The following is a 116,595-nucleotide window of genomic DNA, read 5'->3' as shown; positions in this document are numbered from 1 at the left end:
TGTTCCTTCCCCCAAAATTTCACCCCCCCACCCAGCCACGCACCACCCACCCCCACTCCAGTATCTGTGTCGCTGCTTCTCTCTGCCATCCCCCTGCCCTGCTCAGCTCCCTCCTGAGGGGGAAGAAGTCTCCCACTTTGGTAGGCTCTGCCCTCCAGCTCCCTGTCCTTTTCCACTGCCTCTCTTCACGTGACTCGAGAACCTAGGGCTTCTCTCCACCCACTTATCTTCATGGGTCCCAAAAATTTCTCTGTGTATCCCATCCCTTCACCTCCATGGGGGCTATTTCTATTTCTAGGGGCTTCTCCCTGGTCTCCATGGGCTGGCCCCTCCTGCCTCAGTGGGCCTCTGTGAACACCTCCTTGTTTTTGTGGGCTCCCTGGTGTCTGTGGGTCTCCCTCCCCCCATTTCAGTGACCTTCTCCCACTCTCCTTGGTCCTCCCCCCATCTGTGTGATGTGCATCCCATTTTTGTGGACCTTTCCTGTCCATGGCCTTCTTCTGTCACCATGGACCACTCCCAGGCCAGAGGAGAAGGGCTTTCTGTTCCCATGGGTCTCTCTCCATCTTTGTGGGGGCTCTGGGTCCCCAGCTGCCCTGTCTCCAAGGTCCTTTGCTCCTCGCTGTGGTCTGCTCCTGTGTCTCCATGGGACTTTCTTTCTTTTCCCTGGGCTTTTCCCTGTCTTTGTCCTTGGGGGCTTTGTGGATCTTGGCCCACCCCTGTGGGTCTTGATGGCTGTCTTACTGTTCCTCTGCATATTTCTTCATCTCTGTAGCCCTCTCCCACCAGCAGCATGGCCTTCTCAGGTCTTCCTGCCTCTCATCTCCTCGGCTCCTGTGCCCAAGGGCTGCCTGGGCAGGGCGGTGGCATCGTGTGGTGGAGGGGGTGGCCCGGGGGTGGGCCCTCCATCCAATGCAGCGCCTTCCCCTCATCAGCATTCTTCTCGCGGGCCCCCAGCCCCGACCAATACAGGCTCCCCCTCCTCCGAATCCCCTCCCTCCTCTCTCTGCCTGCCTCCCTTCCTCTTGCCTGCCTTCCTCCCAGCCTCCCTCCCTCCCTCATCTCTTCCCCCCCCCCCCCCCCCCCCCCCCCCCCCCCGGCTCCCGGACCCAGCGCGGGCGGCGGGCAGGCAGGCAGGCGGCGGCCTCGGAGGGGAGAAGGAGAGGTGGTGGCAGCGGGCAGCGGTGGCAGCCGGCAGCAGAGAGGCAGGCCCAGCTGGGGACCAGGAGCCAGTGGCTGCTCCTCGCAGGGGACCAGGAGTCGGTGGCCAGGCCCTCCCACCAAGGCCCTACTCCGGGCACCCCCGGGACACCCCACCCTCCTCCGCCCTCCTCTTCCACCTGCTCCTTTCCATTCTCCTCTCCTTGGTCCTCTCCCACCTCCCCATCTCTCCACCTTGCCTGCCCCCTTCTCAGCTCTCCGGGTCTCCCAGCACCCCATCCTCCCCAGCCCCTCCACTCTTCGGCCTCTCCCTGCCCCCAGCATGTTTTTTCCACGGGGGCTGAGGGCTTGAGGACTCCAGGCCCTTGCCTCATCCAGGGCAGCGCCAAGGCTGGGGGGAGGGGGGAAGGGGTGGCCCCCTCCCCCCCATTAAACCCTCCCCTCCCCCACCTCTCCTGATGGCCAGCTTCCTCGTCTCCACCCAGTCCTCACCCCCCGTGGCCCCCCCAGGCCGGCCTGGCTAGGGGAGGGGGCAGGGGCCCTTTCCTGGGCCGGCTTCCCCCTCCCCCGGCTTTGCCTGTGCCCCCTCCCTCCCGTTTTCACCTTTCTCTCTTCCTTTCCTCCCTCCTTCCCCTCCATTTGCTCCTTCCCCCTCTCCTCTCTCCCCTTCTCTCCTCCATTTTCTCCTTTCCCCTTCTTCCCCTCCCCAGCCCGCCCTCTCCCCTTACACCTGTCCTTCCTCCCTGCTCCTGGGGAGCCCTTGTTTTGGATTAGTTGGGGGCCCCCCCGCCAGAGGTGGGGGAGGGGGCCCTGTGGACTGCCCTCTCCCCCCGCCCCAGCCACACCACCACCCAGCGCCAGAGCGTCTCCCTGCTGTCGCTCCGGGCCTCGAGGGAGCCCAGCCCTCCGTCCCACCAGGATCCGTGAGTGTCTGCAGGGCAGGGGTTGGGCTGGGGCTCGGCCTGGGTCCTGGAAGTCTGGGCTCACTGCCTCCTGGTGGGGCCACCACATTCCCCTGTTCCTTCCCCCAGCGGGGGCCTGCCCTGCGCCCTCCATCTCCCCAACCTCCACTCACCTCGTCCTCTTCTCACCCCTTCTTCTGGGTACACAGCTCACCCTCACCCCCCAGACCCCAGCTCCTGGGTCCTGAGGGGCTGACTGGCTCTTACTTGCGGTCTCACTCCTTCTCCGGACTCCAGGCACGTCTCCACCCCTGCTTTCTCCAGCCTGGGTCAACGGTGACCAGCTCTGCTTGCTCTCACTGTCTCTCTCTCCTTTCCTCTGAGCCTCATCCTTTCTGCCTGCCCCGGGCGCACCCCCATCCCATCCAGTCTCCAGCTCCGGGAACCGGCTTTCTGCTTTTGAATCTCCATTTCATGGGGCTCTTGGGCCTCTGGCTCTGAGTCTGTCCAACTTCTGTCTTCTCTGCCATTAGCCTAACCCTTTCTTGGTCTCTCTCCATCTCTCCCTCTCTCTATTCCCCTGTCTCTCCTCCCTCTCTCGGGGCTTCCCTGGCCAGGTCCAGCTCTCTCATCACTTCTCTCTGTCCACTCTGTGCTCTGCTCGCTTGGCCTTCTTCTCCTCCCTCTCTCACCCTGGGCTCGGAGGCCAGCTTCTTTCTCTTTTCTGCTTTCCTTCCCAGATTCACTTTGGGTCTGTCTCCATCCCCTCCATCCCTCACTCCTTAGCCGCTGCCCCACTCCATGGTCCACTTTGGCACTTTGTCTTCTCCTTGCTGGTCTCTCCAACTCCCCCCATCCTCTTCCCACTTCTGTCTCCCCTCTGCACCCACTGTGTAACTTGCCCCCCTCCTGTGGGCACTTGCCCTGTCCCTGCCTGTGCCCCTCCAGGTCACTCAGTCTTCCTCCCCGCCTCAGTTTCCCTCCATGACTCTCACTCCCCCTCTCTCCTAGTTTGTAAGTCTGTCTCTGTCTCTCTCAAGCTGTGTCTTGTCTTCCTGTTCACCCCTTTGTCTTCTATGGGTCTGCTGTGTGACTCTGACATACTTTTTCTGTCTCTCTCTTCCTGACTAGCCCTCATTCTTTTCAGTTTTGTAATTTTTCTCCTCCTCACACTTCTTATACCTGTTGTCATTTATTTTGCCCTCTCGCTCACTCTATTTGCCTTCTCTAACTTGATTTGCCTTCTTGCCTTTGCTACTGATGTCTCCCTTGCCCACTTGTCTGTCACCTCCCCTGGCAGGGCCCCTAACTCAGCCGCTTCGCTCAGTTGGCTGCTGTGTTTCACCCTGAGTCTCCAGGCCTGTGGGGCTCGCCTGCCTGATTCCCTCCCTTCCTCTCCCACACCCTCCCTCTTGTCTCTTCCCCTTTGGTGTCTTACTTCTAAGCGAAGTCTGTGTGTTTTTGTCTCTCATTTAGCCCCACTTACTTCCTTTTGGTCTGTTTTTCTTTCTGTCTGTGCCTTCCTGCTCTTCTGTATCCATCTGCTACCCCGATTCCTGGCTCGGCACTATGTATCTGTCTTTCTGCTCTCACCCATGTCGGCCACCTGTGGGTCCCTGCCCTTCTGGCTCCCGTCTCTTCCTTGGTCTTTCATCTTCTAGTCTCTGCTCCCTGATTTGCCCCCAGAAGCCCCTGGTGTCTCAGGGTGACTCCCTCACTACTGCCTCTACCCCAACCCCGCCCTCCACACCCCTCCCCTGTGAGTTCTCCTCTGCATCTCTCCTAGCTTCCCTTGCTCCTCCATCCTTGATAAGCCTTCACCTCAGATCCTAATTACAACCTTCAGTCCCCAGGCTCTCCAGCATGTCTTCTCACCCCCAAAAGCCCTGAGACAGTCAGACAGACAGACTGACGGACAGACTTGCTCAAGGTCATGTGGGAGTCTGGAGTAGAGCAGGGACTGAGGCCCAGGCCTAGGTTTTCCTGGTCACAAGGGACAGTCTGAAGTGTTGTATTTTGTCTCTGCCCTCCCCTAACAGGTTTCATTCTGCCATCTCACCAACTCAAACCCTCCTTCCAGGAGGATGGGGTGGGGTGCAGGGAGACCCCCAGGCTCACCTCCTAACACTCTGGGCCCCAGTGGCCCTTCCCTTGGAATACAGCCCTTGACCAGGAGGAGCCACACATCTGGCTGCCACAGGTGCCCAGTGGTCACCCTGTAAAAGAGGCACCTGCATGAATCTCTAACTCGCTGGAAGAAGGGAGCAATTGTGGGGAGCAAAGATGCATTGTCTCCCCCTAATCTTTAGTTCCCCAGAGCAGGGTGGGGACCGTGGTTTGGCACCTCCTTGGGCAGACAGTGCACTCCCTGCCTTACTTTTCCCTTCTGGCTCTCTGATGGCATATCGAGTGCATTTATATCTTCTCTCCATTATGTCTTCCTGTTCTATTCTGTGTCTCTCCTCTGTCTTGATATCCCTCTCTTCTGCCTGCCCTGCCCTATCTCTCTCCATCTCTGTGTTTCCCTACCTTCCTGTCTCTTCTTTCCTTCTCTCTCCTAATCCTCTCCTATCTCCCTGTAACTCTTCTTCTCTGTTTCTCTCCATTTCTAGCCCTATTTCTCTGTCTTCGTATCATCTTTCTGGTCCCTTATATTTCTGCCTGTTTTTCCCTTTCTCATTCCCCGAGTCTCTTTGTATTCCCCCACCTCAGCTTTTCTTTCTCTTTCCATCTCTCTCTTTCCCCCCTTTTCTTTCTTTACTCTTTTTCTTTTTACCTCCTCAGCTGCCTTGGATCCATCTGTCTCCACCTGTGTGTCTCCATGTGTGTCTCTGTCTCCAAGTTTCCTAACTCCCGGATACTCTACCCTACAGACCCCGGATGTCCAGGCCTCTTTCCCTGTGGGATTGTGGGAACCAGGGAAGTCAGAAAGGTGGCAAGTGAGGCCTGGGAGGGGTTGCCTAGCAACCACTGCATCCTCTCCAGCCTGCTTCTGTTGCCTAGTAACGGCTGCCTGCCCAGAGACAGGGGCGGACTGGGTGGGGGGGTGGCACTTCTTGGTTTCCTATTGGGGTAGGGATGGTCCCTGGAATTTGCTCTTACCTGAGAGCCATATCGTGCCTCCCTCCCATTTTTGGTAGCTGTGAATATTCTGTAGCAATGGCTCTCCCACTCAGTGCCTGAGTGCTGTGAGCTCCTCCCTGGTAGTGCTCCTGAGCCTAGCAATGCCCTCAGTACTGTCTTGCCAGCTTCTAACAAGGGCAGGGCCCTTTAGAGCTCCCCCACAATGTACCAGGGTCTGTGGTCCCCACCCCATCCAGCAGTCGTCCAGAGGAGCTCTGAGTCCCTCTCCCCCATCAGCAATCTTCCTATGGTCAATCCCTGCAGGTGGCAAGTGGGGGCCGCGGCAGCTGCGTCCCCATGTGGAGGGGAGGAAGATGCCGGCTGAGCTGCTGCTGCTGCTGATTGTTGCCTTCGCCAGCCCCAGCTGCCAGGTGCTCTCATCACTGCGCATGGGTGAGGCCCTGCAGCCCTGCCCCTGCCTCCTCCGAGACCCTCCCACTGGGCCCAGGGCTTCTCTTTGGGAACCCAGGCAAGCCAGTTCCTCGGCCAGGTATCTGGGTGTCAGGTCTCAGCTTTCCTCTGCAGCAAGGAGCAGCAGCCCATAGCTCCCTCTTCCCTGGACCCAGGAGTCCGGACCCTCAACTCCCTCCAGCCTCAGACCCAGGAGTTTAGACCCCAGTCCCCATCCCCACCCCCACCTCAGAGCCCAGGAGTCCAGGACCCCAATCCCTCCTCCCTCAGGACCCGAGAGTCTGGCCCCCAACCCCTGTGTCCCCTCAGCTGCAATCCTGGACGACCAGACAGTGTGTGGCCGTGGCGAGCGTCTGGCCCTGGCCTTGGCTCGGGAGCAGATCAACGGGATCATTGAGGTCCCAGCAAAGGCCCGAGTGGAAGTAGACATCTTTGAGCTGCAGCGGGACAGCCAGTACGAGACCACGGACACCAGTGAGCAGGGCCACAGGGGGCGTGGGCTTAGGCTGGGCAGGCTGGTAGCCCTCAGGGTGTCCCTCGGCCCCCCTCCTTAGCTCACCTCAGCTCCATTTGCCCCTTCCTTCATGTCTGTTCCCCTTCTTCCCAGAGATGGTGCTGCTGGGTGTGGGGAGGTAGGGAGACCATCAGGCTTAGTCCCGCCCGGAAGTAGCTGAGGGCCTTATTTGAAAGATAAACTTCATAGCTGGCCGGACACTTAGCCCCAGAACTGAGTAATGAGGGGCCCATGCAGTGAGGTGGGGGCTTCATGGGTAGGGTTAGAGAAAGCATTCTGGGGAGGGGTAAACTAAAGCTCAGCTCTCAAGGATAAGCAAGATACAGAAAGAGTGGTGTTGCTCAAAGTATGGCACATAGTAGGGCTACATAAGTATTTGTTGAATACTGATGGACTGAGCGAATGTTAATAGGTGTCCGTTGAACAGATGTGCTGGGGTTGTAGACTTTGGGAGATGCTGCCTTTAAATGTGTTCTCGATAGATTTCTTTCCGCAGGCCTTATCAGAGCCTTTAGTGTATTCATAACGTATGAAATCACTGAGAAGGAGAATGAGGTATAACGTTTTCTGGACTTTTTGACTGGTGCAGCACAGAATACAAATTGGGAGAAGCCGGGATGGAGGGTGAGGAGGCAGATGGTGTTCCAGGCACGTGCCTGGAGTCTAGAGTCGGGCGGAGAGGAGGGGGGCGTGTTCAGAGCCAAGCAACAGGGTGTGTGTGGGGTTGCACCCATCCTGACCACCTGGACTCAGGACATGTCTGGGGGGATCATGAGAGATGTCTGGGCTGGAGTGTGACTGCACAGTGGGGGTACGCTCCAGGAGGCCTGCAGCCGGGCTGAAAGACGCTGCCTTCACCTGTACGCAGTGAGGAGTTGTCAGTGGATTCAGACCAGGGAGCTGGTGAGAGTGAATCTGGAGGCTAGATTTGGTTGATCAGTGAGGAGGCTGGTCCACGCCTGAGTTAAGAGCCCTGAAGTAGAGTAGGAGAAGAGGGGTCGAAGAGAAGGGGACAGATGTGAGAAAATTTGGGGACAAAAAAGAGACAGGATGTGGTGACTAGTTGGCTATTAGGAGAAAAACTGAAGGCAAGGACCATTTCCAGATATTTGGTCTGTGCAAATGGTGGGGCCGTCACTGATGTGGAAGGCACAGAGGAACAAGTTTGGAGAAAGAGGAGGCATTTATTAGGTTGCGGTTTAAAAGGTTAAAAAGAATTGCAAAAACCGCATTTATTTCTGCACCATCCTACTAGTTATGACTCTTTTAGCTGATGCGGCAGAAACCCAACTTAGGCCGCCTTAAGGAAGAAAGAACTTACTAGCTCATGTCACTTACTCAAAGGCCTAGGGATGAATTTCAGGCCTGGTTGGATCCAGGTACTCAAATGATGTTCCAGGAGTCTCTTTGTCTTCATCTCTGGGTTCTTCTTTCCTCTTAGTTGGCTTCATTTTCAGGAATGCCCTCCCCAGCTGGTGACAACATGGCCTCAACAACTCAGAACTTACATGTCACCAGTTTCACAAACCCAGTAATAACTGTAGCAGAAGCCCTGGAGAAGGCTCTCCATGGCCTGGTTTGAGCCTGTCCTGTCTCTGAACCAATCACTAGGGCCAGGATGATGTGGTCATGTGATCCTGGGTCAAGTGACAGTCAATCCTGGGAGCATGTGGTTCCCTGAGGAGAAGTGAAGGTTCTGTCAGGAGAATGGGCACTGGGCAGGCAAAGCAACAGCTGCCACCTGCCAGTCTTGAGACGTACCCGTTTAAGGGGAAAGAAAGTGGAAGAGAGAAGAGCAATCACTACAGAAGAATGGTGTTTGGGTGTAGAATGTGGAGGGGACCTTGGCCACAGGTTCAGGGTGGAGAGGGTATGACAGTGTGGTTAGAAAGGCTGAGGAACTGGACCCCAGATTTGCAGCGAGAAGGAGGCCCCTGGTGTCTCTTCGTTGTCTCTTCCTTTGTTTCTCTCTTGGTCTGACCCATCCCTCTGTTGCCATTTCTCCCTGTCTCTCTCTGTATTGTGCCCCCTCCTTTTGTCCATCGGGTGGGCAGGGTCGGGCCTGGGCTTCTGAGTCTTGGTGGTGGAGGAGTCTCAGATCCACTCCTGGGCTAGGGTGGTTCCCTGGGGGGTGGGGACGGAGAGGACGGGAGGGTCCCAGACTCTGCGGTCTCTTCCCACCCCTCGCAGTGTGTCAGATCCTGCCCAAGGGGGTCGTGTCTGTCCTGGGGCCCTCCTCCAGCCCTGCATCTGCTTCCACCGTGAGCCATATCTGTGGGGAGAAGGAGGTGAGGCGGGAGTGTGGGGCGGGGAGGGGCGGGGGCGTCACTGGGAGGCGATGGTGGGGAGAAGGGGACAGGATAGAAGCAAAGGCTCCTTCTCTGTCCAGATCCCCCACGTCAAGGTGGGTCCCGAGGAGACGCCCCGTCTTCAATACCTTCGATTCGCGTCTGTCAGCCTGTATCCCAGTAACGAGGACGTCAGCCTGGCGGTCTCCCGAATCCTCAAGTCCTTCAACTACCCCTCAGCCAGCCTCATCTGCGCCAAGGCCGAGTGTGAGGGAGGAGAACTGGATGTTTCAGTCTCCCACATAGCCATCAGCGCCCCCCAGCTGGAGTGCCTGGGGGACCCAGGCACAGCTCTCCTAGTCCCCACCATTCTTTCCCTTTCAGGAACCCAGAGCTCTGGTTCCACAGACCCCCTCCCCCCACTTCCCAAAGCCATCATTTAGTCCAGGATAGTGGGAAGCCCCTGGCAGGTGCAAGGGCCCTGCTGGGCCTCGGCATGTCCCTCACTTCTGGAGCTCCAGGGCCAGCGGAGGACACAGTAGTGTCCATGCAGAATGACACGTGCTCTGCCAAGAGCTGGGCGGAGGCTGTGGCAGCACACAGGTCTGGGAGGTCCAGAGTCTGTGTCCCTGAGAAAGGGGACCGTCTCATCTCCGCTGGACTGGAAGGGTGGGGAGGAGGGTGGGAGCATGTTCTGAGTAGAAAAGGCAGGGCAGAGGCAGTGGCCGAGGGAGTGTGGCCCCTTTGAGTGGCTCACAGATGGTCCTGGCAGCAGGAGTGAGTGTGAAGCAGGACATGCGTGGGCCATGATCACACAGGGCCCTGTGTTTTATCCCAAGGACAGGGAAGTTCCCACATGGGTGGGGCAAGAGGACATGGCCCAATGTGTAGGACAGGAAGCACTCTGGCTGCAGTGGGTGAGCGGACCAGAGAGTGGCACGAGGTGTGGCAGGGAGAGATGTTGCTGGTTAGGGCTTAGGTGGTAGCAGTGGGATGGATTTGAAGAGAGTCCTGAGGGAAGACAGAGGGCAGGCTCATGAATGCTAACCAGGTTCTTCCCGAGGAGAGGGAACAGTCAGTTTAGGGGCACAATTGGGTTGGAGATGTCTGAGACATTCAGGTGGCGCTGTTTGAGAAGCGGGTGGGTCTGTGGGTGTGCAACTGGAGAGAGGGAGGATAACCTCCAGGAGGAATTCTCTTTCAAAAAGTATTCACTGAACACCTACTATGTGCCAGACGTTCTTGGTGTTAGGGATACAGCAACGTAGGAGCCAGGCCGGATTCCCTGCCCTTGTCAAACGTACATTCTAATGGGTGGAGCTAGGCAATGACATAAATAAGGACATTGTTTAGTTAAAAGGAATAAGTCCTATAGACAAATAGATGAGGATAGCGGATTGAGAGTGCTAGAATTGGGGGGGGGGGGCAATTGGAAATGAAATGGTGGGTATGGGTGTCATTGTGGGGGTGATATTTGAGATCTGAAAGTGGTGAGGGAGGAAGCTGTGTGGGGATCTAGGAGAAGCGCATTCCAGGGAAGGAACAGCCAGCACAAAATCCATGACTGTGTGAGACAGCAAGGCCTGTGTGGCTGGAAAAGTGACAGGAGACGAGGTCAAGCGATAATGAGGGCGTGGGCTTATGGAATGGGGCCTTGAAGCCCTTGGCCTTCACTCTTGAGAGAATGAGAAACTGGGAGAGGGTTTGGAGCAGAGAAGGGACACATCTGCTTTATGGTTCTGGCTGCTGTGCAAGGAACGGACTCTGGGGACAAGTGTGGCTGTTGTAACAGGTGAGGGATAGCAGTGACGGGTCAGGGCAGCAATGGCGGCATGGTATGATTTGATGGGGTGTGATGTGTTTTGAAGGTAGAGCCTATGTGCTTTGGGCATGGGAGTGAGAAGAGGCCAGGCTGCTGTCCAGGGCTTTGGCCTGAGCAGCTGGCAGACTGGACGTAGTTCATGGGCTTGGGAGATGAGGTGCTTTGGGAGAGAAGAGTGGAGTGTGGCTTTGCACCTGTGAAGTGGGGGATGCCTGTCATACATCCCAGTGGGGGCAGGAAAGTGTAGGAGCCAGGCATCTGGAGCTCGGGGGGTCTAGCTTGGGATTTTAATTTGGGAGGATGTGGGCATTGGGTCCCGAGCCTGGTATCCCAAAAGAGCCAGCTGCACTCAGGACAGCTGCCCCCGCCCTGGTCCTGTCCCCAGTTACCCCATGGTGGGAGCGGGAGGGAGTGTCTGCCCCATGTCCGGCACTGGGGTCTCTAACTTGAGGCTGACCCTTCCCCCAGGCCTGCTGCGATTGGAAGAGCTGGTGCGAGGCTTCCTTATCTCTAAGGAGACATTGTCGGTGAGGATGCTGGACGACAGCCAGGACCCCACGCCGCTGCTCAAGGAGATCCGAGATGACAAGGTGTCCACCATCATCATCGACGCCAATGCCTCCATCTCCCACCTCATCCTCCGTAAGGTGGGTCCCCCATCTCTGATTTCCTGCAGGGTCAGGGCCAGAAACGTGGGAGGCACAGAACGTCACCCAATGCCCACGGGCCTCAGTGGTCGCAGGGGGCTATGGAAACCTGCTTCCTACATGCAGATGATAATCGTGAAGTTTGTCTCTTGGCTCAGCTGCTCCCTGGTTGCGGCCCTGGTTGGACCCTGCACAGTCACCTCCCCTCTCTGTGAATAGTTGCTGTCTCAGTGGGTTGCTGTAGGGTTACTGAGTGGATGGTGGGGAAAGTGTGTGGGACTTTGCCTGGCCCACACCATTCTCTGGTATCTTTATTGAGTGTATTTTTTCGTTTGGCTCATCCTGTGGGCAGGTAGAATCATGAAGAAGCTGGGGCTCAAGGGGAATGGACTGGCTCAAGATTACCCAGGAGGGGCCAGTGCTAGGTCCTTCCACCATGGGCCCACCACATGCTGTCCATCAGGGACCCACTGAATAATTCATTCATTACTCATTGTTTCTTTGCTCTTAATGTTTCCTCATAATTTAATCTGTAGTATTTATTTATTTTTCAGTCTTGTTAAAAATTAAAACCGTATGTCACTGCTGATCGTAGCTTATAGGAAGAAGTGTGGACAGAATCTATAGGGCTCTGGAGGCAAGATGGCTTGGAGAAAAGATTTCAGGCTCAGGAGGTGGGCAGGCCTGGCTGGGGTCCTGGTCCTCCCAAGTGAGCCAAGGGACCAGTCAGTGGTCACTTTCCTTTTGAGCCTGTCCATCCCTGTCGTGGAATGGGCTGTAACCCACGTGATGACAGCTCCTGCCACTCAGGCAATGCAAGCTGGTACCGTTTAATGTTCTAATGACCATCGCGGGACGGGGTTGGGCACTCCTGACCTGGAGAGGTCTAGCTGTGTTCTCCCTGGGAACTGTGCAAAAGGGGGCTCAAAACATGAATCTTGAGAGTCAAATTGGCTGCCTTTTGCTGCCATGTGCTTTTAAAAATGGCGGGGGTAGTTTATCTGACCTGTGACCAGGCTGAGCCCCACACATTAGCAGCCCAAACCGGGCTTTGGGGTAGCATGGGGTGAAGGCTAAGATTAAGGTTACCCTCCCCGCCTGCCCTGTTTCTGAGGTGTCCCTTTGCCTAACTGTCTCCAGAAGGCAGTCTTCTAAGTGACCTAGAGAGAGATGCAGGCATTCAAGGGCGCCATTCTCTCTTCCAACAAAACCTTCATTCTACCTGGAGCACCAGTCAGCGTGATGGGACATGCGCAGTGGGACACGAGGGATCAAGGTCTCCCCCTGCCTGCACGCGGCGTCTTCTCCCTGTCTCTCTGTATCTGGGTGTCTCTAACCGTATTTCCCATGGGGTGTCTTTACACTGGCCTGTCTCTAAATCTCTCTTCCTCTCTTGGCTTCTCCCCGTTTCTGCCTGTGGGTCTCTGCCTCTCCGGCCATCTCTTTACCTGCCTGTGTTCTCCAGGCCTCGGAGCTGGGAATGACCTCAGCGTTTTACAAGTACATCCTCACCACCATGGTGCGTACCCCCAGCTGCCCCACTGGCCCCATCCCCTCCCGTGGCGTCTGCCCCAGTGAGGCCTGGCCCCAGGCTTCACCCCCCTCTTCTCATTCCCAGGACTTCCCCATCCTGCACCTGGACGGGATCGTGGAGGACTCCTCCAACATCCTGGGCTTCTCCATGTTCAACACCTCACATCCCTTCTACCCTGAGTTTGTGCGAAGCCTCAACATGTCCTGGAGGGAGAACTGCGAAGCCAGCACCTACCCGGGCCCTGCGGTGAGCACACGCCCTCACCCCTGTATGCAGACACTTCCGGGGCCTTTTTAATCTTGGCCAGGTTGTGTTCAGAAACTCCAGTACTCCCACTCGTTTCTGAGGAGGCCACGCAGCCTCACCCTAAGATAAGTCCTCTTCTCCAGCTCGCACACCGCGCCAGCCACACGGGCCTGCAGGAGCCTCTGCTGCCTCAGAGCCTTTGCACTTGCTCTCCCTGCTGCTTCCTGGGTACTTTCCCAGAGAACGGGAGAGCCGCTCCCTCATCACCACGCCATTGCTTAAATATCCCCTCAGGTGTAAGACCTTCCTTGGCCCCCCTTTTTGAAAAACGGGAAACTACCCGTTATTTAGCCCCCTTCCTTGCTGTATTTTCCTCGATAGTACCTGTCTTTAATCACCGTTCAATATAGATACAGATATATAGATTGTAAATTCCCCAAGGGCAGTGGTTTCTGTCTGTGTGTTCACGTTGTATCCCCAGCACCTAAAACAGCCTGGCTCAGAGTAGGCGTCTGATAATGTATGTTAAATAAATGCAAACATCCAAAAGGTGCATATTTATGTGTGTTTGTTCGCAGACATCTAGTCATATACCAAAATCCCAAGACACTCCTATGTGCACAGACTCCACGCCATGCGCACGCAGGGACATCACACCTGTACAGGGACAGGCACGTTCACACCACCCCTGTGCCTACCGCCCTGGTGCAGATTCGGACCTGCACACTGACCAGCTGGAAAGCACTCTCACAGACACACGTGCACACAGGCCGCGCTGTACACAGCTCGGTGGCTGGCGTGGATCGAGCCCTCACTGTGTGCCAGGCTGATTTGGTGTCTTTACGTGCCTTATCTCGCTTGATCCCCACACTAGTGCTCAGAGGCGTAGATGGTGATTATCCCTACTTTACAGGGGAGGAAACTGAGTTTCAGAGAGAGGTGGGGTCTTGGCCCTCTCTAGGAAGTAGCAGAACTAGGCCTCCAGCTCAGAGCCACCTGCCTCCGAGGCCTGGGCTCACAACCATTGTGCTCTCCTGCCTTGTAGACACCATGCCCACCCTGTGTATAGATAAACAGGCACATAAACGTGTGCTCGGACAGGCCTGTGGCCATCTTTCCCCGCCTGCGTTAGCCACGTGGACACACAGATTCCCACACGTGCCGTCAGGCCCACGAATATGCCTTCATGCGTGTGATAGAGCAGGCCGTCCAGGCACGCTCTCTCAGAAGTGCCTTCCCCAATCAGACACACATAACCACCTGCATTCAGGAAGAGCTGCTCCCACAAGGGCCTGGACAGCATGCACACCTTTTCCTGTCACACACATTTCCACTGTCCCACACATTCCTCAAGAAAGACACCCAGAGACAGATCCTTTCTCCAGACGTGCATGGTTTTACATTCCTGGAGAGAGAGGAGTGGTCTGAGGGTTGTGGGTAGCACCGCAGGCTGTGGGGCTCCCCTGGCTAAGCTGCCTCTTCCCCATCCCACCCCACCTCTGCCCCCCACCCAGCTGTCGGCTGCCCTGATGTTCGATGCTGTCCACGTGGTGGTGAGTGCCGTGCGGGAGCTGAACCGCAGCCAGGAGATTGGCGTGAAGCCGCTGGCCTGTACATCGGCCAACATTTGGCCCCATGGGACCAGCCTCATGAACTACCTGCGCATGGTGAGCAGGGGGTGGGATGTGGAGGGGGCAGGGTAGTGTGGCTCAGGTGGGGCACTCACTGTGTCCCCCTGCGGCCCCTCTGCCCTCTCCGCCCACCTCCAACCCCACCTACCGTCTCTTGTTTTCTCTGGGCCTCTTTCTCCATCTTTCATCTGTCCCTCCTCTCCTGGCTTTCTTCTGCCCACCTGCATGGCTGTTTCCGTCTGTTTGTTCCATCACCTCACGTTTGCTGTGTGTCGTCTGGTTCATTTAACTGTGGTCTTTCCTGGTCCCTCTCCCTCTTTCTTGTCCCCTCCACCTCTGTCTCTTCCCCTCTGAGCCTCTCCCACCATTCTCTCTGGGCCCCTGCCGTCCTTCCTCTGGCTGCCTCCCGCCCTGCTAGGTAGAGTATGATGGGCTGACCGGGAGGGTCGAGTTCAACAGCAAAGGGCAGAGGACCAACTACACCCTGCGCATCCTAGAGAAGTCCCGGCAGGGCCACCGTGAGGTGAGCAGGCCCATGGCCCTGCCCAGGTTGGGGGGGGCTGGAGGTGGGAGCAGGGGTGAGGGCGGGGCAGGGCCCGGGGGGCTGAGGTCCTCAGCGGGATCTGGTAGAGTACCACTTCCCTCTCCTCCCCAGATCGGGGTGTGGTACTCTAACCGGACCCTGGCCATGAACGCCACCACCCTGGACATCAACCTGTCGCAGACACTGGCGAACAAGACTCTGGTGGTCACCACCATCCTGGTGAGTGGCCCTTGTGGGGAGGCGGTGGATGAAGTGAGGAGGAGGGATTCGTCTGCTGGCACAGCACACAGATGGGTGGGGATATGACTCATGCCCCCCCAAAGCCCGACTGGGACCACGGCCGCACCAGCCTAACGCTGGCAGAGCAGGGGAGGACACAGACCTGCCGTCAGAGCTGGTCCAGTCCAGGGCTCTGCCAGCCTGCCGTCGCGTGGCGGAGATGGGGCCGCCGGGCTCAGGAGCCAGCGCACCGTGCGCTCCACGGGGCCACACAGGCAGGGCGCCCTGCTCGTGTCGGGCCCAGGGAATGCCCCTGTAAGTCACGGTCACTGGCGTTTTGTCACACTTGCCAATCAAGTGTGTTGACACATGCCAACTTATTTAATATCTCTCTTGACGATGTGGAAACCGAGGCTCAGAGAGGTGAAGCGCCTTGCCCAGGGTCACAGGGCAAACACATGACGTAGCCAGGATGGAAGCCGCATCTCTGAGGCCCAGAGCCTGCGTCTTAGCCACCGTGCTCTGTACCTCCAGTCCTCTCTTCTTCTCATTGTCCTGCAGCTCTGGGGTGCTGCTCCTGCATTTCACCAGACCCGAGTCGGGGTCTCTGCGTTAGTGACTACTTGTGGAGCACCGTTCTGCACAGACACTGTGCTAGGCCCTTTGCAGGCGTCACTCTGAACCCTCAGCTACTCTGTGAGGTTCGTCTTGTTTTCCTCCTTCTGAAGGTGTGGAAACATCACACAGCGAGTCCTTGCTGGAGCTAAGTGTTAGGCTCAGAGGCCGTGCTCTCTGCCCTGCGCTCTGCTGCCGCCTGCCAGGCACAGTGGCTGCCAGGGGGTCAAGGAGGGGTGACGCACAGGACCTGGTGAGCAGGAGGCTGTCTGGAGCAGCTGGGCCTGGAGGCTGAGCGTGCCAGGCAGCCACGCTCCTTGTAGCAATCAAGTCCCTGGCCTGCTGGCATCTGTTATCTATGGGGGCCCCTCGGTACCTCCCGAGCGGGGCCCGCTAAGTTTTGAGAGGACTGCCACAGCTCCCACAAGATGTTAGAGGCCCCCTAAAGCAGCTCATCACAGAGCCATTCCCACAGTCCCTAGGGAACTCCTGATCTAAAAGTGGGCCTCGAGTCCCTCTGGAGAAATGCCAGTGAGCCTGCTGGGGAGGGCCAGATGGCCCGCAGGCGGGAAACCAGACACTTTGTAACAGCCTCACTGAGAGGCCCCGGGGCCAGGCCCGGCTGGCCGGGGAAGTGCATCTCTGTGCGTGTGGGAGTACGGTCAGTCCCAGGGGCTTCCTGAGCCCGGAAGAGATGGGGGTCCTTGGTGGGGAGCAGGGGCAGAGGTCAGAGAGGGGATGTCAGGAGAGCAGATCCATGTCCTGGTGACTTTGAGTGTCTTCTCACACCTGTCTCTCCTTCTCCCTGAGGCCCACAAGCCAGTGTTGTTCTCTTCCTGATGTTCCTTCTTCTCTTGATGGATTCATTCATTCATTCATCCCACAAATACCTCCTGAAACTGCTGTGTTCCAGGCCTGTCAAGTTCTGAAGGCACAGGAATGAGTCACGGGTGGTCTCATGGTTTCCTGCCTGTTGAGGAGAAGGGATCCCAGTCTGACAGCAGAGATAGGCCTGGACACAGTTCCCACACAGGTCTAGAAGGGGCCCCCACAGAAAGGAGGGACTGATTCTGCTTTGGGAGGCCTGAGGGAGGCTTCCCAGAGGTGCCATTAGACTGGGCTTTAGAAGCTGTGTCGGAGTTGGTGCCTACAGAAGGCGGGGCCGGGCATCCTAGGCAGCAGGGCCATAGGAGCAAGGGCTTCGGGAAGTGTTTGTCCGATTGGACGTGGAGGCAGTGGGCTCAGTGTGCACAGCCAGATGTGCCCATTGAGTCACCAACATGTTCTGACTTGTGTTTTTGGGCAGGGCCTGTGTCAGGCACGTGGGGATTCAGACCTGAGTCAACCTGGGTGCCTGGGGCAAGAGGCAGTCAGGACTCGTCTTATTCCTTGCCCTGTTCCCAGGGCCTAGAAGGTGCCTGACACCTAGCAAGCACGGAGGGGTGGTGAGTGGTGTGGCAGAGGTGGGGGAGGGTCTCTGAGGGACTCAGTTATGCTTACGTTGTACCTTGGTGGTGTTGAGAGGGAAGGGGCAGGGCCCGATGAGGATGTGAACAAAGCTGCTGAGCCTCGGAGGGAGGCTGCAGAAGGGAGGTGCTTCAGGCAGAGAAGGACAAGGCCTGGGCTGGGCCGCGGACAGGGCGGGGGACCTGATGTGGAGGGCAGTGCAGACAGGGCATGGTGGGCTAAGGGCTGGGCCAAGTGAGGGTACGGGAGGGGGTCCTCCATGCGGTGTCCCTGAGGTGGGGCTCACAGGTCTGGAGCAGAGGGGGCGCAAGCTAGTGCTAAGATTGAGAGACGCCCCCCAGGGAAGGTGGGGGTGTAAGAGAAGGCCCAAGGAGATGAGGCTGTGTGGGGCCTTCCCTCAACCCCATGCCCTGCCCCTCCTGGGGAGTTCTCAGGGCACTCCTTCGTCAAGCCATGACATCTCATCCTGCTCTTTGGTGACCCTGGGGTCAGACAGACCTCACTCCTGTTCCCGCTCCCTACACTTCAGGTCATTCAACTCTCTGGTTTCCGTACCTTCATCTGTAAAACGTGTGTATTAATTCCACCTTGAAGGGCTGTGGGAGGATTACATGAGGTCAGAAAGCTCCCACTGGCGGTGTCCAGTAGGGAAAGTGCGCTGAGCAAGAGTCCCTTCCCCTTCTCTCTCCTTATCTGGCATCCTTGATAAAAATGGAAATCATCATGGCCAATAACTTTGAGCACCGTGCCAAGCACCTTTGCTTGTGTTACTCACTTAATCTGCACTGCAGCCCTGAGGTGGGTAGCCCTGATTTTCAGATGAGGTTAAGTGACGTGCCCAAGTCATCCAGCTACAAGGTGGCAGAGTTGAGTTGATTTGGCACAGCCCATGTGCCTATCTTTTGTACCACTCTGTTTTGGTTTGCCTTGATTTCTGCTTCTTTACAAGACCTCAGGGCTGCACTCTAGGCCTGGCTTTGCTAACCACATGCTAGGTGATCTGGGTGGATCTCTTCTCTCTGTCCTCAGTTCCCTCCTTTAAAGTGGGGGAATTAAAATATTAATAATAGAATGAAGGGGTTGGACTAGATCAGGGTCCTTTAAATCCTAGATATGGATTTGGGTCCCCGGGTTCATGAAAGTATCCAGGCAAGCAGCTTGTGAGGAATGTTCTAGAACCCACCCTACTTTAATTTTTTTTTTGTTTTTAGTTTTAAGAGATTTTCATGAAAGTGTAACATGCATACAGAAACTTGCACAAATCCTAAGTGTATTGCTCATTGAATTTCCAAAAACTAAACATACCAGCCCTCCCACCCAAGTCCCTTCCGCTTTCTAATCCCCGAAGTAACCACCATCTCAACTTCTGTCACCACAGATTAGCTTTATCCACCTTTGAACTTCATGGAAATGGCATCGTATTCCTTGTGTTTTCTCTTTTGTCTGAATGCTTCTGCTCACGTGTTTGTGAGATTCATCCTGTGGTTGTGAGTGGTTTAGTCGCATTGTGGTATGTTTTGTTATGTGCATGTACCACAGTTTACTCATCCACCAAATGCAGGTGCACACCGAAGTTGTTTTCAGTGTTTTGCTATTATGAAGAGTCCTGTGAACATCCTACTACATGCCTCTGTTGAACACGTACAGCATTTCTGTCGAGTGGATACCCAGGGGTGGAATTGCTGCATCTTTTCAGCTTTAGTACATACTACCAAAGTGTTGACCAAAGTGGCAATATCACTTTTCACTCCCACCAGTAGTGTAGGGATGAGAATTGCAGTTGCTCCTCATTTTTCCCAGTGGTGAGTGAGTATATAAAGGAACCAATTATACTGTGGTTTTCATCTACATTTCCCTAATGATCAGGGAAGTTCACTACCTTTTTGTATTTATTGGCTGTTTGGAAATCTTCTGGGAAATTTCTGCTCAAGTCTTTTTCTATTTTTAAAAAAATGGGATATGTGACCTTTTTATTGATTTGAGAGTTATTTATATTCTGGATACAAATCCTTTGCCGGAATATGTATTGCAGATGTCTCTTCTCATTTTGTGGCTTGCCTTTTTACTCGCACTTGTATTTTTTGCCCAATGGTATCTTTTAATGAAAAGGTTGTTAATTTTACTAAAGTCTACTTTATCTGTTGTTGTTGTTTTTGTGGTTAATTCTTTCAGAATTTAATCATTCTTGGCTTACCCCCAAAGTCACAAAGATAGTCTCCTGTTTATTTTCTAAAAACTTAATAGTTTTGCCTTTTATGTTTAGATCTACAATCCACTTGACATTGATTTTTATGTATTATGTGAGGTAGGGGGTCAGAATACAATTTTTCCATATGGATGCGTAGTTGAACAGCGCCATTTATTAAAACAGTCATTCTTTCCCCCTTCACCACAGTCTTACCTTTGTCATAAATGAAGTCTACTTATATGTGTGTTTCCAACCCTCTGTTCTCTTGTCAGTTTATCCATCTTTGTTCACATACCACATTGTTGTACATACCATAGCTTTAAATTAATTGTTAAAGTCTGGTAGGTAAATTCTCCAGTTTTCATGTTCTTCTTTAGGATTGCTTTGGTTCTTCTTGACACTTTGCATTTCTATATATTTAAATATCGTACTTCGGATTTTAAAAATATTTTAGTATTAAAATTTTTTAACTGGGGGAGGGACAGAAGCAAATACAAACCTATATTAAATAGAATTCAAAGAGGGGGTAAAGAGAGAAAAATCAGATTCCTTCTCTGTCAAGTTCCTCATTTCTTTGCCCAGAGGCCATATCCTGCCAGAAGTGTCTGTGCGTATATAAGCCCGTCCCCACTCTTTCCTTCACAAAGAATGGCATATTGTACTCATTGTTCTGTAGCTTGTTTTTTTCCCTCTTAATAGAGCTAAGAGAACTTGTTATTTTAGTAGTTGCCTGGGATGTTTTGATGACATCAATAATCTTTTTAATCTGTCCTGAAATAAGTTGTTTCAGTCTTTGTTCCTCCTATAAGCAATGCTGCCATGACTCTCTGGGTCTTACATTTTGTGTACAGGTGTGCAGCCATTTGTAGGATGATCTGAGAATCTGACTTACCAGTAGTCTACTGTCTGTCTGCAGTGCTTTTGCAGAAGATTCTTTTTGAAGCCTGAAAACCTTGGATTAGAGGCTCCTTAGGAGCCTCAGTTCTGATGGTCTAGGGCTCTAGGTTGAGTCCTAGATCATTGTTTTTTCTGTATCTTGAGTTCTGTTTGCAGGCCCCAGTCCCTGTTTCAGGCTCTATAAGCTCAGACCCTGGTCGTGACCTTGACCCCAAATCCACAACCCAGGTGCCTCAATCCTGAATGTGGAGATCAGCTTGGCCTGGTGGAAGGAATGGGGCTTTGGAGAGTGTAACAGCTCTTCCCTGTCTCCCCTTCCCACTGTTCTGCTTCAGCTCTGGGGCCTTGGGCAAAACACTTGATCTCCCTGAGCTCCAGTTTCCTTCTCTGTATGTCAGGAGCGCTGTAGGACAGCCTTCCAGCTCTTAACACTGGGTACTTGTCTAGAGAATTCTTGATTTATGATTCTCCAGCTTTGCTATCTGACCTGGGTCCCTGTCTCTGTCTGGCGACTCCTATGTCACTCTTGGATTCTGTCCACTTGAGTTCAGTCTAGCACAGGTCTGAAGAGCAGAGCTGTGGAGTCAGTTTGACTTGTCAGTCTCAGCCACTTACTACTTCGCTTCTCAGGACCTCAGTGTCCTCATCGCTAAAGCAGAGGTAATAATACCGACCTCCCACGCTGACAGAATCGCTGGCACACAGCGAGCCCACAAAAATGCTAGCTGCTGCTGCTATTATTAGTAGTATCTCTCATTCCTTCCCCCAGTTCCACAGTTTTGGATTTGGAAAGGCAGCTTGGTCGGGAGAAAAACACTGACTTCTCTCTATCCCATTACCCCTCAGCTGAGGGGCTTTGTGGGGTCCTGGAACCCAGTAATAGGACCTGACCTCACAATACCTATCGCTGTGTAATAAACCACCTCAAAATCTGGAGGCTTAAAACAATAATGGTTATTATCTCTCATGATTCTGTGGATCAACTGAACAGTTCTGCTGGTGTTGCCTGAGCTTACTGTGGTTAACGTGTTCAGCTGGTGGCTAGGCTGGGCTGGAAGGTCTGCAGTGGCTGTGGGTGCTGCCTGTTGGCTGGCTTACCTCGCTTCACTCATCCTTCAGCAGGCTGGCCCAGGCTTCCTTACACTGTGGCCCCAAGACGCTGTTCCGAAAGCCCAGGTTCTGGAATTCACACAGCATCATTTCCACCATGTTCTGTTGACCAAAACATCTCAAGGCCAGCTCAGACTCAAGAGGTGGGGAAATTGGCTCTACCTCTTGATAGGAGGAGCTGCAAAATATTGCGGCCATGTCTACGTCAGAGCTCAGTAATGGTGTGTTGCATGACTGAGAGGTGACAGGTCACTTGACTTCTGCAAGCCTCAGGTTCCACATGTGTCAAATGAGTGTAATAACATCTTCCGTGTAAGATCACCATAAGGAATTAAAGTAATAGAATCCAGAGGACACGTGCCCACGTGGTAGTACTCAGCAGGCCTTCACTACATGCTCACTGTCGTGGCTGTTATTGCCACATCTCTCCTGGCTATTTCCTAAGTCTTAAAATCCTTTTGGTCTGGGCCAGGCTGGTGGCTCAGGCGGTTAGAGCTCTGTGCTCCTAACTCCGAAGGCTGCCGGTTCGATTCCCACATGGTCCAGTGGGCTCTCAACCACAAGGCTGCCAGCTCGATTCCTCAAGTCCCACAAGGGATGGTGGGCTGCACCGTCTGCAACTAAGATTGAACACGGCACCTTGCGCTGAACACGGCATCTGAGCTCCCGGATGGCTCAGTTGGTTGGAGCGTGTCCTCTCAACCACAAGGTTGCCGGTTCGACTCCCACAAGGGATGGTGGGCTGTGCCCCCTGCAACTAGCAATGGCAACTGGACCTGGAGCTGAGCTGTGCCCTCCACAGCTAAGACTGAAAGGACAACAACTGGAAGCTGAACGGCACCCTCCACAACTGAGATTGAAAAGACAACAACTTGAGTTGGAAAAAAATAATCCTGGAAGTACACACTGTTCCCCAATAAAGTCTGTTCCCCTTCCCCAATTAAAAAAAAAATCCTTTTGGTCCTAAGTCCAAAGTGACACTGCACAAAAAGCCATTTAGACAATAACTGTGTCAAGATAAGTTTCCCTGTTGTTACCGGCGTCTTCGTGTGCCTCATCTTATCAGCACCTGGAATGTTCTCTCTTGCTTTTGCATGTATTTGGCCCGATCGGGGTCCGTAAAGTTTGCTCCAACCCCTCAGAAATAAGCATCCTCGAAGCAAACCAGTTATAGACCAGAGATTGCAAACTGTCAGGTGTTTCATCTGCACAGCATTGAAAAAGAATTGGTATTAGAATTTGAATTGTTGCTAAGCTTTACAATCAGGGTTTTTATAAAACCATCTGGGTTTCCAAATTCTCTCACCATTGGGCCATCCGGCATCTCAAGTCCACTTCCCTCGTGGCAGCATTGGGCGAGAGCTGGGTCCTGGTGGGGGAGAGCCTTCTTGGTCCCTTGCTGGCTCATGATGTCAGTTCAGTGGGTCGTTACTACTTGTGTAAAAAACCGTAGAGCGGGAGTGACAGCGACACAAGATGGCAGCCACCACGGGCCCAGGAGTAAAAGTCTCACAATTTCCAACTGTTGGAAGAAGTCGAAGAAGGTCACAAAGGAGTAGGAGATGGCGTGGTGAGCTGGGGTCTAGAGGACAATGACGATCTGACACAAGATACACAGGGATGATAATTGGGCCTCCAGGAGCAGTTTATGAAAACCGAGTATACAGCCTTAAAATAGCATATGGGCCTAAATACCCAGAAGGACCCCCGTGTAAAATTTGTAACAAAAATTAATATGAATGGAGTTAATAGTTCTAATGGAGTGGTGGACCCAAGAGCCATATCAGTGCTAATAGCAAAATGGCAGAATTCATGTAGCATCAGAGCTGTCCTGTAAGAGGTTTAGCCCCTAATGATGTCTAAGGAAAATAAGAAACTCCCTCAGCCACCTGCAGGACCGACTTACAGCAATTAATCAAAAAGAAAACCCACAGCCCCCCCGTTCAATTTAAGCAATGTTCGTTTTCCACAGTAGTAAATTTCCTAGATACATCTTGTAGACCTCAAAGTAATGGAAAGGAAGCTCCTATTCAAAGGCAGTTTATCTTAAGCACTGTAAATGATACTAATGTTTTGTTTGTTTGAAATATATAAGTTCTGTAACAAAAAAATGTAGAGCAGAACAAAATATCAGTTCTATAGGCGTAAGGGTTTTGTGGAACTAAGTCTAGTTATGGTGTGTGAGTACACGCACATACACGACTTGGGTTGCAAAGCAAAATGAATGTCTTACTGGGGGTTGTAGTCAAAAATTTGGAAGCCCCTGTTCCCATTTGGCACGACTTCCACCCAGTCCGATTCACTCTTAGGTTACCATCCACTCTTGTAGGCATTTAAGGTTGAAACACATGAACGCCAGGTTGGCCGGTGGAGATTAAAATAGTTCCCTGCGATCTTCTAGGGCAGGGGTGTCCAAACTTTTTTCAACAGTTTTCACCAAGGGCCATATGTGGTAAAATACACAAACAGCCGGGCCACTCACTCGCGGTGAAGTACATATTGCCTCACCTGGTTTATTTAAGTGACCTAAACATATTTTTGGAATTTGCTCTGGGCCAATTAAAAATGGATTGCGGGCCGCAGTTGGCCTGTGGGCCGCAGTTTAGACACCCTATTCTAGGGGCTGGTAGGGCCCATGTGCCCTGGCTTTTAGGCCTGTGCCTCACTCTGAGCGGATCCCTGGTCTAACTGCCCGCCCTGGGCTCTGGGATCCTGACCCAGCCTCAGATGCCCTGTCTCTGACTCCTCTTCTCCCCTGCCTCTCCAGGAGAACCCGTATGTCATGCGCCGGCCCAACTTCCAGGCTCTGTCAGGGAATGAGCGCTTTGAGGGCTTCTGCGTGGACATGCTGCGGGAGCTGGCCCAGCTGCTGCGCTTCCGCTACCGCCTGCGACTGGTGGAGGACGGGCTATACGGGGCGCCCGAGCCCAACGGCTCCTGGACAGGCATGGTCGGCGAGCTCATCAACCGGGTACGGCCAGGCTGAGCCAGGGCTGGGGAAGGTGTCACGGCCTGTGCGGGTGAGGGAAGGTGGGGACAGCCAGGGGAGTCCCAGAACCAGCCTGGTATTTACAGAAGAGGAATGAGTCACTGGGGGCTCCTCCCCTCCCGCCAACTACGCCAATGGTGTACTGTGTACCTGTGCCAGCTGAGCACCGTGGGGCAGACACTGGGGAAAGAGGGGCAGGCACTGTGTTACCTCCTGTGCCTCAAATGTTGGCCAAATGCTTCCCCTCGTGCCACCATGGCTTAGTAGGTGCTTCAAGATTTGTTGAATGAATGAAAGAGACGTGGGGTGGGGAGCAGGCAGAGGCTGGTAGAGACTTCCTGCGGGAGGCAGGGCTTGGGCCGGGAGGGCAGGGGCAGTGTCTCATTTGTACACCATGCCCAGCCTGTGCCACGATGGCCTGGCACATGGCAGATACCGAGGCCAGCTGCTGAACTCACAGATGTGCTCGTTCAGTGGGCGTTCGTTCAGCATCTACCATGTGCTTTGCAGCTGCTGGCAGCTCAGGACATAGTGGTGAGCACAGTGGACCTGGACCCTGCTCCCACGAGCTTAGGGTCTCCTTAGGACACAGAAAAGCAAATGACCACAAGACAGAGCCATGAGGGCTGTGACTGGGAATTCAGTCCTAGAGGAGGCTTCTTACCAAGCCAGGCATCCAGGGAGGGCTTCCCAGAAGCGGTGACACCCAAGCAGGTACTCAAAGGATGTGGAGTCAGAAAGGTGAAGGGGGTGTGGGAGGAGGGCAGTGTGTTCAGAGATGAGGAAGCGACATTTATAAAGGTGGGGATAAAAGAGAGTGGGGTGCGCTGGAGGCGCCACGGACCGTGAGTTTGGGTGGGATTTGGATGAAGGTGAGGCGGGAAAGAGGCGGGGCCGAGGGAGGTTATAAGTGAGCTTGATTGAGAGAAAGACAGCTTGGTGCATTGGAAAGAATATTTTGAAGTCAGACCAACCTGGGTTTAGTGCTCAGTTGAGGCATTTCTCTTCTCTGAACTCAGTTTCCCCATCCTGGGATGAGGGTAATGATACCTGGCAGGTACTGAGGGTTACAGAAAATGGACAGCACCACACACGTTGCTTGTCAGAGAGGGGGGCCCATATGCAGTTCCCCTTTTTTATTCCCAGCATGAGAAGCTGTGTGGGCAAATGGCCAGAGGAGAACTGTGAGGGGAGACAAATGGGCCCCCGACCTAGGGCACACCAGGCAGGTGTGACGAGCACGGGCCTGTGGCCATTAATGCTTAGGGCAGCCTTGACATTGGACTTGGCGGAGCGCATCGCATATTCTAACCCTCTTGCCTCTTGCATCCCAGAATTCACTGCATCCAAGCCCTTGAATGTCACCAGGGTATACTTGAGAGGGCCATGTTGCTTGACAAGGACATTTATCCCTTAGGGCACTGATTTTCAAAAGTTGTTTTGCCTGCAGAGTCTTTTTTCCAATTGAAAGCACCCTCAGAACCCTGGGCAGAGCAGAGCTGCTCTGGTGGAGGCGGAGGTGGGGGTGTCTCCGGGGTCCTGGTTGTGGCTCTCCCGTACCCCATCGCACAGGCAGGCCCGAGGCACTGCCCCACAGGCCAGCTGGTTGAAAGCTTCTGCCCCAGGTGGGTTTAAGGGGCCTGAAGCTGGAACCTGAGGAGACAGGAGGCAAGGAGTGTGAGTGCCGGTGACGAACCCACCCGCCTGCCCGGTTTCCCTGTGATCTTCATTTCCACAGCCCGCTCCTCAGCCACGTACGCTTAGAACTCTTTGTTTATCAGGGCTCCCTGATAAGCAGCCTCCAGGGGAGTAGACTCCCCAAAAGAAGTCACTAAACTAGATAGACTCCAGTTCATCAGCAAAGAAGTAATGGAATAGTCGGATTTATGGCTGTGTCACCTCAGGCAAGAGTCTTGACCCTCTGTGCCTCCGTCCTGCCCCATAGAATGGGCGGGAGATTTGGTGCAATGGTACCTGGGTGAGCATAGTGGCCTGGAGCTTTTCTGATCAGTGATGCAATTGTCCTGAGTCCTGTTTGAGACTTACCTATGCTGCGCTCTAGCTGTGTGACCTTGGGCAAGTTACTTAACCTCTCTGTACTGTCATTTCTTCAACTGCAAATTGGGGAAACGACAGGCGCTAGCATGCATGCTAATGTGATTTCCATTGGCACAGCCAGCACATACATGCATTCATGTGTCCCTCTGCTCTCCAGCGAGCGTTTATTGAGTATCTACTGTTTACCAGGTCCTGTGCTACACCATGGACATACAGCGGCCAGGCCTGGCTTTGTTTACTGAGTGGGTAAAGTTTGGCTGTCAGCAGGAGGTCCATGGGAGGGGGAGCCCAAGGGATTGGAAGTGGCTCAAGTGAGGAAAGAGAATCAGCCGGGTGGGAGTGCAGCAGGGGCTGCGGGTGGGGGGGGGGGGGTGAGGGCATGGCAGATACCAGATACGGAGATGCCGGAGAGTCTGGAGACCACCAGGGCGGGGGACTCAGGAGAGGATGCAGGCGTTCCTCCCATTTGTTTCTGGCTCCGGCAGCTGGGCGAAGGCGATGACATTTAGGGAGAGAACACTGGAGGAGGCGCAGGCTGGGAGGCGCAGGCTGGGCGGGGTTTGGCCTTGCCTCGCTAGCAAGGCTCGGCGGCCTGCCGTGGGGTGGCTGAGTGCTGAGCTTTGCACAAATACTCTCCACCAGCCTTACGGTAGCAGCAGCTGTATTTGTTGACCTCATGCCACGTGCCAGGAACTTTTCAAGTGTTACTTTCTTCTGCTAATAGTTCCTCATGGCCCAGAGGATCACTGCCCTCCTACAAATGAGAGATCTGGGGCCCAGCAGTGAAGGGACTTGCACCCCGCCCCCCCCCCACACCATCACCACAGGGCTGCAGCCGGGTGTGTCTGGCCCAAGGCCTGTGCCCTTTCCAGACACCCAGCAGGTACTTGGAGAGCCTGCAGTGAGCAGGGTAACGCTCACTCACTCCATGCCAGCCCTTGTCCAAGCTTTCTGAACTTACGTTAACTCCTTGACTCCTCGACCACCGCAAGAGGATGGACTCCTACTATTCCAGTGTTCTCTAATGGACAGAGTGAGGTACAAAGGTACTATGTCCAGGCCACACAGCTAGTGACAGGAAGAGCCAGGGCTGGCACCCCAACTGGCTGGCCCAGAGCTGATGAGTAACTTCCAGATGGAAAACAGCCCAGGGCACCAGCATCCTCTGAGCTTCCGTCCGCCCCTCCACCCCCACCCCACAGGGCTCTCTGGCCAGTCTAGAATTATGACCCATTTATTCCACCCAGTGGCCACTGCTGGAATTGGCCTCCCTGCCATCAGTACCTGGTGTGAATTAAGGTCCCTGACCCTCTCCCAGCCTCCTCACTAGCCTCTGGCTTCCCGTCTCTCTCCATTTCAGTTTGTTCTCCAGTAGAATCTTTCTACAATTCAAATCTGACCTGTCACTCACATGCTTTAGCTGTAGCGCCCCAACCCCCTTAGGATAAAGTCTGCACCCTCCAGACTGGCTCTCACGGGCAGAACAGATGTCTTAGGCTGGGGTCCCAGGAAGCAGACTCTGAGATGGAGATTAGCAGGCAAGAGGTATATTGGGGTACCCTTGGAAACCAGCCTTGTGAGGGAGTGAAGGGGCAGGCTTGGGCCGAGGGGGGAGTTGAGCTGCCATGCAGTCATAGGGCCTCAGCAGCCCCACAGGCAGCTCTGGAGCTGGGATGGCCATAAAAGCATCTCCCCCTCCAGGTAAAGAGGCAGGCCTTTATACCCCCCACCTATGTGTCATTGCGGGGCTGTGCCTTAGGGAGGGCCAGGAACTTGGCAGAGGGGACTCTGCAGAGTGCTCAGCCACCAGCACTCTGCAGCTGGGGCAATGAGTGCCCAATCCCAAAGAAGGGTCTGGGCGGCCACCATGGCAGCCACTAGGGCTGTGAGCTGGTTAGGAGCCAGGCAGAGCCAGCTTCAGGTTGCCCACATGATCCCTTGCAAGTCACTTCAGCTCTCTGAATTCAATTTCCCCTCTAAAAAGGGGGTGATGTTACCTCCCTCACAGTTTTGTGGGGAGTAAGAAGGGGGCAGTGCCAGATCACGGAGCAGAACCCCAATAACAGGAGCTGGGCAGAACCCCAATAACAGGAGCTGGGCGGGTAAGGAGTTTGGATGTTATTTGTGTTGTGTTGGGAAGCCACTGGAAGGTTTTAAGCAGGGAATGTGCCTTGATTTAATTTCTTTTTATTGTGGTGGAATTCATATAACATAAAATTAACCATTTTAAAGTGTACAACTTAGTAGCATTTAGTATGTTCACAATGTTGTACAACTACCATCTCTATGTAGTTCCAAAACATTTTCATGACCTGCAAAAGAAAATGCCATACCCCCTACCCATTAAACAGTTCCCATATCCCCTTTCCAGAGCCTCTGGTGACCCCTAGTCTGCTCTCTGTCTCCATGGAGTTACCAGTTCTAGACATTTCATATAAATGGGATCATCCAGGTTGTGGCCTTTTGTGTGTGGCTTCTTTTCACTCAGCGTAATGTGTTTGAGGTTCATCCATATTGTAGTGTGGATTGGTATTGCGTTCCTTTATAGGGCTACGTCCATTGCATGAATGTGTGACCTTGATTTAATTTTTAAATCATTTAAAAATGATTACTCTGGCTACTCTCTTGAGAAATAACTGTAGTGGGGCAAGAGTAGAAACAGGACAATCCATTTGGAAGGCCATTGGGTTTGGAAGATGCTAGTTTGCGCTTCAGTGGTAGCTGTGTCAGGAGTGCCACCAATGGGATGTGTGCAAGAGGGAGAGAGGAGTCCAGGGTGTGTGCAGGGTTTGGCCTAAGCAACTGGGGGGTGCTGAGGTGGGTTCCCACCATGGGGAGGATGTGGGAGGAGCAGTTTGGTGAGGTCCAGGAAATAAGTTCTCTCTGGGCATGCAGAGTTTAAGATGCCTGTTTGAAATTCAAGTGGAGCAACACGGATTTCATTGTGCGGCTGAGTGTGAATTATTTAATTCGTCCCCTATTGATAGATATTTGGGTGGTTTCCAGTTTTTGCTGGTATAGACAATGCCACCATCAGCTGGGCCCGTGGATTTGTGGGCGTGCTCCCGAGGGATGAATTCCAAACAGTGGAAGTGCTGGGTCAAAGGATATGAATGTTTTTTAAGTTTATGCTGCCAAATGGCCATTCCAAAAGGTTCCACCAATTTATATTCCCACCAGAAGTGCACGAGAATGTCAAATTTTCCACACTCTTGCCAACAATGGATATTATCAATCTTTTAAAAAAAGTCTTTGCCAATCTGAAAGGCTAAAAATAATATCTTATTGTTTTCACCTAAACAGAATGTTACATGGCTGCATATTAATCCCCACGTGGATGTACTTAGTTTTTTATATTTAGTTATTTCCAGTTTGTTTGTATGTGCTGTTATAAACAACCATAAGTAAACATCTTTATGCACAAAAGCTTTGCCTGCATTGCAGCTGAGTGACTGATTCTCTGAATAGAATGACTGCTTGAAAGAGGAAGACCCTTTGTATGGTTATATATTGTTGAACTGCTTTCTAGAAAGACCACACCAGTATCTAGACAGGCTCCTTCTCAGCACTGAGGATTTTGATTGACTTTTAGATATTTAGACAACCTTCTATCATTTTTACAGATGGCAAATCATTCTCCTTTTTCCTGCTTTGACTGGTGGACCACAGTGGGGCTTACGCAGTCAGGTGATAGATGGGATCTGAGCCAAAGTTCGGCTCAGAATGGGCCTGCTAGGTCTGTGGACCCACCCTGTGTTTTCTCAAATCCTGGTTGTGTAATTGGACTAGTGGCAGCCAGCAGAGCTGACCCGTAGAGTCAGGGCCATTATGGTAGCAAGAGCCAAGTGGAAGCCCCTAGAACTCCCTCATCTTGCCCAGGATAGTAATCCAAAAGCAATCCTACATCCTTTGGGGGAATTGCAGAGATTAGTGCCGCCATTAGTGGCTTGAAAGAAGCAGGGGTAGTCATCTCATCCCCGTTCGCCTGGTCTGTTTGGTCTGTGCGGAAGGCAGCTGGGTCTTGGAGAATGACTGTGGATTGTTGTAAATGTAATCAGGTGATGACTCCAATTGCAGTTGCTGGCCCAAATGAAGTATCTCTACTGGAGCAGGTCAGCACAGCCCTTGGCAGCTGGTGCAAGCTACTGACCTGGCAGATGATTTTTCTGCACGCTGCTTTCCGAGGACCATGGAAGCCAGGAGCACACGCCTTCAGGCTTGCCTCAGGGCAACATCAACTCTCCCGCTTCCTGCCGTCACATAGGCCACGGAGAACTTAATCTCCACAGTCTACACAGCAAGCCGCTGGCCCACTACAGTGAGCAGGAAGTAGCTTTTAGGAAGGGGGGGGGTCGCAATAAGTCCACTGCTGACCTCCATCCGTCAGGCTCTAATGTGGAGACAAACGGCATCAGCTACTCGAACAGAGAATTTGATTTAAGAATTGTTAACTAGATGGAAAGTTGTTAACCAGCTGACTGAAAGAGTTAGAAGAAAACCAAGGGCTCATGGAGGTAGCAACTGCAAGCAGCTACCACCCCAAGGGCTGAGAGGACAAAGGAAGATGTTGGAAAGATTAAAACTTAGGAAGTCACATGAGGGGCCCCATGGAGCTGCACTGCAGACTCGGGGGTGGGAGGTGGGGGGTGCTGTTTGGCTGGTACTGGTGACGGTTGGTGGGTTTGGGGAATTGGGCAGCCACTTCTACCTTGGTCTAAGTTGAGTGCTATGTCAACCCATTTACCAAACAACCCATCTGGCTTTTGATCCTGAGGAAGGCCCCGAGCTCACGCAGGCTCTGTAGCGGCCCCGGCTGTGGGCATGCTCTCCTGCCACCTGGGCTGCTGACCCAGCAGATCCAGGGTTGTGCAGAGAACTGGTGGCAAGCAGGGATGCAGCCGCTAAGTGACTCACAGTGCAACCCTCTAGCGTTGGGAGCAAATCACACTCTCTCTGCAGATAACTATTCTCCTTTTGAGAAACCACTCGTGACCGGGCCCTCCTAGAGACCGAAAAGCTGCCCATGGGTGGTGAGTGACCATGTGGCCTGAGTGCTCATGCGACCTGGGTGTTGTCATTTCTGCATCAGTCAGGGTCCTGCCAGGAGAAAAGCCATGCTGGATATTTGAATGAAGAGAATGATTTACTAGAAATAAAGTCGTTCACTAGGTAACTGGGAGGGTGACAATTGAAATCTGAAGCAGGGGTCAGCAGACGTTTCCTGTAAAGACAGTAAATATTTTTGGCTTTCACGCCAGACAGTAAATATTTTTGGCTTTCACGCCATATTGTCACAACTACTCAATTTTTCCGTTGTAGGGAAAACAGTCATAGACAATATGTAAACAAATGGGTATGGCTGTGTTCCTATAAAACTTTATTGGCCTGAGGGCATAGGAAAGAAACTACTGGGAACAGAGGGAGGCGCTTACTGATTTGCACTGGTGTGCCCGAGCTTGGTGAGGCTGGTTCTGCAAGCTGCAAACTGGATTCCTCTGCTGCGCCAGGGAAGAGCCATAGCTGTGGGTGCAGCAGGGCGGCTGGGGACCTGGGAGCTCCTCCCTCCTCCAGCCTTGCAGCTTCCGCTAGTGCCCCCTCGTGGCAGAGGCTGACACGGAGCTGATGGCAAAGCAGAAGCGCCATTTACACAGCGCTGGTGGAGAGGGCTGGTTTGGGCTGGGAGACAATCACGAGTGCTTTGGTTGGCTTTTAGGCTCGTTTAGACAGCTGGCTGGCTCATCATTTGAATTCTTCCTGATTTCATTCAAAGGATTAAACAACTGTCGGGTCCGCTTGGGGACGGAAGTCTCTAAGAAACGCTGGGAAATGAAGGGGCAGGACGAGGAGGTGGGAATGGGATTCCCAAGGTGAGAGGAGTCTAGAAGGAACTGGAAGCATTTAAGGCTCTGTGTGTCCCCGCTTCCGAATGAAACCCACATCTGACCCTGTCAGTCGGCCCCCACTTAGCCCACCCCCAGCCTCTCCATGGATGTCTTCATTCACTGCCTCTCCTTCCGCTCTTGCCCCTGTGGTCTAGTCTCACAGCAGTCAGGTCACATCACCCCTTGCTCACTCCCTCTGACGTGATGTCCTGTTGCCCTTGGAGTAGACTCCAAAGCCCTTACTGTGGCCTGCAAGGCCCTGCCTAGCTTTGGTCCCTATTCCGCTGCATTCCCCATACCTCCCGTGCTGCCCCAAGCACCCTGGACACTGCCAGTCGCTTCCCACCTCAGGGACTGTACCCGCTGGCCCTCAGCCTGGAACTTTCTCCCAGGTCTTCGCAGGCCTGGCTCCTGCACTTCCTTCACGTTTGTACTCAAGACCTGGTAGTAGGGGTGGGTGGCAGGCTGGATCATGCTGCCCGGCGTTATTTTTCTTCACGGTGCTTGTCACTACCTGACATTATATATTTATATTCACTGCTGTTTTCCCAAAGCTAGAACTGTGCGTGGCCAGTGGTAGGTGTCCCGCAAATATCTGTCAAGCAGGGAAATGAATGAACAGACAAAAAGGATAGCGTGGCTGCATTGTAGGGGTGTGGAGCAAGATGGCGGGTGTCCCAGTCTGTTTGTGCTGCTGTAACAAAATACCATAGACTGGGTACTTTATAAACAACAGAAATTTATTTCTCACAGTTCTGGAGACTGGAAGTCTAAGATGAAGGTGCTGGCTGATTGGGTGTCTGGTGAGGCCGTCTTCCTGGTTCATAGACAGCCATCTTTTTGCCGTGTCCTCACATGTGGAAGGGGCGAGGAAGCTCTCTGGTGCCTCTTTTGTAAAGACACTAATCACACTCATGAGGATTCTACCCTCATGACCTGATCGCCTCCCAAAGGCCCCACCTCCTAGTGTCATCACTAGGAGGGATTAAGATTTCAACATATGAATTTTGGGGGGATACAACTATTTAGTCTACAGCAGTGGGGGATGAGGCTGGTGAGGTAGGGCTGGAGGACGCAAGACCTCAGTTTTGCTGAGAGTGAGAATGAGAGTTATTGCCGGGTACAAGCAGGGTTGTAGCTTCTGGGGTCCCTCAGACTGCTCGGTGGGTGGCCGGGGAAGCAGGGACAAGCTTTCCAGTGCTGAGAGATGCGATGTGGATAGGGGTGATCTGGGACGGGCAGTGAAGGCGGAGGAGAGCGACTTTATTCCAGAGGTGTTTGGGGGGTGGAATCAAGAGGGCTTGAGGATAGATGCAGTGAGGGGTGAGGGGATGTCAGGACGCCCCCGGGCTTCTGCCTGGGATGTCCTTGAGGACAGGGCGGAGGCTCAGTTTATTGTGTATTCACGGGAAGTTCAAGGACTCACCATTCTCTGGTCACTCAGCTCTCATTTCCTGGGCTCCCTGGGAGCAGGGAGGAGTTGCACACCTGGACCCACACCTCAGGTGCCCCAGCATGGGAGCGAAGCGGGGCAGCAGACAGGTGATTCCGGGGAGTGGTTCCGAATCCTGGGGTCAGCTAGAGCAAGGTCCTTACCTTCACTGTGCCTCGGTTTCTTCATGCGTAAAATGGGTCAATGCTGGTGCGTCCCCATAGAATTGCTGGGGACTAAACTACTATGGGCAGGGAAAGTCCCGGAACTCTGGCCACAGGGTAGGTACCGTGTAAGTGCGAGCATCTGGACCTGCGTGAGGTTCCCTAAGGCCTGGGAAGGGGAGGTTTCTCTGTCTGGGAGGCCCTGGCGTTGGGACAACATTCCTGGGCCTTCAACAGAGGAGACACAGGGCGCATCCAGCTGGCCCTGCCTTTGAAGGTTCGTTTAGTAGCCAAGGCAGAGAGGTGAATAGATGTTTTCCAAAGTGAGCTAAGTGCTGAGATCAAGGGGTGTCACCATGGGGGGAGCATGGAAGGCATTGCAGAGGAAGAAAGTCTCAAGGGGGCCCTAGTGGGATGGGTGGGCTCCAGTTCTGCCAGACAGAGTGGGGTGCCTAAGGCAAAGGTACAGAGGCCAGAAAGCAGCTGGCACAAGAGGGACAGTGACAGGCCCCAGCGTGCGGTGGGGAGCCGGAGTAGCCTTGGGTGCTGTTTGAGAGGCTGGGCTTGGTCAAAACCAAGCAGTACTCTGGGCAGGTATTCCGTGTAGGCTCTGGGGTGCACCTCTAACCAGGTAGGCAAGGAGCTTGTAATTCAGTAGGGAAGACAGTCCAGTAATAAGCAAACAGACAGGGTCATCTCCAGTAGTGCTAAGTATATAAAACTGGGTAATGGGTAATGAGAGAGAGGACCCTGGGTGGAGGTCAAAGGTGAGAGCTAAGCCTTGAATGGTGAGGAAGAGCTGGGGGAAGAGCGCGTGCAAAGGCCCTGAGGTGGGAAATGAGCCTGCTGTGTTAAAGAGTAAAAAACAACCATTGTGGCTGGAGCCAAGTGGTTGATGGGAAAGGCCATGAGGTGAGGTCCACAGGCAGCTGTGTCTCAGATCACATAGAGCCTCTTGGCCATGAAATAGTTTGGTTTTCGTTGCAGTGGGAAGCCACCAGTGGGAAGCCACCAGAAGTCAGGGACTCTGACTTTGGATTGGGGGTTATGAGTGGCGCTCGGGAGGCTCAAACTGTTGTCAGGAGAGAGATCCCAGTGGTCTGAAGCTGAGGGCGGAGGTGGAGAGAAGTAGACGGATGGGAAGCAGAGCTGCTGCCCTTGCCACTGGAGGAGAGGTGGAGGATGCAGCAAAGACAAGCAGCAGGCCGGGCCGGTGTTTGGCCTGAGGCCCGGTCTCAGGAGTGGGTGAGGAGGCTAGTGAGCCAGCCAGAGATGGAACAGAAGGGAGCGGGAGCCCTGCAGGCCTTAGGGAGGAAGTGGGCTCCTGAGCACCTCGCCTGGGGACCACCAGAGCCCTCCCAGCCCCATCGCCAAGAGGCCACTGCCTCCTGATTTCTAAAATGGGGACTCGGACCCCATGGAGGGCCTTGTCGGGACACACCTGTGGATGCATAAAAATCATTGGATTCCTGTATTAGCTCTGATTGTTTCTGACAATTTACATAAAAGTGACAATGCACATGAAAGGGGGAAAAAGCTCCTTGCTCTCAACACCCAGGCATTCCCAAGGGTATTGTCTGAATCCGGCCGTGTTCTAGGCCCCTGCCACACCTCACCGCCTCTGGATTTGGCTTTGGGATTGTGCCTTCTCTCTCTGCTCCCAAGTCATACTGGGGCCAGTGCCATCTTTCCGCTGCCCTGTGTTCTAGGCCCCTGCCACACCTCACCGCCTCTGGATTTGGCTTTGGGATTGTGCCTTCTCTCTCTGCTCCCAAGTCATACTGGGGCCAGTGCCATCTTTCCGCTGCCCTGTGTTAGTTGTTTGACTTGTGCCACCTCTCTCTCCTCTTCATTCATCTTTTGCGTCTGTCCTCTCTTCCTGACGTGGAATTGTCTTTGAGACCTGTCTCCTCTCCCTGACCCTGGATTTCATTTTGGGCCCACGTACTCACTTTTTGACCTTGGTTTTGTTTTCAACCTGTGTCACCTCTCTGCCTTGTGGTTATCTTTTGGGCATGTGCCCTCTTTCCCCGCCTGGGCCTATGTTACTTCGTGTGCTTTCAGTCTCAGCCCCTTCAAGGAGAGTGTGTGTCTCCTCCTGGGCCAGTGATCCAGGACCTTGACTCTTATTTCAGCCCCAGAGGAGGTTTCTTGAATTTGGAGTCCCTGTTGAGGCCTGAGGGATGGAATCATTATGTCTGGAAAGCACATCCTGGGAGGCAGGTTCCCAACACCCACCCCCATTTTACAGGTGAACAAACTGAGGCCTGGAGATGCAGAAGCCCATCCCTGAGGGCACCCAGCAAGCACAGGGCAGAGCTGGGGCTCCCTACTCCCTCCCCACGTCCCTCCTCACATCCTGCCCTGTCATGTATGTACACATGTGCGGGCTACCTGTATGAGTGTGTGCACTGTACCTCCAGGGAATGCCTGCTCCGGCGTGTGTCTCTGCTGCTTCCTGAGCTCGTGGACAGGGCACACATCTGTCTGCCTGCATCTGTGTGGCTGGTGTGTACTGGTCAGCCTGTGTCGGGGCCCACATGTGGGCATGGGCTGGTGTGCACATGGTCGAGTGATCACAGGTGTAGTGTGAGCACATGTGTATGTTGGTAGAGTTGAGGGGAGGGCAGGAGAAGGGCCAGGTCTTTCCTAGCCTGTGTCCTGCCCACAGCCAAAGGCCAGCTGATGTCCACTTGGGCCAGAGAGAGATGGCCCTTTTGGATCAGGGATTTGGGGTGTGCCAGCCAGACCCCCACCTAAACCCCTCTCTCTCTCTCACCCTACCTACTCCCAGCCTTTGCCGCTTCAGACCTGGACTCCACTTGAGACCACATGCAGCTTCCCCCGAGGTCATGATCTCAGTTGAGCTGGGCACTGGGCCTGTGTCAAGGGGGTGCCTTCATGCACATATCTGAGTCACTGGTGCCTGCCAGGGGCAGGAGAATGGTGGTCACAGTTCCTGCCTTTACTTTTAGTGCCTTTGCTTCTCTGAGATACAATTTCCCCATCCATAAAATGGGGCTAGTAGTGGTCCTCAGGGAGCTGTTGGGAAGAGTATACAAAGTAATCTCTATGAAGTGCTATCTGGCATGAAGCCTGGCAGAGAATAAGCATGTGAAAAATTTTGTTAACTAAGAAGAAACAGGCACCAAGAGGGTCTGAGTGGGTTGGCGTGCAGGCATCGCAACTCCAATCCCAGGCTCTCTCCAGGACCCAGGGGTGGTGGTGGGCGGTGAGGGTCCGTGGTGGGTTTTATACAGCACCTTAATGATGAACTTGACGGGGCAGGAGGGATTGGATGGGGCGGGGCAGCAGGCAGGAAAGAGGCCCCAGAGCCTCTTACAGCAAACATGAGATGACGAGGGTCCAATTTGGGGCACTCCTGGAAACAGTCCAGGATTCTGGCCCCTCCTGTCCTCTCTTTGCATCGCTCTCGGCTTCTGATGTTCTCTCTCAGTCACTCTCTGGGTGCATTTCTCCCTAACTGCCCGTCTGTCTCCCTGGCCGCCCCACTGCCCCTGCCCTGCTTCCCCTCCAGCAGAAGGCAGACCTGGCTGTGGCCGCGTTCACCATTACAGCCGAGCGGGAGAAGGTCATCGACTTCTCCAAACCCTTCATGACCCTGGGGATCAGCATTCTCTACCGAGTGCACATGGTAAGGTTCCCCTGAAGATGTGGTAGCTGGACGCAGGGGCTAGCGGTGGGACCAGACACCTGCATTCCCAAGGGAAGCCGAGGTTGTGGGCTGGACCTGGGAAGGGCCATTTGGGCTTCTGGGGGTCAGGGGGGAGTGTCTGGGGATGTGGCTCAGGTCAGGATGGCTCCAGGTCTTACTCCTTCTCCCCTCAGGGCCGCAAACCTGGCTACTTCTCCTTCCTGGACCCCTTCTCCCCTGCTGTATGGCTCTTCATGCTTCTCGCCTACCTGGCTGTCAGCTGCGTCCTGTTCCTGGCCGCCAGGTGAGTCCCCTGCCTGCTGCCGGGGAAGAGGGGGCAGGGAGGAGGCCTGAGCTGGGAGCTCATGACTGACTACACATTGTCATCTGTCTTGACCACCCTGGGCCTTCACTTGGGGCCTTGGGTTCTCTGGACCCTCCCTCCCATCCTGGCCCTGTCTCTACATTTCACCCTGTGGCTCTGACTTGCTCTGTGGTTTTCTCTGGGCCTCTCCCCTTCCCATTCTATCTTTCTCTATGTCTCTATGTCTCTCTCTGTCTCTTTCTGCCTCTTCTCTGTGTCTCTACATCTCTGTGGGTGTCTCTCCGCCTCTCTCTCTCCATGTCTTTCTCTTTTTTCCTCGTGTGTGTGTATGTTTGTGTGTGTGTGTCTTTCTGTACATCTGTCTCTTTCCCCTCTGTTTCCTGTCTCTCTCCTGTCTCTCTTGATCATGGTGGCTCTGTCTCTTTCCTGTTTCTCTCCTTTTTCTCCCCCTCGACCCCACCCACCCACCCCACCCCTTGTCTCTCCGCAGGCTGAGCCCCTACGAGTGGTATAACCCACACCCATGCCTGCGGGCACGCCCCCACATCCTGGAGAACCAGTACACGCTGGGCAACAGCCTCTGGTTCCCCGTCGGGGGCTTCATGCAGCAGGGCTCGGAGATCATGCCCCGGGCGCTGTCCACACGCTGCGTCAGCGGAGTCTGGTGAGAGGCTTTCTGTCTGTCCTCCCAGGGCTGGGCGGGTCCCCTGTCCCCACCAGCTGTGTGATAGGGAATGGGTGGGGTAGGGAGAGCAGAGCCCCAGCCCTGCCACTTACTAGCTGTGTGACCTTGGGTAAGCCAGAGCCCCTCTGCGTGCCTCAATCTCCTCATCTGAAAAATGGGGATAAAAATGCCCATGACTCAGGTTGCAAGGATTCAGTGAGGCTCTTATGGAAAAGTGCTTCTGCTGACATGAGGGTCATAATCAGAACAGCAATGGTACTGTCGCTCTTGGACATTGCCTAGCAGCCACACAGGCTTAGAGTCCTTGAGCACAGACAGCCTTCACTGTCCTGAGGCCGAGGCCCAGACCGGGACACCTGCTCCCTCAAAGTTCCATGGGGACCCAGTAGCTTGGACAGAAATTATTTTGCCCCTGTGACAAGCTCCAAGAAGCTACATGTCAGAAAGCAGGCACCAACAATGTGTGGTGTCTGGCCCACAATGTAAAATTTTGTAAAATTAGTTGGCAACATTTAAACATTGGGCAAATTCACTCACAAACCCAGGTTTCTCTTCTAGACAATTTGGGAGATCTGGTGGCGCCCAGCTGGCATTCCCACTTGGCGTCGGTGTCTGTTCCATCGGCCTCAGTCGCTGCTGCCCGTCAGTCACTTTCTGGCCTGGCCTCCATAAGCACTCACATTTGCTCTCCCTGCCTTTCAGGGAGCAGCTGGGCTTGGCTGCTGTTCATGTAACTCTTCTCACCCCCTTTCCCTTATTAGAACCACAGAAGACTGAGAACACTTAGGACAGGGGAGATTCTTCCGGTTTTGTGGATTGGAACACTGACACCCAGGGAGAGGGAGCGATTTACTTTATAAAGCGCATGCGTTCAGCTAGAGGCAGCGCCAGGCTGAGCCGAGCTCCCACCCCAGTGCCCCTCACCTGAGCAGGCCCTCGGGGCCGCCGGAGCCCAGCCCTGCTCCCAGGCCCTTGGTGACCTCTCCAGGGCAATCCCAGGCATCAGGCCTTCTCAAGGAGCACTTCTTCCTTACCTGCTTCTGTCAGACAAAATTCCTCCTTCAACAGTCATTCAATAGGTGCTGTACGGGCCTCTCCATGTGCCAGGCACAGGTGAAGAATCAGCCGTCAGGAGGCAGAAGAGCCGAGAATAAATAAGTAAACAGATACAGAAACTCAGGGACGTCCTATTTTATGCCGAGAATGTTTCCCAAAGATATTGTCTAATTCAAAACTTGTTCAAGACCAACCGAAATGGTGGCAGGTTTTTCTCTCTCCCAGCTAAGCAGGACTAATCACCATATGGCGTCATTTGCGATTTGCTTGGTCCACTGGCTTCCAAACATTTGAGTCTTGATGATTTTGTTTTTTCCTTTTAGCCTTTGGGGATTTGCATCATTTCAAGTGTTATACCCGATATTCGTTTCCTATTGCTGCTGCCACAAATGACACAAACTCAGTGGTGTAAAACAACCTAAGTTTGTTATCTTACAGTTCAGAGGTCAGCAGTCCAAAAGAAATCTCACTGGGCCAACGGCAAGGTGTTGGCAGGGCTGATTCTTCTGGAGGCTCCCCGGGAGAACCCATTTCCTTGCCTTTTCTAGCTTTTGAAAGCTGGCCGCATCCCTTGGTCCATAGCCCCTTCGTTCATCTTCAAAGCCAGCAGCACATCTTCAACTCTCTGACTGACCTTCTACTTCTAAAGACCCTTGTGATTTTACAGGGCCTGCCTAGCTAATCCAGGATAATCTCCCATCTCAAATTCCTTAATCACATCTGCAAAGACCCTTTTACCCTGTGGGGAAACAAAAAATCTCCGGGGATTCAGATGTTGACATCTGGTGGGGGCAGGGCTCCCTTCTGCCCACCCACAGCCCAAGTGGAGTTATTCACATTTTTAGCGTAATGATGTCTCAGATGCACATACACGGTGGTGCTTAGGATCCAAACAGTGCAATGAAAGAGAACAGTAGAGAATGGGGTGCTCAGGGAAGGCCCCGCTGAGGAGGTGACATTAGGCTGAGTCTGTGCCAAGGGGGAGGAGGAATATTCCAGACAGGCCAGAGAGGGCAAGTGTGTGAGGAGGCGGCTACAAGGGCATGAGGAGGCCTGCCATGACAAAGCTGAACGAGGCCCCAGGTTAGGTGGGAGACCAGTGACCTCTCTGCAGACCATCCCTTCCTTCTGCTCCTCAGTCAGGGAGGTCTTTTCCAGCTGGGTATTCTCTGTCCCTTCCCATCTCTGTCACCAGGAAGCCTCCAGTCACTCCCCCTCCCTCACTGGAGACTTTGACCTGGGCTCACTCTTGTTTCTACCCCGATCCTTCTCACACATTCCTTCTCACACATTCGCTCATTCAACAGCTATTTCAATGGGTTTTCATGTATCTCCAAAATTGCCCCTGGCCCAGTGATTCGGCAGGCCAGGGCCAGGGGTGGGGTGGTGGGTGTGGGTTCCATTACCCTACCACACTTGGTTGCCACCTAAACTGCAGCAACCAGGCCAGGACCCACCTCCTGGGCCCCAGTGTCCAGTCGAGCCACAGTCCCTGCAGCCACACCCAAGGGCTGGTCATTGTCCAGGACAGCTCTGCCTTAGAAATCAGTGCCTCTAAGTTCATGCTCTGACAGCAGCCCTGTCACTCCCAGGCTCTCCCTGGGTCACTCCCATGACATGAGTCCTTGCACCTTCCTCTTTCTTATCTGAGCCCCACCTGCTTTCATGTCCACCTAGGTAGGCTCCTGGGCCATGTCTTCAGCTACTCCTTTGTCATTGTCCTCAACTCCTCAGATCCCATTGTCCTTCACTCATGCCATCCTAGCAAGAAAGCCCCGATTAATCAGCAGCTCGGCTTCCCTTTTCCCCGGCTCCATACGGGACCCCTTTGTTCACACATCCAATGCTCCATTAGCCACCTTCCTTCTAGAAATCCCTCCTCCTAGAAACTGCTGGCTGTCCTTTGGGTTTCTGCCTGCCTGTTTCATTTTGCCATGGTTCCTTTTGCCCTTGCCATCTCTCTTGGAGCTCCCCCCTCCACACCAGTGACATTTCAGAGTTTGCAGACCCAAAGCCCTCTTTTTACAACAAATGTTTTGTAACCTCCTTTTCCACCCTGATGAAATTCAAGGGCAATATATCTACCTACACATGTGATTTAAAACATCGATAAAACCCCCTAACCGCAATGCAAAGGAGAAAAAGGGAAGTGATTTATGAAAAAATAGTAGGACAGTGATACATAAATGCTCGGGCAGGACTGTGCTAGAAGACAGACTGCAGTAGTCAGGTGTCTGCGCCTACTTAAAATGGATACGTTTGGAATTACAAGAAGTAAGACCACTTAATAGAATTATGTCAACACCTGAGACTTGACAATTTGAAATAGTTGGCAAATGAGTACGTTCATACAAATAACAAATCTGTGAATGTGACAATTTACTAATGTGGCTGGTCCAAGCATTTTTACTTGATGACTCAAATACCATGAATAGGGTTGTGCTGTCAGAGACATGAGTTCCCAAAATAGTGAACAGTTCTTGGCAAAGTTTCAAACAAAACAGTATCCAGTTCTTCTAGCTAAATAATAGAAATCATCCAGTTCTTCCTTCTAAATATTATTGAGAAATGATCTAAATCATAGGTGCATTTCTAGAAATTTCAGTTTCTATTATAACCGTGCAAAAAATACTTTGGTTTTTATGTACCAAGTTGTTAAGCTCAAATAATCCTGGACCAGATGTTGCCTGTTTAAACTGGGCTGCATTGTCGACACCTGCTCCCACCCACTAACAGCCTGGCCCCCCACCCCCGCTCAATCAGTCTGGCCTCCAGAGTGCCCCACACCTTAGCAAGCACCGTCCTTAAATGCCTGCCGGGGGCTCTCCCCACTTGGGGACCAGAACTCTCTATACTGGGGCCATCATCCACCCCTAGCTTCTCTTGCTATTTATAACACACTTCCTAGACCTTCTCATCTTCAGACCTCTCCATGGATGCCTGATGGCGTCCCTAAAACTCAGCTTGTCCAAAATGGAGCTCACATACTTACTCCCGAATTGTATTCCCCATCTGTCATCCCCTGCTCTGCCTCGGTGAGTGGCCCCTTCTCACCCACCCCATACCCCCCACCAGTCAGCCACACTACATTTTTGGGGGTCTAGGTGGTACCTGGTGTCTACCAGCCACTGAATAATTTTGTCTTGAGTGGGTGACAACACTGACCCACAGGGTGGGTTTGCAGACTTGGTTTCCCGAGAGGAGGTGTCAGATGGGGTCTTTGTGTGTCAGGTTTTGGTTTTCTTTTGCAGAAGACTGTATTATCTCATCCTCCACGCCACCCCTACCCCAGTGCCTAGCACGGAGTTGTGCATGAGTGCCCAGCAAAGGACAGCTGCTGTTTTCATTGTCTGCTGTAGGAGGGGGTGCTCTGGGAGGCCCTCAGCATCTCCCGTCTTCAGGCCTGGCCACTGTCACCTGACAGGTGGGAGGACAGAGGGCCAGCATAAGACAGCGGCTGCCCTTGGGTCCCAAAGCCAGGTCAGTGGGTGCCTCTTCTCCCTAGTCTGTCCTGAGTCACCAGGATGAGAGGACACACTTGCACAGTGTAACTCACTCTGACTGCAGCCCAGTGAGGAGGGGCCTATGATTGTATTTTCCTCACAGGTGAGTCCAAGGTCACACAGCTAGGCAGTGATGGAGCCAGGATTTGGGGGTTTTCCAGAGATCTTTCTATTATTGATTTCCAGTTTAGTTCCATAGGATTTTAATCCTTGAATTTTACTGAGACTTGTGGCTCAGCGTGTGGTCTCTCCTGGCAAACGTGCCGTGTGCACTTGCCTAGAATCTGCTGTGGATGGGTGCAGTGCTCTGTAAATGGCAATTAGGGCCCGTACGTTGATAGTGTTATTTACATCTTCTATATCCTTACTGATTTTCTGTCTTATTTGTTCTATCAATTATTCAGGAAGGAGTGTTGAAATCCCCACCTGTAATTGTGGAGAAATTGTATCTATTTTTCTTTTCAGTTCTATCAGTTTTTGCTTCATGAATTTTGAAGCTCTGCAATTAAGTGCGTAAATGTTTGGGATTGTTTTGTCCTCTTGACAAATTGATCCCTTTGTCGTACCATCATGTCCGTCTTTGTTCCTGGTAACAGTCCTTGTTCTGAAGTCATCTTTATTTGATATTAACATAGCCACACTTTTTTATGCTTAGTGCATAGTATGTCTTTTCCTCATCCTTTCACTTTCAATCTATGTCATATTTAAAGTGAGTTTCTTGTAGGCAGCTTGTGCTTAGGCCTTAGAGCAGGGGTTGGCCAACTTTTTTTGTATTGGGCCAGATAGTAAATATTTCAGGCTTTGCTGGCCATGCAGTCTCTGTCGAAACTACTCAACTCTGATTGTAGTGAAAGCAGCCGTAGACAATACACAAATGAGAAAGTGTGGCTGTGTTCCAATAAATCTTTATTTCTGAACACTGACACTGTAATTTGAATTTTGTATGTCATATGTCATGAAATATTGCTCTTCTTTTGATCTCCTTTTAATCATTTAAAAATGTGAAAACTATTCTTAGTTTCTGGGCTGTACCAAAACAGATGGCAAACCAGATTTGGCCTGTGGGCAATAGCTTGCCAATCCCTGATTGAGACCTTTAATGTAATTATTGGTATGGTTAGATTTAAGTCTGCCAACTTGCTGTTTGTCTTCTATTTGTTCCATCTGTTCTTTGTTTCCCTTTCCCTCTTTTCCTCCCTTTGGATTTATTGAGAGTTTTTTTATTCTGTTTTATTCCCACTCTTGACTTATTGATTATACTTCTTTTATTTTTCTTAGTTGTTTCTCCAGATTTACAATATGCATCTTTAATTGTTATGAAATACTTTCGAGTAGCAAGCCACTTCACATAAGATGTGAGACCCTTACAACAGTATACTTCCATCTCTCCTTCTCATCTTTTGAGCTACTGTTGTCATATATATTACTTCTACTTATCTTATGAACCCCACAATACATTGTGTGTATGTTTACTTTAATGATAAATATCTTTTAAAGAAATATTTAAAATGGAGAATATGTCTTTTATATTTACTTACATGTCTACCATTTCTGATGTTCTTCATTCCTTCATGTACATCCAAATTTCCATCTAGTGTTTTCCTTTTACCTGAAGAACTTCTAACATTTCTTAAAGTGCTGGCCTGCTGGCAATTAGTTCTCCCAGATTTGTTTGTATGAAAAATTTGTTAATGTGTTTTCTTCTTTCAAGGATCTTTGTTGCTGGATACAGAATTCTAGGTTGACAGTTTTTTTCTTTTAGCACGTTGTCACATTGTCTTCTGGCTTGCATACTTCCTGACAAAAAGTCTACTGTCATTCATTGATTCTCAGTGTGTAACATGTTTCCCCCTTTCTGGATGCTTTTAAGATTTTTCTCTTTATCACTGGCTTGCAGCAATTGATTATAATGTGCCTTGAAGTGTTTTGTGTGTATGTGTGTTCATCTTACTTGGCTTTATTGAGCTTCTTGGATCTGCAAGTTTATATTAATAGTTTTCATCAAATTTGGGGGAAAAATTTTTGGCCATTACTTTTTCAAACATATTTTTTCTTTCCTCTCTTTCCTCTCTTTCTGGGGCCCCAGTCACATATGTAAGACCACCTGACAGTATTCGTCAGGCCACTCAGGCTCTGTGCTCATTGTCAGTCATTTTTTTATCTCTCTGTGTTGTATTTTGGATAGACTCTTTGCTTTCTTCCCATTCCCTGTGCTGTTCTGCTATAGCATCTAATAATCCCTCCGGTAAAATTTTCTTCTCAGGTATTGTATATTTCATCTCTAGAAGTTCTGTTCTGTTTATATCTTCCATTTATCTCTGCATTGTGTTCATGTTTTTCTTTATATCTTTGTGCATTCTGAAGATATTTATAGTAGCCGTTTAATGTCCTTGTCTGCTAATTCTGTCATCTCTGTCAATTCTGGGTCTGTTCCAATTGAGCGATTTTATTCTTGATTATGGGCCACAGTTACCTGTGCTTTTGTATCTGGTAACTTTTTATTGTATCTGGTAAGTTTTTATTGGATGACAGACTGTGAATTTTATATTGTTTATATTGTTGAATGCATCACTTCAAAGAGCCTTGGACTTTTCCTTGCAGGCAGTTAAGTTACTTTTAGTTTATTTCCATCCTTACAGGCCTGTTTTTAAGTTCATTTAGGGCAGGTCTAGTGTAGCCTTTATTCTAGGTCTAACCTAAGTCTATTTCTAATGTGTTGTCCTTTTGAGTCTTTACTGAATGTCTCATGTATCCAGTGAGATCTCTCCACTCTGGCAGGAGGGTGCTCAAAAGATTTCCAGCCCTGGGGAGTGTTCTGTCTTTGAAAGCTGTTCTTCTCTGGTGCTAGAGTTTCACCCTGTGCGTACACAGATTGATACTCTGCCAAAGACTCAAGGGGACCCTATGCAGATATCTGGAACTCTCTCTGTGCAGCTCTCTTCTTTGGGTCTTCTGTCCCAAATTCCAGCCATCTTGGTCTTCCTCGTCTCTGATCTCCATCCAGTCAGTGAGATTACCTGACTGGGGTTTCCTTCCTTCCTGGCAATGCAGTCTGTAAATTAAATCAGGCTGGCAGCCTGGGTAATAACAACGCTCACTTCGTTTGTTTTTTTCTCAGGGATTGCAGTCCTGAGATGCCTGTTGTTCTATGTATTTAAATAGTTTCCTATATTTTGTCCAGTTTTCTAGTTTTTCTCAATGGGCGGGTATTTCCAGCCCATCTTACTCTCCTGTGTCTGGAAGTAGAAGTCTCTGGAAGCAATATTTAAATACAGCAAATCTGGCTCCAGAATGCATGCCCTTAGCCTCTCTGAGCCAGGTCACTCGGGGGCACCATCAATGGGGTGCATGGCCAAAGGGACAGGGTGGCAGGATGGCTCCAGCCTGCAGCTCACCCCTCCCACCCCTCAGGTGGGCCTTCACCTTGATCATCATCTCCTCCTACACGGCCAACCTGGCTGCCTTCCTCACCGTGCAGCGCATGGAGGTGCCTGTGGAGTCGGCTGATGACCTGGCAGACCAGACCAACATTGAGTACGGCACCATCCACGCCGGCTCCACCATGACCTTCTTCCAGGTGGGGCCCTGGAGCTTCCCAGGCTTGGTGTCAGATCCCAGCTCAGGGTGGGGCTGGGCAGGGCTGCCTGGCTCCTGATTGTCATGACACTCAGGGAGGCTGAGGAACAGAAGACACACTCACACTCTCGTGAGCCATGCTACTGTCTAGCTGGGGAAGGAAACTGGACTTTCGCCCAGGGAATGGGGGAAAAGAGGCAGGTATGGGATCTAATGTTAAATCAATGCTGGACAGGCCAAATGGCATCCAGGAGGCTGCTAGAGGGTCAGTTCTGGCAAAATGGACCAGCAGAGAGGAGGGGAAGACCCTTCAAGGTGAAGGGAGCTTGTCCCTATGTATTTTGGGGTACTGGGGAGGAATAGAAAGGAAGACGAGCCAGGTGAGGAGGTTTGGGTGAGAAACTGCAGAGACCTTGAATGTCAGGCTAGGGCTGCGACTGGATCCTGTTAGGGGTGATGGGAACAGTTGAGGGGTGACCCATTTAGAGATGGAAATTTCTTCTGGGGCAGTTGGGGGTAGACAAGTGGTCTGGAGAAAGCTGCAGCTGGGCAAGGGCCACTGGCTGAAGAGGTAAGTGGAAGCGTGAACTCCCAGGTTACCCGGGTCGGTGGCAGGACCGTTTAACAGGTAGGAGAGCAGAGGAATAGCGTTGGGAGGTTGCTAAGCCACTGGGTGGGGCCTATGGGGCACGTAGGAAGAGCAGAGTTTGGACCTCAGATCACAGGAGAGGCCCGTGAGGGGAGAGCAGGTCTCAGATGGTAGGGGCAAGGGTTCTCATTTCCAGAAAGTTCCCACAGGTCCTGTAGGAAGTATGCTGTCCTATTTGGCATAGATGGAGGGGTCTCTGAATCAGGCTGGGCCATGGATAGATTTTGGGGTTGAGCATATGCTCCCAGGTTCTAAGAGTAAGGCCTGAGAGCACTGGGAAGACAGGGCTGGTGTCAGGTAGAGCCAGGCCCAGGGATGGTAGAGAGAAGAGGGTTGAAAAATAAACCATAGTCCCTTCTTTCCAAGCCTTCGGTCCTTGGGGTCCTGGCTGAGCTGGGGGGCGGGGGCGGTGGGACTTCTTGGACCTGGTCTTGAGCAGTCTATCCATTTTGTCTCTCTGTCCGTGGCTCTTAATGTCTTCTGCTGGTCTCCTTGCTCCCTCAGGTTGAGGGAGACTTCCTGAAGGGCAGGGAACAGGGCTCAGGGGAAGGCAGGGGCTGGAAAGCCCCTCATCTCTTTCCCTTGTGCCCACTATGCTCAGAATTCACGGTACCAGACGTACCAGCGGATGTGGAACTACATGCAGTCGAAGCAGCCTAGCGTGTTCGTCAAGAGTACAGAGGAAGGCATTGCCCGAGTCCTCAACTCCCGCTATGCCTTCCTGCTCGAGTCCACCATGAATGAGTACCACCGGCGCCTGAACTGCAACCTCACCCAGATCGGGGGCCTCCTGGACACCAAGGGCTATGGCATCGGCATGCCATTGGGTATGATGGCAGCGGGGCCCTGGCACAGGAGGCCAAGCTATGTGAGCAGGTTGGGGACAGGCTGGGTGTGTTGTGGGTGGCCTCCTGGCTGTGTGGCCTTGGGCGGGTGACGTCATCTTCCTGAGCCTCTGCACCCTCAACCTGCAAAAGCAGGCTTAGGAGCAATCAGTTCCAGACCCACAGGGCTGTTGGGAGAGCCCAGTGGGCCCTGAGGCTTGCCACCTTCCCGCATTGGCCCCAGGGCCCCTTCAAAAGTGAGAACCTTGTTTTACTTACTTCATATTCTCTGCACCAACCCTATAGCCTGGTTCAGAGCAGGCACTCAGGAAATGGATGATGGATGTTTTTGGATGGATGAAAGGGAGGGAGGGAGGAGGGATGGATATGCCAGGGAGACTTGGACATGCCTTTCCAGGGCTCAGTGCTAGAAACTCACCATCAATGTTGTTGCCAGGTTTTGGCAGTTTTAAAGCCATCCATGTGCTGATGAATGCTGCCATGGTTACCTATTACTGCTTAACAAATCACCCCAAATCTTAGTAGCTCTGTGGCAGAGTCAGTGCTGTGCCAGGGTGTTCAGGTGCCCGCTCCCTCCCTGACTCTGGCCGCAGGCAAGAGTGTCACCTCCCTCATCCAGAAAATGGCAGTGGTAATACCTGCCTCACAGGGTCACTGTGAGACTGGAATTGATTTCCGTAAACCAAGGGTCTGGCACATAGTAGGTGTCAAACACGCATCACCCCACTCACCCATATCCCGAGTCCCTAGATCCTGGTAAATACTCAAGAAGTATAGTGAATGAAGAAATAAGTACAGGAGAGGATAAGTGTGGGGCGTTGGGGGCCCAAGGACAGTTTAAGGGGAGGAGCGGTGTGGCTGGGGAATCACTCACTGGCAGGGCTGATGCCCTGCGTCATGCGCCCCTGCTGGTACCACAGCAGGGAGCTGCCGTGCCCCACCCTCCTGCCTTCCACTAGGGCCGCAGACAGCAAGCAGACAATGAACACAGCTTTATAATGTGATGTCAGGTGGTGACTACTGCTCTGAAGTAAATTAAGGGGAAGAAACTGACAGGGAGTAGAGCGCTTGGTGTCATTTTAAATAAAGTCAGTCAGAGACCTGCTGAGGAGGCACCATGTGAGCAGAGCCCTGAGTGAAGGGAGGAAAGGAACATTCCAGGCCGAGGCAGAGGTCCTCGGTGGAATTGAGACTGGAGGATTCCAACAGCCAGGAAGCCTGTGGCTGGAGCTGAGCCCTGCAGGAGGGCCCCCCAGGCGGGGAGGGGGGGGTGGAGGGGGGCGGGGGGCGGGAGTCCCAGGTGGCCAGGCCAATGGCTGCAGGCCCTGGTAGGCCAGGAAAGGACCTTGTCCCGTAGCATCCGGAAGCCATTGGAGAGTTTTAAGTACGAGAGAGGTGTGATCTGACTCTGTTTCTGAAATTGTCCCTCTGGCTGCTGTGGGGAAGAACCTGGGGGGGAGGTGAGGGGAGGCCACAGGGAGGGGACCATGACAAATGTGACATGAGGTATAGTGCAGCTTGGCCCAGCGTGGTTGCAAGGAGGGTGGCGATCAGCAATCCTTCTCGAAGGTAAAGAAGGCAGACCGTGGGGACGCAGCGGGGACGGGAGGAGGGGCTGGGGTGAGGAAGCAGCTGGGATTGGGCGGGCAGGGCTCTGGGGCCTTGATGGCCAGGCCACCCTCGTGTGCCCGGTGCAGGCTCCCCATTCCGGGATGAGATCACACTGGCCATCCTGCAGCTTCAGGAGAACAACCGACTGGAGATCCTGAAGCGCAAGTGGTGGGAGGGGGGCCGGTGCCCCAAGGAGGAGGACCACCGAGCTAAAGGTCAGCCGCCCGCGCTCGGTGCCCCCCCCCCGACACCCCATGGAGCCCCACGGCCACGCAGCCCAACCCCTGGCTCTCCTCCAACCCCCAGGGCTGGGCATGGAGAACATTGGCGGCATCTTTGTCGTGCTTATCTGTGGCCTCATCATTGCTGTCTTCGTGGCCGTCATGGAGTTCATATGGTCCACGCGGAGGTCGGCAGAGTCCGAAGAGGTGAGGGCGTCGGCGCAGGGTGTTGAGGGAGCAGTGGGACCCCAGTGGCGGAGCTGCGTGAAAACTGTAGCACTGGGAAGCTTGCGAAAGGAAAGCAGGTAGCAAGGAGGGTCCAGGGAGTCATGGATGTGACAGGGGACCTGAGAGAGTCCAGAGGTAGATGAGGTTGGGAAGGGGTGAGAGCAGACCAGCTAGATAGAGAATCCACGGGCATGAGGAGGACAGAGGGGGAAGAGGGCACGGCTAGAGGGGAGGATGCAGGGGAAAGGAGTGAGAAGGCGCACAGCGAGAAAGATGTGGGGAGAGGCCGGGTGGGAAAGCAAGAAATAGGAGGATAGACAGAGGCGGTAAGAATGCAACTGAATGAAGCCCAAAGCAACACACTTGCTGACTGCTCTCACACGAGGATCGAAGCCTCCAGCGCTGCCCAGAAATACTCCTCCATTGCCAGACCTATTAGTGTCCCTGCACTCCTAGACGGTTCTGACCTGGCCCTCTTTCCGCCAGCCCCCAGCCCCTTCTCCCCCTTGCTTCTACTCCCCCGAGAAAAGCAGAAGAGTCAGGAGAGCCTGCAGAGCCCCACCTCATCCACACGCCTAGCTAAGGCACCTTCACCTGTCCTGACCTCCCCTTCGCCTTCCCAGGGACGTCCCTCAGCAGTTCTCTCCTTCCCTCCCACGTCATCAATTTCCCCTCTTTACTGGATCAAGGCTGGCAGCATACAAATGTGCTGTTATTTCTCCCCTCTTCAAAAAACCCTCTCTCTGCCCTGCTTCCCCACCTAGCCATCACCCCCTCCCTCCCCTTCTCTTACAACTGTTTCCAGTCCTCTTCTCCCATTCACTCTTGGACATACTCCAATCCAGCTGCTGTCCCCACCTCTCCACTGAAGCCACTCTTGTCACCAGTGCCCTCCAGGTCGTAAATCCCATGTCCGAGTCTCAGACCTCACTGTGCTTTGGCACAACTTTAACCTCTCCTCAAAGCCCGTTCTTCCCTGCGTGCTTCATTCCCCCTCCCTCCATGGCCACTGCTTTATGGGGACTTGTGCTCGGTCCTGAGCTGCTTCTCTTCTTTGTCCACTGCCTTGGTGACCCTATCCAGCTGCATGGTTTGTAAGACTGTCTGTATGCTGAGGATTCCTGTATTACCTATTGCCACGTGACAAATTATCCCAAAATTTGCAGCTTAAAACATCCAACTTACATCAGTTCACAGTTTCTGTGGGTCAGGAATCTGGGAACAGCTGAGCTACGGTAGGTGGTTCTGGACGCCCAGAACCACGAACCACCTGGTGAGGTCATGGTCACAGTGGCGGCTGAAGGTTCGGCTAGGGCTGCAAGGGTCTACTTCCAGGGTGGCTCACTGGATCAAAATGTACCCGTGGGGTTTTAATTTATGGAGGTGACTGATCACATAGAGAGGCCAATGCCATTGAAAGAAGAATTTATCACCGTATTTTGCCATGTGTAATGCGCACCCACGTTTTTGGCCCAAACTTTCAGGGAAAACATCTTTCATTTTAATCTTTTAATTCAAATTTTTATTCGTTTACATTTAAGTACTTTGTTTTTTGCATTATAAAGGAATTTTAGCATTTATTTTTTAACATGTTATAGTGTAAGAAATTTTATGTAACAAGTAATTACAAAACACAAAAACAGATACAAGGTACAAGAAATTTTATGTACTGGAAACAAATTTATGATATTTACGCATCATAAAAGGCCAAGAACTCTTTGTCATTGCAAGCTCATCATAAGTTCAACAAAACCAATTATCATATTCCAGGGTATTATTTTGCATACGGATATCATTATTGATTTCTAGAGTTACACTTTTAACTCATAAGCATAAATAAAAGCGTTAAAAACATTTTTAACAGAATGAGTACTACCCATGTATAATGGGCATCCTTATTTTTCCCTCACAAATTTGGGCAAAAAAGTGCGCATATACACAGCAAAATATGGTGCTTAACTCCCCCCCCACAACGCAACATTCCACGCAGGGATACATGGGGAAGCACCAGATTTGGGTAGGAGCAAGAGGAATGAGGGGAGAAACCTAGGCCAGAGCCTTTACTGGTGTGTCTGCAGGAAAGGAAAGGCAGGGCAAGGAAACAGCTTAGGACTAGCTGTTTGGATAATGTTCGTGGGTTCTGGGCTAGAGGGGTGGCCTCTAGATTTCTGGTACTTGGTTCCTGATGATTTAGGGCAGCTTGGTGTGTGAGAGGTAGATGAAGAGAGTAGATGGGGTTATAGACTCAGGATTGGTTGGTTTGCATTTGAAAGGCGGGCCTTCACCCCTTGGTTGTCTCTATGAATTGGCTCCCTTTGGGAGAGGCAATCTCTCCCTGGCCAGCAAGATTTTTAAGATGTCAAAACATCCTCAGATACAGAAAATAAAGACCATGATTAATATACTTATTCACATGGGAGCTGGCAGGAGGCCTCAGTTCTTCCAACAGAGACTTCTCCACAAGGCTGCTTGAGCTGTGGCAGCTGACTTCCTCAAGTGAGTGATCCAAGAGAGAGCCAGGCAGAAGCCAGTGTGTCAGCTGAGCTGGTGTGTTCTGTTGGTCACATAGCAACCTTGATACAAAGACAGAGGGGCTTATGCAAGGGTGGGAACCCCAGGGGCTGAGATGTTGGGGGCTTCCTATCGTGGCCACCAAATGTGTATCACAGGGACCTCTCCCTGCACTCAGGGTTTGTAAATGCAGCCCCACCCTCCACATCTCCACACATGTCTAACAGGGAGTCACGTAATGCACACGCCTAACACGGAGCTCCTACCCACCCACCAGGCTACACCGTCATTCAGGCTGCTCAGGCCAAAATACGTGTAGTTACCCTTCAACTCTCCTTCTTTCACACCCTCTACCTGATCTCTTAGCAAATCCTGTTAGCTCTACCTTCAGAATACTATACCCAAAATGCAACCCCTTCTCTCCTGCTTGGTCACCACCACTCTGGCCCAGCCCCTGCCTTCTCCTGTCAGGTTACAGTAGCAGCTTTCCCAGTGCCTCCGTGCTCTTGACCTTGGCCTCCTTGCAGTCTATTCTCAACACAGCAGTCCCTACTTCACACTCTCCAGTGGCTCCCATCTGACTCAGAATAAAAGTCCAGTCCTTCCAGTGGACTATGGCCTCACACGAGCTGCCCCCAATTGCTCCTTTGACCTCATCGACTCCTTCTCTTCCCCGGGGCACCCATTCGATCCACCCTGACCTGTTCGAGGTTCCTTCAACAGGCCACACCACTCCCACGTCAGCACTTTCTTCCTGCCAGTCTCCATGCTGCTCACCCAGCACCTCCTTTCAGTTTCACTTGAAGGTCCCCTTCTTAGTGAGTCTTCCCTAACTGTCCCACGTGGAAATTCAGCATCACTCCCCTCCCACACACCCCACCTCTCTTCTGAATTTTATTTTTCTCCAAAGTATTCATCATCAGCATACATACTATCTACATTTTGCCCGTGTGTTATTTTTCGCCTCTGCACACTGGAATAGAACCGCCACTAGGGTAGGGACTGCTGTCTGTTTCGTTCTCTGCTGTATCCTCAGGGCCCAAAAACGGCGCCTGGCACACAGTAGGCGCTCAACAAATATGGCTAGCAGTGACTGCATGAACCAGAGGCAGGAAATGGAAAACAAGTAAGAGGGGAAGGACTAGAGGCAGAACATTTAGACTGAAAAGACGAGGCGAGAGAGAAGGTAAAGGGTAGATTCAGGAAGAAACACAAATAAGAATGGACACAGGAGAGAGGAGTTGGGAGGTGGAGAGACGAGACTGGAAGAGCACAGGGAGGTAAAGGAACCGGGAGGGCAGTGGGTGGGAAGTGAGGGGAGAGGAAAAGAGGAGGAGAAAGGCGAAAGGGCGTTCCGGGAAAGAGAAAGAAGTGGGGTGGGGAGAGCAGGAGAGTTTGGAGGGGCAGGAAGAGCGGAGGAGGGGAGTAGAGGAGGAGAGGGAGTGTGGAGAGGAGCTGAGGGAGGTGGCGGCGGCGGGGAGAGCGCGGGCCGGTGATCCTGCGCGCCGCCCGCAGGTGTCCGTGTGCCAGGAGATGCTGCAGGAGCTGCGACACGCGGTGTCCTGCCGCAAGACGTCGCGTTCCCGCCGGCGCCGGCGCCCGGGCGGCCCGAGCCGGGCCCTGCTGTCGCTGCGCGCGGTCCGCGAGATGCGACTCAGCAACGGCAAACTCTACTCGGCCGGCGCGGGTGGGGACGCGGGCGGCGCGCACGGGGGCCCCCAGCGCCTCCTGGACGACCCGGGCCCGCCCGGCGGAGCCCGGCCCCTCGCCCCCACCCCCTGCACCCACGTGCGTGTCTGCCAGGAGTGCCGGCGCATCCAGGCGCTGCGGGCCTCGGGGGCCGGCGCGCCCCCGCGTGGCCTGGGAGCCCCCGCCGATACCACCAGCCCGCCCCGGCCACGACCCGGCCCCGCCGGCCCGCGAGAGCTGGCCGAGCACGAGTGACCACGTGCGGGGCTGGGCGGGCGCCCGGACTGACCGCAGGGACGGGGCCCGCCCAGGCCCGGTCGCCCCCGCGTCCCCAGCGGGCGAGGGACGAGACTTGTGCCGCGGCGGGCCAGACGCCGGGATTTTGCCTTGGGTTCCCGGTGAAATCCGAGGCCCGGCTTCGGAGCCTGCCTGCGCCCCCTAGTGGACTCGTCAGAGAATGCCGCAGGCCCCTCACTCCGCCCCCCACTGCGGACCGGAGGAGCGCAGGAATCGAGGACTCCCAGAGCCAGGGACTACGGGGGTCCAGTCCCGGAAGCGGAAAGCAGTTCGCTGGGAAAACCCGGTCCTGAGACTGCTCAGGCCTTCCAAGACTTGACGTAGCCCCACCCTCCCTTCTGGAGGAGGGGAGGGCCTTTCGGCAGATGGGTGTCCCCTGGCGCCTCTTGCCTCTTTCTCTCTTTTTTTTGGGGAGAAAACTCAGAATTTCTATGAGACCCCCCCGGGAGGGGGTCAGTTGGGCCCCCTTCCCTCCACCTGCCACACCCGAGTCCCTGTTGGAATAAAAAAAGAAAAAAGAACAAACCCCCAAACTTGGGATACCCCAGTCTCATTTCCTGGGGAGGGGGGGAGGGCATTAAAGACTTGGTCCCCTCAGGGAGTCTGCTGAGAACCACAGACTGGATGGTCACTTCTGCGCTCTCCATTTTTGGCCCTGCCCACAACAGCAGGTCAGCCCGGGTCCCAGCAGCTGGCCCCTCTCCACTGACCTTCTCTCAGGACAGAAGGAGGCTGCAACAGAGACCCTGAGACAGATGGAGAGAGATGCGGGGATCTGGAGAGGGAAACACCAGGAAACACAGACACAGAATGACAGAAACCAGATGGGGCTGGGGGAGGGGAGTGCAGAGAACCTTTCAGTGTGGCAGGCCTGGGCGCCCCCCTCCCCCCCGCCCCACCCCGATGGCCCGTGTGTGCCTGGGCTGGGGTGATTTGATGACTTTGTAATTGTGTGCGTATTTGTGTGTGTCCATCCATGGGGCTATCTTTATATGTCTGGGTCTGTGACCCTGTGTCTCTGCTGAAAATGTACCTCCCCAGCTCCCAAGAGAGGAAGTGAGAAACCCCCTTAAAGAGGGATAAGAGTGGGCCTACTTTCTGTCCTCCGCCCTGCAGGAGGTTTCTGTGGAAACTGCAGCTGAGAAAGGACGAGTGAAGGTCACACAGTGAGAGCCAAAACGAGGCCTAGTAGAGGGGAAAAGATGGAGAGGTGGGGAGAGAGGACGGGAAGAGAGAGAGATGGGGGAGAAGGGGAGAGAGAATTGAGGCAATGAGGGGCAGAGGAGGATGGGGCAAGAGGGGGAGAGACAGGGAGACATACTGTGATAGATGAGAAGATAAGATAGAATGGAGAAGGTCAGGAGGGGGGTGGGCAGCGGGGACAGATAAGCAGAGAGTTACCCAGGGAGTTGGGGCTGAGAGAAGAAGCAGGGAATGAGGTGGAACTGAAACAGGTGAGAGATAAGAAGCCATGGAAAACTAGATGGAGGCGGGAGGGGGCGTGAGCAGTGAGAAAAGCCAGACTGAAGGACACAAGGGGGAGAAGCTGGGCGGACCCCGGCGCCTGCGGCCCAGTGCGAGGAGCTGTCCATTCAGCACCAGCCTGGCTGGTCTCCCCCGCAGAGCCTGCCTGCCCTCGCAGTCCTTGGGCGGCCCACAGCCCAGGAGACCGCCTGGCTCACAGTGCCCCCAGTCTCCACCTGGCCCCTTCTGTGTGTCGGACACTTGCTGTGTGTGTGTCCCCTCAGGGACAGGTGTGGGGGTGAGCTAGTATCTCAGCGTCCCTGTTGTCTACGTCTCTTACGGACTAATCAATGTCTGCCCTTGGGCTGTGCTCTCAGTCTATGGAGGTGACTAGAATATAATTGCACACTCTGGTCTCTCCCCCTCTCAGCCCTAATACCACACCACTGATCTTCTCGGGTCTCTCCCCATTTCTGAGTCTCCCTCCCCCGCATTTTGTAATTTCTGAGTCTCCCCAGTCTTTATCTCTGAGTCCCTCCAGTTTGCCAAACGTGGCTCTGCCTGGCTGTATCCCTGTGTCTCTGTCACCTTCATTGAGTACTTCTGTTGCTCTGTCTCCCTTCATCTGTTTTCTCATCTCTGTTTTTGCTGGTCTCTATCTTCGTCCGTCCATATCTGCCTCTCTCTGGTTCTGAACTGTGTGTCTCTTTCTCTTATGTCTCTGTCTTCCGTGCCGAGCTCTTCTGTCCCCGTCCATCCCTGTGACCTTCCTAAGTCTTCTCCCCCCCCCCCAACTTCCGCAGAACCTCGCGCTGGGAGCACAATGCACAGTCATCAGTCTCACCAGCCTTGTGTCTGAGGAGGGAGTGCATGAGGGGGGACAGGAGCCTGCGTCTGGGGTGGAGTGTGGGGGACTGAGTTCTCCCTGAGCGCAGCTAGAGCACAGGAGGAGAGAGCGTAGAATCTCCTGGGATCCAGGCACTTCTAGGCTTCTCTGTCCCCCCAACACCCTTCCCCATGGTCCAGGCCCATCTCTGCAGGCCAAGGGTCAGAAGAGGGAAGGGATGATATGTTGACAGGCCCTCCCTCCTCCCTGGGAAGGGGGCAAGGTTGGGGGGGCAGTCTGGGGGCCAACTACCTAGGTTAGCAGATGTGGCTCCCCCTTTCCCCAGTCTCCATGGAGACAGGCCAGGTCTGCAGGCCCAGCCTCCTTTGCTGCATATTCAGCCTTCCTGTTACCGTGGCAACAAGGAACAGCAGGGAGGGATGGGGATGGGTCAGAGTACAGGATTGGGCCCAGTCTCTGGGAAGCCAAGACGCTGACTCTCTGTCTCCTACTCTTTCTCCCTGTCCATGCCCATCTCTGTGGCTCTGAATCTCTGTCTCTGTTTCTATGTCTCTCACTCTGGCCTTCAGCCTTTCACATGTTTCCCTGACCTTAATCTTCCCCACCCGCCACCCATGCACCAAGCTCACTCTGTGCCTTTTGCCTATGCCCTCCACTCCCATAAGTGGGGAGGACAACCACATTCTGAGAAAGCTATAAGGACAGGCTCTCTTTTGCTCTCTTGCTCTATGAGGGGGTGTTCCCCATAGAGCAAGGGTGTGGGAGTGAGAGGCCATGACTCCTTGGGTTTCAGTGGGTGGCTGGTAGGGTGCTGTGTGTATGTGGCAGGCCCAGGGTGGGGGTGCTGGCTGTGTGTGTTTGTGTGCACACACATACCAAGGTGAGATGTGTGTGGTATATGGGTGAGGGCATTGGGATGTGTTGGAAATGCAGCAAAGGTGTATGTGATAACACCGCAATCTGTGACGTGTGCAGCCTGGGAGATGTGTGGGATGGTGTCGTGTGATGTTTCCGTGACTTGTGCCATGTGTGAGTTTGTGTGCACCATTTTGTCTGTCATTAATAATTAGCAACCACAAATTGCCAATTTGCACTGTGGGCCTTTGCTCATGTCCAGATATACTGGTGAAGAGCATGTGTGATGGCGTCTGCATGTTGTGTGAGCGTGCAACAGCATCCACAAAGCTCCTGTAGTGTCTAGAGGCAGTGTGAGGCCTGTGGTGTGCAATAGTGCTGGGTGTGGATGTGTGTTGTTTCTTGGGTCCATGGGTTGCATGGCTGGGGGTCTCTCTGTGAGATGGAATAAGGCCAGGTATGGTGGAGTGTGTGATGTGTACGTCTTTGGTGGTGTGTTCTCAGGGTGTGTTAATCTACGTGGCACTTTATGATTGCGATTGTGATTCTGTTAGGGTGTGATGGGGTGTGTGCTATGTGCATTTCATTTGTATGTGTTCCTGAGTCTCGGGTTGCGTAATGGGGTCATGTAGTGTGTGTGTAAGGGTACAAGCTGGTGTGACGGACTGTGCTTGTGAAACTGGTGAGGTGTGATGGAGTGGTGTGTGTGTGTCCTAAGCACCTGGGCTCTCTGGGTAAGTGTGTGATGCTCGGGGGAGTCCTCTGGCTTCCACGTGTCTGCTGTGGTCTGTGCGGTGTGTCTTATTGACCCTCTCTGCCATAGCGCTGGGTGGGCAGTACACAAATAGTGAGGGAGGAGGCCTCAGGGCTTCTCTTCCCTCTGCAGCACCCTTCCTTATTGTGGGGGCTTCCTTGCCTCTTGTGCCCTCGCCAGCACCCCCCCTGAGCATCACCCCATGCAGTCTCCAGGGCCCCCCTGCCTCACTGCGGATGGAGGTGCTCTGGGCCCCCTGCCTCATTGCGATGGCTTACAGGGCTTCCCCCACCCTGTGTCCACCTCCCAGCGCACCCCTCTCCCTTGTGGCACATCACCACAATGAGGGGAATTCCGGGGCCCTCACTTCCTCAGTGCCCCCTCCTCGGAGACTCCCTCCCCCATTGCGGGGGTGGGGGTGGGGGTGGGGGAGGGGTCTCCAGGTTCCTCATGACGGGGATCTCCGGGATCCCCCCTCCTGCAGCGCTCTCCCTTGGAGGAGGCTGGGGGCAGGGAGGACAGCTGCAGTACCGGGGGCGGGGCCGCCGTCCGTCCGTCAGGGCGCCGGCGCCCTTGATAGGCCGACGCCGGCCCCCCCGCGAGCGCGGGCATATGAGGCGGTGGAGGCGGCGGCAGCCGCAGACCCTGTGCGGTAGGGCTGACCGCCGGACAGACGTGCGGACCGAGGCGCGGGCACTGCAGAGGCCCCCAGCCCGAGCCCGCGCCTGAGCCCGCCCCGAGGCCCCGACCCCGGCCCCCGCCCCGCTCGCCCACCCCTGTTCCCTGGAGCCGCCAACATGGGGGTAGGTGCTCGGGCCGGCCGGGCGGTGCGTGTGTGCGACATTATGTGTCCAGTGACATTGAGTGTCTGCGGGCCGGGACCCTTGAGCTCTGGGGCCAGGTCTGCGGGACCCCGTGAGCCGACTGACCCAGCCTGCGCGTGTGGTTGTGTCGCTGGTCGAGTGTGCACGCGGGCCGCCTGGGTCGCGGGGCTCGGTGGCGCATGTTGGCGGGTCTTTGTGTGCCGGGTCCGCCCGGCGCGGACCCGCCCGCCGCATCTCTGCCTGACCTGATGCGGTGGCATGCTCGATCGTGTGTGTGCGTGTGCATGTGCGCGCGTGTGAGCTCCTGGCTCTGTTGGGCCCTGCCAGCACCATCTGCCTGCGATTGTGTGGCTCCGGTTGTGTCTGATGATCTGCAACCTGTCTGGGTGTGTCTGTGAGCTGGTGTTTGTGTCTCGGGGTGTTGAAGCCCCTCTACTTCCCTGGCCGAGAGGGGACAGCTCCAGGCTATGGGACCAGATGACCTCTCTTTCTCCTTCCAGGCCTAGGTGTGGGGGGGCTCCGCAGTGCAGTGTGGCCTGGGGCTGCGGTGTGTGTCCAGCCCCTAATCTGGGGGAGCAGACGTGGGGGTCTGGCTCAGACGTGGGGGTCTGGGAGGAGCGAGGAAACTGAGTGCCTGACCGAGGGGGATGCGTGCAAATGCATGTGGGGGGCCAGGGTATCGTGCATGCCTGGGTATGCCCTTCCTCCCATGTCCGTGTGTCCTTGTCTGTCTATGAGTCTCTCCAGCAGATGCCGCCTCCTTTCCTGGCTGACCACCTGACCCCGTTGCAACCCTGGATTCCTCCCTGCGTGTCTGGGGCAGGGCAATGGGAGGAGGAGTGGGTGAAGGAGGCGGGTGGGCTGGGCTGGGTAGGATGAAGAGAGGGTCAAGATAGGAGAGGCTAATGGCAAAGGAATGTGAAGCATGGGGAGAAAGATGGCGGATGAAGGCTGATGGGTCCAGGGATGGAGGTGGGGGATGGGGCTGCAGATCTGTAGATTGGGGTGGGTGAGGGTGGATGGGGAGAGGAATTGGATGGGGAGCCACTGGGAGAGAACAGGGAGGAGGGGGGAGGCAGTGTTGACTCCAGGTAAGTGGGATGGAGGGAGGAAAAGCTGTGCACTGATGGAGGAGAGGACTGAGGCTAAAGGCCTTAGAGAAGGAAGGGGAGGGGTCTTGGGGAAAGAAGTGGGGACAGAGGGAGAAGTGAGGCAGAGAGACAGACATGGAAAGATGGAGAGAAATGCAGAGACAGAGAGGTGCTCAAAAAGAGATAGGGAGAAAGCGACAGTTATACAGACAAAGAAAGAGACAGACACGGGCAGAGACGTGGGCAAGACATAGACATAGAGAGACAGAGACAAAGAGAGAAACTGAGGCTGAGATGAGCAGACCCAAGGACAGACATTTCCTATCCAGTCAGCCTGAATGGTGGGAAGAGGAGGCAGAGGGTAATAGGGGAGGTTGAGGGAGAGATGCTCAGAAATGATGCCCCGGACACCCTGAGAGGGGAGGGATAGGCTGGCCAAGGTGCAGAGGCTGCGTGAGCTGAGAGCGTCCGGGGAAGGCAGACAGCGTGGAAAATGGCAAGGAGCCACAGAAGCTGGCTGCAGCGAGGCAGGCATATTCTCCACCTCAGAGGTGCCCCCACCCCACAGTGCACCCATATGGGCCTCCTGCCTTGACTGGGAAAACCTTGGCTCCCCCTCCACCCTCCAAGGGAGTCTGGTCATGGCAAGGGCAAGCAAGAGCCAAGGCTAATCTGCCAGGAACTAGGGTATCCCAGCCCATTTTCTCTCAGACCAGGAATCCAGGTCCCCAGCCCCTCCTCCCTCAGACCCAGGAGTCCAGACCCCCAGCCCCTCCTCCCTCAGACCCTGGGGTCCAGGGCCTCACAGGGACCCAAGCATCAGCTCCCCGGCCTTCCCTAAGGCTTCAGAGGTGGACAGCTGGTTTTTTCCCTCCACTCTTGCCAGGCCTCTCTACTCTCCTGCGTGCCCCTTCATATCTCTACCTTAAACCCATCACATTATGTCTTCACATCTCCCCATCCATGGGTCTAGTCGACCTCTCTGAAGAGGCTGAGACCCCTCCTGGGGCAGGGGATGGAGGAGGCCCTCACTGTCCCCCAAGTCTGTGCTGCCATGTCAGACGCAGTGCTGCTGCAGGCCTGGCCCAGGGCCAAGCCTCCCTCCCACCCCTCGCAACTCTCTAAGAGGCTCCAGGCCTCCAGGCTTCGGCCCTTCCCTGTAGCCCCCCATCTCAGCCTCCGGGTCTGGGGGCAGACAGCAGGCAGCTCAGCCCTCTACAAGGTCACGAGGAGATTATCTCTGATCCATGCAGAACCTGGGATCCCGGCTTGGCTGTGGGCCCACAGGCTCTGTCAGCGGCCCTCCACTAGGACTCGGTCTCACCCCACCCCTCCTGTCAGTGCCCCAGGACACTCCCTGACCCATCTGCCCAGGCCTGTAGACTGGAACTGCAGGCACTCCCCCTCACACCACATCTAGTTCAAGCCAGGCCCAGAGCTTCTGCCTCTCACTCTTCTGCACCCCAAATCCCAGCTTTCTTTCACTCTATCCTCAAGCCACTCTATCCTGACTGTGCCCACTCCTGTTCAAACCTGTCCTTGGCTCCCACCAGACCTCAGGAGAGAGGCCAGGGCCCACAGCTTGTCAGTCAAAGCCTGCAGGGCTGGCTGCATGTCCAGCCAGGCCACCATCCCTGTGCAGAGCAGGCTGCCTCCTGGACCTTCGTCCCAGCTGTGACTAACACCTGGAGTGCCCTTTCCTCTCCATTTCTGCCAGGCTTGTGGGGTCTCCCAAAATTAGTTGGGTCCTCTGAGACAGAGAAGGAGACATCCATGGGGCTGGGGAGAGAGGCCCAGGAAAAGAGCCAGGTGGAGAAGACAGGGAGAGTGACACATGGGAGACCTAGAGCTGGAAAGACAGAGATGCCCAGAGATGGACCCAGAGAGAGACAGACACGGGATAGAGAGGAAGATCTCAGAGCGAGACAGTAAGAGATAGAAAAGATGGTTGAAACAGAAGAAACAGATAGGGATAGGCACACTGAGCACTGGAGAAGGAGGCAGCTTAAGAGATGAAGAAAGAGACACAAGACAGAGAGAGGCAGAGATGAGGATGAACAGGGACATGGAGACAGAAAATACTAACACTTGGGGACAGTCTGAGATCCTAACACAGTGACATGGGCAGAGATAGGAACCCAGAGCAACAGACTCAGCTGGACTCAGGAGAGAGAGCTCAGGAGATGGAGACAGACATTGTATGAGAGACAGAGAGACATAAAGAGCCAAAGAGCGGAGGGAGACAAAATCATAGAAAGACACATGCAGAGAGACTCAGAGACAGAGACAGAGAAAGACCAACAACATAAGTGATAGGAGATCAGAGAGAAATAGCCACAGAGATACAGAGATGGAGAGACAAAAGGATAGAAAGAGCCAAAAAGAGACAAAACGGCATGAGACAAAGAGGCATGAACAGAGACCTGGAGAGACAGATCAAGAAAGAGAGACAGACAGACTAAAAAAGATACATATAGAGAAGGACAGACAGACAGACATAGCAAAAGATAGACACTCAGAAGGTTGGACAGGCCCCAGGGAGAGGGAGAAAGAGACAGAAGGAGACACACAGAGATAAAAAGACACATAGAGATGGAAGGGGAGAGACCCACAGATATGGCCACAGAAACAGAGAAACACAGAATGAGTCAGATGGAGACCCTCAGGGGCAGAGACCCAGAGATACACGGAGCCAGAGACAGTGAAGCCAGTTGGCAGAGATGAGACTCAAGATTTATACACCTAGAGCCACAGGGAAACCCTTCCAGAGACACAGGGCAGTCACAGACTGAGATTCCTGAACCAGCCCTCTGTCCAGAGACACAGGCCAGGGTGAGAGTGGGCTCGGAGGGCCGGTGTCCCCCTGTAACCCCTTCTCGCCCGCAGTCTGGTGGCTCTGACAGCTATCGTATCGCCACCTCGCAGGACAAAAAAGATGACAAGAGCTCGCCCAAGAAGAGCAAAGGCGCCAAGGAGCGCCGGGACCTGGATGACCTCAAGAAGGAGGTGGCTATGGTAAGCCCCGCCCTCTGTACAGCACACCCTCCCAGAACAGGCCCCGCCCACTCCTGAGGGTTTCAACACTCACCGTCTCCCCCAAACTTCTGTTCCTCAGACAGAGCACAAGATGTCAGTGGAAGAGGTCTGCCGGAAATATAACACGGACTGTGTGCAGGTGTGGCAGGCCTGGGGGAGGAGGGACTGGGATTGGGCCCCTGGGTCCTGGGGTGCTCATGAAGTGTCGGGGTACCAGGGTTGCTCAGGGAGGGTTCTATGTGAGTCCTGTGTCTCCTAGGGTCTGACCCACAGCAAAGCCCAGGAGATTCTGGCCCGGGACGGGCCTAACGCACTCACACCGCCGCCTACCACCCCGGAGTGGGTCAAGTTCTGCCGCCAGCTCTTTGGGGGCTTCTCCATCTTGCTGTGGATTGGGGCCATCCTCTGCTTCCTGGCCTATGGCATCCAGGCGGGCACTGAGGACGATCCCTCTGGGGACAACGTGAGTGCTCTCCACCGTGCTCTGCACAAGAGTACTTCTCCTCGTCCCTGTAGAGTTTTCAAAGCCTACTGTCCTCCTTTTTCTCATCTGACTTTCACAATCATCCCGTGAAAGAACCCAGAGATGACAAGGAACACTGAGGCTCAGACAGGCCGAGTAACTTATCCAAGATCCCAGAGCAGGATATATGAGCTAGGCTCCACCCCAAGGCTGTGCGACCTCAGTGGCCGTGGGGACAGACACCACCAGGTGGTCAGGGCCTGAAAGATACCCAAAGAGAGCGTGTGCTCATGTAGAGACCCAGGCACAACCACCTGCTGATCTGTCAGAACCCATCCACCCAACACAGGGGACACACTCTGAAACACAGTCTCAACAAAGGCCATGCCCATAAACACAGGCCCACACACTGACTGCATATAGATTCTTACATCACACACATACACGCAGACGCGCATGCGCACACACGTGTGCACGCACATATACCCACCTGTGGAGAGGCGACATGCCTGGACAGTCACAGGGCCACCTAGTTCAGATACACCGGCACAAACAGACATAGACTGATGGAAAGACAGACACAAGAACTGAAACACAGAGTTGCAAGCATTGCCTGGTGACAGACGGACATAAGCATAAAGCATAGACAGACAATAGTCTCAGAAATTAAAAACTAATCAAGAAGACTCAAACACAGACAGGTGGACAGACCCACAGACGAGAGAGACTCAGACACACAGACCTTCAAATGGACACAACCCTGGGGTCAGCTGCACAAATATAGGCCCCCATTGATGCCAAGCTCCCTTCTAAGATTCCACAGAACGCGGGGTGGGGCTGGTGGGGCTGGTGGGGCTGGTGGCCATGACCGTGTGTCTCCCCACAGCTGTACTTAGGCATCGTGCTGGCGGCCGTGGTCATCATCACTGGCTGCTTCTCCTACTACCAGGAGGCCAAGAGCTCCAAGATCATGGAGTCCTTCAAGAACATGGTTCCCCAGGTGAGGAGTGCCCAGGAAGGGGCCAGATGGGTGGGGGCCATGTCAACTGACAGAGAGTCCAGGCAGAGAGGGTGCAGGAGGTGACCCTTCTTTATTCTGCCCCCAGCAAGCCCTGGTGATCAGGGAAGGTGAGAAGATGCAGGTGAACGCTGAAGAGGTGGTGGTCGGGGACCTGGTGGAGATCAAGGGTGGAGACCGAGTCCCGGCTGACCTACGTATCATCTCAGCCCACGGCTGCAAGGTGGGCCTGGGTCCTGGGGCCCAGCTCTGCCCTTCCTGGCGTGGTCCAGGAGTCCAGCTGCCAGCCCCTCCTCCCCCAGACCCAGGAGTCCAGGCTCTTGGTCTCTACCCCTCAGACCCAGAGGTACCTTAGACCTTGACAGGAAGCCCTGTAGCCTCCGCACCTACAGGAGCCCAACCTCTGGCCTCCATTCATCCACCCAGGCACCCAGGCTTCTAGCTGTGACCTCAAGGAACACACAGGCTTCAGCCCCAGTCTTCCCTGGAAAAATACCCCCTGACCCCAGGCCCAGGGCTAAGCCTACTCTCCTGTGCACCCACCTCCAGGTAGACAACTCCTCCCTGACTGGTGAATCAGAACCCCAGACCCGCTCTCCCGACTGCACACATGACAACCCCTTGGAGACTCGGAATATCACCTTCTTTTCCACCAACTGCGTGGAAGGTGAGGTGGGGCACAGAGGGAGCACCAGGTCAGGGCAGGGCTGGTCCAGACAGAGGGATGTGCATCAGGAGCTTGGGGTCCCTCTGAACCTCACTGAGCCCCCACCCCCACCTCAGTCTAATCCCCTCTGGCTCCACAGGCACGGCTCGGGGTGTGGTGGTGGCCACAGGGGACCGCACCGTCATGGGCCGAATTGCCACCCTGGCTTCAGGGCTGGAGGTGGGCAAGACGCCCATCGCCATCGAAATCGAGCACTTTATCCAGCTCATCACTGGCGTGGCCGTCTTCCTGGGTGTCTCCTTCTTCGTCCTCTCCCTCATTCTCGGGTACAGCTGGCTGGAGGCTGTCATCTTCCTGATTGGCATCATCGTGGCCAATGTCCCAGAGGGTCTGCTGGCCACTGTTACTGTAAGGCCCGGACCCCTGTGTCTGAGGGAGGAGGGGCTGGGTACTGGACTCCTGGGTCTGAGGGAGGAGGGGCTGGGGGCCTGGGCTCCTGGGTCTGAGGGAGGTGGGGCTGGGGGCCTGGATCCTGGGTCTGAGGGAGGAGGGGCCGGGGGCCTGGGCTCCTGGGTCTGAGGGAGGAGGGGCCGGGGGCCTGGGCTCCTGGGTCTGAGGGAGGAGGGGGCTGGGGGCTTGGACTCCTGGGTCTGAGGGAGGAGGGGCTGGGGGCCTGGACTCCTGGGTCTGAGGGAGGAGGGGCTGGGTACTGGACTCCTGGGTCTGAGGGAGGAGGGGGCTGAGGGCTTGGACTCCTGGGTCTGAGGGAGGAGGGGCTGGGGACCTGGGCTCCTGGGTCTGAGGGAGGAGGGGGCTGGGGGCTTGGACTCCTGGGTCTGAGGGAGGAGGGGCTGGGTACTGGACCCCTGTGTCTGAGGGAGGAGGGGCTGGGTACTGGACTCCTGGGTCTGAGGGAGGAGGGGGCTGAGGGCTTGGACTCCTGGGTCTGAGGGAGGAGGGGCTGGGGACCTGGGCTCCTGGGTCTGAGGGAGGAGGGGCCGGGGGCCTGGGCTCCTGGGTCTGAGGGAGGAGGGGCCGGGGGCCTGGACTCCTGGGTCCGAGGGAGGAGGGGCCGGGGGCTGGACTCCTGGGTCTGAGGGAGGAGGGGCTGGGTACTGGACTCCTGGGTCTGAGGGAGGAGGGGCTGGGTACTGGACCCCTGTGTCTGAGGGAGGAGGGGCTGGGTACTGGACTCCTGGGTCTGAGGGAGGAGGGGGCTGAGGGCTTGGACTCCTGGGTCTGAGGGAGGAGGGGCTGGGGACCTGGGCTCCTGGGTCTGAGGGAGGAGGGGCCGGGGGCCTGGGCTCCTGGGTCTGAGGGAGGAGGGCTGGGGGCCTGGATTGCAATATTCTTGATATGGGCAAGTTGAGCGTTGAGGGCTGAGCATCCTAGATCTTCAATAAGGAGGGTCCTGGGACACAGTCTCATTAACAAAACAAACAAATGAAAACCTTGAGAAACACTGCAGGGCATAGAGGACTAATAATCCTATCACTTTTTTAAAGTTAGCTTGCAAAATTAAGAAGTACACCCTCGTGGTAAAAAGTCTAAAGAATACATTAAAATTGTTAAAAATAAAATAATGGTCCCCGTCCCAGTGCCCAGCCGTCAGCCCCAGTGCACAAGCATGCTCTCTGCAACCCTCCCGGGCAGGTGTGTAGTAAGCCTTTCAGGTACATAGAAGCGACCGTCATAGGAATACTAGTCTGATCCTTGATTCTGCTGTATCATGCAAAATTTTCCCTTTTAGCACATTCAAAACTGTTCTAGGTCAAAGGCTTTGTATGGACATTTAATACACACACAAAGCGTTGTACACGTGAATGTACAGCCTGAGAGTCTGGGAAAACTGAACACATCCATGTCAGCTGTACCCAGCTTGAGTTCCCTAGGAGCCCCCTCAAGACCTCATCCAGCCCCCAACCCCAGGAGAACCCCTTCTTGACTTCTAAGAGCATAGTTTCCCTGCTTTGTATCAATTGAAATAATTCAATATGAACTCTTGTTTCTGCTCTTTTTTACTGAACATTATGTTTTTGAACTTCATCCATGCAGTTGCCTGCGGCTTGTTCTTTTTCCTTGATGTATAGTATTCCATCTTTATTCCATAATCGATTTATCCCTTTTGCTGTTAGTGTATCTGGGTTTTCAGTTTGTGACTATTATAAACGAACATTCCAGTACATGTCTTTTGAGGTGCATTTTTCTGTTGGTCTGTACGTTGGGATAGAATTGCTGAGTGACATTATCCTCTCTCGCAGGCCACCCAGGATTCTCCCTGGGCTGGGCAGTTGAGTTGTTGGCCCTCATATTGCCGGCCCAACTCTGCCGCCAGGCTCTACCTGTAACTTGCCTGCCCTTGGGCGCCCTGCAGGTGTGTCTGACACTGACCGCCAAGCGCATGGCCCGGAAGAACTGCCTTGTGAAAAACCTAGAGGCTGTAGAGACCCTGGGCTCCACATCCACTATCTGCTCGGACAAGACAGGGACCCTCACCCAGAACCGCATGACGGTCGCGCACATGTGGTTCGATAACCAGATCCACGAGGCCGACACCACTGAGGATCAGTCAGGTGAGGGGGTGTGCCCAGGCGGGACTGACGGGGTTTGGTCCCAAGGCGCCCCCCAGCCATGACACCTGCCTCCTTCAGGGACCTCGTTCGACAAGAGCTCTCACACCTGGGTGGCCCTGTCTCACATCGCCGGACTCTGCAATCGGGCCGTCTTCAAGGGCGGTCAGGACAACATCCCTGTGCTAAAGGTGGGTCCGCTGCCCGCTGGGCTTTGGCCCTGCCCATGCCCAACCCCCACTGCTCTGCCCTGACAGCCCTCTCTCCCCAGAGGGATGTTGCTGGTGATGCCTCCGAGTCAGCCCTGCTGAAGTGCATCGAATTATCCTCTGGCTCTGTGAAGCTGATGCGGGAACGCAACAAGAAGGTGGCCGAGATCCCCTTCAACTCCACCAACAAATACCAGGTACTTGGGACTCTCCACGAGAGCTGGCCTGGACCTCACTTTCTCTACAATGTCCGTAGCGGTCAGGTCGGCCCCACTGCCTTCCTGCTTTGGGCAGGTTACTAATATTCCCAGAGCCTCAGTTTCACCATCTGTAAAATGGGACTGAGGGTACCCACCTGGCGGGGAGAAGAATAGACCTGGGCGAGAGCAATGTCTCACTGGAGTGCGGGGCAGAGGAGTAAAAATATTTCTTCAGCAGAGACTGGAAACCAGCCAGAGATCTTTCATTCTTTTAACAAATATTTTTTTGAGCAGCTACCACATGTTAGGCCCGTGCTTTAGTCACTGGGGGTACATAGAAGTGAGTGAAAGAGTGAAGTCTCTCCTCTCATGGAATGTGTACTCTAGTGCTAAGACAGACAGTGACACAGGCATGAGGAAATACAGAATATGTCTGCTGGTAACCACGCTGAGGGAGAGAGAGCCCTGCAGGTGTGTGTGTGGGAAGAGTGTTCCAGGCACAGCATGTGCAAAGGCCTTGAGACAGAAGTATGCTGACATGTTTGAACAAGAGCCAGGCAGCCAGTGTGGCAAGCAGTGAGCCAGGGAGTGTGGTGGGAGGTGAGGACAGTGGGTACCAGGCCAGGCCAGACTTGGGTGTGAAGGGAGACATGAGCCACCAGAGGGCTCTGAGCAGAGGAGATATGGGACCTGACTCACAGTTTTGTTTTGTTTTATTGGGGAATATTGGGGAACAGTGTGTTTCTCCAGGGCTCATCAGCTCCAAGTATTTGTCCTTCAATCTAGTTGTGGAGGGCGCAGCTCAGCTCCAAGTCCAGTCGCCATTTTCAACCTTAGTTGCAAGGGGCACAGCCCACCATCCCATGTGGGAATTGAACCGGCAACCTTGTTAAGAGCCCGCGCTCTAGCCAATAGAGCCATCAGACTGCCCCTCGGCTCAGCAGCAGCTCGTTGTCTTCAATCTAGTTGTAGAAGGTGCAACTCACTGGCCCATGTGGGAATCGAACCAGCAATTCTGTTGTTCAGAGCTCACGCTCTAACCCACTGCGCCATCTAGCCTCCCCCTGACTCACACTTTTAAACAGCTATATTGAGATATAATTTACATACCATATACTAAAACTACTGAATTGTATGTTTTAAATGGGTGGTTTAAATTGTGTAACTCAGTAGTTTTAGTATATTCACAGATATGTGCAGTCATCTACACAATTTTAAAACATTTTAGTTACCTCAAAAAGAAACCCCACACTCCTTAGGTATTGCCCCCACCTCCCCCATTCTCCCCTCGCCCTAAGCAACCATTAATCTACTTTCTGTCTCTGTGGATTTGTCTATTCTGGACATTTCATATACATGGAATCAATATAATACGTGACCTTGTGTGTCTGGCTTCTTTCACTCAGCATAATGTTTTCCAGGTTCATCCACGACGTAGCGTGTGTCAGTGCTTCGTTCCTTTTTATGGACAAATAATATTCCGTTATATGGATAGACCACATTTTGTTTGTACCTATTGGCTGCCATGCATAAGGCTGCTGGGAACATTCCCGTACAAGTTGTGTGGACATAATTTGCATGTCTCTTGGGTGTATACCTGGGAATTGTCGGGTCATATGCTAACTCTACAATTAATCTTTTGGAGAACTGCTGGTCTGTTTTCCAAAGTGGCTGCACCACTTCCCACTGACTCACGTTTTTGTTTATTTATTTATGTATTTATTTATTTGTTTGTTTATTTATTTTTTTGGTTGAGAGCCCACTGGCCCATGTGGGAATCGAACCGGCAGCCTTCGGAGTCAGGAGCATGGAGCTCCAACCGCCTGCGCCACCCGGCCGGCCCAGACTCACGTTTTTGAAAGGGTCCTCTTGGCTGCTATGGGGAGGAAATGCCATGGTGTGGGAGGGCCGAAATCGGGACATAGTGTGAGGTGGTGATGGCCAGAAGGAAGCTTGCAGGCAGGGAGTGAGAAGAGGTCAGAATCTGAGTGTGTTTCAGAGGTGAACCGACCAGATGTGTTCATGGGTCAAACGTGGGATAAGGAGTCAGCTGAGGCAGAGGGCAGGGAGAGAGGTACATGTCCTAAGGTCGGCGAGAGTTCTGTGAGACAGAAGAAAAGGCAGAACTATCTGTGAGACAGAAAGCCTGAAACAGGTAGGGGTGAGCACAGACCTCTGCGAGAGACTCTGAGAAACAGATGTTCTCTTACGTAGAGAGATTCGGGCAACACCCTCTAGGGGAGCTGTCTGTCCTGGCACCCACGGCTCTGGGCAGAGCAGGGGTCCTCTGTCTCCCTGGCCCTCTGTGGGCAGCCTCCAGGCCCCTGCGAGGCTCAGGCACGCCTGTCCTCCGCTCTGTCCACAGCTCTCCATCCATGAGACTGAGGACCCCAATGACAACCGGTACCTGCTGGTGATGAAGGGCGCTCCCGAGCGCATCCTGGACCGCTGTGCCACCATCCTGCTGCAGGGCAAGGAGCAGCCGCTGGACGAGGAGATGAAGGAGGCCTTCCAGAATGCCTACCTTGAGCTCGGTGGCCTGGGCGAGCGTGTGCTGGGTGCGTGTCACAGGAGGGACTGAGTTGGGGCCAAGTTGGGGCAGGGGCTGGGCCAGCTCTGGGGGCCCCTTTGGGATAAAGGGTGTGATGCCGCTCAGAGCCTGCTCAGAATAGGGCCTCCCAGAATGCACTATGAATGAATAAATGAATGAATGAATGAATGAATGAATGAATGAATGAATGAATATGGCATCTTTAGGAAATGAATGTCGCTGACTGTCCGGTTGACTGGGAGCTGACTGCCAGAACCAGATGGCCAGGAGCTGTGGGGCCAGAGGCACAGAGGCTGGGGGCTGGAGCCCTCATGTCCTGCCCTATCCCTGCCACCAGGTTTCTGCCATTACTACCTGCCCGAGGAGCAGTTCCCCAAGGGCTTTGCCTTTGACTGTGACGACGTGAACTTCACAACGGACAACCTCTGCTTCGTGGGCCTCATGTCCATGATCGACCCGCCCCGGGCAGCCGTCCCCGATGCAGTGGGCAAGTGTCGCAGTGCAGGCATCAAGGTGTGGCCTGGGGCAGCTGGGGGAGGCAGGGCCAGCGCTCCAGGGGCCAGCAGGGAGACTGGACCACCCCAAACAATGCCCGCAGGTCATCATGGTCACAGGTGATCACCCCATCACCGCAAAGGCCATTGCTAAGGGTGTAGGCATCATCTCCGAGGGCAACGAGACCGTGGAGGACATCGCTGCCCGGCTCAACATTCCTGTCAGCCAGGTCAACCCCCGGTGAGCGCCACCTGCTGGCTCAACACTCTGTCCCTGAGGATGGCGGGTTCCCCTCCCTTGTGGGCCTCTTGTTGACTCGGCGCCTGGGTCCTGCTTCGCCTCCTCGTGTGAGGACGGGCAGCCTGGTGTCCCAGCTTTGCCATTCACAGGCTGTGTGACTGAGCAAGTCATTCAGCCTCCCCAAGCCTTAGCTTCAGAGCCTGGTCCTCTGTCTCTCCCGTCCGTGGAGCTGGCCTGCCTGGCTCTCTGTCCCTGTGCCACTCCCCACACATCCTGACCACTCTCTGCTCGTCCCAGGGACGCCAAGGCCTGTGTGATCCATGGCACTGACCTCAAAGACTTCACCTCTGAGCAAATCGACGAGATCCTGCAGAACCACACAGAGATTGTCTTTGCTCGCACGTCTCCCCAGCAGAAGCTCATTATTGTAGAGGGCTGTCAGAGACAGGTGGGCTGGGGCTGGGGTCCCTGGGAGGAGGGGGCTGGGCAGGCCTCTGGGCATTCTTCTCACCCCCTCTCCTTGCAGGGTGCAATCGTGGCTGTGACTGGGGATGGTGTGAACGACTCCCCTGCTCTGAAGAAGGCTGACATTGGGGTGGCCATGGGCATCGCCGGCTCTGACGTCTCCAAGCAGGCAGCAGACATGATTCTGCTGGACGACAACTTTGCCTCCATTGTCACGGGTGTGGAGGAGGGTGAGTGGCCAGGTGACCCTGGGGACTGAGGTCTCTGCACAAGGTCAGAGAAGGGCAAGGGGTGCACGCCAGGCTGCAGCTGGATGCACAGCGGGGAGACCCCAGAATCCCACTGGGCCCGCAACGGGGACTTCCAGGGGCAGGACTGAGCTGATGCATTTCTGGGTCTCAGCGTTGCCTAGCGCAGGGTCAGTCTGGTGGATGAGGCAGACTCAGAAAGCATTTTAAAAATACTTGTAAGTGCAACCACGGGAATGGAGGGTCCCCCAAGAGCTCTCACCCAGCCTGGGGTCGAGGGCAAGGAAGCATCTGAGAACGGACAGGGCTCGCTGCAGAGTCCCAAAGGCCATATTGGCATTTTCACATAGGTGGTGTCAGGGAGAGGAGATTCAGGTGGAGGAAGCAGAGCGTGCAAAGGCCACCAGGGTGGGTGAAGGGGTCGCCCGGAGCCCAGGCCACACAGCCCAGGCACCGCTTCCTTCCAGGCTTTGATGCGGCCACAGATGGGGTTTGTTCACACTTAATTTTATTCTGATCCTCAAAGTAATTCATGCTAAGTGTAGAAAATGTAGAAAAACATGAAGAAGAAAACTGGAATTACACATGGCCTCACAGTCCAGAAATCCTCACTACTGAGGCTGCAGTGCATTTTCTTCCACTTTCTCTCCCCTTTGAAATGTCCCTGGTGTAAAAACTAATGCCTGATAAAAGAATTCAAGCGGAGCCTAAAGTGACAAATTAAATGTGGTTATCCCTTGTCTCCTATCTCCCAGAGGAAACCAGGTTTAACCCTTTCTTACCTCCCAGACATCTCTGCATATGCAAAGCTCATACTCACGGACACGCGTGTTCTCGCCTTCCAGACATTTATTAGGCTCCTACCTTGTGCTCAGCTGTGAGCAGAGCAGACATGGTCTCTGCCTTCCAGATGCTGGAAAAGACAGCCTTAAGTTCACAAACAAATAAATGCATAATTACAAACTGTGTCAAGTGCTAAGAAGAAAGCAAGCGGGGTGCTATCACAGATAATAATGGGGATCCTACCTAGATAGGGTGGACAAAGAAGGCTTCTCTGGAGTGACAAAAACAAAGTTTAACTTCCAGGAGGGGAAATTGCAGGTATACCCCACAGCGGAGAGAATGGCATGGTTCGCTCCCCGCTGTTATCATCACCCAGCTTGGACAATTACCAGTGCATGCTGGTCTTGTTTCAATGCCCCAACCCCCACTACACACACTTGGATCACGTTTGAGCACATTTAAGGCATTGTTTCATCCACAACTGTTTTAGGATGAGACACCACTCGTTTGTGGAGAGCAGTGCATGCATTAGAGGGAAAGTGAATAAATAGCAGGTGTGAACACCTAAACATCTTATTTTCAAAGGTGATCAAACCATCCATACCTGCGTGCAGCCCTTCTTTCTGCTCCTTCTTAATGACATATCTTGCTGCTCATGTCTATCAGCACATGGGGGGAGGGATGGCTGCATTCATCTTTAGTTTCTTTTGACTTTATGCACACTTTACTGATTGAATTTTTATTGGGCTATGACATACATACGTTAAGTTGGGCACCTCCAGGACTTCTTACACACGTACACATCCATGCAACCACCGGACCCTGCTCAAGAGAGGGAACACTGGCAAACCCCCATCAGGGTCTTATCAGGTCCCCTCCAGTCTATATCCACCCTCCCAGAAATAGCCACTGTCCTGACCTTTGGCACCATAGATTAGTTTCAAATTTCATCTAAATGGAATCATGTGATATGAATGTTTTTGTAGATGGCTTTTTTCACTCGACATAACCTCTGAGCTGCAGCCACAGAATTGGGTGTGACATAGTTCATTCCTTTTCCTTGCTCAGTGGTATTCCATATGGAGGGACCATGGCTTACTTCTACACTCCCCTGTTGGTGGACATTGGGGTCAGTTTTGTGTCTTGCTATTGTGACTATCACTGTGGTGAATATTCATGCACTTGATTCTCGGTGGACGTAAGCACTGGTTTCTCTTGGGTATAAACCTAGGAGCAGGGTTACTGGGTCAGTAGGGAAGGGGATGTCTAACCTTAATAGAGACCGCCAAATGGGCTTCCAAAGTGGTTGTATTTCAAGAGTGGATGAATGGGGCGACGTGGTTGGACATTCACGTGGGAAGGCGGGAGGGTGAGGGGATGGGTTGGAAAGGATACGTACACTGGGCGGGGAAGGGGCCGAGGCAGCAGGGAGCCCTGAGCCTGCCTGTGCCGCAGGCCGCCTGATCTTCGACAACCTGAAGAAGTCCATTGCCTACACGCTGACCAGCAACATCCCGGAGATCACACCCTTCCTACTGTTCATCATGGCCAACATCCCCCTGCCTCTGGGCACCATCACCATCCTCTGCATTGACCTGGGCACCGACATGGTGAGCCCCCGCCACCCCAGGCCCCGGGAGGGCAGGGGCCCCCTATCCCCAGCTCACCTGACCTCTCCTGCCCAGGTCCCTGCCATCTCATTGGCATATGAGGCTGCCGAGAGTGACATCATGAAGAGACAGCCCAGGAATCCACGCACTGACAAGCTGGTCAACGAGAGGCTCATCAGCATGGCCTATGGGCAGATTGGTGAGGACCTGGGGACCCTGTCGCCATTATGGCTGGATGCCCAGGGTCTAGAGCAGTGCCTGGCCCACTGCAGGCACTCAGAAACCTTGTGCTGAGTGAGTGGAGTAGAACTTGGTGCTGGAGCTTTAGAAGGAATGACTTGCAGGTGGGCGGTGGTCACCACGGTGGAGGACAGGCCTGGAGGGGGGTGCACCCAGGAAGCACATGGGACACAGGTCACGCTTGGCTCAGGCTGGCCACTGTAGAGCCCACTGCTTCCCCCACATCGACGATCCAGGACGAGACCAGCCTGAGAGCTCTCTGAGGGCAGCAGTGAGCCCACCCTCTCTGCCTCCTCCACCTGCTGCTAGAGTTGAAGTATTCAGAGCATTAGAGGGACTGAGCTCCCGTCACTGGGAGTGTCCCAGCAAACAGAAGCTTCATGGCGGTGTTCACAGGCCGTGGAGGTCATTCCTGCATAAGGTGCCTGTCAGATTAAAGCCTGAGGGTCCTCAGGGATTTCTTGATGTTCAGGATGGCCTGGGTCAGGTGGGAGGAAGCCACAGGTTATCCATCTGGGGAGAGCCCTCTCCGCGAGGCTCCTGTCCCAGAGACCCATCTCAGGTGCTTGCGACCAGGTAACACCCTCAAATTGCCTTCTGGGAGCCCAGCCCTGGGTGATGGTCAGACAAGAGGACTCCTTGTGGAGATCTCAAGGGACCCCAGATGTGCCCTACGCTGGCTGCCGGCCCCCACCCAAGCCTCTCCCTCATCTCCCTTCTCTCCTCTTCCCAGGAATGATCCAGGCTCTAGGTGGCTTCTTCTCCTACTTTGTGATCCTGGCCGAAAACGGTTTCTTGCCCGGCAACCTGGTGGGTATCCGGCTGAACTGGGACGACCGCACCGTCAATGACCTTGAGGACAGTTATGGGCAGCAGTGGGTGAGTGGGGCTGGCCCACCGCATGGCGGGGCTCCCAGTCTGCAGCCCTGTCCCCAGTAGGAGTCCCAGGCAAGCTATCCTGCTTCCTATGCTGGCCCCTCCGCCCCGCAACCACGTCAGTATCCTCGCTGGGCACACAGGGCGTCTTGGAGCTCTTGGCCCAGCGTGTTGTGGGCCTGGGGTCCACTGGCCATGTTCTCTGCCCCAACAGGTGAGATGCCTTCCCTGCCTTCTTCCCCGTGTCTGTCTGTCCCTTCCAAGTTCTCTGGTGTGTGTCCCCCTTGGGAGGCCCACAGGGTCCTCGACCTCCTTCCACTCCCCTCCACCCCAGGGATGGTCCCCGGTTCTCGGTTGACAACTGGGGTTATCATTAACCTCTCTCCTTCCTTGGACATCTCCGAACTTTTCCCTGTGGGGCCATAAGCCTAAGAAGGGAGACATTTCTGAGGCCCTGGAGGACTCCATCGGGAAGAGTCCCTGTGTTCCTTGGGGTGCAGACAAGGAGCCTGGGGGCCGGGCTGGGGGCCGGGCTGAGGCCACGCTGACTACTGTCCTGCATGCTGGTCACGGCTCTCGCAGACGTACGAGCAGAGGAAAGTGGTGGAGTTCACGTGTCACACGGCCTTCTTCGTGAGCATTGTTGTTGTCCAGTGGGCCGACCTCATCATCTGCAAGACACGCAGAAACTCGGTCTTCCAGCAGGGCATGAAGTGAGGGCCCCATCTGCCCCCCTCCGTGTCCATGTGTCAGTTTTTGTCTCTGAGTTGGCTTTTCTCTCAAGTGCTCACGGCTGTGTTAGAGTCTCTGTCTCTCCCCCGCCCCCCGTGTACGTGTGTGGTGTCACTCACTGGGTCCCTCTCCAGACCTGCGTTACCTGTCTATGTCCCCGCCTGCCTGTGTGTCTGTCGCTTCTCCGTCTTTCTGTCTGTATCTTTCTGCGTAACGGATCTTGCTGGATCCGTTTTGGCCTCTCCGTCTCGTTGTGTCTCCATGTCTGTCCGTTGGCTGTCTCTCCGTCTCCCTTCGGGTGTGCTTCTGTCTCTGTGGGTGGGGGTGCCGGTCAGGTTCCCTGGCTCCAGCCCTGTCTGCCTCCAGGAACAAGATCCTGATCTTTGGGTTGTTTGAGGAGACAGCCCTCGCTGCCTTCCTGTCCTACTGCCCTGGAATGGACGTGGCCCTTCGCATGTACCCTCTCAAGTGAGTGTCCCTCGCCACCTCCAGGACCCCCACCACCGCTCCAGGAGCCTCCCAGGAGCCTTCCCTGTGGGACATCTTCACAGGCCCCACCTCTCCTGGTGTCTCGGGATCCTGCCTCTGTGTCCCCCACTGCAGTCCCTGTTCTGATGCCACCAAGCCTCCACCACCGTGGGACATCCACAGTGGGCACTCTGCAGACCCCAGCCCACAGCCACGGCCAGGGCACCCCTTGCCTGTGGGCAGAAGGGATCCAGGAACCCGCCCCCTCTCTGCCTCCACCCCTGCCCTGGAGCCTCTCCTGTCCTCTGGGACTGCCTCTTGTCCCCTTCGTGGCCCCACACTGACGCCCTCTTTCTGTCCCATCTCTGCAGGCCCAGCTGGTGGTTCTGTGCCTTCCCCTACAGCTTCCTCATCTTTGTCTATGATGAAATCCGCAAACTCATCCTGCGCAGGAACCCTGGGGGTGAGAGGGCTACCGGGGCAGAGGGCAGGCTAGGGAGACAGGCTGGGGCAGCTGGGGGGCAGGGAAGCACTGTGGTGACTTGCCTGACGCTAACTTCTCTCTGTCTCGCCATCTCCCTTTTGTGTTATTTCTCCCTTCCCTTTCCAACTCTTCTCTCTTCCTGTCTCTCTGGGCCTCCTCTTGTCTTTCCACCTGTCTGTGCTTTGTGGTTTCTTCCTGTGTCGTTCTCTCTCTCTAATTCTCTTTCTCTCTGTCCTTGTGCTTCTCTCCACTGATTCTTTCTTCCTTTGTCTCTCCAGGTTGGGTGGAGAAGGAAACCTATTACTGACCTCAACCCCACCGCCTCGCCCGTCTCTTCCCTCGCCCCTGAAGCCCAGGACAGCCCCCTTCAGGACCCTCATTTTGTATTCTGGGGGAGGGGCCCTCTCTCCCCAGGGCCCCCACCTTGGCCCTACCCCCTCAAAATATCTCCTGTCCCCTCCCTGTCTCTTCCCCTGGCTAGCTTCTCTCCCCGCCCCCTGCCTCCGCCTTTCTCCTCTCTTTTCTGTGACTCTGTTCCTCTCCCTCTCCTCACCCCTACCTCCGAGTCCCCTCCCTGGGCTCTTTTTTACTCCCCGTCGACCTCCCCCGACCCCGGCTGATGCCATCTCTGGTTCTGGACAATTATCAAATATATCAGTGGGGAGAGAGAAGCGGTGTGTGTGTTGTGCTTGCTTTCTGGACCGGAGGTGTGGGTGGGATGGTCTCCCTGTGCTGGTACATGGAGCTGGGGGATTTGCCCAACCAGGAATTTCGCCAGCACCGGCCTGGAAGTCTCGGGGTCATGAAATCATGGAGTTTTAGACCAAACCAAAGTTAGTTAAGAGTGAGAACAACTAGAATGCACCAGGCGATAGGATGATGGGATCAGAAGAGAGGCGAGGAAGGGACTCAGACTCGTGATGCTCTCATATTGGAGGAGGACCGTGGGGAGGCGATGATCTGACGGCCGTGGTGATGACGATGGTGGCGACTGAACCGTCCGTTCTGCGCCCTGCCCTCTTCTAAGCGCTCTGTGGTATCAGCTCATGTAATCCTCACGGCTGTGATGCACAGAGAGGGAAAGTGACTTGCTCAAATTCACACAGCTGAGAGGCGACAAATCTGGGATTTGTACCTAGGCTGTCCAAGTTCTAAGGCACTGTGCTATTTTCTCTTCTTATTGAGATAAAATTTCATACCAGGAAGTGCACAAATCTCAAAGGCATACCAGTATAACCGCCACCCAGATCAATATAGAACGTTTCCATCCACCCAGAAAGTTCCCTTATGCTTCTTTCTAGTCAGCGCCCCTCCGCCCCAGAAGCCACGGCTGATCTGATGTGTGTCACCATCCTTTAGCTGTGCCTTTTCTTGGACTTTGTTTAAATGAAAACTTACAGCATGTTGTCTCATGTGTCTGACTTCTCGTTCTCAACGTCGTGTGTGTGACAGACACCCATGCTGTCACATGTATGTAGCCCACTCATTTTCATTGCTGTGTAGTATTCCACTGTGTGGCTATACCATAATTTCTTCATCCATCTTCCCGTTGATAGACATTTCACTTGTTTGCACTTTGGGGGCTATTACAATTGGTGCTGCTAGGAATAGGAACATTCTAGTAATGACAAATGTATGCATCTCTGTTGGGTATATGCTTAGGAGTGGGGTTGCTGGTTTGGGGATAGACTATGTTTAACAGAAACAGCCAGACTCTTTCCAAAGATACTGTGTCATTCTGCATTCCCACACTGCATGAAAGAAAGTTCCAGTTGCTCCATTTCCTTGTCAACACTCCATATTGTCAGTCTTTTGAATTTTTGCCATTCTGATTGGGTAGCTACACCACTTCCCTTGAGGCAGCCTTGTTAATACAGCCCAGAGAGTCAGGAGGGGCTGCGGCTGGCATGCCGAGAGCTCACAGTGTGAATGAGTGTCTGCACATGTCCACTGCACAAGACAATGGCTGGAGGAGGAGTGCCTGAACCTGAGGGGGCAGTTAGTCAAAGGGCAGGGACATGTGTACCAGGCACTACTCATGATGCCCAGGACACAGCCTGCCTGGTCCGGGTGGGGGTTACGTGAGCCTGGACCTCTTCTAGGGAGGCCTCAGAAACTATTCATAGGGTACAGGGTAAGAAATGCTCCCATAGACAAGTGGGCAATCAGTGGCCCAGAGAGGGCAGGGACTTCCTTGAGGTCACACAGCAAGGATATAACCCAGGTTTCTGGTTGTCTATGCTAGGGTCTTCTTACCCTCCCAGCTCTTCTTCTTCTGGGGATCCAAGAGGCAGGAAGGAGGCCTCAGGCTGGAGGGACTACAGGGCCGGGGCCCATCTCTCATAGTCTTCTCCGGTACCCCCTTACCTCCCATCATCCCCCTGGTTCAGGCCCACCTGCCACAGGTCCCCTCTCTCACGGACCCCATCTCCTACCACCCTCTTGTCTGAGGGATCCTCCCATCTCTCACAATATCTCTACCTTAGGGCTCCCTCTTCCACAATCCCTGTTTTAAGGACTTCTCTCCCACATTGTCTGTGGGACAAGGCCCCAACTCTCCAAATCCCCTGATTCAAAGTTCCCACCATACTCCACTCAGGGGGCCCCTCCCACAATGTCCTTGCCTCTGGACCCCACCATCCATGGCCCATGCTGTTCGACACCTCCAGACCTTTGCCCGTTATGTCCTCTGCTCAGAACAAGTACTGGTGGGGTATGGAGTAAAATCATTTCCACTGCGTTCCTATAAGGAAATCCAATAGCTCTCATAACAAAAGTCAAACCCAAATTTCCCAAGGTTGGCCATGGGAGGAGGCAGCTGGACCTGTGCTTTCAACTCTCTGCTCCTCAAGATTCATCTTCTTGGGGGCTCTTTCACAGGTGACCTCTGAACTCAGGTGCTGCTCCCCATTAATGTTCTGAGCTAAGTGTGCACTCGCCATCCGCCATTTATTTCCTAAAGCCAAGCTGGACCCAAGTGGGAAACCTGAACAAGACTCTATTAAAAGTCTGGGGCTGACAAAGTGGAAATAAACAGTAATGAGACAACTGATTTTCAAAGTGTGGTTCATTCAGCTTCAGCTTGGCCCTTCCCAAGGGGCCTCCCTGCTTATTGCTCCACCAGCCCTTTTGGCAGGGGCCATCTACCCCACCTCCTGGGAATGTCCCAGGCCTCAAAGCCCAAATCTAAAAGGGATGTGAACCTTGGAAGACAAAAATTGGGGTTATGGGTTGCCTGGATATCCCATGTGGGACTTCTTCTTCAGCCCCATCCAGCCTTGGAAAATTAGGCCCTCGGTTCATGAAAGCGAGCAGAGGCTTCCCAACACTTCCACACACATTCTTGAGGCTTTTCTGTGCACCCCTTTAGAATGCCAGTCATTTTCCTACAACTCGGTGGCAAGGGCAGGGGCAAAGACAGAAAACCTAGTGCTGTGGGAACTAGGGAAAAGAAAGGCCCCAGCCTGAGACGCCAGCCACTCTGGGGCATTCCCTAATACAGGCCAGCAGCCCCTAATACATTACTGTTAAACTCAAAAAGGCTGAACTCTAGAAATAGTCGTAACATTCATGATAATATAGAAGCAATAACACCCACTCCCACTTATCGAGCAGTTGCAAAGTATCACGACTCTTTCAAGCACTTTACTGGGACCATGTAACTGAATCGTCGTAACACCTTGAGTGTGGTACCATCAGGATCCTCACTGTCCAGATGAAGACACTGAGGTTCAGGGAGGTGACAAGGTCAACACAGCCTGGATTTTCATTAAAAAATTCTCTTTTAAATGTTCTCAACCCTTTTCCTTTCCCAACTTCCCTTCTTCCCATCCAAATGGGGAGGGGTGTCTCTAGGTTCCTAGTCCTAAACCATTTATCCCTGAGAGCCCAAGGATTGAGCAGGGAGTTTTGCAGCAACCATGGCCCTCTCACTAGCCTGTCTCTTGAGGAAGGAATAGATTCCCACGAATTCTCTAGAGTCTCACTATTCAAAATATGGTCCATACACCAGCAGCAGCAGCAGCAGCTAGGTACTTATTTAAAATGCCTATCTAGAGGCTGGCCCGGGGGCTCAGGCGGTTGGAGCTCCGTGCTTTGTAAAGTTGAAGGCTGCTGGTTTGATTCCCACATGGGACAGTGGGCTCTCAACCACAAGGTTGTCAGTTCAATTCCTCATCCCACAAGGGATGGTGGGCTGCGCCCCCTGCAACTGGCAACTGGACCTGGAGCTGAGCTGCACCCATCACATCTACTACTGAAAGGACAACAACTTGACTTGGATAAAGTCCTGGAAGTACACACTGTTCCCCAATAAAGTCCTGTTCCCCTTCCCCAATTTAAAAAAAAAAAAAAAGCCTATCTATGAATGGGCCCCACCCCAATCTGCTAAATCAGAATTTTTATCTAGTGTTTTATCAAGCTCTCCAGGTGTTTCTTATGCCCTCTAGAGCCAGAACGACAGCTCTACACGGTCCCCATTGTGCACTGCACGAGAGAGAATACCTAACACTTGCTTTCGCCTTTAGAGCTCCTGTAAAGCCCATTCGTGACAACCCACTTTCCGCGACGCCACACGCCCGGTTTCTGAAACTACAATTCCCACAATGCCTAGAGGCTCTCATTGTCGCTTTATGTGACTACATTTCCCGAATGTGCTTTGCTAGCCAGACCACCATCATGGCGCCCACCCTTCCCGACAGCATCAGGACTACAACTCCCACAGTGCTCAGCGACAGAACTCCCGCCCGCCACGGTTTCCGAAAGGCGCCACGTCCGCTCAGCTGGTTGCGGCCCAGCTCTTGCCGGTCCCGAGGGGTCTGCGGGGCTCAGGGCTTGTTACAGCTGTTCTACCCCTCACGACGCAGACATGGCGGCGGAGAAGGACCAACAAAAGGATGCCGAGGCGGAAGGGCTAAGCGCCACGTAAGCAAGCCTACTCTAGCTCCCAGGACTGAGACCCGGCAGTTCTGGTCCTCTGCCCCCTTCTCCCTCGGGTCCCAGGAATCTGGATCCCCAGAGACTAGAGTCTAGGCCCCTGGTTTTCTCTTCGAGGACTCTGGAGCCTGGGCCCTCGGCCCCCTCTTCCCCTGGGATCCAGGAGCCTCAGACCCTTACCCCTCCCTCCCCCGCCCCCTCCGCACACCCGCAGAACCCCGGGGTTTGGGTTGCTGCATCCCCGCTCTTGCTGGAGGTCCCGCCTGGGTCTTGGTCTACCGCTGACCTGGCCCCGCCCGCCAGGACCCTGCTGCCGAAACTGATCCCGTCCGGCGCGGGCCGTGAGTGGCTGGAGCGGCACCGCGCGACCATCCGGCCCTGGGGCACCTTCGTGGACCAGCGGCGCTTCTCGAGGCCCCGCAACCTGGGCGAGCTGTGTCAGCGCCTTGTACGCAACGTGGAGTACTACCAGAGCAACTATGTGTTCGTGTTCCTGGGCCTCATCCTGTACTGCGTGTGAGTGCCTCTCCGCCCGCCCCCGCCCCCACCAAGTTGCACTGGTCGGCCCCGCCCTCAGCGGCCAGCCCCTCCTCTCCCTGGCCAGGCATGGTCCCCATGGGGTAGCTCTGCCAGACTCACCGAAGGGCCAGGTCTCCCCCATCAGCTTGACCAGGACGCAGTGTGACCAAATGTCAGCTGAACTTGCCTGGTCTCAAGGACATACATAGCCTGCCACCCGCCGGTGTAGAAGTTCAGGGTCCGTCCCCCTGGCAGTGCCAGCCGCAGCTGCCTGACGAATGCTTCCCTGCCCTCTTCCAGGATGACGTCCCCCATGCTGCTGGTGGCTCTGGCCGTCTTCTTTGGTGCCTGTTACATCCTCTACCTGCGCACGCTGCAGTCGAAGTTTGTGCTCTTTGGTGAGAAATCCCCTGCCCAGATGCAGCTGTGATCCTTCAAATTCTGGTCTCTTGGAACAAAAGCCTTACATCCCAAACCTAAGTCTTCCTAAACCTACATCTACACTAGATCCCCCAAACTTGGTCCCTTAAAATCTCAGACGCACTAGATGCTCCCACCAGCCTCAGCCACCCAAATTGCTATTCCCCAAACCTAGAATGAGATACCCTAGAGCTCACTCTCCGCCTAGATGCTGTCCCTTAAATCTACTCCTCCCCTCTCTCCTCCCTGACTTGTACCGAAAACACCAGCTGCAGGTATCCATAGTAGACAGCAGGTGGCGATCTTACACTGGCCTAGATCTGTCCCCGTCCTCTGTCCTGCTTCTTGGGTGGGACCAGAAAGATCTTGGGACTTCTCAGAGAGGGAAGCTGAGGCCTGTGGCCCATATGGTCCCAGACTGGCACCAAATATTCCCCACCTAGGGCACGCTCAAGGTTTGGAGTGAGCATAGGGAGGAATTGGGATCTGATAAGCAGGTAGTCCTGAGACAGTCCTTCAAGGGTCTGCAAGTTATGGACATGACAAAAGTAGGCTGGTGGAGAGGCATGGTGGGCAAGCACAGGGCATGGAGGGAGCTCCTCAAGCAGTCACTACCTGGCTTCAGCTGCTGCAGCCCCCTCCGGCCTGCAGACCCAATTTTACTCTGCCACAAGAAACCGGAAATCTATTGTTAGGTGAAATCATTCAGTTTCTCTGTTAGCCACTAATCAAATTCTTGGGGAATATTGTACAGACTTAAAAAAAAACTTCCATAGGTCAGACTTGGCCTTGGGCTACCAGTCTGAGACTCCTGGCAGACAGTGGGGCATTGGAGAAATGGGTGGGGCCAGGACTTGGAGAGCCTTGGCATGAGTTTGGATGATCCTAAGGCTCCCAAGAGCTTGTGACATCAGACTGTTGGGGGGCATCCGGGATTACTCTGGGAGAGGGCACACGTGTCTGAACAACTGCCCCAATGCTGTCTGCCCCCAGGCCGAGAGGTGAGCCCTGCCCATCAGTATGCTCTTGCTGGGTCCGTCTCCTTTCCCTTCTTCTGGCTGGCTGGTGCAGGTTCTGCTGTCTTCTGGGTCCTGGGTGAGTACAGGGTCTGGGTAGCGGGGGTGGGTAGTGGGGGCCAGGTGAGGGAGCAAGGCCCTGAACTGTCCATTTTCTTGCAGGAGCCACCCTCGTGGTCATTGGCTCCCATGCTGCCTTCCACCAGATCGAGGCCGTGGACGGGGAAGAGCTGCAGATGGAGCCGGTGTGAGGTGTCCAGCCTCCCGAGCCAGCTGCCCCATCCCTGTTCACCCCTGTCCCGCACGGCTCTGCTGCTCCAGCCAACGGCCCCCTTCCCGTCACAAGTCCAGGGAGGGAACCAGCTTTGGAAATAAAGCTGTTGTAATTGTCATTCAGCACATAAGCTCCCAGGAACTGTGGGTCTGTGTGGGGTAATGCTGGGGTGCTGGGACAGAGGGGGACACACGGTGAGGGGAAGACAATAAATAACTAAAACAGGATGGCAATGGTGGTAAGTGCCAAGGCGGAGAAAAGAGTTGGGGAAGAAAACTGTGCCAAGGGTCCCCCGGGCCAGCCCCCTGTTTGATTTGCTAGGAGGACTCAGTTGGACTCACAGCTGTGTTTTATTATGAAAGGATACAAAGCAGAATCGGCAAGGGAAAAAGGCACATGGGACGAAATCAAGAGGAAATCGGGCATAAGCATTCCAGAGTCCTCTCCCAGCAGTCACATAGGACGTGCTTACATCCTCCAGCAGTGAGTCGTGACGTGTGAAATGTCTGCCAGGGAAGCTCATTAGAGACTCAGTGCCCAGGCTTTTTATTGGGGGTTAGCCACAAAAGTACCCTCCATCTAGCATGGACCAAAACTCCAGATTCCCAGGAGGAAAGCAGGTATTCCTGTGAAAACAGTATCCTTTGCACAGTTTAGACAACGCCAGCCACCCCAGATGCCAGCCAAGGGCCAGCTGTGCAAGCAGGCCTCTCTAAGGACAGGGGTCTCAGGTCTACTATGTATCTAGAGAAAGTTCTCGATTGAGCCAGGGAGCAGCTGCAGGTCCTTGGGAGGGAGAATGTCCTGGGTAGAGGAAGCAGTGAGTGGGTGCAAGGCCCAGAGATGAGTGTGCCTGGAGGTCTGAGAGGTTAGGATCCAGGGTGGCCAGAGCAGATAAGCTGGAGGAGAGTGGGAGACCTGCAGGCTTCGGTGGGACTTTGGTTTTTACTCAGTGAGGTGAAAGGGACACAATTTGCATTTCATTGTAATGTGAGGATTGCCATGTGAAAATGCTGACAAAAGAGAAATACACCTGGTAGGGAAAGCCCTAGGCAGATACAACAACAAAGTAAGGTGACAAAGAGGGCCTGAAAAACTACTTCATGTGGGGCTGATCGGGAGGGTTCTCTGAGGAGGCCTGAGGGACACAGGCCAGCCATGGGAAGAGCTACAGCTGGTGTCCCAAGCAGAGGCATGGCCTCCCCAACCTCATGTCATCAAAACTCACCGTTTCATATCGTTCATTCGGCAAGGGTTACCGAGTGAGTACCCACTGACCACCCGGTGTTCTGGAATCCTTCTGTCACATATGGTGACCACTTGAACATGGCTGGTCCAAATTGAGACATACTGTGAGGGAAAATACACACCACATTTCGAAGACTTAGTAGTGTAAGAACATAAAATGTCTCAATCAATTTTTATATTCATTGTGTGTTAAAAGGATAATAGATATACAGGTTTAAATCATTTTCTTTAAAAAATGTAATTAAGTAGAAAACGTAAAGTTATATCTGTGGCTTGTTTTCCGTTTCTACTGGACACGCTAGCTTAGATGCTGGGGAAATGTCAGGGCTGCAAACAGACCAGGCCCTTTCAGAGCTCCCATTCAAGGTGAGAGGTGCGATACACCAATCAAACCAACACCAGGTAACTCAGACAGTGAAAAGCACTCTGAAGCCAATAAAACGGGATTGGGTTAGGCTAGAGAGTAATTGAGAAGGGCAGGAGCTCACTTAGATCAGGGAGGTGGGGCCTTGCTGGGCAATAAGGAGATTGTCCCTTGGAGGGATGGGGGAAGAGGATTCCAGGTTCTCAGGACCAGCAAGTGCAAAGGCCCTGAGGTCGGACCTGCTCAGTGACAAGGCGTCCTTTGGAGTGAGGGGACAGCCTCAGGAGACGCTGGTGGGGAGAAGGTCAGGGGCCAGATCAGGTAGGACCTGCAAACCATGGTGAGGTCTTTGAATTTTAGCTTAAGGTCATGTGGAACTAGGAAGGGTTTTGAGCAGGGGAGGGAACAGAATCGATGTGAACGTGAGAAGTATCCCTTTGGGGGCGTGTGGGGATGGGCTGGAGACAGTGAGACCAGAGAGACTAAGCCAAGCTGGAGGAGATGAAGCAGGGACATGGAATGGAGAGGAGGGGCACGGAAGGCCCGCTGCTGGGCCGGGAGTGCATACACTCAGGTGCCTTCTTGGAAGTGACTGTGGCCAGGGACCCAGGGACCTGGGATTGAGATCACTGCGTCAAGAGGTAAGAGGTATTTGGGGTGATAGGGAAGACAGGAGGAGGGTCGGGGCTTGGTGACTGACCTGCATGGGAGCTGAGTGGGAGGGAGCAGGCAAGGATGACCAGGCTTCTGGAAGACCAGGAGGCCGGCGTGTGTGGGTCCACACTGGTCCTAGACAGTTACCAGGGGTGCGCTTCCAGTGACAACCACCAGAGGGCGGAAAAGTGCCTCCTGGCTTCCAGGGAGGGAGCTAGAGCTGCACTCCTCCTGGGAGTTGAGCCCTGGGTGCGAGGCTCAGAGGCAGGCACCTGGCTCTACTTCAAGACTAGCATCCCAGTGCCAATTTGGGGGTAGCAGAGAGCGTTTTGTCTGTTGATGCAGATACCACTGTTCCTAGGGGAGACAGTCTTCATGCCCATAGCGGTGAGTGGTCACTAGGTCCAGTCTCTGCTGCTGGCCCTAGAATGCATATGGTCAAGTGCCTTGTTGGAGGTGACTGAGGCTGGGGGCCCAGGGACGTGGGACTGAGATCACTGAACGAAGATGTCAGCAGCTTGGGGCTGGGGGGCAATGGGAATTTGAGACTCAGTCCAGAGGCCTAATCTGGGGGTGACTAACTACACATCCCCAATTCTGGTGTTGAGTTATTGAGAGGCTGAGACCAGAAGCTTCCATACAGGGTGGTCAAGACTGGGGATCCATTTTCCCATCCTTTTCTGAATGACCTTGGGGTTGAGAGGTTTGTCTTAGGGTAACAGAAACTGGGGCTTGGTGTTTAATTGAGGGCACAGAAACCAAAAGTCTGGTTGTCTATTTTGGTGACCGGCTGGGGGTCTAGTTGGATGTGACAGATTGTGTATCTAGTATTGACTTGATTAAAGAAACTGTAGGCCCAGGTTTGGGGTGACAGGGACAAGGGATCCAGTTGTCCAGTGTAGAGTGACAGAGCCAGGGAGTGACTGTACCTCATTTTGGGTGTCAGACTGGGCATCTGGTTGTCTTGTTTGGGGTGACAGCTGGAGTCACCTGGGGTAATAGGAATAGACAGCTGGGGTAATAGAAATTGGGGATCTGTTACCAACTTTGAGGTGACAGAGATCAGTGGTCACTTATCTAGCTTGGGGTGACAGAGAAGGGGATTCTTTTTTTTTAATTTTATTGGGGAATATTGGGGAACAGTGTGTTTCTCCAAGGTCCATCAGCTCCAAGTCGTTGTCCTTCAGTCTAGTTGTGGAGGGCGCAGCTCAGTTCCAAGTCCAGTCGCCATTTTTCAATCTTAGTTGCAGGGCGTGCAGCCCACCATCCCATGCGGGAATTGAACCAACAATCTTGTTGTTAAGAGCTCGTGCTCTAACCAGCTGAGCCATCTGGCCTCCCATCCAGCAGCTTAGCAGCAGCTCATTTTTTTCAATCTAGTTGTGGAGGGCGCAGCTCACTGGCCCAGGTGGGAATTGAACCGGTGACCCTTTTCAGAGCTTATGCTCTAACCAACTGAGCCATCTGGCCACCCCGAGAAGGGAATTCTTGAGGTCTGGGTTTCTAGGTGGCAACTTTGAGGTGATGACACTGGGGGTCCAGGGTCCTAGTTTGGGATGACAATGTTGGGTGTCCCCTTGGCTGTAGGCGACGTGATTGGGGTGGTTTCCTTGAGGCACCAACGCTGTCTAGTTGGTGGTGACAGAACCTGTGAGTCCTGTTATGTAATTTGGGACAAAAGAAATTGTGGGGGGTGTCTCATTGCTTAGCTTGAAGTGACAGTAACTGGGAGGATCATTTGTTTAGTTTGGGGAAAAATCTGTCGAGTTTGGTGTTAATAACACAGTGGGACTATTTCTCAAATTTTAAGTGACAGATTAGGGACTCTTCTGGTTGGAAGTGACAGGGACTGGATTTATTTAAGGTGTCAGAGACTAGGATTTTTGTCATGGTTGGGGTGAGGGGGCTGGGATTCTACGGTCTAGTTTGGGGTGACAGACTGCAGTTTGATTGTCTGGTTTTGGGGTGACCAAAGCTAATAGTCCTGGAGTTTCTTTAGGAGTATCAGAAGTGGGGCCTAGTCTCTTTTGGGGTGACAGAATGGTAGTCTAATTTCTGGGATAAGTCACCAAAACTTTAAGGTTTGAGATGACAGACTGAGCATTCAATTACTAGTTCAGAGTGACAGAAATTGGGGATCTGGTGGACTTTATGGGAGTGTCCAAGCCTTGTGGTCTGGTTTTCTCATTTGGGGTGCCAAAGACACAAGGCCAGTTGTTTAGCTTGGGGTTAACCAGACCAAGGGACTGGTTGTCTAGTTTGGGTGATGCTGCTGGGGTTCAGGGCTTTGGTTTGGGTAAGAGACATTGGGCGGCCACTGGGCTAGATGGAGGAGGCAGACACTACAGGTCCGTTGCCTAGTGCGGGGGACAGACCGACTGGGTCCTACTGTTCAGCTTGGACGGCAGAGGTTATGGATGTGGTTGTGATGATTGAGATCTCAGAGGACTGTGGGGTTTCTTAGTCCAGTGTGGAGTCCACATGTCTAGTTTGGAACATCAGAAGTGAGGGTTCATTTTCTAGATTGGGGTGGCAGAGATGTGGGATGAAATGACTGGGTTCCAGGTCTAGTTCCGGGTGATGTGGAATGGAAGTTTTCTTGTCTGCTTTGGCATGAGTGGCACTAGAGACCTGGTTGTCCACTTCAGGGTGACAGATTGGAGTCTGGTTAAAGGGGCTGTGGGTCCAGGTCTCTAGTTTGAGGTGATGTGTTATGCCTCAATTGCTCAATGTGAAGTGACAGGGCCTAGAGGTACCATTGTCTGTTTGGGGTGGCAGAGTCCCAGGGTATCTAGTACTTGGAATGACAGAGACTGAGGGTTTGCTTGTATCCTTTTGTGGGGAAGAATCTGGGCACCATTCAGGTTGATAGACCCTGGAGATCTGGTTGCCTAGTTTTGTGTAACAGAGACTAGGGTCCCTGGGTATTTTGGGGGTGACAGACTGGGGTCTGGTTGTTTTGAGTGACATACTGGGATAACCAAGGATTATTTGGGGCAAAAAGATGGCCGGTTTGGCTGCCTAGTTTTATAGGACAGAAACTGGGGTCCCAGGGTGTCTTTGGGGTGACAGAGAATGGGGGTCTGGTGTTCTGATTTGCTAGGATCATGACAGGGATCTCAGAGCATATTTGGGGTGACAGAGATTGAGGTCTGATTGTCTAGTTTTGTGGGATAGAGACTGACATACTAGGACATTTTGGGAGTAACAGACTGGCTAAGACGAGGTCTGGGTGGGAGACTGGGTGCTCAGCTGCTAACTTGTGGGGACTGTTGAAAGTCCGGTTGTCTACTTTGACGTGCCAGAGTTTATTAATCCATCGTCATGTTTAGGGTGACAGACTATAGATCTAGTTGTTTGAATTGGGGTGACAGAAACTGTTGGTCTTGTTTTCTTGTTTGGGTGACAATTACTAGGGTCTTTTAGTCCATTTTGGGGGAGACAGAGACTGAGATCAGTCGCCTAGTTTGGGGTGATGAGACCAGGTGTCAAAGGCCCTGCTTTGGGGTAACATACAGTCTTTTAGTTACAGGTGACACTGACTGTTTGTTCCTGGGCCTGGGACCAATTTGTTGGAACAATAATTCAGTTTTGGTTGAGAAACTGTGGGGCAAGTTATCTAGCTTGGGATAATAGAGTTGGGGTTCTCATCATCTATTTGGGGGTGATGGGGTAACAGATATTGGGGATTCTGGTGGGTTTGAAGGAATTGAGATGAGGGATCAGCCTGTGTCCTGTGGATGAAACTAGGGGTACTTTATTGAGGGTTTCAGAGACTGGGCTTCTGGTAGTCTACTTTGGGGTGACAGACTAGAAGTTCAGTTATCTAGTTTAGAGAGACACAAACTGGGAATCCAATGGCTCAATTTGAGATGACACCAAGGGTCAGGAGATTTCCTTGGGGTGGCATGACTGGGGGTGTGGGGGCCGAGCTTTGTTTGACAGATTAGGTCGAGGGCCTTGGGCCAGGAATCTGTGTAGTATGTGGCAACATGGCGGCCAGTTGTGTAGCTTAGGGCACAGACATGGAGTGTGGCAGTGCAGCTGGAGGCGAGGAGAGGAGGATTGCCTTTCTTAGTTTGCGGTGCCAGAAACTGTCCTTCCAGTCCCCTAATTCAGGGCGCAGAGCCTGGGGACCCATTGTCTTCCAGATGTGGCCGAGTCTAAGAGTGCTAACACTTGAGTGTTCCTGGGGTGACTGAGTCAGGGGGTTCCTGCACCCAGCTGTGCGGGCCCTGAATGAATGTGGACGTTTGAGTAAGTGTGGCCTGGAGTGGGAGCCCTGTTTTGGGGTTACTGAAGCTGGGAATCTGGGCATTTGGAAGTGGGGTCAGGAGGTCAGGACTCCAGGGTCCAGGATCCACTTGAGGGCTGTTTGTTTGATCGCGTTTGGGGATGTCTGTGACATGAAGGTCAATGGCTTTCAAGACTGGGAGGAGGATTGAGGCTGGGGCCCGAATACCGGGCTGGGGGTCTCTGAGGCTGGGGCACAATGAGCTGGGGGGCTTTCTGGCCTGGGGTGCTGAGCTGCCTTTATCAGATACAACAGGGGCCCAACGGTGAACGTCTAGTTCAGGGGCAATGGTTATGTTGCTCAAGTGGTATTATTGCAGGTGATGAAAACGGGGGACCCAGATGCCTACTTTGGGGAGATGGGCTGGATTTCAAATACTGATTTTGGGGTGACTGAAGTCCCTCCTATCAAGTTCTGGGTGTTTGTGGGTCCATGTTCCTGGTTTGAGGTGCTTAAGGCTGGACTATAGATCTGTGATAGTGCAGACTTATGTGGGGGCCAAAGGGGGGCTGCTGAGGCCTAGAGTAGAAGAGACCTGTTAAGTTTGGGGTGAACGAATCTGGAGACTCTATCGTCCAGCTGAGAGTGACGGTTCGGGGTTTCGTGCTGACCACATGCGGCAGCCTATACGTTCATCCTGGAGTCTTACTGATTACTTTAGGGCTGACTGAAGTTTGGGGCCCACATGCCTGGTTTGGAGATCACTGAGCCTGGGTGTGCCACATCTGGGTTTAGGGAGTATCTGAGACTAGGAGGCCAGATACTGAACTTGTGGGTGCCTAGCTGTGGGGTTCAGATGCCTATTTTGAGAGTGGCTTGCTGTGGCTTTACTGACTGTGGGGCCCTGAAGGTTAATTTCGGTGTGAGTGAGATGGTGGCCTGCATTCTAATCTGGGGACTCAGGCTGGGGCCCTAAATGTCAGATTAGACGCAACTTACCCAGGTGTCCAGATGGGGGTTCTGAGGCTGGGGACCCAGAGCCCTAGTTTGGGGTAGCTGAGTCAAGCCACTCAGATGTTTAGTTTAGGGCTGCCTCCTATGGGCTGCCCAGCTGTTGAGGTTGGGATGGCCAAACGGGAGTCCAAATGCCAATTTGGGGAGATAGCTGGGGCCCAGATGTCAAGTTTGGAAGTAAACGCCCTCAGTTGACTGTTATCAGATACCTCCCAGGGTGGGGAGAGGTCATTTTTGAGTATCAGAAACCTAGTTTTGGGGGACATTTGAGAAGGGGGGTTAGCTGCCTAGTTTGGGAGTTGCTGACTAAGAGTTCCTATGCTTATATACAATTTTGGGTTCATTAAGCCTCAAAGCCTAGTTACCAAGCTTTGAGGTGACTGTCACTGGGATACTTTGTATCTGGCTTGGGGGTGACGGAGTTTGGGACATTGTTGCCTAGTATAGGGGTGCCTGAGACTAATCACTCAGGTACCTAGTTAGGGGTCGCTGATGCGGAGGCTCAGGCCTTGGGGAACCTAGACGCCTGGATTAGGGGTGGTTTAATTTGGGGGTCTGATACCTAGTTCAGGGGTGGACTAACCTCGGGGCCCAAATGCTGATTTTAGGTTTTACCAACTAGAGGGTCTTTGATGCTTATTTTATTTTAGGAGTGCTAAGACCAGGGGCCCAGCTGCCTCATTTTGAAGTGTCTCAATGTCAGCGGTCTGTTGAGGCTGTAGCCAGGAAGAGGTTAGAGGTTACTGCCCGTGGGGGTCCCAAGGATCATTTCATGGTGACAGTAACTGTGACTCCACATACATGCTTCCAGGCTGAATGAGTCTCAGGATCTGGTTAACAAATTTGGGAGTGACTGTTGGTCCCTGATGCCACGATGGTGGGTAACTGGGCTGAGATCCAGAAGCTTGATCTGAGGATTAGAGGCTAGTTTGGGGTGCCTGACTGTGGGGGTCCACATCCCTAGTTTTGGGGGTCACTGAGTGTAGGGACACAGAGGCTGTATTAGTTTCCGATGACTGGTGGCAAACTGGGTGGTATAAAGCAGCAGAAATGTATTCTCTTGGTGTTCTGGGAGCCTGAAATCCAAAATCAAAGTATCAGCAGGGCCACACTACGTCTGAAGGCTCTAGGGGAGGCTCCTTCCTTGCCTCTTCCAGCTTCTGGTAGCTGCAGTACCCCTGCTTCTGTCTTCACATGGCTTTCTCCTCTTCTCTGTCTGTGTCTTCTGTCTTCTTCGGGAGGATTTAGGGCCCACCCAGGTAATCCAGGATGATCTCATTTCCAGGTCATTCACTGAATTACATCTTCAAAGACCCTTTTCCTTAGGGGTTAGAACATGGGCATATCTTTTTTGGAGTTACCATCAACACACTACATGGATATTTGAGGCAGGCACCCTAAATTCTGTTTGAGTCTCTCTGTGGGGTTCCCAGAGTTTGGTTTAGGATGCCTGACCTTGAGGGTCCACTCCCACCACCAAGTTGATTTGGGGGTTCTTCCCTTGATGTGCCCACTTGGGGGGGTAACAGCCTGTGATGTCCTAATGGTTAGTACATGGGTAACTGAACCTTGGAGACCAGAGGCGTAGTTTGAGCATCATTAAGCTGCAGTGTAACAAAATCCTGTTTTTGGGGTGTCTGAGTTTGGGAGGCTAGCTGCCTAGTCTATTGGTTAACTTACTGAGGAGTTCGTGACTCTTATGAATGGGTCAACTGAGGGCAGAAGCTCAGATGTGTATTTTAAGGGAAACTGATGTGGGCTTCCAGATGTCAAGTTGGGGGTGACGGTAGAGACCTAGACAACTACTGTCAGGATGACTTGCTGGGGGGTCCTGATCTTGGTTTCATGGTAACTGAATCTGGGGAACTGGATCTCTAGTTTGGGGCGGGGGGAGTCTTCAGTTGGGTGGGGCTCAGATCCTAAGCTGGGACTGACTGAGTCTAGAGATCAAGATTGGGGTTGCTCATTTTAAAGGTGACTGAGTTTCAGTCCCATTTCTTAATTTGTTTTGAGAATGGGGATCACATGGTGAGGGGGGTGACAGCAACTGGGGTCCCATTTGTCTAGATCACAGGTGGTTTATCTTGGGGTCCTGATGCTTGTTTAGGGATCAATGAGGAAGGTTTAGTTTAGGTGTGCCACTTTGGGACCCTTGATGCCTAATTTGGGGTGACTAAGTAAGTCTAGGGGTGACTATTTTAGGGGTGACCTGGGGAAATGAGTGATATTTATTTTGGTGTGACTGAGCTAAGGCCCACCTCTGAGTCTGGGTTACTATTCATGAGCTCGAGGTCAAGGTCGGATCCTATGGGTTCTCCTGTCTGCTTGGGGGATACTGAGAAAGGGTGGGGGTTCACTGCCTGGTTTGTGGGTATCCAGATGGCTTTTTGGGGGGAATCTGAGATTGGGGCCCAGAAGTGCTAAAGACCAGGTCCTGGGCTTGAGGGCCCCAGCCTGTGCTGCCCCCAAGGCTGGGCCCCTCCTATGGCTCTTGGGGGGGTGATGAATTTGTGGGTCACAGGCCTGGAACACGTAGTTCTGGTTGGGAATGAGGAGGCCCCATTCGGGACGGGTGGGAGTGGGGGCGCTGCAGCACAGAGCCAGGCTGCACCCCCAGGCCGGCTGCGGAAGGGCTTCCCGCGGGAAGCAGAGCGCGGCGGGGCCGCGGGCGGCGGGAGGGCGAGCGCCGGAGTGACAGGAGAGGAAGAAAAATGGGCCGAGAAATCAGAGTGGACGCGCGGGGGGCGAAAGTCCGGGAGCGGGCTGCAGCGGCGACGGGCGGGGGCCGCGACTCTGCCTCGAGGGACGCTGCCCGCGCGCCTCTCCGGGCCCCCCGCCCCGGAGGCCGAGCCGCTGATCCGACCCTCTCCCCTATTTCCAATCTGCGCCCCGCTCCCCGCCGTGTTCCAGTCCGCACCCCTCCTGCATTCCGGGTCCCTTCTCGCGGTCTATATGCCCCTGCCCGAGTTTTTTCTTCCTCCCGGGAGTTCTATTTACTTTCCCCACGTTCTGACCTCTCCCCACAGTGTTCTTCACTCCCCTCCGCCTGCTTTCTATCTGCGCCGCCCACGTTCTAAACTCTGCCTCTGCTGCCTAACCCCTCCCCGTCCTTGTCCTAGGCTGCCCCCTCTTTTTCTAACTAAGTCCTGGAATTCCAACCCTGTTTCTCCAATCCCACCCCACCTACCGCCCCCCTACCACCCCTTCCAAAGGTTTGAAGCGGAAATGGGGCGCTACTGCGGCGGCGGCGGTGGCGGGGGAGGGGCGGGGCGGGGGCGGCGGCCAATGGAGCGGGAAGCAGGACAAATGAGGCCCGGCCCGCGCGGCCGACAGGCCCCTCCATCTTCCCATTAGCGCCTAATGGCCCCCCCGCCGCCGCCTGATGAAGATTTATCGGCCCCGGAACCCCCGTCCCCGCCCCCTCCGCCCCCTCCGCCCCCTCCGCCCCTGCCTCCCCCTCGCCTGGCCCGGGCTCCCCGCCCCCGCCGCCCGGACACCTGATGAAGCCGTCAGCGGGGTGGGAGGGCCTGCGGAGCTGGACCCGAGACCGCAGAGACCGAGCGAGACAGCCAGGCAGAGACGCTGAGACGACCCAAAGAAAGTTCCGGGATACGGAGTCAGGGACCTGGGAGGGAGTTGAGGGAGGGGTGTGACCAACGTCCCAAGGAGCCCCCCGCAACGGTGATCGGTCCTTCTATGCCCAAGAGCCCGGGGAGGGAGTGGGACTGGGGGGCTCCCGCCACGGATGGAGTCAAGGCCTTCCAGGGTTTGAGGAGGAAGATAAAGCGGGGGTCCAGAAACCCGGGTCTGAGAGAGAAGTGGACTCCGGACCGAACTCTGGGTCCTGAAAGAGGAGGTTGGGGACCAGGACTCCTGGGTTCTGGGAGGCAGAGGGGGCTGGGAGCCTGGCATTGGGGGGGCTGGGTTGGGAGCCCCCTGATTGATTTCTGTTTACGGCTGTCCCCGCGGGCGGAAGAGCGAATCGCGCCCCATCCATCAACAGGCTCGCAGCCTCCCTAATAAAAACATTTTACTCCTAAATGATCTCGAACTAATTAACTCAAAGTGTTAATTAAAGTTTGCGCAGACAGCATTGTCATCAGGGAGGGCGGTGGATCCATCTTCCTGAGAGAGAGAGACAGGGTTTGGGGGGGGGGCATCTGAAGCTGGGAAAGCTCCCCCTCCCCCTCCCACACTGATCCCTGCCCACTGCTGGGCCCAACCCTCCTGGCAGCCTCCCTGGCTTCTCTCTCAATTTCTGTCTCTCCTCTCTGAGTTTTTCTCAGTTGCTCTCTTGACATACCTGTATTTCTCCCATCTCTGTCACTATGTTGGTCTCTGTCTCTGAGTTTCTGCATCTCTTTCTCTATCTCTTACCACCTTTTGCAGGAACACTGTCTCCCCAAGTTGCTCCCACCTCCCATTTGTCCGTGTGTCTGTGTGCCCTGGGATTATGTGTATGGACATGTGTGGCACAGGACACGTGTGGCAGAGTTTGTGCACATGTGTTTGAGTATGTGTGTGGACGCATGAATGTTGGGGTTTGTGTATGGACACGTGTCAGGGTTTGTGTGTATGAGCCCAGGGGTTTGTGTGTGGGCACATGTGTGTCTGCCTGTGCGTGACCAGTGCCAATAGGCAGGCTGTAGGACTCTTAACAGGGTGTCCCTATGACAGTGTGTGAGGCCCTCTGAGGATCCCCGGGGAGAAGGCCCGGGTCCCCTTACTGTCTCGCTCTGGCACAGGCAAGCCGGAGCAGGTCTGTAGGTATAATAGGTAAGTGAGTGACCAAGCGTGAACTCCACTATGAACTCAGGTGAACTCCTGCACACGTGCGTGTGCCCCTCCCTCTGCCCCAGGACTGGGTTTCCTCCCCCCCAGCCCCACTCAGTGGGGCCCATTGCCCCTTCCCCCTCTTCAGAAGCCGGCAGCCAGCAGGGCAAGAGAGCTCGGACCAGGACAGGCCACCAGGCCATGGGCATCTGTTGGGTGGCTGGCTGGGCGGCCCCGGTGTGAGCTCATACATCAGGGCTGACAGGCTCCGAAAGCCCCGGAATTAAAACCTAAATCGAATATTGATCACCCGCTCTGGCCGTGGCGCCCACGATGGCCCCCCCAGCTCCTGCTTGCGCTCCCTGCTGCCCTTCTCTCAGGCAGCACCACTGTCCTGTCTTTCTTTCAGTTTTTCTTGCCTCCTCTCTCCCCTGCTTCTCCCCACCCTGACCCCACTCCTTCTAGTGACTTGTCTCTGGCTCCAGCAGGACCCCTCTCAGTCAGAGACAGAAATAGACACCCAGAGACAGAGAGATAGTCACATGACCACAGGGACACCTGGATACACAGAACAGACCCAGACATAAAACAGTTAAACGCAGCCCGGCAGTCAGACCCAGGGACACAGACCCAGGCAGACAGACAGATACAAGTCCACAGGCACCCACAGATGAACACACAGGAAGTCACATATAGTCATACCCTGAAAGTCACACAAATACTACACGCAGGATACACATAGAGTCACACTCAGACAGACACAAGCAGACAGACAGACATCCACAGGCCCACAGAGTTACAGTCACACACACAGGATCACATAGTCATGGGGGTAGTAACAGAGAGGCAGGCACAGTCACAAAGCAAGTTACAACACAGGCATAATGAGACAGAGACAGAAAGTCGTCATCCATGCAAGACAGACAGACACACTGAGCTCTGGAGTGACAGAGTACACACATACACCCCTGTCCCCCATTTCCATTCATCCTGACATAATGGTCACATCCCTCCAACTCACCCCCTCGATGCCACTCTCTCCTCTGGACCCAAACCCCAGAGACACCGCTGCATAGGGAGAGGGCTTTCAGACCTTATTTTCCCTTCTCCAAACCCACTGAACAGCCCTCTCCCTGCCCCAAGGTCCTGGGTTGGTCCAGGAAAGGTGGACCCTCTGGGAGAGGTGGACCCCAGAAGGGACAAAAGGGATCCCCACCACAGATGGGCAGGGACAGGGCCAAGGTCATGCTTCCCAGGCTGGTCCAGGGATCTGGGGTTCCAGTCTCTCAGACCACCTGTGGGATGGAGGCCAGACAGCAGGAAGAACTTCCCTGGGCCATGAGGCCTGGGGCCCCACACAGAGTGGGCAGAGGCGCTGCCCCACCCCCACCCCCACCCCATGGCTTCCAGGCTGGGGTGGGCAGCAGTGGAGGCGGGCGGTGGCGGCTGCCGGGGAGAAGATGAATCTTTCATGAGTGATTTGCGGCCGCCTCTTCTCGTCCCGTGTTGTTTAATGTTTCAATTTGGGCGAAAGCAAAACATTCAATCAGGCGGATTAAGTGCGTAATGCGTCTCATCGCTCAATCTGTCGCCTCCGCCGGGCAGCCCGCCGGGTGGGGGGGCAGAGGAGGGGGTGGCGGCGAGAGACCCTCGCCAGGGGAGCCCCGTTCCCAGCTCCACTCCTAAACTGTGTCTTGGGGAAAATGCTCAGCCTGGAAACCCCGCCAGGCCACAGTCTCCCCCAATCCTGCGTCCCTACCACTTTCTGCTCCATCTCAGGGTGTCCACTTGCCTTTTGGGGCCCTGGCTTCTCTGTACTCCTCTGTCCACCTGCTTCACTCTGTCTGCCTGTCTTTCTGTGTGGGTCCACCTGTCTTTCTCTGTCCACCTCTTTCCTATCTTTTTGGGTTTGTTGCCTGTTTCTTCCTCTCCGTAGGTCTGTCCACGAGTGTCTACCCATCTTTCTCTGCCCTTCTCTCTGTGTCTGCCTGTGCCTGCACCTTTCTGCCACCTGTCTTCTTTCTGCCTGCTCCCTGCGTTCTCTTCTTCAAATATCCTTCTTCTCTCTTACATCTCCCTCTTCTCCCTTCTTTAGATCTATCTGCCATCCCTCTGTCACACTGTCCTTCTCTCCAGACGGTTCCTGTCTCTGTTCCTCATACAATCTGTACCCAAGTCTTCTCAGCTGCCCAGACTCTCTTTATTCAACAAGTCTCCTTGACGCCCTTACTCTCTGCCCATTGTCTGCGGGCACCCTCCCTCTGTCCCCCATCCTTCCCTACCTCTCTCTGATTTGCCCCTCTGCATGTCTTCTTCCTTGCTCCCACTCTAGAGATTCAACCAGGATCTCTATCCTCTGTCTGCCTACTTCTCTGTCCCCCAGTCATCTCTGTCCCTGTCTATGTCCACCTGTCTCGCTGTCCATCTCTGTCCATATCTCTCTGTGTGTTTCTGTCTCTGCTCCCATTTGGGTCTGTCCCTCTGCCTTCCTTTTCCCGGGTTCCTTGACTTGTCAGTTCCTGGTCCCTCGGCTGGCCCAATCTCCATGTCCACTAGGGGGCAGCAGGTACAGGCTTTTCAGGTGGGGAGGCTGACACGATGGCTGAGGAGCTTCCCCGCCAGCCCCTTTGCCTGTCTGACCATCTGGTTCATGAGTGTTGCTGCCAACAAGCCCCCTCCTCACTCAGACCCAGGAGTCAAGTCACCACCCTCCCCCATCAGACCAGGAGCCCAGCCCCCCAACCTCCTCGTCCCTCAGACCTAGGAGTCAGGGTCCCCAGTCTGGGGATTCTCTTTTAGAATCCAGGGGTCCTATCCTCCAGCCCCCTCTTTCCTCTCTTCCAGGCAGCCTGTGACTTGCTCAGATAAATGGAGATTTCGGTCGGGGAACTGACAGGCACTAACCAGAAACACTGTCACTACTGCATGCTGCTGAGATCCATGGGGTTGCAGGGCCAAGGCCCCACAGCATGTGCAGGCACAGGGACGGGGGACACACAGATAGACTCCAGGAGTCATAGCATGCAAGGGCATACACAGACAGCAGTAACCTCACGCATACCCTTACCCGAAACACAACCCGCCATACTCCAGGAGCCCTGGATCAGGCCCCTTGCCTTCCAGAGAAGCTCAGAGAGACACAACACACGCACTGCCTCCACCAGCACAGCAGTTCAGATAGGACCCCCACACACACACACACACATACTCCCCCCCTTTCTGAGTGACTTTGGGAGACAGCCCAGGCTGGGCAGGGGGCTCTCCCCAGACCCCTATCTCTGTGTGTGCCCTCAGCACGAGACCACGCAGCCTCTGCCCCTTTCCTGGGTGCCTTTGCCCACCCCCTCCGCCCCCCCTCTCTTCCCCTCTGTCCCCCACCCCTTCTCTCCGTTCCATTTTCTCTCCGCTCTATTGCTCAGATCCCCTCAGTGTCTCTCTCCCCAGCTCCCTAAGTTTCTCCTTCTCCCTCTCCCACTTTTAGTGTCTCTTCTATCTGTCCGTTTTTCTTGCCTCTTTCTCCATCTTTCTCTTTCTCTGAATTTGTCTTTGTCCATTTCTTTGCACCCTGTGGCAAGTCTCTAACACCTGGGTTTCTCTCTGAGACACGTTCAGTTTGTCTCTGTCCTGCTTTCTTAGCTCCTCCCTCAGCCTGTCTCTCTGTCTCTGAGTCTCATCTCCCTCTCTCCACAACTCTAGGCTTGAATCTCTAAGTTCTCTCTCTGTGTCTCCACGTCTCTGCATATCTCTGTCTCCTCCTGCCCCGTCTCTTTGGGCCTCTCTCCCACGGTCTGTCCCTCTCTCTGTCTCTCTGTCTCTGTCTCTCTGTCCATCCATCTCTCTCTCCTCCCAGCCCCTCCCTTCCTCCCCCTCTCTCCCTCTCTGTCTCACTCTTCGCCTCTCTCTTTTCTCTCTCAAGTGTTTTCAATTTTATTCTGAGTGGAATTAACTACCCCTGATGTCAAATTGCCGCCGAAATCGATAATAATATCTTTACAAAAGAGGATATTCTTCTCTCGGAGAACGGCCTCTGAAAAATGGAAAATTTAGTCGAAATTGATTCATTACTTGACACTTTATAGAACGGCTGCGTATTGATCGCACCTGTCATGTCCCATCTCCCCTAATCGAAGCTGAAGGCCGGCTCCGATGCCTGCTATTTTTCATAATTCCACCGCAGCCGACAGCTCCACAAACACCGCGCTCGCCCGGCCTCCGCCTCCCGCTCTGGCCGCCACCGCGCGCGCCCTCGGCCTGGCCCCGGCCACGCGGGCCGCGCCTGCACAGCCGTCCTTCCGGCGTCCATCTGTCCTGCCTTCACACGCGGCCACGCTCCCCTGCTGTCTGTCTGTCCTCTCTGCCCCAACCCAAGCCGGAGGTCTGTCTGTCTGTCCTTCTAGTCGGACAGCCCCTCATCTGTCCATCAGTCTTCTGAACACCCCCGCCTTTGTCCATCTAGCTGAGTCCCACCCCCCCACCCCCACACCCGCGCAGGCCCTGGCGGGCGGCCTCCCCCTGCGCTGTTTGGCTGTCGGTCTGTCCTCCTCGCCAAGTCATTCCCTGCCATCACCCTTGCACCACCTTCTAGGGGGTGGGGGCGGTGGGATGGGGGGAGTGTTGGGGGAAGGGTGGGAAAGCTGCCTACTCTCCCTCCCGGGAGACCTGACTCCCCTAGCTCTGGATTCCCTCAGCGCTCCCCAATACCCTGGGTGTAGCCTGGCCCAGTTCCAGCCCTGCTCCCCTGCCCTACTACTGCCACCTCCCTAGGACGCTGCCTGTCCCTGAACCCCTCTCTACTGCTTCTTCCCCCCATCCTCCCTGTTCTCTTTACCATCCTCCTGTCCCTCCCTTCCATTTTCTCCCCAGATCCCTGAGTGCCTGGCTCTGCCTTCAGTGGGGCCCAGAGATGAGTCAGAACAGGCCCTGCCCTCAGGGAGCCTTGAGACAGGGACCTCCTACCCCGTAGGAGGGTGGGGATGTCAGGCTATGCCAGAGGAAGTGCAGAGAGCTTGGGGGGTAGGGTGGACTCTGCTCGGTAAGGGAGGGTTCAATCAGAGTCTAATATGGGGGGTGGGGAGGAGGAGGTGTTACAGCAGGGTAGTATGGCCCAGTGGTTAGGAACACTCCCTATCCCCCAGGGCCAGGCTGCCTTGGCTCCGGTCCCATTTCCAACACTAAGTAGCTGTGTAACAGTGGGTAAGTGACTTCCTGTGCCTGTTTCCTCACCGGTAAAATGAGGGTAATACTAATAGCACCTACCCCATAGGGTTGTTGTCTTGAGAATTGAGTTCATCTGTGTACAGTTTGGGCCAGTGCCTGGCCCAGAGTAAATACCATTGAAATGTTCCTTGTTGTGGTTATTCTATTTGTGCCCAGATCCTGTTCAGGTCCACCCCCACCCCCCAACTCCCACCTCTTGTGCTCCTGTGGTTCAGGGAGGGCCTGAGGGTGTCAGCTAACCCCTCCTGGTTTCACTTTCTGGTGTTACAAGCACGCTGAAGGAAGGTGTTAGCCCGCATAGAGGGGTCCTCTCCCTCCTTGGGGATTTAAAAAGAGTCTAATGGAGGTTATGGATCCCAGAGGGGTGTCCTCTTTCCTTCATGGGTAATAAATTCAGTCCGTTGGGTGTTAAAAGCTGGTGGGAATGTCCTTCCTCTTTCTCTCTCTCTCTCTCTCTCTCTCTCTCTCTCTCTCTCTCTCTCTCTCCCTTCCTCTCTGTCTCTCTCTCTTTTTCCAGGGGGCATTAAACACCCTGAGGGTGTTCTCTCCCAGGGGGGTCTTAACGACAGTCGCCTGCTATCGCAGCCTCCCTGGGGATGTTAACTACAGCTTAATGGTCCCCCTCCTGTGAGATGCTTCCTTCAGTCAGGTAGGTGTTGACAATACTGCTAATGAGTGAATATACAGCCTCAGTGGGTGGTACACCCCTCCTTGGGAAATGCTGTACAGCAAGAACTCTCACTTTTATTGAGCACCTACTATGTGTTTACAGGGCACGGCACCCTCTGGCATCCACCTTCTCATAAATCCTCCCAACCAGCTGGGGCTCAGAGAGGGAACATAGACGACTCAAAGATGCACAGCTCAAAAGGTGTTACAGAAATCGGGAAGGTGTCTTCTTGGGGGCATTCTGAGCACTTAGGTGGGTGTTTTTCCCATATCCATCAGTGTGATATCAGTTCCTGGCCACCGAGGGCATTGGAGCTTTATTTGGGGGCCTTCCATACCCTTTGATTGGGCATTATGAGCCTCTCACAGGTGTTACCTACAGTCTATGGGGCTGTTTCTGACATCCTGGGATCCTTTCATCTCTCCCAAGGTGGACATAGAGATAAAAGGTGTGAGAGCCCTCTTGGCTGATGCTTTGATGTCTTATGGGTGTTACTGATGTTCTGAGGATGTTCTAGTTTCCAGAAGGGTGTTCTGTACAGTGTAATAAGCAGTGTCTTCCCAGAGAGTGTGCTGTCTTACTGAAGCATGCTACCTATCGTCAATTGGCTTCTTTCTGCTCAGAGGTGCTCTTTCTCTCCTCACAGGTGTCCTTTTCACACACTTAATGGTCACTGAATACATTCTGGTTGGTGGTTGGTGTTCTAGCTCCCTTGAAGAATGTCATATCCACCTGGAGGGTGTTGTCTTTCTCCAAAACTGTGTCACATGCTGGTAAGAAGTCCTACCCCACAGAGAGTGTTCCAGAATTCCCTCCTTGGCATGCAGAGCCATGCACTGTGAAAGTGCTGGAAGAATGTTCTCCCCAGGCTGGTAGTTGTCACAGACACCCAAGGGGTATGAGTGTCAGAGGCTGCCTAGGTGGTAAGCTCACTTCAAGGATACTGTGTGCAGTCAGGGTCGCTCTGGACACCAGACAGTCATGGGTCTCCTAAGGGTTCTCAGGGATCACCTAAGGAAGGGGTAGAGACACGCAGCACAGGGACTTCCTGCTGGCTCCTTGAAAGAGTGTAGTGCCATGTGGAGACAGTGAGGGGATGCTTGAATTTTAGCAGAATGTTTAGTATTCTTAATATGTTTAAGTTGAATTAGTAATACTCAGATCAAGAGTGTGTTATTTGGTAATTGGCACAGTGCCAAGTGAGCTCCCCATGCCCTGCTGTTTAGCCTCCCCAATAATTCTAGGAGATAGTTGTCATTATTGCCCCATTTTGCAGAGGAAGAAACTGAGGCTGGGGATGTTTAGTGACTTGTACAAGTGAGTGGTGAGCTGTGTTGGAGCTGGAGCCTGTCTGACGTCCTCTTCATCCCCTCAGCACGTGGAGAGACCTAGCAGAGAAGTCCTGGCCACCATATATCCTCTTAGGGACTGTTATCTTGCCCCAGACCCTTTCCCCTCTTGAAGCAGGCGACTCCAGGGGTGTTCCCCGGAGAAAGTGGCTTTGGGGCTTGGGGGTGGAGCCTGACTTGGGGATGGGAGAGAAAAAGATGGGGGAGAAAAAGATGGGGGAGGGAGGGAGAGGGGTGAAGGGAAGCCGCTAGGGAGGGGATAGGAAGGTGGATAATGAGGGTGGGGTCTGCTGGGCCAGGGAGTTGGGAGGGGAGCTGAACTCTGGGGCTGGGGACTGCTGCTCTCAGGACCCCGAGGCCAGGGGCTATTTACTTGTTATTTCCGTGGGAGCAGATTACCTGGGCCCTTCCTGGCCACTGCAGGGGTGCGTGTGTTCTCCTGTAACTGTGTGGGGATGCCAGTGTCAGTATGTCTGCGGCCCTGGGTTGTCTGTGATCATCTGTGTGTCTCTCCACATGCCCATGGCGCCTGTATTAGTGAGGGATTGCGTGTCAAGGGGTGGAGTGTAGCTGTGTGTCACCACGGATCTGTGTGTGCCCATGTGTACAGTTTGTGGGTCAGTGGATTAGGGAATGGCTGTGTGTCAGGGTAGATCTGTGTGTGCAGGCCGTGTGTACATCCTTTGTGTATACGCTTCTGTGTGTGTGTGTGTTCCTGAGGAGGCTTGTGTGTCCATGTGTCCGTTAGGCTGTGTCCTGTGTGAGTGTGTGTTTGCATTGTCTGTGTCACTGTATCCGTGTGTCCTCATGCCCGTTTGTTCTTATGTCCGTGTGTCTGCTATCCAGGCTCTGTGTGTGTCCGGGTCCAGTTTTGCGTGTCCAGCAGGGGTCCTGGCCTCCACCTCACGCCGAGTCCGGCCCGTTTGTCCGCGCGAGTCTTCCTCCGGAGGGGCGGGGAGGGAAGGGGAGGTGGGTGTCTCTCCACTTCTCCACCCCCCACCCCCTGTCCCCCACCCCCACTCCCTCAGTCCCGGGATCGAACCTTATTTAGAGTCGCGATTCGACATCTGTTTTCAAATTTGATCAGCTCTGAACTTTATTTTCCGAGTTTGAGGAAAATTATATTCCATCGATCGCGCTCCCGCCCCCTCCCCCGCACCGCCCGCCACCGCCGCCGCCTCCATATATCTGCGCGCCGAGCCGGGCCCGGCGGCCGCGAGGGCGGGAGGCGCGCGGCGCGCGGAGGAGCCCGGGGAGGAGGAGGAGGAGGAGGAGGAGGAAGAGCAGGAGGAGGAAGAGGAGGAAGTGCAGGAGGAGGAGGAGGAGGAAGAGCGGGAGGCCGCCCCGGGTGCCCCGGCCCGCCCCGGGCCCCGCGCCCCGCTCGCCGCGCCGCCGCCCACCCGCAGCTCGGTCCCCAGCTTCCCGCGTCTCGGTCTCGTGCGTCTCTGCTCCGTGTCTCTGCGTCTCCCTGTCTCTGCCCGGCCCCGTCTCTGTGTCTCTGGCTGTCTCTCTGTGTTGGATCTCCCTCTGTCCCAGTCTCAGTGACTCTCGCTCCCTGACCGTGCCCCCTCTGGCTGTGTCCGTCCCCCCCCCCGGGGCTCCGGGCATCTCCCCCCGCCCCGTCCCCACCCCGGTGCCCCCTCCCCAGGAAGCCGCGGGGCCATGGCTACGGGACCCGAACTTTAAACACTTCTCCGGGACCGGGCGGATGCGCAAACCCAGCAAGTGAGTGAGCGGTGGGCCGCGCAGGGGCGGGGATGGGGGGCGGGGATTCCTGCCCGGGGCGGGGGCCGGGGCGCCCTAGTGCTCCCGGGAGACCTTCGGAGCCGGGCGGCTGGAGCCCGAGGCGGAGAGGCGGTGGGGTCGCCGCTCGGGCAGTGGGGGCGGGTGGGGCTGCGCCCATCCCTGGGGAGGGCTAGAGGTGCGCCCTCGAGGCCGGGGCCGGGGCCGGGGCCGGGGAGTGTGTAACGCGCGGGGAAAGAGGGCCGGGATAGACTGGGGTCTGAATATTTGGAAATGGGGCATGGCCCGCCGACCTGAGGGAGGGTCTGGACATTTGGGGCAACAGTCCTTGTGGGGTTTAGAGACCAGGACTGAGGGCTTGAAATTTGGGACCTGGAGACTCAGAGCCAAGAGATTGGATATTTGGGGTTGAGAGCTGACTGTTTGGGGCTGGGGGTCAGGACTGGGGGTGTGCATATTTGGGGCTGGCTCAGCAAGGGGGTGGACTTCGGGGGCTGGGAGGTCTATATTTGGGGCTGTATTGCAACATTGAGGAGTCTGCAAATTTGTATCTGGATATTTGGTCTAAGGGGGTCACAGGGGTTGTGGGAAGGATATTTGGGTTTGCACACTCGGGGTCCACTCGGGGTTGGGAGTACAGGCCTGGCCCTGACTTTTGGGGGCCATGTCCTCCTGGTGACAGGTGGCTGGCCTAGTGTGCCGCACACCTTTTCTGTCCCAGTCATTCCACAACTGTCAGAGGGCGATGCTGGGCCACCTCTACCATGTCTCCCTGGTTGCGTCTCTCCTCATTCTTTTAATGTCTCTGTCTCTTCAAGCATCTCTGTGTCCTCCTCTTACTCTCCCAGAATCTGTCTCTCTGTCTCTTTCTGAGTTTTTATCTCTTGCAGTATCTCTATTTCTTTGGGTCCAACTCTTAGACTATCAGAATCTCTGTGCCTATCTCTCTTCCTATCTTTCTCAGAATCTCTTTCTGTCTCTCTGTCTCTGCCTTTCTGTCTCTCACTATCTCTCTGTCTCTGTCTCTCCCAGCATCTCTGTCTCTGTCTCCCCTCGCTGGTTTCCGCTCAGATTAAGCCGGGGACCTAATTCCAGGCCCAGGATCGAATTTTCTGGCAACAAAGGGAAATAGCGAATCGATCGGTCGCTCCGGAGATTAAGAGACAAGCGGCGCGCGGATCTATCACGGCTAAACGGCCCCCCCGCCCGCTCCCCCCGCCCAGCCGGCCCGCCGAGGCCCAGACGCGCTCCGCATTGCCAAGCAGCCTCAGGAGCCCCGGCTGCCCGGCAGGCCCAGCCTGGTGGAGCCCAGAGCTAACTGCTTGTCCTGCTGAGGGCCGGAGCCATGGGAGGGGGCCGAGAGCCGGAACTGACCCCTGGGGAGGGGAAGGAGGGGAGTGAGTGAAACCAAGGCAGCAGACCACCCGGAAGAGTCATGCTGCACACACCTGTGGCCTCAGGTAACACCTTTCACCCACACCTGTCTATAAACACACCTGTCACAGCCATGTTCCCCCTTCAGTTCCCCACGTCTGGATCTCCAGGTAACATTTGTCTTTTTATACCTGCCCCTGCAGGTAACAGCTGTCCTCTGCAGGTAACACCTGTCCTCTGCACCTGTTTCCTTCATCCGCCCCTGTAGGTACCGCCTATTTCCTCTCACTTGACCCTCCAGGTAATACTTGTCCCCTTGAAACCTGCCACAAAGATGCCCACGTTCTCTTATTCCTGAGTCTTTTCTTACCTGCTTCTCTAGGTAATACCTGTTCTCCACAATCTGCCCTTTCCACCTGAATGCCTGCATCTGTTTCATTTCATGTCACTTCATTCCCTGCTTCCTACTAGCACTTGCACCATGCCACCTGTCCCCTAAAATTCTAAACACACTTGTTTTTCACACGTTTCTATTTCTTCACATCCTCCTCCCCTCAAGCATATTTACACACACACACACACACACACGCCTTCCTTTGCACGTAAGTATTCACACATGTATCCTCCTGATTTGTCCTCAGGTAACACCTGTCCACTCCCACCCTCCTGGCTCTCACCTGCACTTCTCCCTTACAATGCTAGTCTTGTTCACCCTCTCACCAGAAGCACTTCCCACACATGTGTCACCTAAGAACACACCTGCTTCATAATACTCTCCCTGCCTGTACCTAACTCCCTCACATTCCATCTCCCATCCTTTTACGTAAATATACCTACTTCCACTTGATTCCCCCATACCTGTCTTTTCCAGTTGTCATTTCAGATGACTCATCTCAGACAGAACATGAAGAAACCTTACCTGTCTCCTAACCCCAACACCACCGAATTGCTCAAACATGCCTTGGCCCTGAGTTTCGTGCATATCCTTCTTTGTCGTGCCGCTCCCCTGCCATGAAGTCTCCTACAAGCCCTTGTCCTCTGAAAGTCATACCTGTTCCACTTGCGCACTTGCTGCTGGCCTGTGTCTGATTCCTCTCTGTCTCTGTTTCTGCCTTTCACTGTCTCTCTATCTCTCACAACATTCAACACCACTTTACACATACACACGTTTGGGCAGGGAATCTGTCCTTGGCCACTGGTATCTGCCTCACCTGTATACCTGTTTCTCCACACCTGTCCCTCAGGTGCTATCTAGCCATTTTTCTTCTTTTCCCACCTCCTTAATTTCTCATGTTTCTCACTTTCTCTTTCCTTGCTGCACAAGGTCATACCAATATCTCCTCACACCTGCCTGTTCCTTACCTGTCTACCTCAGACAGCATCTGCTCCGGTACCACGTTCACTCATTTCTTCAACAAACAGGCACTGAGACATCAACATGCCCTCCTTAACCTCTTTCTGCTTCACATATTTTCACCCAGGTCTCTGCCATAGCCCTGGCCTCCCCATCCTGTCCCCAAAGGGAACACCTACTTCTGGCCACACTCCTGCCCCAGATACGTGCACCTGACTCCCAACACTGGGTCCCTGTCTGACCTTCTCTTCATCCTGATATCCATGTAACCCTTGTCCTTTCATAGCTTTTTCAGGCATTGTGTACCCACAGCCACCTTGTGTCATCTTCACTCCCTGCTCATGCAGCCTGTCACCCCACACCTTTACAGCCAAACCTTCAGATCCCTCACACCTGTCTGCAGCCTGCTCCCCTCTGGAAATATCTGTCCTTTTTCCTAGACCATGTCACCAGCCATCTGTGTCCTCAGGGAACACCTTTCTTGGTGAGTATAAGACACACCTGTAGCATTTGTTAAACACGTCATACCTCTCTCCAGCCGTCACACAGCTGCCCACTGCATGGTACAGAATCCCTGTATGAGGTTCTCAGACTTCAGTGCAGGTCAGAAACACCCGGAGGGTTTGTTGGAACACAGGGGCCTGGGCCTCACCTCAGAGGTTCTCGTGCAGCAGGTCTGAGGTGGAGCCCGAGACGCTGCATTTTTAACAAGGTCCAGGTGATGCCGCGGGTCCACGGACCACTTCTTGAGCAGCACCCACTCATAACATGTTGCCAGCTACTGCTCATTCCACCTTCTCTGTGACAGGCACCGTTCTCAGCTCTTCAGATCCAACACCTCATTTCATCTTCACGAGACCCTTATAAGACAGGTACTTACTCTTCTCCCCATTTTACAGAGAAGGAAACTGAGCCCAGAAAAATGGAATCATTTCTTTGAGGTCTTAGAAACTGGTAGATATTGGAGACTTGAGTCAAACAGACCATCTGACTTATCATCCAGGTGTCCTTGCCCCCCATCTCTGCCTCCTTCCTCTGCAGACTCATCTGTCTGTCCATTTAGTCACTTGGGGGCACACTTGCTTCTCCCTTCCCCGCCAGCGCTTCTACATCCAACCTCACCTTCTCCCTCTACTCCTGCCCTGGGACATGCCGTCACTGGCTGACATTGCAATCCTGGCCAAGTTTGTCATCGCATCCTCATTCCCACCCGACCTCCAGCAGCCTGGGACCAGCACAGTCTCCTGCCAATACACCTATGTCTCCCCAGGCACACCATGGTCTCCGGAACCACCCGTCTCTACAGGCACCTCTTTCCCGCTCACCCATGTTTCCTGTGTACCCATCCTACCTTTATTCCCTTTCTGTCTCCACCTCTGCTTCCTCTGCCCATCTCCCTCTCTGCCGATATCTGAATCTGAGTCTCCCTATCTCTTTCTGTGTCTCTGTCTCTCTATCTCTCTGTCTCTTTTCCTCCCTCCCTGTCTCTTGTCTGTGTTTCTCCATTTCTCTTTCTCACTGTCTCTATATGTCTCCATATATCTTTATAGCTTTCTGACTCTGTTTCTCTGTGTCCTGTACTCTCTGTCTGTCTCATCCTCCCCTCCTCTTTATTCCTATCTATCTATCTATCTATCTATCTATCTATCTATCTATCTATTATCTATCTATTCATCTCCTCCCTCCTCTTCTCTGTCCCTTGTTTTCTCCTCTGACAGTGCAAATATTGGGGGGCTTGAAGTCATACTTACCCCTATTTAAGTCCAGGCATCACCATTCACTCCTGTGAAACTTTGGCCAAGTTACTTTCCCTGTCTGAGCCTCAGTTTTCACATCTGTGAAATGGGCATCATGAGAGTTGCTACCTCCCAGATTGTGGTAAGGATGTGTGCTGAGGGCAGCAAGAGGACCCAGGACAGATAGGGGCTAATCTTCCATCTGTGGGTCCCTCTCTGTTTCTGTCTCTTCCCAAGGGCTGCCACCCCACCTGGCTGTCAGTGTGTGTCATGGGGGGAATGGAGAGAGAGGTGGGGAGAGGCGTCCTGGCCGAGGCCTGGGCATGGGACCTAGTGTGGGGCTGGGGACAGGGATCGATCTGCTCGGCGGCAGTGCGCGGGCCAGGATTGCATCTTGTCACAATAATTTATTGCTCTCATCCCATCTGATCGATGGCGCTGAATTAGCACCGTGCGATGCCCCTGGAGCCCCGAGCCTCCCCCAGCCCCTTGGACCCCGGCCCTTCTCTGGCCCTTGTGGGATCCCCGCAGCCCAGGCACCCAGCTCCATCCTGCCCAGGCCCCACACCTTCCCCAGGCACTCGGGCCCTGCTCTCTGTCTCCTGTTTCTCTGTCCCCCTGTGTCTCTCCCCACCTCACTGCCTACTTTGCCCTCCTCATATTTGCCTTCTTGGGCCTTTAAGCCCATGTGTCTGTTCCTCATTTTCTCTGATCCTTAGTCACCCACTTCCTCCCCATTTTTGAGTCCATTTCCTTCTCCATTTAATTCCCTGTCTCTCTCTGTTTCTGTGTTAGCCCCCACCCCTCGTTTGTCCCTCTGCCTCCCTGTCCCTCTGGTTCTCTGCTCCATTCCTCTTTCTCTCCATCCCTATCTCTCTGCCCACTGGCTCCAGGTCTTACTGGTCCAACTCCATCTCTGTCCCTTGGTTCCTGGCTTTCTGTCCCTTTGACTCGCCACCTCTCTGTCTCTCTGTTTCCCTCCCTTGCTCCGTTTCATCTGAATTCCATGTAAACAATATTTCCTGAGCACATACTTGGCGTGCTAAGCCCCATGAACAGGACTCACAGCACCCTTGCCCCTTGGCAATTCCAGCCAGTGCACATCTGTCACTGTCTCTCTGGTGGAAGGTTTGGGGCAGAAGGTCCAGCCAAGGCAGCCAGGCAGAGCCTGGGGTGTGGAGATGAGATGGAGAGGGAGCTGGAATTGAGGAAAGACTTGCCTTGGGAAGAGGTTGGGTTTCTGGATGAGGCCGGCTGAGGTGTGGGGATGGGGCCAGGTGGAGGTGAGGGGGGTGGGGGACTTGGAGTTGGTGTGATAGCCCTGAGTTGACCTCCAGGGTTGCTAAAGGGCCAAGGTGGGCATCGCAGTGGCCCTGAAGCCACACATGAGATCAGCCGGTGCCTGCCACACTCTCGGGGCTTTCCCGTTTTTCCCACCCCCACCCTACATCTTCAGGCTCTTCCTGTGCTTCTGCCCTAATCCCTCAATTTTCCGCATCTCTGCCCCCTCCTCTCCTTCCTCCCTGGCCCAGGGTCTCTTCTCCAGAGGCTCTCTCTCATTGACCTCCAGCTCTTTAATTCACTTTGTCAAACCTCTCTGACTCACTCACCTTTTCCAGGTTCCCCTGACTTGCATCTCTCCTCTCTGTCTCCGCCTTCTCTCTGTCTCTCTCACTCTATTTCTTTCCCTCTTTGTGTCTCTGTCCCTCTCTATCTCTCCCCCCTCTGTCTCTGCTCCTCTGTCTGTCTCTGTCTCTCTCATTCTCTGTCTCTGTCTTTCCCCGTCTCTGTCTCTGCTCCTCTCTGTCTCTCTGTCTCTGCCCCTCTGTGTCTCTCATTCTGTCTCTGTTCCTCACTGTGTGTCTCTGCCCCCTCGCTCTCTCTCCCTGTCTCTCTGTCTCCTTCTCTCTGTCTCTGCTCCTCTCTGGGTGTCTCTCCTTCTCTCTGTCTCCCCCTCCGACCCCCGCACTTCCTCCATCTCTCTGGGTCTCTGAAAGGAGGGGCAGGACCCCCACAGGGGTTGGGGAAGCAGCCTGAGCTCTGGGTCCGCATAGCAGTTTCGCCTCTGTCCTCCCTCTTCTCTCTCTCAGCGCTGTTTGGTAGGCGGGGTGCGTGGCACTGCGGCTCCCACTTCCCTAGGGACGCTCCCTCGCCACCCCCCACTGAAACTGTTCCGCGTTCTGGCCGCAGCCCCAGGGATGTCTGTGCAGAGACTGGGACTCAGGGAGAGAGACAGAGACCCAGAGAGACACATGGCCTCAGACAGAGATGCCAGCTAGAGGGAGAGACACGGAGAGCTGGGGTGGGGGTGTGAGGTCTCCATCCCTGCCCTGGCTTGACGCCTCTTAACCACCCCAAACTGGTGTCAGGAGCACCTTCTTCAGGCTGGGAGTCTGCCCCGTCTGTCTGCCAATCTGTCCCTCTGTCTGGCATGACGCAGCCCCTGCAGAGGTTCATGTGTGTGTATGATACGCGACACTGTGTGTATGGAGGGGTCTTGGCTGTCTTTCCGTGACTGTGTAACTTGTGTTGTAGCATATGTGCATGTGACATGTGGAGTTCTGTGTGTTCCCCTGCACAGGTGACTCAGTATGGGTGCCTGAGACTGGGGGGGGGGGGCTGAGCAAAGCCATGTGTGTCATGTTTGTGAACATGTGTGTGACCTGTGTGTGGAACTCACTGAGTGTCTGGTGATTGTCCAAATTCTGGAATTGTGCCATGTCTGGAGTTCCTGAGTCAGTGGCCACGCAGTGTGGCTAAGTGACCAAGACAGGACAACCCACATCTCTGAGGGCCAGGAGACAAGAAGGCTTTGTCTAAGGGAGACAGGCCGGGAGGGCTGAGTGAGTGTCACCCCGATAGGCCCCCAGGAGCCGGGCTGGTGAAGGTGGGTGTGAGGACTCGCCTTGGGACAAGGTCACAAAACCCTCCAAATCTGTGCGTCAGAGACTGGCTGTGGGAGCTTGCAGGGCAGTGCGTTTGTGTTCAGGGGTTGTTGTGTCTCTGACAAGCCTGTGGGCTTGTGTCTGAGTCTGGGATCAGGCGTGAACAATGTTTTGTGTGCATGTGTGTAGTCATTTTGGGACACTGAATGTGACAGGCTGGACAAGAAGTGTCTGTTCCTAAGAACTGAGGGAATGATATTGTGTGTGACCAGCCCTGAAGCGTGTTGAAGGCTGTGTGTGTGGTTGTGTATTTATTTGTGACTGTTGAGTGGTACGTGTGTATACTCCTTGCATGAACAGATGCCCTACGATGTACGCGGCTGTGTCTCCGTGATGGCGTGTGAGCACGGGTGTGTGTTTGGTATGTCTGTGTGCTTTGTGGGCCTGTCTGGGGATGAGCCGGCTCTCAAATGAACGAGACTGTTGTGGAGATGACACTGTGCAGCCATGAGAGAAGTAGTGAGGGTGTGTGTGTGTGTGTGTGCGCGTGTGTGTGCGCACGCGCACGTACCCCAGGCACAGAGACACCCTCACCCAGGGTCAGGCCAGAGCACTTGGTAGACACGGGCAGGGTAGGAGTGGGGGTGACCTCGGGGGCTGGGGGAGCAAGTCCTGGCAGGAAGGCCCTTGTCACCTTCCTGACCCCATCTGCCCGGGGACAGTCATGGGGTCTCCTGGGTGCCTGTGGTGGGATGATCCCTGAATCTGGGTTTGTGTGCACATGGACGTGGCCATGATCCATGTGGACGGGTATGCGTGTGAGCTCAGGCATGTGTCGTGTGTGACAGAGGCAGCCAAGCTGCGCGTGGTGTGTGAAGGGCGCCTACTGGTGGGTGTCCCGTGGGGGGGTGTGTAGGCAGTTTGCTGTGTGTCTCTACTGTGTGTGTAGATGTGTCCCACACAGGTGTGTGGTGTAGGGAGGGGTGTGTCTCAGGGTGGGTGCAAGCGGAGTGTCAGGGTGTATGTGTGTGTGTGTGTGTGGGGGCGGTGGAGGGAGAAGGGTCTCGGGCCGCGTCTCTCTCCTCTTTAGACAGAGCCCTGGAGAAGATATGAAATTTAAAAAAAAAATCAATTTTCATTCCACTTGTGCAGATTGTGTTAAGGGGAGGTGGGGGGGCTGGGTGAGGGATGAAGGGGCTGGGTGGGGGTGTAAGGCCTGAGGCAGCTCCTGAGGCGGCCGGAGCAGCTTAGAGAAATCAAAACAACTGGTTAAACCCCAGCCCAAGGGGCCAGGATGATGGGAGGCAAAGAGAGATGCCTGGAGAGACAGAGAGGGACAGAGAGAGACAGAGACACCCAGACAGAGACAAGAAACGGGGACATTCAGAGATGGAGCTATTTGGAGATAGAGGCGGACAGACAGATGGAGGCACAAAGAGCCTCAGTGAGAGAGAGCGAGAGAGAGTCACTAACACCCAGCAGGGCCTGAGAGAGGCCGGGAGACCTGTCTCTAGAGAGACAGCAGTAGAAGCAGGCCCGAGACAGTGCACACCTCACACACGCATGCACACACACGCAGAGACATGCTTGAGATGGGTGGATGGAGAGTCAGACAGCCGGGCAGACGGTGGCAGGAACAGCGGGGCCCCTGCTGCCTTGACTTCTGAGTGCCCACCCGCATCGCGACCCAACCTCTCACCTAGATGGCCTGTGTGTCTGAGTGTGCTGCTGTGTGTGTGTGTGTGTTGGGTGATGTGTGCATCTGTCACCGTGCATGCCGGATCACAGGTGCAGGGTCTCTAGTTAGTGCTTGTCTGTGTGACTGTGTGCTTTGGTGTCGCTTGGGTGTGACTGGCTTGGCTGTGCTGGTGCGTGCGTCTGCGCGCCTGGGTATGTCTCTGTTTCTGTGTGGCATTGTGTCCCTGTGTGCTTGTGGGTTTCTGTGTCAGCATGAACCTCGTGTGATTGTGTGTCTCTGTTAATGTGTGTCTATGATTTGTGATTGTGGGACTGAATTGATGTGTCCTGTGGGTGTACCTGTGTATAGTTGTGTGTGTGTGTTTCTGTGTGAATGTCTGTGACCATGATGTGTGTGACCGTCGTGGTGTGTGTGACTGTTTTGACAAACGTGTCTGTGTGTTGTGTTTGACACGTTGCTATGTGTGCCTGGCTTGCTGTGTGGGTCTGTGTGATGTGTGTTCGTTGTGACAATCTTGGTACACAGGATTTTGTTGACACTATACGTCACACATCTTTGTGATGTAGAGTGTGTGACATTGTGGTGTGTGTCACTTTGTTGACCTGTGTGTGTGTGTGTGTGTGACATGTTGTGTGACAGTGTGGTGTGTGTGCCTGAGTTGGGGTGTGGGTTTATGTAACTGGTTGGCAGGGAGAGGAGGGCGGCAGCCTTAGCCTGCCCAGCCCCTCTCCACACGGCTGTGTGCACACGCACACGCGCACACACATTCCGTGCCATGGCTGCGGGCGGTGGAGATGGGGGGCAGGGGGTGTGGAGGAAGCAAAATAAAATTAAAAATTAAAGCTTGCCCGGAGTCCCCATCCGCACCGCGGCCGGCGGGGAGCCGTGGGGGGTGCAGCAGCTCCCCCTCTGAAGCCACCCAGGCTGGGGCCAGCTGTCTGTCTGTCAGTCTGTATAGCTGTCCTACTGCCTGCTCGCCCCACAGATCGGCCCAAAGGCCTGCTCCCTCCATCGGTCGATCGCGATCAATGGGGCCAGCGGGGTGCCAGGGGCAGGGCAAGATCAAAGGGGCCCCAAGAGACGGACACTAGGACTGAAACAGAGACACGGAGACGGAGAGACAGAGACAGAGAGAGAAGGAGACAGGAATGTGGAGTAGCGAGATGTGAAGACCCAGAGACATAAAAGCCGAGTGGTGTGAAGAGATGGAGACAGGGACCCAGAGACAAAGA

General features: G+C 54.1%; 3 protein-coding genes and 1 pseudogene across 6 annotated transcripts; all 4 read left to right on the top strand.

The window, feature by feature from the left end:
* The first annotated feature begins 1,952 nt into the window (after window positions 1-1,952).
* GRIK5 (glutamate ionotropic receptor kainate type subunit 5) lies at window positions 1,953-55,219 on the top strand. Of its 3 annotated transcripts, none has more exons than XM_081030859.1 (20): window positions 1,953-2,084; window positions 5,451-5,579; window positions 5,907-6,071; window positions 8,302-8,399; window positions 8,501-8,666; window positions 10,690-10,868; window positions 12,334-12,387; window positions 12,487-12,648; window positions 14,163-14,315; window positions 14,698-14,802; window positions 14,935-15,042; window positions 24,087-24,290; window positions 37,386-37,499; window positions 37,694-37,803; window positions 38,315-38,488; window positions 46,480-46,645; window positions 47,895-48,120; window positions 49,836-49,964; window positions 50,056-50,177; window positions 54,225-55,219. In XM_081030859.1, the coding sequence occupies exons 2-20, from the start codon at window positions 5,501-5,503 to the stop codon at window positions 54,651-54,653; spliced, it is 2,943 nt and encodes a 980-aa protein (XP_080886985.1). In that variant the 5' UTR covers window positions 1,953-2,084; window positions 5,451-5,500; the 3' UTR covers window positions 54,654-55,219. The 3 variants fall into 3 exon arrangements, with proteins under 3 accessions (XP_080886985.1, XP_080886984.1, XP_080886986.1); XM_081030858.1 differs by having other exon boundaries at window positions 37,383-37,499; XM_081030860.1 differs by having other exon boundaries at window positions 2,068-2,084; window positions 5,451-5,557; window positions 37,383-37,499.
* LOC308489550 (ubiquitin-conjugating enzyme E2 variant 1-like) lies at window positions 22,796-23,234 on the top strand (annotated as a pseudogene). The gene has a single exon. The product of its transcript is annotated as a ubiquitin-conjugating enzyme E2 variant 1-like (transcript).
* A 4,034-nt stretch (window positions 55,220-59,253) lies between the features above and the next one.
* On the top strand, window positions 59,254-78,556 carry ATP1A3 (ATPase Na+/K+ transporting subunit alpha 3). Its single transcript, XM_081032207.1, has 23 exons — window positions 59,254-59,418; window positions 63,456-63,545; window positions 63,646-63,705; window positions 63,826-64,029; window positions 64,916-65,029; window positions 65,136-65,270; window positions 65,597-65,714; window positions 65,854-66,122; window positions 68,089-68,287; window positions 68,366-68,475; window positions 68,556-68,690; window positions 71,059-71,251; window positions 71,582-71,757; window positions 71,843-71,979; window positions 72,277-72,427; window positions 72,506-72,674; window positions 74,931-75,085; window positions 75,161-75,284; window positions 76,059-76,204; window positions 76,784-76,914; window positions 77,300-77,401; window positions 77,773-77,864; window positions 78,164-78,556. The coding sequence occupies exons 1-23, from the start codon at window positions 59,413-59,415 to the stop codon at window positions 78,190-78,192; spliced, it is 3,045 nt and encodes a 1,014-aa protein (XP_080888333.1). The 5' UTR covers window positions 59,254-59,412; the 3' UTR covers window positions 78,193-78,556.
* A 4,054-nt stretch (window positions 78,557-82,610) lies between these two features.
* RABAC1 (Rab acceptor 1) lies at window positions 82,611-85,172 on the top strand. The gene is made up of 5 exons (XM_081030963.1): window positions 82,611-82,808; window positions 83,124-83,336; window positions 83,640-83,737; window positions 84,753-84,854; window positions 84,938-85,172. Exons 1-5 carry the CDS (start codon window positions 82,753-82,755, stop codon window positions 85,024-85,026), a joined length of 558 nt encoding a protein of 185 aa, XP_080887089.1. The 5' UTR covers window positions 82,611-82,752; the 3' UTR covers window positions 85,027-85,172.
* The last annotated feature ends 31,423 nt before the right edge of the window (window positions 85,173-116,595 follow it).

The sequence above is a fragment of the Rhinolophus hipposideros genome, assembly GCF_964194185.1.
Source record: "Rhinolophus hipposideros genome assembly, chromosome: 21".
NCBI classification, from domain to species: Eukaryota; Metazoa; Chordata; class Mammalia; order Chiroptera; family Rhinolophidae; genus Rhinolophus; species Rhinolophus hipposideros.
Note: the sequence above shows the minus strand (reverse complement) of the source record. Positions and strands in the feature narration are given on the sequence as shown.

Excerpts from the sequence above, each read along its gene's own strand:
- GRIK5 (XM_081030858.1), top strand. The coding sequence starts at position 5,501 with ATGCCGGCTGAGCTGCTGCTGCTGCTGATTGTTGCCTTCGCCAGCCCC. Across the intron at positions 5,580-5,906 it reads GCTCTCATCACTGCGCATGG|CTGCAATCCTGGACGACCAG; the intron begins GTGAGGCCCTGC and ends GTGTCCCCTCAG. Across the intron at positions 49,965-50,055 it reads GGAGGACCACCGAGCTAAAG|GGCTGGGCATGGAGAACATT; the intron begins GTCAGCCGCCCG and ends TCCAACCCCCAG.
- ATP1A3 (XM_081032207.1), top strand. Across the intron at positions 72,675-74,930 it reads TGTCACGGGTGTGGAGGAGG|GCCGCCTGATCTTCGACAAC; the intron begins GTGAGTGGCCAG and ends CCTGTGCCGCAG. Across the intron at positions 75,285-76,058 it reads CATGGCCTATGGGCAGATTG|GAATGATCCAGGCTCTAGGT; the intron begins GTGAGGACCTGG and ends TCCTCTTCCCAG.
- RABAC1 (XM_081030963.1), top strand. The coding sequence starts at position 82,753 with ATGGCGGCGGAGAAGGACCAACAAAAGGATGCCGAGGCGGAAGGGCTA. Across the intron at positions 83,337-83,639 it reads GGCCTCATCCTGTACTGCGT|GATGACGTCCCCCATGCTGC; the intron begins GTGAGTGCCTCT and ends GCCCTCTTCCAG. Across the intron at positions 84,855-84,937 it reads TGCTGTCTTCTGGGTCCTGG|GAGCCACCCTCGTGGTCATT; the intron begins GTGAGTACAGGG and ends ATTTTCTTGCAG.